Genomic DNA, 118,706 nt, shown 5'->3' on the forward strand with positions numbered 1-118,706 from the left:
AAGGACATCATAGCTGAAATCAAGAAGAAGAAATGGACATGGGCTGGGCATGTAGCGCGTGGTCAGGATAACCGCTGGTCATTAAGGGTAACTAACTGGATTCCCAGAGAAGGCAAGCGGGTTAGGGGGAGACAGAAGGTTAGGTGGGCAGATGAGATTAAGAAGTTTGCGGGTATAAATTGGCAGCAGCAAGCACAGGACCGGGTTAACTGGCGGAACATGGGAGAGGCCTTTGTCCTGCAGTGGACGTAGTCAGGATGATGATGATGATGATGATGATGATGATGATGATGATGATGATGATGATGATGATGATGATGAAGATATGCTGCGGGCTGCATCCTCAGGGGAGTTTTTTTAGTCCTTTGGACAAAAAATTAGGCCGATTTTTCTCGCTTTCATTGTATGTTAACCCCTAGTCATCTTTTTTCCTGAGCACGTGCTTATCCCGTGCACGATGGCTTCACGTTCGTGTGTGCAGCGCAAGCCGTGTAATCGCCTTCACGTGGACGGATATTTGTACTTACTTCAAGTTGCCGAATGAAGGAAATTTATATGAAGTAAAGCAGATCGACCGCACAGCTCACGTCAACAACGCTGGGGCGTCGGTGTCCAAACGGATTGAACTAGCTCTGAAATGTACCCTCGCCGACTATGGCGGGGTTACATTCAAGTCGACGCTTTACCTTTTTATTTTTTTCAATGAAATCGGCTGGTAACACATCGTAAGAGCAAGTCTGCATACTTCGTGAACAAGTGAGTCTTGCATACTCGTTTTACTTCGGGAAAGTGACAATATGGTGTTTAATTTCATCTAACTAGGTTGACGTTTGCCAGAGGGCGCAGCAAGCGCGGAAGTGCCGCTCCTGAATGGATAACGGGTAAATAGAGAAAATGCGTGCGCTGTAGCTTAGCTGGCCCACTCTGACCAGAGCGGGCCGTAAAAACTTCAAACTAAAACGCTCTAATGTCTAGAAATACGGTCGTGTTTGTCGCTCCTACATTCTGCTCATTCATTTCTCCTTCAGATAAAAACTTGGTATGTTACAGAGACTGAGCCTGGAAAACATGGACACCAGATTAAAGTCAAGACACGTACCACAAACGCAGACTAACAACTGAAAAAGCCTCGCAGTAGTGAAAAAGACGTGTAGAAAGATCTGCGGTTACCCAGTCAAGAGGCGATACCCTATCAGTGTGACACGTGTGGTGGCCTACGTGAGAGATAACTGCTCAGGTATCCGATTTCTTGTTAATCGACTCCGACATCAATAATTACCAGCCAGGTCCACACACTGCCGGCACAACGCCTGTATCATTCGTTTAATAGCATGCACTGACAGCAAGAAGTTGCTGAACGCGTCGGGTACTGCTCAGTTCAATTCTGGCCATATCCACATAGTTTTCCCTTATCTCACACCCTTATCTCTCTCGACGTAGATACGGGTCATCGCTCCTTAAGAAACAATCGTCGGGTTTGCTGGTTTTGGTAGCTTGAATGCGCTCTAATTGAGCGGCGGGCAGACCGGGTACTGGTCCAGGTAGTACCGTTCCATGTTGAACATGGCCACACCATATACTTCGCCCTGTTCTTCGCCGATTTGTCGGGCAGCTGAAAATTGTATCCCCAATTAGTTACTGCAAATTTAAACCAAGGCTTTGATTTGCACAAGTTGGTGCATGCTTGGAGGGAGAAAGACAGCGCGAGAGGACGAGCACGAATAAAACACGGCATACTGGGATGATTCTGTAACTGACGAGCAACTGGATGACCGTTGTAACTGTAACGGACGAGCGCTGTACACTGACGAGCACATGACAGCGCTCGTCCAGTGTACCACGTTTCCTTCGTCCTTGGTATCTTTGCGCTGTGCTTCACCCGCCAAGTAAACGTGTTGGGCTCAAATTTTGGATTGTTATTAAAAGTATGCATACGATTATCACGCGAGGAATCATCACCATTATTTTTATCGTGAGAATTCGTCACGATATCATGATCCCGATAGGTTACCGTGACGTGGTCCTTGAAGCTTCCTGTCTTGGCGTGTCGTCAGGTGTGGCGGTACCTCGGTGGTTTGAATCTTTGCCTCAGAATAACGTACGCGGCGACGGGTTTCATCTTCCGGTATTCGAACGCTCCGGCGAGTAGCTGCACGCTGGGTTCGGACACGCTCTTTTGCTCGTATTAAAGGTGAGTTCCCCATCATGAAAGCTAGAACGGAGGGGCGAGGGAGTCGCTCGCCCCTTCCCCGGTTATTCAAAGGATCTTAACTGCTATGGCACACAGAAAGGACAATAGATTGTGGTACGACGCGTCTACCTCAGTGTCTTGTACATGCCTGTGCTCTAGAGCGGTTAAGATGGAATGATATGTAGGGTTTAACTTCCCAAAAGCACCATATGATTATGAGAGACGCCTTAGTGGAGGGCTCCGGAAATTTCGACCACCTGGGGTTCTTTAACGTGCACCCAGAGTTAAGATGGAATACCAATATGCCTACGCTCATGTTCTTTCGTCTCAAGGAGAGTGCCCATTCCGGCCAATGCTGTCTCGAAACAGTACTCCTGAGCTCACGAGCTTGAGGTCACCCTAGGTGGGATGGTCCCTCATTCCAGGAATCCTCTGGCCGCAATCGCCTTCCGGGCCCTGACGACCAGCCCTCGTTAATCATCGAGAGCTGGGTTTTTTTTTCCCTGCAAAAAAATGGATTTACTGAATCAGGGAACCCACACTAAAGCGGTATAGAACCGTGATGCCCCGGGTTCCTATGCCGACAGGTTGGCACAAGGTGGAGTGTGACAAATGGTTCATATAATACAATTTTAGAGGCTCTAACTAATTCTAGTTGGAAATGAGGCCAACTAGATTCGAACCACCAACCTCTTGGTTATGAATCGAACACTTGAAGGGGCCCTGCAGCACTTTTTAAGCATGGTCAAAAACGCTGCCGATTGGTAGTAGAGGCTCCCGACAACACGTGAGCCAAATATTATAACACAGCACGCCGCCTGGAATTCACAATAAATTACCAAGTTCTGCTAAAATTGCTTTCTCTTCTCTCGGCAAATGGCGGAAAGTGCCCAAAAATCACACGTGAATTACCCATCTATCAGCCATTGGCTGTTGTGAACATGGCGCGCTAGCTCGTTACAGAGATCGCCGCAAGAGGTCATGACTTGTCCACACGTGCGCGCGCGATCACACTGAAAAAGCTGCGCATTCAAAGAAAAAAAGAAAGTGCTCAAGGTGACGAGGCGCGGATGACGTGTTTTGTTAGCCCCTCCCATCCCTCCCTGCTTAGCTTCCAGCGCTTTCGTCAGGACGAGAGAATGCAATGCAGCGCGCGACAAACCTTTGTAATTCCACTCGCACTAAACGGACTCTTGTGTCGTTGAGTTCGTGAAACAATGAGCTATTCCAGTGAATTAATTCCGTGGTTACTTGACAAAGTGTTTCGGGGGCCCCTTCAAACTCCCAGCCACTCTGGCATGGTATGTCATTCATCCCGCATAGTTACGCTGGTCTTCGTCTTTTGTATCTTTCCAAATCGCATATGGCCTAGAATGAAACATGAGAAACTTCCCCCGAATTGATAAATCAATGCATTTATAGTGGCTCCAACATAGAAACAAGTCATTTAATTTAGGCTGGGTGCATTGTTTTGAGTTGTGACGTCAGACAAAAGTTTAGCCTTATCATGGGTGATAAGGGCCGCAACTTTTTCGACTGCTTTTTCATATATATTTCAGGAAAGCAAACGTACCATGGTACATTAAGCTCGGAAAATACGCATGCTGCGTGCATCGTTTCGAGCTGTGACGTCAGACAAAAGTTGACCCTTATCATAGATGATAAGGGCCGTAAATTTTTCCACTGCTTTTTGACATGTACTGCAGGAAAGCAAATGCACCAGGGAACATTTATCTGGAAAAAAGGAAAGGTTTGCTGCGTGCATCTTTTAGAGCTGTTGTAGTGTAGCCGAGCTAAAACGTCCCAGAATCTAATGGCTAGCCAAGCCGAAAACGGAAAGGGAAAATAAAGTGTGGTGTGGTTAGGGTGGCTACCCTAGTGTGGTCTTGAAGCTCATGGCGGCGTCCACGGCCTTTTTCGTTCGTGAATATTGCCACGTTCCATTGACGAAAAGTACTTGGCGTTATGGAGCCGATCAAGTGAATCGTCTATTCGTGGGAGAGGGTACACGTCCTTTCTTGTGATTTTGTTCAGGCGGCGATAGCAGGGCACCTCGGTGGGGCACCTCGGTGTTTCTCGCACGCTCGCGAGGATACAAGAAAGGTACTACTGGCCACGTCTTACCACCTACGTCACTCGTTATGTGAGGACATGCCGAGACTGTCAGCGACGCAAGACACCGCCGACAAGGCCAGCGAAACTTCTGCAGCCAATTGAACCACCTTGCCGACCTTTCCAGCAGATTGGTATGGACCTACTGGGGCCGTTCCCGACGCCGGCTTTCGGAAACAAGTGGATCGTGGTAGCTACCGACTACCTCACCCGTTACGCCGAGACAAAAGCCCTGCCAAAAGGCAGTGCATCCGAGGTAGCTAATTTCTTCGTCGAAAATATCGTCCTACGTCATGGCGCCCCCGAGGTCCTTATCACCGACAGAGGAACGGCATTTACTGCCGACTGAACTCAAGCGATCTTGGCATACAGTCAGACAAACCACCGCCGGATGACAGCGTACCACCCACAGGCCAACGGCCTCACCGAGCGGCTTAACAAGACGATCGCCGACATGCTGGCAATGTACGTCGATGTCGAACACAAGACGTGGGACGCCATTTTTCCGTACGTGACCTTCGCATACAGCACGGCGGTGCAGGAGACGACGCAAATATCTCCATACGAATTGGTCTACGGAAGGAGCCCGGCAACGACGCTCGATGCCATGTTACCCAACGTCACCGACGAAGAAAACCTCGATGTGAGTGAGTACCTTCAACGCGCCGAAGAAGCCCGACAACTCGCGCGTCTCCGTATCAAGAATCAACAGACGACCGACAGCCGCCGTTACAATCTTCGACGACGCTTCGTGGAATACCAGCCCGGTGAACGTGTTTGGGTGTGGACGCCGATACGCCGACGTGGACTAAGTGAAAAGCTTCTGCGACTGTACTTCGGACCGTACAGGGTGGTTCGACGTCTCGGCCCACTTGATTACGAGGTTGTCCCTGACGGCATCACGAACTCTCAACGACGCCGATCGCGACCTGAAGTCGGCCATGTCGCGCGCCTCAAGCCGTTTCATGCGCGTTAACAAACTGAAGCAGTGTTTTTTTTTGTATTATTATTGTATCGTAATTTATTCATTGTACTTTCTTGCAGTATTGTTGTACCTTCATCTTTAGTTAAAGCATCGGGACGATGCCTTTTTCAGAGGGGGCAGTGCCATGTTCCATTTCCCAATTTTTGTTATCGTCCCAAAACACTACACAATTCTCAGCGCAAACCGCGCCTGCAGTTTTCGAGAAGCTTCCGGACTGTAGTAGTTTATCGACGGCCGACGCTCCGTTCGCCGCTATCAGTCCAAGACTGCTACTGTAATCGGACTTTCCGTTTACCGGGCACAGGTTCGCCCAAATAAACAGTTAAATTCCAACGCAAAGTATCCTGTCTTCGGCCACGTCACGACCACATGACAATATTCAAGACACGACAAATGGCGACGAGGATGTTCGGACCATGCCATCCGTTCGTAAGCCGAACTGCGGTGTACCCAGGCTAACGCCCTGGCTACGGCACGCGTCTCAACGCAAGAAACGCACTCTCGGCGCCCCACATTGCTCATAGCGTGAGAGACCACATGGCGCTCGCTCCGTCTTTGCCGTTTTTCCCGCCTTTCGACCGGAACACAGCACCAGCGGCAATTGGCGATCGATGGCGATGGTGGATAGACCATTTCGTAAACCTGCTGGTGGCACTGCAGGTCAACAATGCACAGAAAAAGGCACTGTTCCTTCACTACATCTGCGAGAAAGCATACGACGTCTACGCCTCATTGACCCCGGTTGCTCCAGCGAGCTCAACAGCCTCCAGCAGCAATGCCGCTACAGCAGCCGCCGACCAGCCAGACGAGTACGAGCAGTTCAAGAAACGGCTGCACGATTATTTCACGCCGAAAGTTAACCGTGAGTACGAAATCTTCAACTTCAGAAGATCGACCCAACAAGATGGCGAGACAATAGACGACTTTTATACACGCCTGCGCTCCATGGCAAGATACTGCTCGTTTCCCGACGTCGACTCGGAAAACAAGTCGCAGATCGTGCTGGGCGCTACGTCCACGAAACTTCGACGTTTCGCACTCCAAACCAATGCTACCCTGCAACAACTTCTTATTCAAGGACGCACTTACGAAATAACCTCAAGACAGCTAAAAGACATGCATGCAAACGGCAACGACCGCGGAGGTTAACCAAGTGGGACGTCGGCCTAAGCATTGTAAATCTGCATCAGTACACAAACCATTGCAGAGCACGTCCACAGAACGAGATAGGAAGTGTTTCAACTGCGGTGGACCATGGCCCTACGAACGCGGCAGACACAACCACAGCAAACACAACCTGCCCGGCATGAAAAAACGCGGCCACATCGCTGCAGTCTGCAGGGGAAAGAGCCAACACCGAGACACTGTACACCGATTGGTGTACCAGAGCACGGACTACGACGAGGCCTTTGCAATATGAGTCAATGACAAAGCCCCGCGAGTAACAGGGTCCCTCAACAATCACGAGTTGAATTCATCGTGGACACGGGAGCAACAGTGAACATCATGCGATCAAGAGACATGCGATGCATCAAGAGACATGCGATGCTATACCACGTCAATCAACCTTGAGTGGCCCACCGTCAAAAGTCTTTGCCTATGGATCAAAAAGTGAGCTCCCCTTAGTTGGCAAATTCACGTGCCAAGTGTCCTACAAGTGCACCCAGCTCCAAGACACAGTGTTGGTCACGAGCACACCAAGTGAGCCCCTTCTATGTTTCAAATCTGCTGAAGCCCTTGGACTTGTATCCATTTTGTGCAAAATCTCAACCCTTCAGAGCATTCAGGACAAGCATCCCAGATTGTTTGAAGGACTAGGGAAACTTCAAGGAATTGAAGTGAAGCTACACATTAACAAGAGTGCCCCTCCGACAGCGCAAAAGCTGAGACCCATCGCATTCAGCATTCGAGATGCAGTCATAGAGGAGATTGAACAGCTTGAAGGGCTTGATGTAAATGAGAAGACAACTGGCTCCACCACATGGGTGTCTCCGATTGTCGTGGTGCCCAAACCACACTCGCCTGGTGTCGTTCGATTGTGTGTGGACATATGCGTTGTGCCAATCAAGCCATAACAAGAGAACGGCATGCATCTCCAACATTAGAAGACCTTGTTACTAGCCTGACTGGTGCATCAGTCTTTTCAAAACTTGACCTGAATGATGGCTATCAACAACCAGTGCCACATGAACAATTGAGGTACATCACAACTTTCACAACACCTGTTGGATTATAACGATACAAGCGCCTGGACTTTGGAATCAATGCCGCAGCAGAGCTGTTACAAAACACAATTAGACAGGTCATTGCAGGCATCCCAGGAGTCATCAACATTAGCGACGACATTCTTGTATGCGGGAAAACTGTAAACGAACACAATGACAGCGTAAAGATGGTACTGCAACGCCTTGATAGCTGTGGACTGACACTCAACCCTAAGAAATGTTGCTTCTCTCAGTCCGAATTGAAATTCTTAATTCGGGCACATCTTTTCATCAACTGGCATCAGGCCCGACCTTACAAAGATCCAGGCAGTGGTAGATATGTCATCACCAAACAACCCATCAGAAGTGAGGAGCTTCCTGGGCATGATCACATACTGCGGTAGATTCATACCTAATTTGGCAAAGCTGACAGCACCTGTTTCAAGCTCACAAGAACAGATGTCGAATGGGAATGGACAGATGCCCACCAAGCAGCTATTGACAAGCTAAAGGAGGCTCTCACAGGTAGCCGTGCTCTGGCCTATTTCGACAGCAAGAAGACAACTCGTATCACTGTTGATGCGGGCCCAGAGGGTCTAGGAACCACACTGGCTCAAGGGGATGGTGCTGATATTCGAATCGTGGTCAATGCAAGCCGTCAATGCAAGCACAGGCCGCTGTGGTAGCTCAGTGGTTAGAGCATCGAACGCGTTATTCGAAGGTCGTAGGTTCGATTCCTGCTCACGGCTGGTTATTTTTCACCCACTTTTCTTTCTTATTTACAATCCATTGGTTCTAATAACTTCCCCTGTACATTCCTTGGCATTACTGTCTGTTTAGATCTCATTAATATTGTGTCAAAAACACGGAAAAACGATCCCTTAGCTATACACTTATTTCCCTTATATATATAAGTAACAGGTGTATATATATATATATATATATATATATATATATATATATATATATATATATATATATATATATATATATTCTGTTGTCACACTGAAGGCACGCGCAGTGACAGCGACTACACCTGCACCTCATTTCAGCCATGCTCCCTACTCTGCCATTGTCTCTCTCCAGCTACGTGGCGCAGCCCGTGCCATAATCCACGGTGACAAGGGATAGTGGGTGGGGATACGCAAAAGTGAAGCGAAGAAAAGATTTCTGTGGTGTGGGCAAGATGCCTATTCAAACGCGTGGTCCTTCGTGGTTCTTTGAAGCAAAGACATAGGCAAATTTTCGCTCAGTGGCAGACCTCAGGGTTCTGTTCAATCGCCAGTTTTATTTAACCTTCTGTCAAGTTCGATACCGCAGTGCACTAGGGTACAAGTATATGTATATGCAGAGGACATTGCGTTTTTTGCATCTGACTTGATAATCATTTACTACATTCAACATTACAGTTATATTTGGCAATGTTGAAAACCTGGTTTCATGATAGTCATATGAAACTGAACGTTACTAAATGTGCTATAATAGTTTTTCCATTGAATGTGCCAGTTGATATAGTTAATATTTCTCTTTTTTGCAGAAATCATGAATTACTGCATCTATGTTCGTACGATTCTTGAATTCGGTTGTGTACTATTCCCTGGTGGACCAGCATACCATATAAACTATTTGATTATCTTAGAGTGGGACGCTCTTCGAAGTTGTTTAGGCGTGCCAAAATTCAGTGCTAACAATGTTTTGTATCAAAAAGCTCCGATACCCGTCTTGCTTGCAGATTATATTTTACAACAGTTAAAACCTAACTAAAGTTTTCTGAATTCACAAATTCGCTTTAAGAAGGCAGCAGTTTGTATTTTTTTGCCGAACCGAGTATTTTTTTTTTAATGAGCAATGGTCCCATCTATACAATCCTCAAGCGTTTGTTCAAACACTACTAGATGCTTTAAATGTTAATATACTCGAGATCATACCATTAGACAAACCAATCGGCCATGTGCAAATAGAACTTGGTGATATCTTTCCAACGAATGCTAAAGATTTACCCTCTAAGTACTTAATTAGCTTACTTGAAGAACACCTGTCCCAATTAGGTACTAATTATATATATACTGTAATTGCAACGGATGCGTCTGTGCGTGACCAGAAAGTAGGTGTGGGTATTTTTTCTCTCTCATCATCCTGGTATTTTTCATTACTCCTCCCAGCTTATACACGCATATTTGAAGTGGAATTAACGGCCGTTATACTAGCTTTTCAAAAACTTCCTGTGACTCATTCGACAGCTGTGATAGTGATTGACTCGTTATCTGTGTGTTCATTTTTATCATCGTCGTAAGCATAAGCAGCACTAGATAAATCAATGATCCCAGCAAACATTCGTCCAGTGCGATTGATATGAATGCCAGGTCACCGTAATATACTTATAAATGAGATGGCTGACTCACTCGCGCGAGCATCCCTTGATGATTCGATAGTGACAATCATGCCTCTTACAGCTTATGTAACAGCAGCGAGGTTCAGAAAACTTTCCCTTTTTGAGGACTCGTCAAAGATTACTATAACGGATCAATAATTCCTGCATCTGCACTTTGCATGGAATAATAAATGGTGTGCCACGCTTAAAGTGGAAGTCTCCGTAACAAAATTACGATGCTGTATACTACCTCTTAAAGTTTATTTGAACAGGTCTGGTCTGGTGCCATCCTCTTTGTGCTCTAGCTGTAACGAACCTGAATATATCGACAATTTTCTTCTAACAGGCCGCTGTTTCAAAAATCAAAGGAAAGAAATGTTTGGAAATTTTATTTAAAAAATTTGGAACTTCATTTAGTACTCCGAATATTTTGTCCTTTGGGGCTGCTTCATTAGAATTCAGCGATAGTAACTCTTTCGGGGCCCTCTGTGAATTCCTATGTGACACAAGGAGACTACCTTGCCAAGCCATTGATCAGCTTTCGATTTTTTTAAACGAAGCTTAAGCTTAGTATTTAATTATTACACTGCATTGACTTCACCTACTGAAAAATTATGTATTATGATTATGTCTCAGTTATTGCAAAAATCCTATTAGGTATTTCTCTTCCTTCATTTGTCTTTCACATTTCGCTGAAATTATCCCGTGCTGTTAAAAACATAGTATTCTCCTTTCTCTAGCCTGCATAGTTCTAAATTTTTCATTAACCGCCGGCTTCTTGCCCAATTCCCTTAAGTGAGCAAGTCACAAAAGAGGATTAAGCAAGCAAGGTTTAGGCGGAAACAGAGGCGCGTCATCTTAGCTGTTGGCAGCTTAGCTTCTCATTTGCAACTCCTGCTACTGAATTCACCGAGCAGCTCAGTTGTTGCACAAGTCACTGCTTTGATAACGAAAGCGAAAGCATCTTGCACAGAACGATATTGAAATGGCAGTGCCATAGCAGAGCCGCCATGTTTCTCACGGCATCAGCTGGTTGTCGCGACTCTGCGCATTGCTCCGCATATCAGCGATCCGATTCCATCCTGCTGTTTAAAAATGGCCGCTCCGCGCGGTTCAATCGGCGGTCAACGTGAATCTTTAGTGAACCAGTTATGTGACCTCGCAAACCTCTAGATTCGCATCTCTACTGCTCCGTGTCGCCGGCACGCTTGTGTCAGTGCGTGTGTTCTTTCGGGATGTGCGCGGTGCAACAGTCGACGTGGGCCATGGCTTTCTCGACGCCGGCTACGACTACGAGCGCTTGGCTTAGGCTTAATCTGTCTACGACGCTTCTTCGGATCAAACCAGCTCATCCGAAGCACCGCGATGTGCGACGCCACGGACGATAGACGGCGCACACTCGCCAAAACGTTGAGCCGTAAGTCTTCGAGAGGCGTTAACATCGGTTGTCGCTCCGTCCGTGTCAAGTGTCCGCGTACTCCGTGCATTCGCGCGGCTGCTTTGTGAATCGATTTCGTTTCGGTTATTGTTATCGGTAGGACATCGGTGCATATCGAATGTCGTCCGGCGACGACGCTTTTCAGTGCGCCGCAAGTACCGTTTAATGCTTCGATACACTACAAGTCGCTTGTTTCGTAAGTAGTCCACTATTGCGTAACCTGTCACTGGATGTGTTGATAGGTGTCCGTAGAGTAGGGTGGCTTTGGAAGAATTTGTGTATTTGTGTTGCAAAATAACCTCGCTCGCAGATCATGCTTGTATTGGGTATCAAGAGCCAGCGTGCTCAGTACACTCTATCCGCGCGGCGGGCGTAAGTGCTTGGTGGGAAATGTTTTGCTCTCCATTGAGTAATGCGACCACTTTAAGACCGTGACAGGTATCTGACTATCGTGGAATGAACGTTCCCTTCACATTCAGTGGTTTGCCCTTTGTTATTGTTCTGTTGCTATTTTGTAATCGCCTTCTGTCGCGTTTAGAGCTCCGTACTTTTCTGGAACCGAGCGCTTACATAATTTGCGAGGAAACAAACCAGAGCACTTTACTATAAAAAACGGTGAACGGTGAGACACGTGCTGTGTCATTATTTTTGATGTTCGGGGCTATAACCCAGCCACCTTCTTTTTCTCAATTATTGAAAGAGAAAAGAACGAAATAAAAATTTGATAGTTGGTGCCAGTAGAACTCAACCACTTTCGCTTATTCGTGGTTGCAGGTTCGAAGCCTCGATGGTGTAGAAACCCGAGGCATGGCTGAACTTCAGGTCAGTCTGGAGTTCTATGTCGAGCTCTTCAAGTTCAGCAATGTCGACCTTTTCCAGCGAGGGTGAGCTCGTGTTTTTCAGATCACTTCTCAAACTGACACTTTCGACGTAGATGTTAACTGTAGATTCTATCAAATGTGTTCACGTGCTTGCCCTGCTGAAATCTAACTGCCTATCGTAGTCTTTGCAATACCTTCATCAGAGGAAGACCTCGGAAGTAACTTCTTAATAATAATCTGTTACATGTACGCAGATTTTAGATTGAAGTGTACTGTTCGTGAAACTTTAATAACCATTTCTTACTATAGCAGTAAATAATTGGGTTTCTTGTTTGCACTATAGCTCTTGAGTGTGGTGAGTTGTTTACAAGTGAAACTTGTGACTGTAAAAGGGTTACTTCTCTATTCCAGAGTAACTAATAATGGTTACGTTGTTACTTTCTTGCCGTTAACATGGCCATGTCCGATCAATGCCAGTAATCATGTTTTCATCAAAGTCCAGGATTGATTTTATTTGAAGACCAGAAGGTAACTTATTTGCCTACCAGTGGACAGCTTGTTTCATGGGTTGTGTTTATGTGCCCAGTTGATGGATGTGTTCATTGGTCAAGAATTGGGAAGTTGGGTACGAGAATGATTATTTAGCTTGTCAAAACAAAACGAGAAGGTCAGCGGAAAATTTGAGGCTTGAAGTGACGAGAAACTGTCAGGAAATGTCGCGATGTCAGCACTTTGACAGCAGAACTTGGTCTTTGTGACTAGCTCATCAATTGAGCCTGTTGTGCACGTTGTTTGGGATGGTAAAGCGACTGAATCGCTTGAAAATAACGTGACATGCAATTTGCAGACATTGTGACCTTTTCTTTCCTGTTAGTCTTGTCCGTAAAATCAAGAACTGCGTTCAATTCAAAGCAGTGTTGAAAAACAGTGTGCCTACCCACGCTTTTCTATCACTGCACCAACTTCGTCTGTTTAGGACCATATTGACCTTTAGGTGCTGTTCTACTTGGCCCATTGAGTGTTTAGTTGCATCACATTTTTCATGTCTAGATGCTGTGAAAAGGATACTCAATAACATGGATTAACTACCGCACAGTGTTCATTCAGTCTTCTGCAGAGTGCATGCAACCCACGATGTTTAGCCGCAGGATTTTTTGTTGGACACAGTGTTGATAGCATCTGGGACATAATTCAGTTGCTTAGTTTGTGTCGAAAAAAAGGACAATTCAACAGCTAAGGTGTGCTGAAATGCCCTTAAACCACTCAGGGGTCGAGATTTGGTGGTTGCGTAGCAGCTGTGCGCAAGTCAACGATGAAAACATGGCCACGATAATTTTACGAAATGGCGCCTTGATAAGGCATACGCAGAACGTAAATCAAAAGCAATATAACTGCTCGTCATTGAGGATCACAGGCTGGATTCCAAAAGAAGGCAAGTGGGTGAAGGGGAGACAGAAAGTTAGGTGGGCAAAGGAGATTAGGAAGTTTGCGGGCATAAAGTGGCAGCAGAAAGCACAGGACCAAGTTGAGTGGCGGAACATGGGAGAGGCCGTGTCCTGCAGCGGGCGTATTTAGGCTGATGATGATGATGATTGATCTAAATGAGGCCCTCACTGGTTTTGCTCTTTCCTGGGCTGTGCTCTGGTTGGCTTGTCTCTTATCTGGGTCATGTGTAAGCACAGAACTAGCGTACTTGCCGACTGACAAACAGGTTCTTTCTGCTCCTGACATGGCTAGATTCTCCTGGTGATGTCACGGCCAATGCTAGGGGATACCGAAACACCCGAAGAGGAGCACGGGATCGCTTCAATTTTGTGGCATGCCCGCAGCACATAGCACGGTTGCGTTTGGTGCTGCTTATTGGGACGGCACTCTGAACTCTGTGCACGCATTTGCTTGAGATGGTAAAATAAATATTGGAAGGTATTTAGGAGTTAGATCACTCAAACAGTGAATATCTCAAATAGATCTTGTAACCCTCAGAGTGGTCTACGAAGGTTGGAAAAGAAATCGGTATATCATACTTCATTTATTATATATTGCGCAAGGGTGTTCTTTTTGTTGTCAGTGGAAGTTTTTTTCTTAATTCTTAACTATATAGTATAGTGTGAATGTGTAAAATGTAACCGTGCGCGTTATTTGTTTTCCTTTCTGATCTTTAGGCACTATCAAATCCGGACAGCTCTCAAGGTGCCCCAGAGGCTTCCGGCTAGAGTTGAAGTCCAACTGCCAAAAAGCACAGTGATTCAAAGCTATGGTAAGAATGGCCTCTTTTTTATTTTTATTTTTCGTTGCCTACCTGTACTCACTGACTGCCTTTAGTATGCAGTGATTTCAATACAGCCCACACATAGCTCCTGGAAAAGAGACCTTCAACATTGTGATCAAGTAAATTATCGAATGCAGCTGACAATTTGCAAATACACTCAAACCTCAATATAACAAACTCTAACACAACGAAATATCAGTTATAACAAAGTGAAAAATACTCTTGCAATAGATATACTGTGATGAATATACTTTTATAACGAATTTTCGGGGTATTATTTTTGTGTAAGATGCAACTTCGCTACAATAAGGTGTGAGTGTACTTGCAATACAGGTTCCCTGTAAGGTTTTTTTTTTGTCAACCAGGCACTCTCATTCACAGGCAGCTTTTCTAGCTCCTCGCGCTTTTGCCACTCCTAATTCCATTTAGATTACGCGAACTCCGCAAATGTTCTTTTTCAGAAACTACTATTGAACAGTCGCACCTGATTGTTGAGCCTCAGCCTAAGCATGGTGAATAAGGTACCCGTCATTCGGGGAACGCGCTTTTACTTGAACTGTGAGCGGCACAACCACAGCAAGCGACAAAGGCAGTCTGTGCACGAGAGTGCTCAGTTAAAAGAAAATTAGCAGGAAAGCTGTTTTGCAGATTTCTACAAACAGTCCATTGGTTTGCACGAATTTTCTTTGACTTGGGCAACACCATGTCAATCACTGAATTCACTTTTGCGGGGGCCTGAATGGCATGGTGACCAGACTTCTTGTTGTATCCACTTGATAGCTTTTTCTTTTTTTTTTGTATATTGTAGTACAATGTGTAAAAACAATTGTAAAAGGATTGCTCTGACTTAACACAAGTATTAACAACGTATCATAGTTGTTTTGCCACCTATCATTTTGTTAATACTTGTTGTGTCAAGTCTGAGTAAGACTTACAATCATTAATTTTCTGAGATTTTGGAATATTTTTGCAACTTTTAAAACTGTTGTGTGCCAACCTTGTTATGTAATGGGCCATGCACAATGCAATTGTACCTCTTTTGAATAGCTCTTTTTTTTGTGAGCACGTGTTGTATTTACTGGTGTTGGCATATGCTACTGAGCAGTCTTTTTGTTACTATGTATGCTACAATATGTTTGCGGTAATTTTGTACGCTATATCCTTGTTTACTGTATCAAGGTATGGCTGTACGGGCTGTAATTCACAGCTCCTGTAAATGGAGGTTATTATTATTTTTTTTTCTGGGGAATGTGGCAGCTGTCGGTAATGGGCGACAAGAGGAGACACGGACACATTTTTCTTGCACACCTGTCTGCACCCTTCTCTCTTTACGGTGCCTTCAGTTGCTTGCTTCTTCAAAAGCGAATTGGAAGAAAACTGAAGCAGAAGAACAAACCGGAAGCTATGTCTCGTGTCTTTGTCACACATAGTCTACGTTCCATGCGACGCTTTTTTAGCCCTACAAGCTCCCCTTGTACAAGCTACTCTAAAATCCCGTGTAAAAAGCCCCACTTCAGCAAGTCTAAATTACAGGCAAATTGGGAAAGGGGGGATGCTCTCCCGGAATGGCAAAATTGTGCATGGTGGATTTACGCAGAAGTCTTAGCACTCTTGTTCATGGCATGACGCATTACGATGACAGCAAACAAATACAAGAAAAGCAACAGCACGGTCAGACCATGGGAAGCATGGCATTAGAGGCATCGATAATAAGCTGACAAAACAGCGATAAGCAACAAACACTAATCTCTGAGGCGTTACTTTTACTCACTTCAGTGTCATAGGCACCGTCTCGGAATACAGATCTTGATGGTCATGCTTTTGCTTTTGGGACCTTGAAAATCGTCATGGGTGTGACGCACTGAGTTTGAGGTTGCAACCATTACGTGCGAAAGAAATACCATATTTTGACGTCAAGTTTTAGGCCCAGCGCTTTAAGACTAGCAGAAAAATTTGAAGTTAGCCGTGAAATCGGAGGACGCGCCATCCTTTTCCGACGCCAAAACACTGCCAACATGTCTTCTTTGATTATGCTCAGAACAAAGACATTGAACATTTTGTAGAGGTACTAATCACTTCCTTGAATTCTTGTCTTCTTCACGCAGCTCTCCCCATAGTTTTTCCTCCCTGCATTGTCAATGGCACGGCCGTAAGCAAGACCTTTCAGATCCTCTACAAAAATGAAGAAGTGTTTCTGCACGACACCGTTTTATTCAAGGTCCACGCACTTGTTGACGCACACAAGGTTGGTCGCTCGTCTTTATAAAGGATGATTTGGAGTGAATGCAAGAGTGTTCACTTTAAATCTTGCGTTATGGGCATGCGTGTTGAAGCAGAGAGAGCAAGTGCTGGTGCATACATTGAAGACTTGGCAGTAATGAAATTATAGGGATTGAATTGCTTACTGCTGTAGCGAGGAATGCACACTGAAACCTCTTTATAACAAGGTTGCATTTTACATGAAAATAGGTTTGTCATATTGAAAAATTCATTATAAAGGTATATTCCTAACACTAAATCCTAACACTGCAAAACTATTCTTCAATTATTCCATTATAATCAATGTTTCCTTATATCTGGGTTCATTATATCGAGGTTCAAGTCTAATGAGTTACTGCAGTGGGCAGAATAAAAAAAAAATTTGGGGGGGGGGGGGAACTTGTTTGTTTGTTAGATGCAGCTAAATATGAACAGGTAATATAATAGTGCAAAAAATTACTTCAAGCAGGTAATTTCAAGAGGTTTACGCATTATTTTCGCAATCACTTTAAATAAAGACTAGTTTACCTAAGAGATGTGGGCGCTGCTATTTCGGGCTGTTGGGCTGATGTTTTCTCGTTTTTGTGTATCCGACGTGACTTAATAACGTCGTGAAACGTCGTATGCACGAACCAAACCACTTTCACGCATATGTGTCTCCTGTAACACTCCTCGTTTAGTTGAAAATGCAAAACACAACGGTTAGTAGCCCAACATGGCGGCACTCAAAAAGTCCGTTCGATTCGCCTGCACCACGTGAACTAATTCACAAGGTGCTGCACCTTGCCATTCGTTTCAGCGGTGCAGCATTCACAACCTTTGAATCCTGCCATTCGTTTTGAATGGTGCAGAAGAGGTGCAGCACTGGTTCACGATACAAAGCTTAGCATTTGTTCACTCTTGTATGGATTTTTTAGAGGACAAATCACTTGTCGCGCTTCCAACATCAATGCTGACATTGCATGAAAAACCTTTTATCCTGGTATCATGTGTTAACTAAGTGTTTATTATTTCTTTGTAACACCATTCAGGTCCGAGATATGCTGTCAAAGGCTGACTTTCAGCTTTCTGTCGAGCTTTGGTTCACGGACCAGAACTTTGGGCAAGTCTGGGTCTATTTACTTTTTTTCGTGCCTAATGCCACGTGGTTTCGTTAACCCGTTGATTGTTAATCATGTTCTGTGCCCTGCAAGCAGCGCTGTGCTTCTCTTATTTACGGTTTTGTTCTCATTAGTGCGATACGAGCGGAAGAAATTGAAATCTTGCAGCCAACTTATACAGTTATGAAACTGAGAATCGCATGTCTTATGAGTAAGGAATTCACGAAGCAGCTATTACAATTTCTGCATAAGCACTTCCTGCACCTTTACAATCACCTTCTTTCACATGATACTTGAAAACCAGTCTAAAAGTATCTTTCTTCCTGTTAAATTGTAGACAATAGAATGTGTCAGATCTTGTGTTGTGAAATTATTTTTGTGCTGTACCCATTGTGGATTTGCTTTGCAGCTATGTCAGATAGTTGGAGTGATGGCCAAAATGTGATGCATTTGTCCTCTTAATCATTAATTAGTTTATTTATTTATTTATTTCTTTCAGTACCCTATGGGCTCGCAAGGCATTACATGGGGGTCTTTATAAAGAAGTATTAAATACAATTGCAATGCAGGCAAAAAACAGCGTTCGAAGAGAAAGAGAAAACATTGGAAATACAATGCTGAAATGAAAAATGATACTGTAATGACTAAGACAGCGCAATAGCAAATGTTTTTAAAATACATTATATGCAACATTTTGCAATATGACGACAATATTAAGAGGATAAGTAAGGTTTGTCCGATTTCTGAAGTGAACGATGATCAAACATCTCATGCAGTAACAAATACAATCAAGTTCAATATTAAAAAGCTCACAGGGTCTTTTATATTAGGACAGCTCTAAGATGGAAGCCATCTTTTTCTTCTCAATCGATCTATTGATCCTTCCCCATCATCCTATATACACTTTCGCACCTAACGGCATTTTACGCTACTTTCTGAATCGGAGGCACCTCACCTGGTATTGTGCTGCCTCAGTGGTCAGAACACCATTGACCTAGCTACGACGCCATCTGATGATTTCATTACTGTGGCGTGTGTGTGTGACGACATGACGACGACATCACATGACATCGTAACTTGCTCAAAGCTGCCCTGATCACTGAGGCAGTGCAAAACCAGGCAAGGTGCCTCCGATACAGAAGATAGTGTAAAGTTTCCGATTCAGAAGGTAGTGTAATGTCATGGGACGTTACGCCAACATCACAGTGACGTCTTGATGACATTATGCTGCCATCACAAATTTTCGTGATCTGTGATTTTGTGACATCATCACGTGATGATTTTTTGCATCACTCGTGCTGTCCCAGTGGGTGTGGAATGCCGCCAACGCAGGACACCCATGGTCAATTTTCGCATGTGATGGGGCATGTAAGGCTTTCGCCTAAGAAGTGTTATCACGCTTGAGAACCGAGTGGAGCACCGACTGAAACGATTGATAATCGTTGGTAGGGGCAGTGCTAAATGGAAGGGGATTCCATTAACCTATATATAGTGTATAAGGTGATTTCCAGTATTTTTCAGTGTTAGAAAAAGATTTGTTGGATTTTTCATGCAACATAACTGTGATTGGAGAACCTCGGCTGATCAAAATTTTGCAGAGGCTTCGTTAGTGTCCCCTGTAGTTTTTGGTGCAGCTTTGTGATGCTAAATTCTGCAGTTAGGACACCCCGTTGAACCAAGCACATGATTACCGTTGAGCGTTTGCATAATTATGATAGACCAGTGGCATACTTTTGTAATTGCCTGATTCTGTAAGATGTGTCGACATCTTAGTAGCGCTCCCTCAATGCAGCCCTGACCACCACAAGACCCTTCAGTGCGTGAGCTCGCGACTGCTGACTTTGCACATGGATCCCAGCCGCGGTCTTCATCATCATATTCCGGTTTTGTTTGACTATTTCCACCTGTCGGCTGTTTCCGTCACTATTCACGCTTCGTTGCTGGCTGTGTATCAACCTTACATCAGGCAAGCTTTGTTGTTGTTATTCTTGTTTTCACTGTCTTCATTCAGGGTGTATTTGACATTTAACGGGACTCGCTGTCAATTGACTTCTTTAGGCACTTTGCGTGGTGTTATGCCTGTCAAGATATTGTAACAGCAGCACAAAAATGGAAAAAAATAATTGTATTGTTACAGGGTTAATTTCTTGTAGCATGCATTGATGAGGAAAACACATGCCACTGTGGGACTACTGTCTCGGTTGCTATCACTGCTAGTGTAGGGTTGATGCTGCTCATTTGCAATTACCACTTATGAATGTGTTCTAAACAAGACAAGGGCTTAAATTAGTAATGCTTGATAACTCTTACAGGGCCGCGACAGCTGAATTGGAATAAGACTCTTCGAAATTTATGTTGTTGCACTAACGTACTAACACTAGAATTCCAGCAGGAAATTCAACACTTTGAAAGTTAGGCATTTTTCTTTCACAGTAATCTAGTCAAACTCTGACTGGGAAATCAGCGGAAATAAAGCTTTAAAACAATTCAATGCAGACCGATCGCTACCGATGTTGCACGGTCACCGGTTCTCTCCTTTTTTGTCGCCGCATGCATGCCTTATCCTCTTCTGTCGTGGTCACTTTCGATTGCAATCGGGCTTGACCCTGGCTGAGCTCGATTGGGGTCGAGCGCGGCGACACGGTCGCTTTGAATTGCAATTTTTGTTCAATCTGGATTGAGAAAAAAAAAAGTATTGAGCTTCTTGATTGTGATGTGGCTGGCACCTTCGGCCTTTTACTCAGTGTGCTGTAAAATGCTAAAACAGAAAGGTAAACATCTAAGTAAATACTTTTTTAGGCATAAAGGTATGCTATGAAATTGAACTAGTACATGAATGAATATATTATCCAGGCAAACATACAATCTTTATGCACTGAAACATCCCCCAATTATGCTTGATAATGATGTCGGGGAATAATGGCACTGGAAATCGCACGAGGTGGGGACATATTAAGGTTATACTGTGTTTGCATCCACAACACCACGCTGTTGTGAGAGTTGTTGATGATCAGTGGAGGATAGCTGTCTATAATGACTTACGGTGACTGCTGCAGTCACATTTGCTTGGAAGAATGGGGTCTGCTAGACAAGATTTACTGTATGTTCAACAAATTTGGCAATTTCTCTGGGCCCATAATGTAACCGGGTGCATTCGAGCTTGCCAATCTCTACTGATGTCTACGGTTTGCTTGGCAGCGATCATTGTCGATTGCAACAAAGAAATTTGATGAAAATTGAGCCCAGTTGCAGTAGGGAAGGACCACTTGGGGCTAGTGTCACTTTTTCGGACCAACTAGACTGTAAAACAGTCGACCAACTGTCTTTTCTGACTTCCTCTTGTCCCACTTCTGCCACCCTTCTAGGAGGAGCGCTGTCTTGACACCGTCTCATCCAGGGTAAGCTTTGCCCAGCCTAACCGCGCTAAGCTGACGATTGGCGAAAAATCTCAGTTTGCGTAGAAAAGTTGGAACAAATTTATTTCCTGATTTGTAAACAAGAATCGCGACAGTGTTGTCACAGTGTCCTTTCCTTTTTATTTTGGCTACGCAGCGTTACCAGGACAGGCAGAGCGCAGTGGTTTACGGGCAGCCCGAGGCTCGCCTCTCGAAAGTCGATGTCGTCCAGTCTGGAAAGTGTCTTCTTTGGGCCACAGGTGAGCGCCCCTCACAAGACTTACAGGGGTTTTCATTGACTGTGATGTATAACAGCTTGTTGCGAAGAAAAGTGAGTAAATTTAGCGTCAGATTCTGCCGACACCCCTTGAGACCACAAAATCACGAGAAAAACTTTTGCAGTCCTGAACAACTAACGTTTTTTACTGCCCCCAAGGGCTCAGATTGCCCCAGTCTCGTCTGACATTTCAATATCAGTTTAAATTTATTTTACCATTGAAACAATACATAATGTGTGATGAGCCTGCGATAAATCTATCGCTTGAAATCTTGAGAACACATGATATAGGCCTGAAGCCCTGGCAGTATGTTTAATGGACATATCAACACTGGTACTGTGGCAGAAGATAATGGGGGCTTTGTGGCTTCTAAAATGGCTTTCTCTACGGTCACTGACCGTTTATATGGACTGTATCGGAACTGCTGAAAAGTCCGAGTAATCGGGAGTTCGAAAAAAAGCACCTTTATTGGTCCAATGGCCGAGAAAACCTGAAGAAATACACAAGAGAGTGAGACACTAAGCGTGAGAGGCTTATCAGGCTTAGCCGCAGAAGCAATTGGCAATGCTTTTGCCAACACGCTAGCAAAAAGGCCACACCAAGTCACGAGTTCACTCTCTACTTGGCTTGGCTTGGCTGCAATAAGCATTCAATGACCACATGACTGAGTAAAGCCAAAAGAACGAGTCGCCAAACATAGCCTTCAAGATCCACAATTATGTGTTTGTTTTGGCACTGGCTTGACATCCATTCATAGTTCGTTCATCATTTCAGTGCTGGCAGCCTAGCAAACATATTGTAAACATCGTCATGGCGTACACGCTGCAACCGATCAGCCTGTCTGATTCCGAAGAATTGAGCAGTGCATTGTGGTTCGTTTGAATTTTCGGTCTAGAGTTTGTATTAGGTTGAAGGGGCAAGTGACGGGGCCGCGATGGTGTCTGAATAAACGACCATATTTGAATTTTCAGCGTCCGTATAAACGGTCGCCGACTGTATGCTGTTCACCTCAGTACTTAGTTTATGCTTGGCTTCACAGTGTCTCTGAATTGCTATGTAGTTTTGAGTATTGCAACTATTATGGCTGTGATTTGACACCTGAGGGCACTGGTTTGAGACTGCGAGGTCACTGAAATCGGCGGTGATGGCTTTAAGCAATGCCATTTTGACCCTCTAAATGTGCCATAAAATCAGAAAAATCGCATGGTGAATAGATTTAGTGTCCCAAAATTTCAGGGTGGGTTAGGTTCAGCTATATTTACTGCTATTTTATTTACTGCAGTGTATGGTTGAGACCCAGCTAACCTTCTTTCATATCATTCATATTTATATAGCTGACTCTCAGCAAACGAAAATTTCTTAAATGGTACTGCTGATGGAACAACTGCCTCTAATATTACTGGTTTCGTACTTGGATTCTGCTCTCCTGCTCATCTTTCGTTAAACGGGACTCCTGTTGAATGCGAACACATTTCCCTGGTCCTTTCATGTTCGATTTAATTTAAATAGAGTACGTACAATGAACTGGGCTAGTTGGTGGTGGTTAGTTATGTTTCATTGTGGCAACAATGAGAGAAAAACTAAGGCACACATTTAAAGGAGTACTGACGAGAACTTTAAATATTTTGTAATTGTTGGTCTAAATAATAACATGGGTTTCGAGAACCCTAAAGAGAGTATTCGGGTGCCTTGCAATGCATCGAACATATATTTAATACCACTGCTCTAAAGAGTCACTTTCGGTTTCGATATTGACGGGGTGGCTTCTCTGTGCTGTGCCATGTCAGTGTGACGGCATGTGAAGACAGCAATGCGCGACTTATTAGCAACCGATTGGCTATCTGCTCGGGCTTAGTGTAAACAATGATGAGTACAGTCTCGAGGGACCCCAACAGCGATTTCCGCGATTCAGGCTGTGCACAGGATGTAGATTTCGCAAACTCAGTGGCACAAAGTTGACTTGCTGGAATCATGTCCTTTGCTGTGTGGCTCGCTTGCTGATGATCAGTGACAAAAACTGGCAGACGCTAGTGTGTGGAAAGTGTGAACACTGCATACTAAGGAAACGAAAAATGTCCCTTTTTTTGAGACTCAAAATCGTGTCAGTACTCTTTTAAGAACAATGTTGTCTTATTGTGTTTTCCTCTTCCTCACCAAACTGTTATAGGCAAAGAGAGCCTACTCTATCTTTTTATCCCCTTCAATGAAGCATCGATGATCAGTGATGTTCCCTGCAAGGAATTTTCCTTTTTTCAGGGAATTTCTGCCTGTCATATTGAGCCAAAGAAAAAAAAGGGAATGTGTGATATTGCAGGGAGTTTCAGGAATGGTTAAATTCTCTTATGACGACTGATAATTAACGGTCACAGTGGGCCTTAATTTGCTCTAATTGGTTCTGGCGCATGCACCACGCAAGCATAGCCTTTAAGATTTGTTTCTGATATTTATGCGGAGTAATTTCTAGTTCACTAGTGGTGTTGGATTTTAAGTCCACAATCTGTAGAGTACTAACAGTATATGAATTAATAAGGTCATGCTTTTGTTGTGCGGCAGTGGAGATTCTAGTCATGATTTCAAACATCGCCAGCACGCGAGACACATGTAATTATAGTATGTGTGTGTGTGGATAGGGGCAGAAATTAGTACTGTTGTACAGGGAAATATGCTGGAAATTTCGTCAACGTTTCCCGAAATAGGGAATTTTTATGTCTCTGAATGGTAATTCTTCGGCGTAGTACGGAACATCATTGATGACGCTCGTTATCCTTTGCAGACGAGCGGGGGCAGTGGACGGCTTCTGGCGCGTCTACAGCGAGCCTGCATGGTGCACTGGGAGCTGTGCTCTCTCCTGCTCACGGCCTACGGAAGCCTGCAGCGTCGAATGGTCGAGTTCATGCGCCTCCTGCCACCGTGGCAGCACCTGCGACGAGTTGTGGAAGGTGCGCTGTCCTTCAGTAGCAGTCGCTTTGGTAGCGAGTATAAATAGTAGCTTTAGTTGCACGTACAGAGAGCAAAAATATTTCTCTAACCCTGAGACACGAGAGAAGAGCTTGTTATTCCTGCTGCTTTGGCACGAAGCCTAGAATCTGACCTGTTCTGAAATGGTGCCAACATATACATACTGGGCAGTTCGATTGAATGCAGTCCCCTAGTGGTCTCTTGAACTTTTGACGCTGAATTTACATTGCATTTCTCGCAGCAAGGCATATGTAAGAACACTGCCTTTCGCATAGTGCATATGAGCAGTAGTTTTATGCACATGTCCTGGCCAAAAAGTGATGTACTTGCAGGCACTACGTACACAAAACTAAAGCTCACTGATGATAGGTAGCGTTATGGTTCCAAAGGCTGCGGTTAAAAATAATGCTGAAAAAAAAAAAAATGTCAAAGATCGATCGAAAATAAATAAGCACACAACTGTGTATGCTGTATGCTTCAAGCAAAATTTTCTACACTGAATCTTACCTGCATGGCATCGTTATTAGGTGGACATATGTCTCAAACCTCATTATAACGAAGTTGCATGTCACACGGAAGTAAGTTTATCACATCTGAAAATTCGTTATAAAGGTATATTTCTAACACTATAACTATTGCAGGACTATTCTTCATTCACTTCATTATAACCAATATTTCGTTATATCTTTGTTCGTGATATCGAGGTTTGAGTCACTGTGTGTTTATTCCAGCTGATCTAGAGTGACGATGAAGGTGTGCATTAGATGACATTCAGAGATGATAAATATAAAAGTCGGTAACGTATTACATTCACGGAACTTAATTGCATATCTTTCTTCCAGACTCTTTACACCTTTCCTCTTGTCTGGAAGGTCTCAGCAACGTGGCAAAGGTAAGCAATGACTGTCAACTTTCAGTATTCTTTCTGGTTTTTGTGTGTGAGCTACAGATGCGAGTGTCTAAAGAGATTTAGTGTGCTGCAATTGATGCCATTATAAGCATTGGACCAAAGTGGAAAGGAAAGTTAGCCTGCCTCGACGGATGAACTGTAACGACAACGCATTGCAGTTTGGCTTCGATTGATATGTGTGAGCCGAACACGATGGTTTGCGGTGCTCTAGGGGCCAGAACGACAATATGATTAGGAGGCACGCCACTGTGGAAGGGACTCCAGAATAACATTGTCAACCTGGGGTTCGTTAATACACACCTTAATCTAGGGCAACGGGGATTTTCACATTGCACAGTCTGAAATGCGGCCATTATGGCTAGGAATTAATCGGTATCCTTGAGCCCGGTAGTGTATCTGTCTATTACAGGGCATGGGCGTGTGCACGGGAGGGGGGGCAAGCGAGGCAGCCACCTTCTAGTCATCGTGGAGGCTATTGGGCTGAAAAGCCTCTGGCGGGCTATATAGCCTTTTGCTTTTGCTTCGTTTTTTTCACCTCAAAATAAACTAAACCAAAAAGTCGGCCCCATAATGTGAAGTGGGGTGCAGCGATACCCCCCCCCCCTAAAGATTTATGCCACAGTGGGTTACGCTAGGAAAGTGGAGGCACATTGAATAGATCTCTTGAAAAGCGATTTCGGTTCTCCGCATATAACGTGTCATTAGGCTAGTAGCTGCCACCGGTGTCAAACGGTCAATTTTGATTGCGATCAAGTCTGATTCATATTAAATTTCATGATCTGAAGTGGCTCTTTTACACAATCTGTTGGGGAGGAGCGAACCACTGTTGAGCAGTATGATCAGCATTGTGCTCAATCGCGATCAGCAGTGCTCCATGTAACATCGGTATTGCCTTCAGAATTAAATGGTTTGCTTGCAGAACAATTTCTACTGCCCTGGTGCAAGGACTCGTACTTTTAAATGTGTGCATCACAATTATTTCGATAAAGGTGAAACAAGGTGTACAGGGCAGGCCGTTTACTTCTATTCACCTTATTCGAGAACGTCGTTGTGTGCACACATTTACAAGTGTGTGTTCCACTGGTCTGTCTGTGGTCTTCCATAGTCGTCATACTTGCGGTATCCGATGAGCGTGCAACACATTGAATTTCGTTTGCTGTTCCGGTTGCTCTTTCGTTACTTTCTCGTATCTCTTTTCTACCTTCCTTTCCCTTCCTGGTACCAGGACTGTTTTCACCACCTTAAGGCCCGGAATGTCTCCCCTCCGGAGTGGGACAAAGTCTTTGCTCACATCACGGTAATGGTCGCTCACACCTCTCGATAAGCCTTTCCTTTTTATCTGGGTTTTCTTCATTTTGCGCGTGAGTGCCGTTGCCCTTCACTTGGCGGCTAGGCAATAGGGGTGTATGGAGTCCGGCGATAAAAGTTGGCACTGTGTCAAGAATATCATTTGAAAAATTCTGCTGTGTCTAAAGGTAAAACACTATGTTGTTTGCTTGTATATATTTAAACGTATACTTGGGCATTTCAGAAAGTGGTTAAACTTGGTGGCTTGAGGAAAATAGTTTTTTCAAAACTAAAATGTCAGGCACAGCAACCTCTTCACAAATTGGTTATGTAGAAGTATATATTGCAATTGATAAATTGCAGTTACTTGGAATAAAGTTCGAGGGTCGCACAGATTGCGAGGTGTATCGAGCTTGTGGCAGAAATGCACTGTTTTGGCTACTTTTGTGAGAAAATGTGGTTCTGTGCATCAAAGCACAAACTTAGGTGGAACACTTGCATATTTCGTGGCACGCTTAACGTCTCAAAATAAGTCTCCCCTGAAATTTATTGCCACATTTTGATCTTTGAGCGCTGTGCACGTGCAGACACTCGTTTTCAACGAAATACTTTTGTTCTGAGTTATTAGTGCTTTCGCTTAGTTATAAATTTAACTCCTGCACAGAAGTCAGCTTGACATCTAGCAGTAGTTTACTTCACTAGTGATAGTGAAGTTACCTGCATGTACATTGCGTGTGCTCAGTTATTGGTAACACATTTGCTGACGAAGCGTGTTTATGTGCATGTGCAGCAAGCGGAGAACGAAGAGGATTTTGTGGCAGTGGCACACAGCGACGTGGCGCAGCTCTGTGGTGCCCTAATTGTGCTCTGGAAGCAGTTCCTCGAAGTGGTTGCTGACCAAGACAGAGTACGCCAACAGCTAGCCCGCCAGCGCCACCTTCAGCGCGTCAAGCGTTTCGCTGAGGCCTACTTCGTCATCGAGCGGCCGCGCATCGCCGTCCTGTCCGCCAATGATGCCAGGTGAGACAAACGTCCAGGGCATGGCAGTGCACTCAAACTTTATTGTAACAAACATGGATGTAACCAAATATGTGTTATAACGAAGTAAGTAAGAAAAGTGCAACAGATGCACTATTAGGAATAACCTTCATGAAGAACCAAATTTGTAGTGGACAAACGTTTTAATATATAACGAACCTATTTTCTTGCGAGATGCAACTTTGTTATAATAAGGTTCGAGTGTAGCAGTGAATGGCATTGAGTAAGGCAATGATGTCGAACTCTGATGTATCCCATTCAGACGTAACTGTCATACAATTAATGTGCCTTAGGTACCATAGTTTATTGTAATATGCTGGATACTCCATAGCCGAAGATTAAAGGGACATCAAAGTAAAACAATAATTTAGTTTAGACTGACAAACTATACCCTGAAGACAGTTGACAGATGACATGCAGAGATGATACCCTGAAAACAGTATCTTCGTTAATTTCACCACCATAAATTTAATAATACTGTAGATTCTCAATAAACAAAAATTTATTAAAAGGAATGGTTTCTTAAATGGAAAAACTATCTTTAAAATGATTGGTTAATTAATTTAAAGTATTTTTCTATTTAAATATTCGTTCTAAAACTCAAAGGTTAATGTCACGGATTTCAGTGTTTTTACGTATTTTGGCCACATTGGTTCTTGGAAATTTCCCGAAACTTTGTATGCCAAGTCTGTGGGTCCCCTTAGAGTGCTATGTTTATTTTTACGAATCAGAAATGACGTGGGTCCTTGTAGATGCCAGCGAAATTTGCAGTATCAGGGTGATGGGTGCAGGAACTACGAGGTGGCATGGCCATCTATGTTTTTCTTTTTCCGTGCAGCAAGCACGGTGTCTTTGGTGCCATGATAATGTACAATTTGCTCATTAGACCAAAATAGTTTTTTTTTTCCTTTAGTGTCTCTTTAAGGTAACACAGCATTGCATGATTTCTGCTGTGATAGTTATGGAGTGATGATAGCATAGCTCTGTAATGAACTATGATGGATCTGTGTAGCCGTGATAGCCACAGAGTAATTCAATATATACTCACTGCACTGTTGCTCAGATACTGTTCTGGCGAAAAAGTAATTGGTTCGCCGACTCTGGTACATACTCGAGTGAACTAGAGACTACAAGCAGAACAGATATGCAAAAAAATTCTTTCTTAATTTCTATTAGTGGCTAATTCTATTTCTAATTTCCATTAGTCACATTGTAGTGTTTCTTTTGCAGTAATAATATCAAGCAATAGGCAGCAACTTTTGACAGCTAGAGCACAGCCCTCAACAACAGCTTTTGGTCATGAGATTTCCGAAAAACTGGACTACCAGTTAGCCTACAATGGGGAGCAATAAAATGTTCCCCTCCTTAGTAGTTTTTACGACCTACCTAATTTCCCACTAAACTGGTAGCATTATGCTATAACAGCAGAAATTTACCACGTACGCTTTACAACTCATCGGCGTGTAGACTCAGTCCCATTGCCGCCTCCTCATGCAAAAAAAGGGTGCGTAGCTCCGCGTAGTCATTTGCCAAGTCTAATTGCGGCACGGGGACGCGTTTTAACGGGTACGTCTGGTTAGGACTTCATGCTATAACAGAGCAGAAATTTGCATTTGGCGTGGACTTCATGCTCATAAACCTCCGTAGCTGGATGTACAGTACCGTCATTGTTAAAGAGAATGCCCTGATGAGCACCTGCTATGTGGCGGGCATCATAACTGCAAGTAGAAGTAGAAACATTGTTCGTGCGCCGCACTAGTCCATCAAAGAAGTCAATTAGCAGCGGTCTTATGCAAATCTAAGCCACTATGCTTTCGCCAGAGAGCGATATCCGGACATGGCGCACCTGAAAGTGTTCACTTTAACTGTAAACCTGTCTGTGCATTACATCTAAAGTTGCATAGCCTTTCGTGCAGTGTTTTTTGCATTCACTGCAGCACGCAGCTCTTCTTTGAGGTGACGGAAGCGCTTCGGCGATCCGAATACCTTGCCCTGCTTCCTCCGTTGGAAGTTGAGTGTGCCGAGTTGGATGGCGACAGCAACAACCTGCCCATCATATACGAGGAACACTACCAGGATTTCAAGACAACACCTCAAGGCTGTGCATCTCGTGAGCTTTCTGTCTTGTCCATTTGTTTCATTTTGTGATACAGTTGAGCGCACATATAACGGCCCCCCCTTAAAGCGAACTTTTGCTTAACTCTTTCGTTACTGCATGAAAACCGTTGTTTTTGATATATCTCGAGAAGATCGTTTTTGCCACTTCGAAAAGTACTCCAGCACGCATCACTGCTTACCAAACTCTGCACAATGAAATGCTCTTTTCAAAAAATATATGTTGTAGAGCAACAAGAATATTTTAGAATGAATAAATTGTGAGAAGTGTAGAATTTTTGGCTGCCAGATAGTAAACAGTGCAATAAAAACACTATATATGCAAAAATGTTCAAAACAAAGAAAATTCAGAATATACATTTTGTAAATAAATGACCCAGGAACAGTGTAAAAAATAATGAATGTGCAAAATCTTCCTCTTCACATAGACAAAAAAAAAAAATCATAACCGAGGTGCTGCTGCATTGCTCACGCCATGTGGTGAAGCATTGCATAGTTTTTCGTGAAACACAAGTGTACTCATACTCCTTTCTCAGGAAATTTTTGTTGTCTTGCAATGAGAGTCTCCAGGTGTCCCAATATACACTCAAACATCATTATAACGAAGTTGATGGAGAACCACAATTATTTCGTTAAATCCATTATTTCCGTATATCGATTATAACAGTTTGTGGCAATGTATGTTCAGATGGGCGCACACCTATAAGCATGCAAAGAAGGAAACCGCCTCGCGGCCCGACGTACCGCTACACGACCTTGGTGCGACGGAAAAGAAACACAGTCGAATCTCTTTAATTAAATCGAACACGCTTAATTCGAACTTCCGGTTAATTCGAACTCGTGCTGTGGTCTCGTCAAACATATGTGTATTCTAATGGGCGAAAACTTCCTGTAATTCGACACGCAAGCACTTGCTACGGTTAATTTGAACATACCGCGCTCCAAAAATGCTCTCAGCACCATGCCCAATCCCGCGGCGGCACCTTTCAACGCTGTGCGTGAAGGAAAAGAAGAAAAGGAAAGAAAAGACTGTGGTAGATTCTTTGCTCTCTCTCAAATGCCAATCTGCGACACGCCTGTGCCACGCTTCTCCCGTTTCCGTCTCTGCACATGAAGACCCTTCTTTCAAGGCCGCGCATGGAGAGGGAGGAAAAAAGAAAAAGGAAATCTGGCGCGGAGAGTTGGCTCACTCTCATATGCTGATCCGCTTCTCTCCGCGTGGAGACACTCCTTCTTTCTCGGTGCATAGGGTAGCAACGGAGACGCAGTCGTTGCCGTCGTCTTTAGAGAGCATTGGCGCTGGACTTAGCCGCGCGCTACTATGCTTTGCAAACTGCATGTGAAATTGACTCGCTGCAAGGCAAACGTGAGGAAACGCGCATCACCGATTACTTCATTAATGATGGATGTCCTCTGACTTGTGAATAAATGTCTTCTGAAGCTTCCCCATCGTGAGAGGGAAATCGCTTTGCACCGTGGCGCCGCTTCTTGGTCATGTGACCCGGCTGAGCGCTTCCTCAATCCTCTCCGCTGGCTGTGTGAGGAGGACGGCTCTCTCGGCCGCACGTGGCGTGGCTGTAAGGTCGGCGCAGAAGTTTTGAAAGAGTCGCACCAAGCGAGCGTCAAACTCCGCAGAAAACAATATACTTAACACACAACGGTCGGTTTTTTATAGACTATTTGATAGACTAATTTAGCTCGTTATATCCATTTACCGGTCAATTTTACTTTGTTAGAACAGGTTTAAAATGCATGGTTCTCAATGGAGCTTTTAAGGGGAATTTCATTTACTTTGTTATATCCTGTATTTCGTTATATCCCGTTAGGTTATAACGAGGTCTGAGTGTAGATGGATACTCGTGGTGTGAATAATTCCTTTATAAATGAAGTGTCCAATGAACTTCTCTGTTTCATCTAGCGTCGCCTCTTTCCATGAGCCAACTTATTCCGCATAGGTAGGCATTCCCATATATGCATTCAAGCATAATTTTTTTTCGTTTTCGCACATATCGTATTAATAAAAGGATAATATCATGTGCAGTTCTAAAAGGTTTTGCACTGTTCCGCAGTCAGGGCCAAGATGTGCTCCGGGAGCTTTTTTTTAGTTAGAAGAAGCTCTGCAGCCAGTGCCAGCACACCGCATGCGTAGCCAGAGTAGCTATAAGATTGTGCACAAAGGTCAGAAGCTATACACAGTTGTGGCGGAGGAGACAACTTTATGATGTAAACAAAACAAACCCGTGAATGGCTGCAGATGTCTCAGTCTGATGCAAAACATCATCGTTGTAAAACTTGAAGCTGAGGTGCTGTCATCTTCAAACTCTAAGCTCGTCCTCACTCAATTCAGATGGGGTAACAAGAGAGTTTCGACGAGTGCATGAGTTTTGCAGCGCTGGTGTGCACCCATGCGCACGTGACGACGGTGCCATAGGAGCGACTAGTATTGCTAGATGCAACTCTGTGTCTGATATAACTATGCAAGCAAATTTAACGTTGCTGGAAACTGTCGTAGAGGGCCACTTCGACTCTTAAAACACACGGTGGACCTTCGCAAATATTTCTTTGTAGAACAAATTTTCCCCAACTCCTAGGAACAGCTCTCTATTGAATATCTGGCGTATTATTATAGCAATTACAGTCGCCGACCGATTTTTCGGACCTGGCGGGGACCGAAAAAAAGTACGAAAAATCGAACAGTCCGAAAAATTCGTTTTCGCCAAAAATCTGAAGTTTATTGCATCAGGCAGGTTTAAAAAAGTCCTTGATGCTGCCTTGCCTCAAGCTACGCTTGGAGGCAATTTGGTTTGCCCGTATTTGCGCCAAGGTGACATCGTCGCCATAAATGCTCGACAAAATTGTCACCGCGTTGGCGATCTCCGCCGCCGACGGCTGCGGGCGGTCGTCGTTGTCGTCATCCGAGCCGCTCTCCGGCTCCGGGACAACCTGGCGAAGAATTTCGTCGTCAGTGGCCTCCGCGCACGAAACAATGTCGTCGTCCGCACGAGTGAAGTCTTTAAATGTCATTGTGGCAGGTAGAGAATCCTTCTTTCGCCTCCTCCCCGTGCGATGTGATGACGATAGTGCTGACCGAAGACGAAAAAACGGCATCCATCACCGCGTCTTTTAAAAAGCAAACACGGCCTCCGAAACTTAAAATATGGCGTGCGCATTCCAATCTCGGAGGCAGGAAAAGCATCTGAAGACCAAGCTTAGCCAAGCCGACAGAAAATCCAACATGGCGGCGTTCACAATGGCTTGGGGCGTGGCACAAAACGAGCGATTTAGTCCGAAACATCGAACTTTCAGAGGCAAATTCGCCCGAAAAATCGGTCAAAACAATGCATTAGCTCTATGGGATCCCTGACGGTGCATTTATGAAGTCCGGAATATCCAACAAGTCCGAATTTTTGGAGTCCGGAAAATCGGTCGGCGACTGTATTACTGTTTAACATTGAGACATTGCGAAGCTGACACTTTAATTTGATATTCGGCTAGCAAAGGCTCTTTTCATTACAGAACTTCAATGTTACTGTACTATAATCACGAGGGGCACACACTTCTGTCAAGTTTGCCATTCTAGTGCACTTTTCGAACAAAATGTCTGTCAAAAATCACTATGTTGCTGAAACGAGCAAATTCAAATTGAATCTGAAAGTTGAGCACCTGAACTAACTACTAAATTGTGCTGGGTGCACAAGAAACAAATTTAACAAGCCAAAATGGATGATCCAAAAGCTTCGACCACCGGTGATCGATTTGAATAGGCGTGGTAACGAAAGAGTTGAAACGAATGGTACCAACGTGACCATGGAAATGTACATTATTTCAATGGCACGAAATCACACTTACAATGAACGCCTCTGAGCACCGCCGATTGGTTACAGCGAACGGAGACGGTGCTCCGGCGACATCTCATGAAACCACTACAGTAAAAGCTCGTTAATTCGGATTTCACGGGACCGGAAAACTGTCCGAATTAACCGAATGCCGAATTAACGAATGAACAGGGAAAACAACATTTAAAATCAAGCTGCTGAAGCATACCTTTATTTGTTGAAGTATTTTGTAATTGTCGTCTGCGTTTTCGCGCAGATTCCGGCTGACGTCACAATTTTTCTTAACTGTTCCAAATGGCCAACAGCACGCAAGCTGTCGGGAGTGTTCAGGCAAGCGTCCTCTAACATTAACAGCGCCTCCGAGACTTCCCGTGAGGTGCGATTAGGTCGCGGCTGTATCTCCTCGCATGATTCTTCGTCGGAATCGCGGTCTTCATGGGCGCCCGTGACATCATTAATAATCTCTTGATCGGTCAGGAGACCACTCGTGGCGACACCATGATCAATCGCGATGTAGTCCTGAAAGGTCACATCTGTGGGAAGGACAGCATCGAAAGTCGGGCAGTCATCGTCGGTGGACTCGGCTGACACCTCCTCGATGCCATCGTCAGCTACTGCTGCATGCTCGGGCCTCACAAAACCGCTGTGCCGAAAACAGTTGGCGATGACTTGCGGCGGAGTGTTTTTCCACACGTGGGCGATGATGTGCACTGCGCCGAGAAAGTCCACTTGATACAACTTTCCAGCTTCTGAGCATAGGATCATTCGCTCTAGCAGGTGCTTGCGGTACTTCGACTTCACATAGTGAATGATACCCTGGTCCATCGGCTGAAGAGCAGACGTAGTGTTGGGCGGCAAAAAAACTACTTTGATGCTCTTCAGTTCGACTGTACAGTTATGGGCACTGCAGTTGTCAACAACCATAATTATCTTGCGGTCCTTCGACGGGAAGTGCCGGTCCAACTGCTGCAGCCAGCCGCGAAAAATGTCCGATGTCATCCATGCCTTCCTGTTCGCTGTGTACTCTACAGGAAGGCTTTTGACGTTCTTAAAACAACATGGCTTAAGCGCCTTCCCGACGACAAGTAGTGGCAAGCGCTCCGTGCCAGTCATATTGGTGGCAAGAAGCACAGTTATCCTTTGCTTGCACTTCTTGCCACCAATCCACACGTCCCCTTTGAAAGTCACCGTCTTGTCGGGCAGAGCTCTGAAAAATGGAGCAGTTTCATCTGCATTGAACACGTCGCGTGGTTCATATGCGGCGATGTGCTCCAGCAGCTTCACATTTCTCCACTTGGTGGTCACGCTTTCGTCAACACTGGCCTTTTCGCCGCACACACTCTTGAAGACAAGTTCGTGTCTCTCTCGAAACCTCGCAAACCACCCTTCTGACGCTTTGAACGATTCAATGTTCATCATTGCAGCATACTTCTCACCTTGCGCCATGATGAGAGGTCCGCTCAAAGGCAGATGCGCGTTGCGACAGTCAGTAATCCACCGGAGCAAAGCTTCTTCAAGCTGGGGATGAGCTGCGGTTCGCAACCGCTTTCTAGAGGCATGAAACTTCTCGCTTTCGAAGGCTTGTCGAATCTGTTGTTCATTTTTCACGTACGTTCCCAACGTGCTCCGCTTCACGTTGTACTTGGTCATAACCTGCTGTCGCGATTCGCCGTTCTTCAGTGCTTCCAAAATTTCCACTTTAGTCGCCAAGTTCTTCGCGTCGTAGTTCTGCCGCTTTTTCGGCGTTGCCATCACTGTAGCGCACGATGGTGGTGGCATGCAAATACGGTCACAATGGAAGAAAATGAGAACTCCGCAAGAAGAGATGGTTCCGACACGACAACACAAGGGAAAATGGCGTCGGAGGCGCTGAGTGGAGAAGAAAGAAGACGCTGGCGTTCGGTGACACTGCGATCGCCCCCACTAGTTGATGATGATGGCGATGCCACTCAGGTTTCGGTTTCACTCCAGTGGTGCCAGCGCTGCTTTATCACACTTTTGTGTAGCAGCGGCCGTCAGCATTTGTCCGAATTAAGCGGTGCGGAGCCGAATCCCGACGAAATAACGAAGGTTTGGTCCTATAGATTAACATGCACTTTGGCCGGGACCAATAGAGCCGTACGAATTATCCGAATTTCCGAATTAACGGGTGTCGAATTAACGAGCTTTTATTGTATTCACTGCCAATAAGTCATCGGAAAGTTGCCCATAGATTTTTATTGTTAAATGCCGACTCTGCCTTGACAGCCTGATAGTTGTTGCTGTCCCTGATTGTTTTTTTTTTTGTTATGCACCCTTTCGTTTTTTGTTCTCTTTGCTACTCTGGGCACCCCACATTGCAAGACAAGGCCCGTGTTTTCGTACTGCCAACAATCATTCGAAGACCTGTAGGCTGGCTAGTCTCCCCTCAGATTTTGATCGCTCGTCTTGTTCCACTATCGTTGGCATCTCCAGTCTGTAGTCACCAGACCGTTTGCCAACATCATAAGCCAACATTGACTGCTTGGCATGTGTGTAATTTTCAAGTTTGACTTATTATAGGTACTGCGTTGTGGAGCTCTTGCTCATAGCTGTTGACCGCCCAGCAGCCAACTGCCCGCTTCAGACGTAGATGGTGAAGAATTTTTGGGCAGAGGTGACGGCTAGATATGTGCGAAACTTTTTGTGAGGCCTACTTTGTCAACCTCGGACCCGATGCCAAGCTTGAAGCTTCTGAAGAGGACCACTCCAGCGGCGATTTGTGGCAGCGCGTCCTCGACTCCAACGTGGCAGAGGGGGACTGCTGCGATGATTTCATTATGACCAATGATGATGCTGACACTGCGAAACCATGCACCGATGAGGGCATTGTGAATGAAGTGCGCGGCAAGAGCAATTTAGAGGAATCGGAGGATGACGGTGATGAAACTTTGTAGCCAGTACCCACAAGTGCGCTTGTAGCGATTGGCTGCATTAGTAGCCTCGGGCAGCTATGCCATGGGCTTTGACGAAGAGCACACTGCCACATTAAAGAAACTCGGGTCCAACCTCATCACTTCTGCTCTACAGTCGCATACATTACAGTCTTTCTTGCGAACAAAAAGTTGTGGTTTTACACGCAACTTTTTTAAAGCTGTGTTTCATTTACCGTATTTTTTGCATAATAGGCGCACCCGCATAATAGGTGCACCCACAGGTTGGTCGCAAGAAATCGGATTTTTTTTATTTCCGCGTATAATAGGCGCACACAGAACTTGGCCGTGATCATTGCATTTGCACAGTTGCAATTCGATGCTGTCTTACATTAACTGAAGTGAAGGTAAGAAAAAAGAGAAAAAAAAGACTGTGGCAGCGCTGTGCCAGCTTCTCGGGCTCGCCGAGTGAGGAAGAAGGCCAGTTTTCTGGGTGTCAGAATAACCATTTCACCGGTGCCGGCATGGCTCCGGCCACACACGCTCTGCATGGAACATGTAATTGCGTCGTCTAGTGTGCATTGAGTTTCCTGTCAAAAAAAGTGTCGCCGTTGTCGCGTTTGCTACCTTGTCCGCAAATTTAAAAGCTTTTTGGCTTTCTGAACGAGCTTTCAGCTTTTTCTGCCGCATTCGGACTTGCACAAGCTCGGCAGGATTGATTTACTGGCTTTAAAACTAAACATTGTATTAGGCCCTCTGCTTTTAGATCATTGCTTGATTGTGATCTTTTCGACGCCCAATCTTCATGTTGTCTTGTACCAACTTTCCACGACAACATGCCGAACCATAGCCTAGGCCTAATCACTGTTGGTGCTATTTAGGTGGCAGTTGCAGGCAATCGAAGTTGTGGTTTTGTACCAAATGGGGCCTTGGGTGGCACTTGTAACACTCAAATGGTTTTTGCAATTCGAGTGCAATGTCTTTGAATATGGGTTACGAGCCCATTAAATGAATTATCAGTACTGTTCAGCGCACGAAATTTCGTTTGGGGTAATGTGCATAATCAAGGTGGCTTGAAATGTAATCAGTGAATTCCTATGACGGCACTTTCTTTACGGGTTCATTTTTTTTTTTCGCATTCATTTCGTTGGCAGCACCAATCTCTCAATGTTATTTTTCGGAAATTTAGATGCGGCATCGCAAGCCTCGATTCTCGGACGTGCGATACAGCATGCTCAACATGTTTCGCGCTAGTGTAGCCTATGAAGGATGTTGATTTGGCTGTAGTGGGGATATTCGTGAGTTCGGTGACCCATATTTTATCCACGGTCTATACTTGTCGAACATGAAATTTTTGGAAAATTTACCCTGCGTAATAGTTTCACCTCGAACTTAAAGCCGCATTTTTTGGAAAAACAGTGCACTTAATATGCAAGTAAATACGGTACTACGAACTTCGTGATACAGCAAATGGATGACTCGTCACGCTCAGGTTTGTTATAAGCTGGCTCGACCATATTGTCCTGGCAGTCTCCGCTAAAGGTTAACAGTTTCCTGTTTGGGCCATGACAATGGTGTTGCAGCTCCATTGTCAGAATAATAAGTTGTGTGCAATTAAGACCCAGCATTTGAAGCGGACCAACACAGTGTGCACATTTCTCTGCAGTTTATGGGAAAATTGGTGTAGAGAAATCATGTTCAACAGAGCTTCCTCAACAAGATAGTGCAATCTTGAAAATACGTGAAGTTATAAAACAGAAGCTGTGCTTAGTATTACAGCAGTAGTTTTGTCATTATCGTCTTACGTTGTATTTGCCTACTACAATTTAATAGCTCTTGCCCGAAAAATAGTTGTTAGAGATATGGAGCAATTAGCCTAGCTAACTTACGATCTCTGTACCTATCCTTAAACTGACTGTGAAGCATCGTATTATATTTTGTAAACTAGTCACATCTTATTTTGTGTCAATGCTCAGACAACAACTTATTTTTTCTTTTGATATTGCAATGCTTCTAAAACGAGGGCAAGGTTTTATGACGTTTAGCATCTTGTACGTGTTCTAGAATTTGCAATGTTTTCTGCATATGTTACCAGTTTTTTTATACGTGTTAACAAGTAATTTATACTTTTCTGTTTCAGAGTCCTGTCTGAATCTCAGTGACATTTCGCTCCAGTTCGATGACAAGCGTCCCTCGGCATCCGCCGTCAGCAGTATGAAGCTGTCAGAGAGGGCCGCAGTGGCTTCCAAGTTGCTGGGCGAGAAACTAGCGCCGCTACGACATGGCTCGCCGACGCTCTCCGCTGATGCTGACCTGGGTTCTCCCACCTCTACATCATCAACATCGTCCGCAGATACCCAAGACCGCGATGGTGCCACCCGTTCTGGGAAAGGAAGCGCTTCATCGTCGCGAGGCAAAGTCAAGTTAAAAGCACGCACTGCCAGCCTGCTCCGCCAGCTGAAACGACCGCACCTCAACAATTCGTCCGTAACGCTGCTTGCGTTCAAGAAACTTGATGCGTTTCGGAACCGGGCTGTGGAAGCCGGTGGGACCGCTTCCGGCTCGCAGATGAAGCACTCGCAGAGCTCAGTTGCAGTCACGTCGGCGAATTTGTCACTTCCACGAACCGCCGCAACGCCTTCACAGTCTCACCTTCTCAACAGTGAGTCGATGCCCGACCTGACAACCCAGTTGGTAGCGGTGCCGGCACGGACGGCACTACAAGCTGTACCTCCAGCTCCGCCACCACCAAGGTCCCGAGTAGCAAGTGACAGTCTCAACGCCAACTTTGATGCGCTGTTTGTCAGTGATCCGCTCGTTGCCAGAAAGGCGGTGTCGGAGTCGTGCTCATGCGTGAGACCACACCTTCGAACTGCCCTGGCTCATAGCCTGACGGCCGCGAAATATAGACGGTCCACATCGTCGTGCCATGTGGGTTTCGACGCCCGTCGCACTTCAGTGCCGCTCTCAAATGCACACGACCCGAGGAGAGGGTCTCTTGGGATTCCCGACTTTCGGCGGGAATCGCTTGGAGTTTCCGATTCGAGACGGGAATCCCTCTGCATTCCGGACTCGAGGAGGGAGTCTCTTGGAATTCCCGACTCGAGGAGAGATTCGTTAGACGAGGTCTTTCTCTGTCCCGGAACCGGAGGCTCCAGTAAGTCCACATCGGGTTACGAGAGCGCAGACACGTCCTCTGACGTTGTGACGATTGCTCCGATGCCAGAGAAAAATGCTACATCACCCCTCGATGGCGGTACGTCGTTGCCTCCTCTACCACCTCCGCAGTTTCGAGACAACCCCAAGGACGCTGCCATTGGAAATGTTGTTGCCCGTACTTCTTCAACGTCATCTTGTAAAGAAAAACAGTGTAGCAACTCTTCCTGCTCTCGGGAAAAAAGTGCTAATGGTTCTACGCCTTCTGTGGGAAAACCGGTCGAACCCGTGAATCCTCCCATGATGGCATGCGAAGGTACGGCATTCTTCCCAAAGCCACCGGCTGAGTTTGCAAGCGATCAGGCTCCATGCTCGGCTGCTGTGCCTGCTGAAAACGGTGACGATGAAGAACAGCCCGCAGAGGATCCCAGTATGATTCAGAACGGCGTCGAGAAAGAAGTGTGCCCTTCAGACGAGGAGGCAAGGCGGCGGTACGAAGAGTGTAGGTCGTACCTCGAAACGAAGTGCACTCTGATAGAAATGCTGACCGACCCGAAAGACGAGTACCATGCGGCCCTGGACAGTGTTGTGGAGGCGTCGCAGGAATTCTGGCAGCAGATAGAGGCCGAGAAAGACGAAAATGCGAACGACGAAGCTGAGGACGTCGTTTCCGTGCGGAGGGCTTCTGCAGTCAATGCTGACATTGTCAGGTGCGTTCTTTGTTGTGATGCATTATGGGGTCTTGAAGTAGTAACATGTTTGCAGACTGTTGCACAATACGTTCAGTGGTTCTTAGTTAACATGCAGTCAAACCCAGATAAGTATCTAAAGAGGATCACGGAAGAGTTATCTACAGTAGAACCTTGGTGATATGATCAATGCTCGTACGAATCAGGAGTAATACAGTGGACTCTCAGTAAACGGAAATCTGATAAACGAAACTTCTGCTTAAATGGAACAACTGGCTCTGATATGATTGGTTTCATCACTGCATACTGCACCCCAGTTCACCTCTCAGTGAATGGAACGCCTTTAAACGAAACACGTTTTCTCGGTCTCTTCAGGTTCAGTTTCATGAGAGTCCACTGTACAAATTTTTTTTTTATCCTGGCCAAGGCCTATTAGCATGCAGTGTAATGAAGTAAGATTGTTGCGAAGTGATTTTCTCGAGAATTATGTATCATTTGGGTCTGATCTGTATCTTGTATTACTAAATCTCTCTTCAACATTGTTTGCAAATTTGCTGCCTGTCATAACCTTCATAAAGAAATAAATTGTCATTGGTTGGAGCATAAATGCGAGTGGACCAGTGCCCAAATTTGAGCATGCTAATTATTTAGGCACATGATTTGGAAAAGAATTATTTTGGGAGCATATTTTAATTATCTTTTTTTTTTCCTATTAAGCTTTGTGAAGGCGAAAGAAGAATTCCGTGCCCACCTAAACATGCCTTGGCTCTGGTACAGGTCAGTACTGCTTCTCGATTTGATATCCTGGTTGTGGTGATCATAGTATTTATCATCATTTTATGCAGTGGTAGCCACGGGCAATTAACTCTTAATTATGCTATCTTAACAGGACTGTGAAATTAGCTGGTGTTACCAAATATTGGGATTACTACAAGTGTTTCAAGCATAAGCACCTCTTCGATTTTTGAACTTCGCATATTTTGTTTGATACTATAATAGTTTAAGAATATTGATTTAATAATTGGTCGAGTTAAAAGGCTATAGATTCGTCCAATCGAAAAGAAATATCGTGATCTCGCTTTACAGCGCAACACTGGAGCCGCAGACACCAGGAGGGAGCAAAAGAGAAAGGAAAGACGGTGCTGTCTTTTCTCTTGCTTCTTCCCTGTGTCTGTGTTTCTATTGTTGCACTGTAAACCAAGTTCACGATGAATCCCAATTAACTGGTCCAAGTTTCAATCTCACTGCAAGAAGAAATAGACATCGGCCGGTCACGTAGCTAGAGGCAGGATAGCCGCTTGTCATTAAGGGCGACTGTCTTGATTACAAGAGAAGGAAAACTTGCGATGGGAGACCGAGAGTTAGGTGGGCAGGTAAAGTTAAAAAGCTTGCATCTACAATGTGGCAGCAGAAGGCATAGGCCGAGACGATTGACAGACATGAGAAAGGCCTTTGCCCTGTAGTGGAGTTAGGCTGATCGTGACGAGTTGTCCTGTTAGAATTACGCCCAGACAGTCCTGTAGCAGTGCTGTTGTGGTGGCACCGGTCGAAATATAATGCTACATGCATTCGCAGAATTCTACACACAAGAGCAGGAGAGCATTTCGTGCCAAGTTGATGTCGGTAACTAAAGGGAGTGGTTTTAAATGTGTGGTACATGCTGCTTGCAAGCCGATCTGGTACTGTAGATGTGGCTCTACGCCGCATGTGAAGCAATACCCGGACCTTGCTGCTTCATTAGTGGAGCATGTCTCATGTTTCCCAAATTCTCAACCAAAGTTCTGAAGCGTTTTCTTGCTTACTGTCTCGTTGCAGTGATTTCCCGGTTCTGGCATCGTCAGTGCCCTACTTCCAGTGTGATACCGACCTGCGGGCATTCAGCCCTGAAGGACTTCATCTTGTGATATGTGTGCATGGCCTGGATGGTACGTGCCTAAAGTTTCTAGTCTTTAATCTTTAAACCAGCATGCACTAGTTTATCTGTGCATGCTTCTCCAGCTTAAAGATTTTAAAACTTCTAAAACATTGAAAAATATTAGCAAATTATGCTTAGTTGACATCGATAACATGTTACTATGTAATTATACAACACTGACTTTGGAATTACTAGTAAAGTTCAATGACTGATTTAGTTCAATAGCTATATCACTCATATTTAAGTGCAGCTTGTGACAAAAGTTTCAACACTAAGCATACAGTAGACTCCCAGTAAGCGGAAATATGTTGAGCGGAACAACTGATTTTAATGGTACGACTGCCTCCATTATGATTGGTTTCGTCAACATGCGCTTCAAGAATTTGAATTTCTCCATTTTGCCTGGCTACATTTGCATACTGAGACCTCGTCATGTGCAATGTTTGAACAATATTTTTAAAACTCTTGTTCTGGTTTTGCAATGCAGGAAACAGTGCCGATTTGAGGCTAGTCCGCACGTACCTTGAGTTGGGTCTACCCATGGTCAACTTTGAGTTCCTCATGTCCGAAAGGAATCAGGTGACTAGCTGTTATTTACGGCTTCTTTTCTTTTGTGCATGTTTGATAAACTAAATTATTATGAACAATAATTTGAGCCTGCTCAGATTGGTTTTGCGTACATATTACATTGAATGTGTGAAGGTGTTAACAGGAGAAGTCGTTAATGTACAGAAGATTTCTTTTGTCTTTGCCTTCCTGTTGGTTCAGGAATGTGTTGCAAGTATGTTTGTGCTGTAATTGAATATATCATGAGATGGCACTTCCGACACGTCTGCGTCACTGGTGGAGCTGTGCGCTGCCGCTCGTTTTTGGTTGCGCCGTTCGCGCTGCCCGCCGCCGAAGTCCTGAGAAGGACTACGCCGCCGCTGCACAATAATTGCGACACGCCATTGTTAGTCTCAGTTTAACCCTAGCGGGAAACGTGGGCTTAAAATACATCACTTCACTTTCCTTTCGGCAGCTTTAAGATTTCGAAAGCAGTGTTTTCAGTGTCTTGCCTACTCTCTTGTGTCCATCTTTGCATGCCGTCACTATAAGGGCTCTAAAGCAGCTTCTGACAATACACAATCGATCGCATTATTCTCTCTTGTCATTTTTCTCTCTCTTTTTTTTTCTGCACTCTTCATGATGCCAAGACGGTGATTCACATGGCATGATTGTAGCATGACCATCGTACGCGATGGACTTGTGATTTTGCAGCATTTTGGGAGTTATCAATTGTGCAAGCAGAAATAACAAGGGTGTAGTTGACAAGCTCGACATACTGATAGGCTCAACGCTTGGCGCCCGCATTACATGCATGCCTTATGAAGACATAAGTGTGGAAGAGGTGAAGCCTGCAAGAGTTACAGTTAAAGGAGTGTAGTGGAGAATGCAATGAAAGGAAAAGGTGCCAGATCATTTCATTCTCTCTACGGACGAATTTTTTACAGCGAAGATGACGCAGCTCTCCAGAAAAAAGGCCAGCCCCAGAAACGTCAAGAAACGTCAAGAAATGTACCAGAAACGTCAAGTTTCTGGTACATTTTTTTACTGCGAAAAGAATTATATGAATACTCTGTACAGGCTTGCATCATCACCGTCATGGTCTGTATAAAGTCTGCATCGATAACATTTTTACGCGCATTGTACGCTGTTCCCGTAAGTAAAATGTAGCGAGCGCTAGCGAGGAACACTGCTGAAGCACGGGTGCTCATCTCCATCGCACGAAGAGCACGTGCGATAACATCACTCCGCGTGCGATGCCTATCGTCGATTGCTCCTCAACTGGAAAGGAAGCCCTGTCCGTCTTTTGCTGGATGAGTGAGTATGAAGAGACGCTGAGGTAGGATGCTCTGAGCTCAGTCTGCAACTGTGAACTTTGAACACCCGCTATTTCAGCAAGCATCAGCAAACGGCTTGTGTACCCTTCTCCGCGCTTTGATATCACTGCACGAACACTGCTGTTTCTGGAAGTGGCCCTATTTCTATACAACAGCGTTTTGCAGTTTCATGAAATCAGATCAGAAAGAGTTAGCTGCAGCCGTAGTTCGTTATGGGGCTGCATGCTCCTATTGCACGGTGTAAAATGTGAAGTCATCGAAGGATTTTTTTACCATGAAGCTGTTGAAGTCGCCTCGAACTTAGAGGAGTTCATCTGCTGCCTATCAGATGAACCTCGCCCTTGTGATGTGCCGCCGGTGATTTCGGCACCGGAGCACAGGTCTAGTCACTGGTGCTTATGTGTTCCGGTAATTTGTAAACCGTCGTGCATTATCAGAAAGGCTGAAACTCTGAACGCAGTTAATATTCCCACATCTAAGGGTGTTTATGTATCCATAGTTCGATCACAAATGTAACTTAGAGAAGTGTGGCAGTTTGGGCTAGTTGGTATGACATGACGATAGTTACAGCGTGAGAACAGAACGACGACAAAGTGTCCTCCTTGTCTCTTTGTCGTCGTTCTGTTCTCGTGCTATAACTATCGTCCATCACAAAATTAAGTAATCACTTCAATCGTACCGTTTAAAATGCCCTCCAGTACAATCCAGTGCTCCTGTAAAATGCACTCCATTAAAATGTACCCCAGTAGCCAATATAGCTTGGAGCAGTAGCCATAACTTGGAGCTTTAGTAAATGTAGCATGCAGCATAAGCCATATGGAATATTAGTCAGTGCAGCATTGGACCAATAGCTATGGCTTGGAACTGTAGCCAATGTAGCTTACAGCAACTGCTTTAACTTGGAACATCAGCCAATGTAGCATAAAGCAGTAGCTGTAACTTGGAGCATTAGCCAGTATAGCGTAAAGTAATAGTCATCACTGAAAGTACTAGCCAATGTAGTGTACAGTAATAGCCATAACTTGGAGCCTTAGACAACCAAGCATGGAGCGGTGCTCATAGTCAAAGCTTTCTGCAATGGCTCTGTTGCCGTTACTTTAATTATCTGCTTTGTTGATTACAGGGTGAAACTTTTGAGGACTTTGAAACCATGACAGACCGTCTCGTTTCTGAGATTAGCTACCACATTGAAGTGTTCGCTCTGAAGCCAGCCAAAATCAGGCAAGTCTTTGTTCTCTCCCATGCAAATTAATGTTGTGGTTTTCTTCTTGCCCAGACAAGTTTTTTTTTTCAAGGGGTCATTCTAAAGAATCACGGCTAAGCTTCTTCTACTCCCAGTATTTGAAGACATTTGATGTAAACACCTGCCCCACAGATAAAAAAATATCTTGTCACTCTATTGGTATTTGGGCATTACAGGCTTTTGCACAAAATGTGCAAAGGGACAAAGTGGTGGTGTTTCAAGGTGCCGATTTCTTTAATGCAATTTGAATGATTTTGCACGACTTGTGTTTAATACTCACGTTGAAAGTTCTAAAGTGTATAACTAACACTTTCCTGATGGTGCTGTTAGTATGAAAGCTATGCCATCACTCATGCATTGCTTGGCGAAATGAAAATGTTTTCATTCATTGACTGTTGATTGATCGGCAGCAGTGTTGCAGTCACAACTGAATGGAAGTGAGTTAGGATTATGATGTTGCAAGCACTGGCGGTTTTTGTCACTGCAAGGGGCAGAAAAAAACTCATATTAGTATTAACCCTTTACGGTCCAAAGCCTTTATCCACTCTCCGTTCGCTTCATTGAGAAACTAAAGAAACCGAAACTGAAGTAAAAGTTGTTCCTTTTCATTCAAAGATGGCGCATGCTGAATTGAGAGAGTGCGCACGTGAATCAACCACAAAACGACTTATCGAGCACTGTCTGACCATGAGTTGCTGCGGTCGAGTTGTGTAGTCGGTAGTCTCCCGACGATGAACCACAAAGGGGTTAGGGCATGGCCATTTACTTATGATTCTTTCCAAGACTTAAAAACTGAAATGTTCATTTAGCAGCTATTGCTGAAATGGAATCGGGCTTCTGTTTCTGCGGAATCGAGAGTAAATAAACTTTCACTGCACCATTCAGAATGATTGAATGGGGCTGAAAGTTAGAGCTCCACCCCATAACCCTGATATGTGTGTGTGTGTGCGTTAGCGTTCATGCTTGTGCTGTTTGCTTGCGTGGCATCAAAGGGGTTAACGTTAATCAACTGGGCATGCAGTTGAGGGCTTTTATTTCTTTGATGACTTAAATGGCGATCGAGCGTTTACGTGCTGCTTCTTTCCTCCGCAGTTTCATCGGCCATTCGTTAGGAAACATCATCATCCGCAGTGCGCTTACCCGACCCGAAATGAAGCCTTACCTGAGCCAGCTGTGTACATTTCTCTCGCTATCAGGCCCTCACCTTGGCACACTGTTCAACAACAGCGGCCTCGTCAACATGGGTCAGTCTGATTCTGATCTCTTGCTGGCTTTGCATGGTTCACTTAGTCAGCCGAAACCATGGTGTAAGATGTTAAGCTGAGATGAAATCCATTCTTCCTTGAAACCTTGTGAAACATTTGCATCATTTCGGATTCTTATGAGTACTTCCTAGTGGGTTAATGAAGTATCCAAACTACATCTTTACATTGCCCTAGAGCTTGACGCATTACAGATTAACTAAAGCAATCTCTTAAAAGCAAAGCCTTGTCTGCCTTCTTGAGGTATTGCATGCCTCAGTGCTGTCTCGCCAAGTAACTTGTGCCAAGTCCAGAGACTGTGTAATTGAAGGCACATTCTAGCTTTAGAGTAGAACATGTTGCCTTGTGAAAGGTTCAAAGTTGGTCGGAACGCTCGATGCCATCTTGAGTGCCAAGGGTGTTGGAAAATGAACTTTGTGTTAGTGTTGCTTAGCTTATACTGATATACTATTTCACTTGTTCGTACACTCAAACGTTGTGGGAATTGAGGCTGGCCCGCTGCCTTTGCGCGGGCTTTCCCGCCTTTTCTGCCATTCTCATGTCCCGACATGTCTGCCCTCCTTTGCCGTCAGCCGCGCTGGGAAGGGCGGAGTGACGTTTAACTCCCTCACCCGGTAGCGGATGTTGACTGTGGCGCCGCGCGCGGGGACCCCCGAGAGGTTTTCGCGCGCTGCGTCGGGAGCGGGGAGTACAGTCCGGGACTTCAAACGGTGAGCCACGCATTCTTTTCCGTCCGTCGAGTCCCGTCGCTCGGGGCTCGTCGGACTTCGCTGACGGCGCCTCGCGCCCGATGCGAACGCTCACCTTTTGTTGCCCCGCTGCGTACTCACGGCCGAAGGGCAGTACGGTGTCCTAGTGCGTGGCCTAGCTACGCCGACCCGTCTCCCTTCGAAGCCAACGCGAGCGCCTTTGCCCTCGCTCGAGCAACCGGGCCCCCTTTGTCCCGGTGTCTCCGTGGATTACCTTTACCGCGGAGACGTGCTCGTGGCACCCTGTGTAGTACTTTGTGCCCGTGGCGTGGATAAGCCTACTTGCTTTCCCGCCGCGCCTTTTTGCAACGGGCTGTACTGCGTTTGGTGTTGCCACAATAAAGTGTTGCGACTTTGAGCAGTATCGTGTTTCCCGCCACGGCGACGGTTGACGCGTGCCCTGCGGCTCGCTAAGACCGGACCCACGCTGGTGGCCGTACTCCTTCGGGATACGTGTACACCACAACGTTGATATAACGAACCTGCATACAACAATTACCGGTTATAACAAAGCAAATGAAAAGTAGTCTTGCAATAGATATAGTGTTAGGAATAGCCTTTATAACGAATTTTCGGATGTAACGAATTTATTTTCGCGTAACATGCAACTTTGATATAATGTGTTTTGAATGTGTGATCAGCACTTAATTTTTCACGCGTGTTCTCCATTCTGTAGGGATGTGGTTTATGCAGAAGTGGAAGAAGTCTGGTTCCCTGCTCCAGCTGGCCATGAAGGACACGGCTGACATTCGGCAGTCCTTTCTCTACAAACTCAGCCAGAAGCCGGGTACGTAGCAGCCATTATTTGACAAACTTTGGAGGTGGGTTGAAGGAAGAAGCAGGGCAGTGCAATTTTTTCTGAAAAGGCACTTCATAGATACAAAAGATCTTGTGCGAAACAACTGCTGCACAATTCTGAAAGTTTGAATTCACTGGAGTATTTTTCCATTCAAAGGCACACGAATTTGTTGGAACTAGACAAGTTGTTCGTCAATTTGAATGATCTGGATTCTTTGTATAACACTGTGCGTTCGAGCCACATGTTTCAGCCGAAAATATTGCCACTGACCCAGTTGGGAACACAGTGCTTCTTCAACAGTAATTATGTATGTGTGCAGATGAGGTAAAAACTATTTCTCTTGCTGTGCTTAGACAGGTGTTGATGAAAACCAGGAAGCGGAGCAGAAGTGGAGAACGTCTTGTTTATTAGACACTGGGTTGAAAACTAAAAAAAAATATGGAATGCGGGCGTGCGCTTCTACGTCTCATCGCTCTTCAAAAATAATACCGTATTTACTCGAATGTAACGTGAGTTTTCAAAATCTCTCTGAAGTGATTTGGGGGTCCGCGTTATAATCAAAGCACCTCAAATCGTGCCTTGGCGGTGCCGCCCCACTGGTTCCTTAAAATGGCTACGACAAACCTAGCGATCTTTCAACCTTGTGCTGGCAACATATGCACGCTGGCAACATCGAATCCAATCCAATCCTGTTGTTCGCGACGTTACAGTGGCTAGAATAGGAAAGTGTGATGAGCGGCAAGCGGTGCCTATGGAGTGCACTGAAGCCTCCGAGGAGGAGCCGCATGGAGGCGCGCGCAATCGTTTATACGTTGTTTGCACGTTTCCGACAGTTTCGTCGGGCGCGTTGGTTCTCTTTTTTTTTAATTGCGGTGGCACTCTAACACCAATGCTTCCGTATGCACTCTCATGGCGCGAAAGCCAAGCCATTGATTCATACCGGGGTTCACTACAGGCTACAAGTTAGCTAAAAAGAAGCATGCGTTGTTCGGTGTTCCGAAGGACGAAGCTCTGTTAGCGCAGTGGCGTAGAGTGATCCCACGCGCTGAGAAGCTGGTTCAAGAAAACGCGGCTGTGTGCAAGCTGCACTTAAACGAGAGGTACATCTCCCGGCACTTTGAGCACACTGTGATTGGCGAAATTGTCCGCCTTGAAAGGGATTGGTAGACCCATGGGCGCGCTTGCCGTTCAGGGGGGGGGGGGGGGGGGGAAGGTTCATTGCAGGGTGCCTCCTTCCTATTAAATCAGTGTATGAGGCAGATTTTACGCGCCCCTTTTAGATGACTAAAAGAGTGCCCCGCTGCCTAGTCAACGTATAGAACAGATTCAGTGCTCCCTGGTGGCCAACCGCTTTTGCCCCTCTCGTGCGGGCATCTATGGGTAGGCCTTTAGAAAAAGCTGTTCGCATTTGTAGACGCCTTTGAAATCACTTTTTCGAAGTGGTTTAGCTACAACGAGCTTCACAGTGACAGCTTGCAAAAGCTTGTTTTCTGCTTGAAAAAAATAAATAAAAAATGTCGCACTGGGCTGCGCACAACATGGTCCGAGCATCGCCAATCAAGTAAACAAGTTTTATTCTGCTCACCCATTTGCGTTTTTACACAAAGGCACTCCACAAGGAGTGAGCATCTTCCCGTGAAAAGAGAAAGTACCTGAAGCTCAGACGGATCACCTAGGCTTGCAGCCCAATGTTCTGTGAGGCGCTTGTGAACTATAAAACATTTTTTCTTGGGGATGAAAAAGGACGTGCGACAAATTATTGAGAATGCATTCTTGTAAACAGATAGTGAGTCACTACTCAGAAATGCGTTGTATGACGTGCGGGCAGAAAATAAAAGAATTTCATCCAAATACCACTCGTGATTCTGGTCTCTGAGTATGACGTTATGAATGATGGAGCTTTATTTACAGATTAGTGCTTGAGGAAATGTTAGTCTGCTGTGGAAAGTGTTGCAAGCAATGGCTCACAACTGAGTTCATCCTTTTACTCTTCTACCACTTCACATCGACAAAACATTTCTGTGCCGTCACACGCTCACTTTAGGCATCTTGTCGACCTGATGATATTTCAGTTCAGTCGCCCGCCGTAAGCATCCTGTTTTCCAGAAGCTAATTAGTATATTTTCTTGGTCTCCATTTGAGGCCATGCACGAGCAAAAAATATATTTTAAATGTTTCACATTGGCCGCGCGTGTGGTTGATTGCCGTCTCTGCACAGCGCATCACCGCCTTGGGTGATGTGCAAACGTGTGCCAGCGCCATCTGGTAATTTCCTCCCAAGGCGTTACGCGCTAGCTGGCGCGCTCATCACACTTCCCTATTCTAGCCACTGTAGCGACGTGTTTTGCGGGTGGTTGATTTCCTTTGTGCTTCCGCGACTTCGGCTCGAGCAAATGGCAGTGCGACGAGTTCAGTACGATGCCCGCTTTAGGAGAAGTGCAATACTGATGGCTGAGGAAATCGGGAACTCAGCCGCGGCTCGACGGCTAGATGTGGCGGAATCTACTATCCATGGGTGGAGGCTCCAGCGTGAAGCGCTCTTCAAGAGTGAGCCCAGCCGAAAAGGCTTTCGTGGACCTCGTTGTGGCCGTCACACAGAACTCGAAAAAAAAAGTGGCGGAGTTCGTGATTGAGCAGCGAAATCGCCTATTGGGGGTCAACGTTGAGCTGATTCAGTGGAAAGCCCGAGACGTAGCTCGAGAGATGGGGATCCCGCGGGAGAACTTTAAGGCTTTACGTAGATGGGCACAAAAGTTCATGCGAAGAAATGGATTTTCCCTCCGGCGAACAACGTTGATAAGGCAGAAGCTACCAGCAGATTGTGAAGCGAAGCTAGTGGAGTTTCAGCGCTATGTGCTCGACCTGCGCCGCTCGTCGCAAATGCCGTTGGGGCACATTGGCAATGCGGACCAGACTCCCGTTTTCTTGGACATGCCTATGTCAAGGACTGTTAGCGAAACAGGTGCCCCCCAAGTTCGCATAAGGACAACAGGCAACGAGAAGACGCGGCTAACCGTGATGCTAGCCTGCTTGGCGGATGGGCGCAAGTTGCCGCCATACATCATTTTTCGGCGCAAAACCATCCCGAAGGAGCTGTTCCCCAGGGATGTGATTGTTCGCTGCCAAGAAAAAGGTTGGATGGACACTCCGCTTATGCTTGACTGGGTCAAGACTGTGTGGTGCCTACGGCCAGGTGCGCTCCTCCACCCCGCCTCCATCCTAGTTCTCGACTCATTTCGCGGTCACCTGACGCCCGAAGTGAAGAAGCTGATGCGGGAAACTCAGACGCAGCTCGCTGTTATTCCCGGAGGTATGACGTCCGTGCTGCAGCCATTAGACGTCTGCCTGAACAAACCATTTAAGGATAGAATGTGGCAGCTGTACGGAGAATGGATGCGAGAATATCGGGCTTTGACACCTACGGGTAGGATAAAGCGACCTAGTGTCGCGATGATTGCCGAGTGGGTGTCCGCCGCTTGGTACGGGCTGCCGCACACATAATAGTTCGCGCGTTTAAAAAGTGCTGTATATCGAACTATATGGATGGCACGGAGGATGACCTCATCTGGGAGGAAGAAGTGACAAAGAGGGCTCGACCACCGGCGATGAAAGCGACAAATGAACTAAACTCACTTTATACTATTTAGAAACTGGGATGTCTTTGCCACTACCATGTGCAGCAAATAAAGGTACTTTTTTCCCCCGCTTTACTCGCGTTACATTCGTGTTCTTTTTTTTTTCGGCACTGAAAAGTCACCCCTCGCGTTACAATCGTGGTCGCGTTACATTCGAATAAATACAGTATTTAACAACATGTATCAGTATAACGTATTTAGAATATTATGAGTTGTCTCGATTGTATGTAGGTTGACCCCCTCTAAAATTGCACGGCAAAAAAAAAAAGCACAAGCACATTTTATAACAAAAAATAAATTACGATGTCTTCGAAGAAAACAAAGAATTCTGGTGTGCCAAGGTGGCTTCATGGCAGTGCTTGAAAGCTGTGAACGAAACATAGTTTTGCGAGAAGACGTAGGGATCTGTTTCAGAGACCTTACAACGAAAACTAGTCCCCCCCCCCCCCCCCAACTGCAGATTTCCAATAAAGACTAGTGGGTTGACCTACAATCGTGTAAATGTGGCAGTCGGTTGTGTTGTGCATGATGGCAGACATTTATCTCGTTGCCTCCTCCTTGTGTTGCAGGATTGGAATTTTTCAAGCATGTTTTGCTCTTCGGGTCCATGCAAGACCGATACGTGCCCATCCACTCGGCAAGGATTGAGCTCTGCAAGGCGGCAGTCAAGGACACGACGCCAATAGGTAAGAACTTGTTGCTGGCCGAGCTGATCGCTTCACAGCATCTTGATTTCAGCGCTATACAAGACGACCGCATGACAGAGGAAGGGACAAGTGCTTGTCCTGCTATCTCTCATGTGTCTGTATTTTCTTAGCGCAACAACCATAATGTCCCCATTAAATAATGCATCTGCCAAGCCTATGCAATCCCTAATTTGGAGTCATCCTATAAGTTTTACAAATGTTTTGTAACTGTTTTGGCAATAAAAAGATAACAAATGTTTTACTATCCCATTCCTTGCTAAGTAAGTAGCATGTAGGATGCCGTACACTGATTAACTGCTCTGCTTATCATTCAAGAGATTTCTTGTATTAGTGAAAAATTCATCATTAATGCATTGGAAAAATGATCATATGCAGTAAACTATTGTCAGTATGTTTATTGACGGGACCTGAAAGCTTAGTCAGTTAGAGCGCCATGCTATCAGGATCTTTATTGCTGACGAGTCCAAGAACACTAGTATGTTTTCGTGCAGATTATCGTGACGTACATGTTTGGGGACACTGCTTCAAGATTGCCATGTGTAAATTGACTTGTATGTGATAATTGATAATTGTAATTGATAATTGACTTGTATGCGACTTTCATTTGAAATTACATATTTAAGCTTTAAAGTGGAAGTATAATTAAAATCACTTCATTGATTAGCTATTATCAGTCGGCAGTGTCTTTAATGCAGGTTGTCAAACACTTATGAAGAGCGTAGCTTTCAGCATGAAAAATCTAGCGTCGTCTCGTCTAAGGTATTTGATGCTAAAACGAATTGTTTTGTAGCTGATGGTCGAGAGCGGGAAGCGCAGGCAACAGCTCTCACTTTTTTGTTCTTTCTCTCTTGGGTGACATAAGTTCTATCTTCAATAATTGTGTATAATTATATGGTGTGTGCACCCAAGAGGTGGCACACGACGTGTTACACACTTATGAAGTCCCCGCCACGGTGGTCTAGTGGTTAAGGTACTTGGCTGCTGACCCACAGGCCGCGATATCGAATCGTGGCTGCAACGGCTGCATTTTCGATGGAAGCGAAAATGTTGTAGGCCCGTGTGCTCAGATTTGAGTGCATGTTAGACTACCCCAGATGGTCAAAATTTCCAGAGCCCTCCACTTTGGTGTCTCTCATAATCACATGGTGATTTTGGGACGTTAATTAAACCCCACACATCAGTCAATAGTTCTGAAACTCTCATTAAAGGGAACCTGAAGAAACCAGGAAAATGCGTTTTGTTCAACGGGAGTTTCATTTACTGAGAGACGAACGAGAGTGGAGAATCCAAGCTTGAAACCGATTGTGTTGGAGGCAGTTGTTCCATTTAAGCAGCACTTTCGTTTGACAGATTTTCGTTTACTGAGAGTCTACTGTACGTTTTTTGGTGCTAGGTTCTTGCTTCTGTGGCACATGGAGAATTCGCAACACACATAAAAGTATGCATTATACAGTTAAACCTCGTTATAACGAAATTGGAGGGCCGCCGCTATTTGCTCGTTATAACCAATATTTCGTTATAGCCGTAGCGGGAATTTATCGCAAATATTATGCACTGTACTTACCCCCAAAAAATAGCGGGCGAAATAGCATCCCGTCGCACGGTGGTATGCAACAAGATAACCGCATTCCCAAATAAAAAGGAAAAAGTCATGCACCTGTTTTAATGCACTTCAAAATACACAGCTTGCATTTCAGGCAGACTTAGCTGCAAAGAAGTCCGTAATTGGACGTTGATGCATCTTGCTGATGCGAACGATGGCTCGCTCAGCTGCGGCCGCAATGTTCAAGCCATCTTCGCCGCCCTCGTGAGCGCCGAAGTAGCGGCGCAGTACGTCCATCCGCGTCTAATGCCTCCGACGCCGTCGGCACGTTTGTCTCCTGTTCGTCGACAGAGTCATCGTCACTGGTTTCGTTACGATCACTGACAGCGCGCACAATATCGTCATCCAGGAGCTGCTCCGTTGCCACCACTTCCGAGTCCGCACTCACATAGTCGCAAAACGACTCGCTGTCAAGCACGACACTGGCGTCACGAAGTGCCGTCCATGATGCAGCGAATTCGTCTGATGTGGCAAAACCGTCCGGCACAGTGGGCTCGTCTGATGGCTCATCGCTGGCGTCTGGTGCGGCGGCAAATGAGGCGTGTCGAAAGCAGTTTGCGATCGTGGTCGCCGTCACACCCATCCACGCCGCCTGAAGCATTTCGAGCGCAGCGTACAAGTCAACATCGGTGTCTCGCTTCATCCTCATGTTGAGCAGGAGCTTGTCTATCACACGCTTGCGGTAGCCTGCCTTCAGCGACATAATCACACCTTGGTCAAGCGGCTGCATTTTTGCTGTGCAGTTGGCAGGAAGGAACAGCAGCTCGATGTTTTGAAGCACGGCCGCGGTATGGTGGGCGGTGCAGTTATCTAAAACAAGGCACACCCTGCGGTTCGCCTTTGCCAGCTTCTCGTCCCATTTGCAAAGCCCTTTTGAAAAAATCTCCCTGATCATCCGGGCTTTGAGATTGGCTACGTACTTGACTGGGAGCTGCCTCTTCCCCTTGAAGCAGCGAGGGGATGCACTTTTGCCAATTACGAAAATTGGCAGCTTCTCAGAGCCGGTCATGATTGCACAGAGTAGCGCAGTGATCCGCAGCTTACTTTGTTTGCCGCCATGGCACGGCTCGCCTTTGAGGGCTAACGTCTTGTGCGGCAGCATCTTGAAAAAGAGGGCGGTTTCGTCCGCGTTAAAAATATCCTCCGCGCTGTATTTCTCTAGCAGTCGCATGATGTTTTCTTTCGCCCACTTGGTAGCCTCTGCTTTGTCGACAGATTGCGATTCGCCGCAGACCGCTCTCCCGACAATGTCGTGGCGCTCCTTGAAGCGTTGGAGCCAACCCGAACTTGCTACGAAGTTGTCATAGCCCATGATGCAGGCAAAGTCTCTCGCTTTTCTTTGCAGCAAGGCGCCGCTCACCGGCAGATTCACGGCCCGCGTGTCAAAGAACCATTTAAAAACGGCCCTTTCGACCGCTTCAAAGGCAGGTGCCCTCATCCTTTTAGCGCTTCCTTTCACGCCACGTGCAACAGCGTCGATGATGGACTCCTGCTTGCTCAAGATGGTTGACAGTGTGCTCGTCGATACGCCAAAGTCTCTTGCCACGTTGCCTTTCTTGGTCCCCGATTCGACGGCTCTTATCATAGCTGCCTTCTGATCTAGCGTTACGCGCTTTCGCTTCCCGCCTGGCGCATTCATGTTGCTGGAATCACGAGCACAGCAAGATAAAAGATAAGGGGGAAGCGGCCGAAAAAGAGAAGAAACACGCACGCAAAAGCAACGCGGCTCACGCCGGCGAGCGACAATACTTGCAGAGAAAGTGACTGTGAAGAGGAAGGGGCAGAAGGGGCGCTCTTTTGCGCTGCCCTCTAGGAACCGGTTACTCAAGGGGAAGGGGGTATGTAAGATTAGGAAGCGCGCCTCAGCGCCATGAGAAAGGGGAGAGGGAGAATATAAAGAAGACACAAAAGAAAAGAAAAGGGTGAGACGTTCGCGGAGCTGCGGAGCACTCCGCTTTCGGTGGTAGCCAAGCGGCACACGTGCAGCGACCTCTTCTCCGGAAACAGCGCGTGCCGTCTGCTTTGCGCGCGTTGCTGGAGGGCGCGTGGTGGGAGTTTTGAACTGCTAAATACAGTTCTTGCGTTGCGCGCTGTCTCAAATTCGCGTTGTGCACTGTCGTGACATCGGCTCAAAATTTTACTTCCTAACAAAATTTGTTCGTTATATCCCATAACAGCCAAATTTTGCCTCGTTAAAACGAGGTTTTGAATACATTGGTTTGTATGGGGACTTTCAAGGGGAATTAGGATTTGCTCGTTATATCCATTATTTCGTTATAGCCCATCTCGTTATAACGAGGTTTAACTGTAGTTGCATTCTGAATAATTTAACTGCACAATCATTTAAAGGTTGCTATTAAAGGCTATACAATAGAAACAACTTTCATTTTGTTTTGCAGTTTCATAATTCAGGCTATAAAGTGCTAAAGAAACCAGCAACGCTAATGCACCTCCTCAGCAGTGTCTGTATGGGAAACTTACTGCTGTCACCGTATTTACTCGAATCTAACGCGTACATTTTTTCCGGTAAAGCGGGCTCATAAATCGCATGAGCGTTAGAATCGAGTACTAAAAAAAATGAATACGGTCATTCTATTGCCATCGGCATTTTAAAAATGGCCGCCTCCTACGCACGTCGTCTGTTTCTGCCATTGTGTTTCCTGTGTACGGCACTTCGTACGTGTGCTGAGGAGTTCGCCATCTTGTAGTGCATTCACATCGACGGCGTGCAAGGGCTGACTCTAAAAACTCGACGAGTGCACCACAATACTGATTTAAAAAAAAAAAAGTTTTCGCGCGTGCAGAAACGGATGAAAATCGGGCCGCGAAACGTGCGTGCGGGACTGGCGTAAACAAAAGCAGAATATTGTCGACAGCAAAGCTTCACTTAAAGGCTTCAGTGAACCACAGCAGGGCCGGTTTGCGCAAATTGAAGAGCTGCTCGTCGAGTATGTGTTCGAGCAGCGAGTGGCACAGCGGCCCATGACGACAGTTTTCCTTGAAGTGCGGACTATGCAGTTAGCCATACAACAAGGGCTAACGCAGAGAGAGTTCAACGAGAGCAGGTGCTAGCTAACAAACTTTATGAAGGAAAGGCGAACGGGCATATGCCAGAAGTTGCCGGAGGAGTACGAAAAAAAGCTTCACAGTTTCCAGAGGTTTGTCCTAGACTTGCGGGACAACAACGGAAACCTGCTCGGGCAAATCGGCGATGCCGATCAGACGTGTCTTTACTTCGATATGCCTGGTGCCACTACCCTTGAGAAGGGGGTGAAGCAAGTTCGTGTGCTGACATCTGGCCATGAGAAAACGAGAGTGACAGCAATGCTCTGTTGCACGTCAGATGGGCACAAGCTTCCCCTGTACCCGATATTCCCCTGTACACCACTCGGGAAGACGCTCCTGAAAGGAGTCGTTTTCCCGAGTGGTGTGATCGTGCAAGCCTACGAGAAAAGTTAGATGACAACAAACCTGGTCGCCAATTAGATCCTCCACATCTGGCAAAAATGGCCCAACGCCGGTTTGGGCCTGCGAACGATGCTCGTGCTTGACCCGTTCAGGTGCCATCTCAACCAGTGGATCAAGGACAAGCTCACTGCGTGCAATACGGGCCTTGTAATCATACCTGGTGGCATGACGTCCCAACTTAATCGCTAGATGTCTGCCTGAAGAAGCCAGTTAAGAAAAAGATTCGGGCGCTCTACACCGACTGGCTGATCAACGGACGACACGATTTCATGTCAAGCAATAGGATGAAGCACGCCTGTCTGCAAGGCTTCACTGCATGGGTGAAGGACGCCTGGTGTGCAATATCATCAGCCATGGTCATCAAGGCATTCAAGAAATGTGGCATCTCGAATGCCATGGACGGTACCGAAAATGAGATGCTTTAGCCCGTTGACAGCGATAAGGAGTTGTCCTACAGCGATGAGGACTGACCCATTACGCAACTCGTAACGCTACCGTAGTGGTCACAGTTTTAGCTGCTGGGCCGGCTGTTTGACTTTGTGTTTTATCTTTCGAAACCTCAGTGCATTAAAACCTAAATACTTGTTCTCAATATGCGAAGGTTGACTCTACAGACTTTTTTTTTCTTTTCCTTCCGTCACGAAAAAAGGGTGCACGATAGAATCGATGTTCAACTTTTTTTTTCGTCATGGAAACCGGGTGCGCGTTCAATCAAAGGTGCGGTAGAATCGAGTAAATACGGTAAATTTTTGCGGTGTGTTAGGCAAGCGCTGAATTTTATTCATTGTATTCTCACAATTTATTGTGCCTGGATTAACATGGCGGTCGTCTGGCTTCACTGTTGAGGCATAACTTCCGTTTCAGCAATTATGTTTAATTATTCTTGGTTTTGACTGAGTACACTAAAACTTTATTATAACAAAGTCGTACTTACCATGAAAACACCTTGTTATATATGAAAATTTGTCATGAACATATATTCGTAGCCCTGTATTTATGACACAGCTATTTTTTATTCACTTCATTATATTGAGGTTTGAGTGTATAGGATTCTCCGGTACGTCGAATGCCTCACATGCCGACTCATCACAGGGGCGGCGTACCGGGAGATGGTGAGCCACCTCCTTCGGCCACTGGCCAGCAAGCCGGACATCAGCCTGGTGCGCTATGACGTGCACCACGCGCTGCCCAGCTCGGCCAACTCGCTCATCGGCCGCGCCGCCCACATCGCCGTGCTCGACTCGGAACTCTTCATCGAGAAGTTTATGGTGGTTACGGGTCTGAAGTACTTTGCATGAGACATGCCCTTCAACTCCCTCCTCTTTCACTTTTTGTCTGTTCGAGGCCGGCGTGTGTCAGCCACCGAGGTTATTTTACCAAACTGTGCTTTTACTCCATTTCATGCATCAGATCAACATTGTGGAAGTTATGAAGAGAGTTTGAGCATGTGCCTCGCCCTTGGATTTCAACGTCAAAAACATGGCCTCTGCGATTGGCTCTGACTGTGCATCATCGGAACTAATCACAGAGGCTACGATGGAAAAACAGAGACCTTTAGTGATCCAAAACAACCTGTTGGCATCCGTCTAAGTAATGGGGTTGGTTTGTTATTTAAAGCAAAAAGCATCATAATTTCTTACTCTGCCCCACCACGGTGGTCTAGTGGCTGAAGTACTCGACTGCTGACCCGCAGGTCGTGGGATCGCATCCCAACTGTAGCGGCTGCATTTTCGATGGAGGAGGAAACGCTGTAGGCCTGTGTGCTCAAGTTTGTGTGCACGTTAAAGAACCCCAGGTGGTCGAAATATCTGGAGCTCTTCAATACGGCGTATTTCGTAATCCTATGGTGGTTTTGGGACGTTAAACCCCACATATCAATAAATCAGTCAATTGCTTACTGTTTATAAGGTTAAAAGAGATAACATTACGGATGTCAAAATCTTCTAGCAATTTCTTTATGTGAATGCATGTACCGTAAGAATTCTTGCTAGCTTTCATTGCGTTGCATCTGGTGTGTGGAATGAAGCATAGCAGTTCTGGCCATGATGCGTGCCTGCGGCCCTTAGCCATGCTAGGATTCTTTGTCTTGTGTTGCTCAGAAAAGAAACTTGATTTGTGGGCCAGCCTAATCTGCTATCTCAAAAGTTATTTCCTATAAAAAGTTGTTGAAATTAAGCTCATTTTTGGAAATTGATGGATTTGTTTAAAATTTTCATGAGACTTGAGCAGATACTTCGCAGAACAGGCAGAACTGAACTTTTTTATTTATTTTGTTTGTCTCGCACTGCTGTTCTCAACTTTTGAATAAGAAGATAGCACTCTTTAAAGATTAATGATGTATTTTAATTTTTTTATGCTATACCTAATGGAAACATAGAGTAAGACACCAGTGGAAAGCTTTTGTAGAATTACATCTGGTGCTGCAATAATGCTCTTCGATTCACTGATTACAATAAAAGAAACGTGAACTTCGGAATGATAAGAAAACCATAGCCTAAGGTTAGTGCTTGAACTGCTGCATAGCGCTATTTTGTTACTGTTTCTGTTGTTTCCATGAGGTTGTTGGTCAGAATAATTGGGTCAGTCTATTTATATGTGCATTGAAAGCATTCTTGGATCATACTAGTTAAATTTCTTGAATCAATGGTATGTGCCATGTAAAAAAACTCTTTGTCACATTGACGTATTGACGTTTAAATCCCTGTGGCACCTTTTCTGTCTTAACAATCATGTTATGCACAGTTTTGCAAATGCTAGTTCGAATTGTGTGAAGAAGCTCTCAGAGTTGCGGATTTGTGTGCAGTGCTCGTGGAATGAAATGAGTCAACTTGTGGCCAAGCAATGCGCACGCCGTTTAATTCATTGTCTTCAGTTTGCGTCTCATCGGCATATTATTGGCTCTCACACTTACGTTAGAGCCAGCACCATCATTGGAGGCCTGATTAGTTGCAACCAACGTTTTTAGATACTGACAGTTGGAAAAGCCCGCCCCGGAGGCATCACCATCTCTTATCCGCTCTGAGGGGTGGCTCTGGCTTATGCGTTGCGATTGAGCCACCGCCACCGGCTTCCCGCCACTTCCCGCAGAAGCGTTGAATATTTTTGTGGGTGTTCGTTTGCTCAGATTTTATTGGCAGGAGCTTGAAGACTAAATTTTGGTCATTGCAAATTGTTTTTAACATGCGACAGGGCAATTAAGCATACTTGAGTGAATTAGCAGTTTAACGTGATAAACATCATCACCATCTCTTATGCGCTCTGAGGGGTGGCTCTGGCTTATGCGTTGCGATTGAGCCACCGCCACCGGCTTCCCGCCACTTCCCGCAGAAGCGTTGAATATTTTTGTGGGTGTTCGTTTGCTCAGATTTTATCGGCAGGAGCTTGAAGACTAAATTTTGGTCATTGCAAATTGTTTTTAACATGCGACAGGACAATTAAGCCTACTTGAGTGAATTAGCAGTTTAACGTGATAAACATCATCACCATCTCTTATGCGCTCTGAGGGGTGGCTCTGGCTTATGCGTTGCGATTGAGCCACCGCCACCGGCTTCCCGCCACTTCCCGCAGAAGCGTTGAATATTTTTGTGGGTGTTCGTTTGCTCAGATTTTATCGGCAGGAGCTTGAAGACTAAATTTTGGTCATTGCAAATTGTTTTTAACATGCGACAGGACAATTAAGCCTACTTGAGTGAATTAGCAGTTTAACGTGATAAACATCATCACCATCTCTTATCCGCTCTGAGGGGTGGCTCTGGCTTATGCGTTGCGATTGAGCCACCGCCACCGGCTTCCCGCCACTTCCCGCAGAAGCGTTGAATATTTTTGTGGGTGTTCGTTTGCTCAGATTTCATCGGCAGGAGCTTGAAGACTAAATTTTGGTCATTGCAAATTGTTTTTAACATGCGACAGGATAATTAAGCATACTTGAGTGAATTAGCAGTTTAACGTCATAAACATGCTGACTTGCAGCAGGTCAGGCTGTCAAGTGGCTATGCTCCCGAGGAAAACACTTGCGATCGGCGGCACTTCTTCAAACCCCCAAATGACCCTGCAGTTCTCAAGGCCTGGACAGCTGCTATTTCACGAAAAGCCTTCTAGGTGACAATCAAGATCTACACTTGGGACCTGCATTTTCGAATCCGAGGACCTAATAACTTTCTACGAGCCAACGCCTCTTAAAAAAAATTATGCCTGGAACGTGAGCCGCGAACGCGCTGCCCTAACCTCTGATTTTACCCTCCTCCTTCGGTACGAAGGCGAGCGCCTCCGACGGCCGCCTCCTGCGAGCACAGTTGCCTCCGAGCAGCCGTAATGTCACGTGACAGAGCGGTACGGTTATGTCACGTGACTAAGTGGCACGGAGGCGAGCGGTCTCATGCGGCGGCTGGTCGCAACACAAGACAGGAGGCACAGCCTCCGAGATGGCGTGCTGGCAGGAGGCTCCCAATTGAAAATAGAGCGACGTTTCAGGCATAGTTTTTCTAGGAGGCGTTGCTACGAGGACATCGCAGGCGGAAGCGTTGTTGAAATTCCACTTGGTAGGTGAACACTTATGCCCGGTGCTCTTCCTCAAATTTTCGCGTATATTCCTGCACACTTGTCTAAACCAGCGGTATCAAAGTGCAAAAGGAAACCTCCAAAACTTGGAGAAACCACGAATTTCGAGGGCCGGGTGTCGGCAAGTGGTGGCGATGTGTCGGACGTCAACATGGAGAACAGCGATCTTGACGAAGCTGCTGGCATCTCCTCCGATTCAGAGTTGTGTCCAGAGGTAGCAACTTGGTTGCCGGCATCACAAGACCAAACTAAGTTCCAATCCTGGAATGTCGAGCTTATCCAAGTTTTTTTTTTTTTTCAAAGTTGTTCAAAGCAAAGGTGTTGTTGAAATCGATAAGGCAGTGGTGGTAACAAAACACTTCACTGTTGTCCCCAGTCTTAGGGCGATGCTTGTTCCCCTGTGCGCATACAGCAAACATGGTTTGGGATGCCGGCAGAAACTGAAGAGCTTGCAGGTGGTATGAGCTTCTGTCAGATATGTTAAACCTAAAATTATGCGCGGACTGTCGTAGCACCGTATTCCCTTCCATTTCGGCTGCAGTATCCGCCCTGCCGATCCTGGATGTGTGAAGGAGCATTAAGTGTTTTGGGTTGTCCCGGGAAGACTTTATGCCCACCATGCAAGAGCACAAGGAAGCATCTGCGAGCACGTGAGAAGAAAAAGGAGAGATATACGAAACTGACAAGGCTTCAACCAAAAATTATGCTCGACTTTTAAGAACCCAAGAAAGACGGTTATAAGCGCCACAGTTTTTCGAGAGAAAGCGAAGACAGCAGCAACACCGCTGCGTGGAATATGAGAAGGGGCCGCTCCTCGCCGCTGCGACCGTGCATGCTTGCCGAACTGACAATATCTAAAAACATTGGTTGCAACATTGTGCAGTTATCTTGAGCTATTGTGCATACAGTCGGATTCGCATATATATTGAACCCACATATACGAATTAATGTATACTATATCGAGCAGTTGTAAAATTCTCTTGAATTATTTTCTACATCTAAAATATCCTATTTATAGAATTACTTATTTTGTCAAACACTTATGCCCGGTGCTCTCATACATTCATATACACCTATACCTTAGTATAATGACCGCTGATATAATGAAATATCGGCTGTACTGAGTGAATGAACAAGTCTCGCAATAGACATAGTGTGAGGAATACACCTTTATAACAAATTTTTAAATATAACGAACCTATTTTCGTGTAATATGCAACTTTGTCATAATGAGGTCTGCGTACACTCAGACCTCTTTATAACTAAGTTTCATTTTACACGAAATCATTTGTTATATCCAAAAATTTTTTAGAAAGGTATATTTGTAGCATCATATCTATTGCAAGACTGCTCTTCATTTACTTCATTATAACCCATAATTTGTTCTATTTGGGTTTTTTAAACCAAAGTTTGAGTTTGAACATATATGAAGCTGCTTTTGTGATCCCCTTCGAATTCAGTAAATCCAGGTTTGACTGTGCCAACTGTTATTCTTCAAATTTATATGTTGCGTTTCATTCCATGAACTCTGTACAAGTCTGCATCAAAATATTTCTTTCAAAAGACCGGCAAATTTAGTCCACTCTGTGTCATAGGCATTTCAGGATATGTCTGACCTTGTCAGCAAGCCCAGGTGAATGAAATTCACTCTTTAAGGTGTGAACTCAACAACACACCACCGGTCATGTTCACTCGCACTTCTGTGGCATGCTCATTGAAAGTTTTATTAGCAAGGCTGAAATTGGTCGAGTTCGGCAGTGCTCCGCAGGCTTTTAGATTTTTGCAATACAGTGCATGTGCAAAGCTGATCATGGTGGGCACGTACGGCAGTTATCCCGGTGCTGAATTCAGGCCAAATTGTGTGTGAAATCTTACCTGCACATAAATGAGCGAATGTACTTGGTTAGATGCAATATTAATGAGAACTATCAGACAATATTCTCATTAATATTATGTCAAACAAAGAAAATCTTCAGTTTAGGCAACCTAATTGGTTGGAACATCTATGAAAGTTTTATTTATTTATTTATTTAAACTGCCAGCCCAACAGTAGCTTATCACAGGAGTTAGAATAGAACAGCAGAAAACGCAAGAAAAGTGTCACAATTTCTTGACAGCGCATAAAAATAAAAGCAACCCGAGTGATGTGTCACAAATGATGCACAATATTCAGAATGTGCGCTATTCAATAGTAAAAATTTCCACATAGCTCAAGCATTTGCATGGATAAGCTCTGCTTTTTGCAATATGAATTTGTGTGATATAATTACTTACACTTGACTCTTAACAGGTGTTAAATCAACTATAGGTGCCTAAAATTGCTTGTAGGTGTTATTTTGCGATAGAGTTTGGAAGTCAATTTCGCTCACTTATAGGTCTAGGGAAAAACTAAATTGAAAAGATTTGGTAAAGACTGAGAGGCAAAGAATGTATATGTTGCATCTGTGCGCGAATTCTTATTGTATTGGGCGGCAATGGCTGCGAGTAAGCTTATATTTATTCTTGCTTTGTAATTGACTACACTCGGAGCTCATTACAACAAAGTCACACCTGCCTCGAAAATATTCGCTTATATCCGGAAAATCGTTATAAACGAATATTCGTAACACTGTATCTATTACAAAGCTATTTTTCCCTTACTTCTCTATATCCAATAATTTGTAATATTTGATTTCGTTATATGGAGGTTTGAGCGTATTGTAATGCATTGTCGCAGCATCAAAACTTAGGAAATCACTTGTCTTTGTTATTTTTCTTTCCTTTTGTCTTGTCTTTTTTTATGCCAGGAAGTTACAGCCTGCAATAGCGTCAAGCCCAGTCAGCACGAGCAATCTCAAACATCTTGCAAGTTTTGTTTTCCATGAGTTGCGAATACTAATGCGGGTTCTTATAACCAACACTGTCCTCAGCAGGTCTCCCAAGAAAGGAGGCATTTGCCACTGAAGATGTAGCTGATTGTGAGCACAGTTGTCCACGTTGACGGTTTTATTACTGTTTAACTTCCAGCAAAAAAAAAAAAGCTTGTTTTCAATTTTTGCTGATGAAGTATTGAACACCTTTGGTTTTTTAGCATAGCCTTTATTGCCATGCCGGTGTATATTTCTTGGAGAGCTGCAACTATTTTTAGATGTTTTGTTGGCAGTGTTGATTGTTAGCCAAAGATGACGTTTTAATTATTTTTCTTGACATGGTGCGTAAATTTATTTTTGCATGCTTATTTTAATATGTTGCTTTTGTAAATATGAAGTGCTTACGAGTGGGTAATCATAAGTTTATGTTCAATCTTGCAAGAGATGGCTACCTCCGGAAATTATTGTTTTATGGTTTGTTTTTTGATGTTCTTTTGTATATTACACAGCTATTGCATTTTGGTTCTAGCACTTTGAATATGCCATATTGTGGTCGTTTAAAGCGTTTGTACATGACTTGCCGGGATGAATTTCTCTTATGTGGCGTTTTTGCTCACAGGACTGTTACTTCTTGCACATGTTTGTATATATTCTATAATTAGCAATGACGTCATGACGTATCAATTCAAAGTGAGCCTATCATAGCAGTTTCCTTTTTAAATTTTACTTTTGAGGAGAAGGCTGCCAGCTAAAGTATTGCTTCGAGGGTTGTTTCAGAATCTTCAATCTAGCATGGAGCTTGAAGTGATGCTGACGTGCTCATGTCGATGCATGTTTTAGTTCCTACGTGTGTACGCTGTGCCAAGTTCACAGCTTGTGGAGGAGTGTTCACGTGAATATTCAGCGCAAGATTAGTTTTACAACACTCCGACAAAAAAAGGTCATGTTTCGTACTAACTTGAGAACGATTCTCTTTCATTGTAGAGCCCCGTATCAATCAGCGTTTCATGGTATGCTCGCTCTCGTAATGAGGGTGACTCATCATGTTTCTGTACGCCCTCTAATAATTTAATTTACGGTACATTCACTCATTGCAGTTGTGGTGACGTTAGTGTGATATCATTTCAATAAGTCACTGTTCCATTGCTCGTGTATAAAATCCAGCAACAGACGTCAAAAACTCGAAGATGTTCCCACAATTTGTTTGCCAATTGTGTACAGGACGGCCGTTGTTGTTACTGGCCACAGCGTGTATAACTCTTGTATGTTAGCGAAATATTTTTTGTTTTGTTTTTTCATTCCATGAGACTTCACTTGGTGTGCCATCACATAAGTTAACTATTTTTTTTTGAAGCTGCCAAATATATTTATTCTAGTTGCCACTTTTTGTTCGTTGTACATTCATTATTATTCCATGTGTAAATACACACTCTTTTCACAAAGGCCGTGCTTTTAAAAACACATTCAGTGCGTTTTCTTCAACTGGAAGGTTGTTGCACGCTGGAAGCCGGTATACTTGCTTGCAAACTGCATTCGACAGTATGGTCGTTGATGAAAAAAAAATAATTATTGCTGGATAAACAGCGACACCGAAAGAGGACACACAACGCAGGCACTAACTTCTGATGTGAACGTTTATTTCCAGTATGGATAGTGTACGGAATTTCGTGAGCAGCGTCTCCTGTGTAACGAACATGCCCAAAAAGAAAATAGGAGGGTACATGCCGGTAGTGCTATTATTAAAGGGACACTAAAGTCAAATAACAATTTACGTCAGAGTGAAAGCTCAACATATGACAACATCTAGAATGACAATATTATCAACAGCTGCGCCCTGCTTACAGAGAAATTAAGGTAAATGTACAAGAATACATACAAGAATACAAAAACTAAAACATGAGTTTTGAAAGCTTATTTTGTGATGTGATGAGCCAACATGAGTTGCCAGAAGCATGTAGGTTGAGGTGCAATGTCATGCCTTGACGTGTGATGTACTGCATTTATGGCATACATTGACGCCACACATCAATAAGTTGGTGGCTTCATTAGGGAAGACGGGCTCCAGTCATGCGGACAAGCACATTTCAGATTTTTCGTTTGTCCGTTCCCTAAAAGCCAGAACAATTTAGGAAGTTTTGTTTTTTCATATCCCTCATAATTATTGTTCTATTTTGAAAGTGGAAATTTTAATTTTGCCCTTACAGTAAATTTATGCATTTTAGAGGCAGGAGTGCTTCCGTATAGCAGTACTTGCCTGAATTTGTGGAAACTGTATTTTAGGTTCATAAAGTGATATCCCAGTGTCTGTTCTACCTTCTAATAAATAAAAACTGACAAACTGTAAAATTTAAATACGGTAGCATGAGGTCTGCATCTCTACTTTTCTGACTTATAGACACAGAGGTGCTTTAAAGCGTAACTGAATGTGTGTACGTAATGCTGACTATAGAAAATTCTCTTTTGTGATTACTAATCTTTCTGAAGAACACAAGCAAAATGAAGTGCCATTTTTAGAACCATTAAAATAATTTTAGTAAATATTTCTGCTTTAAACGTCCTTGCTTCTGACTTGGTTGCATTCTTTTTCATAACTTGAATATCTAAACAATAACCTGCTTTCAACAGTGGGTACAGTAACTCTAATGAAAAAAAAATATATTTCATGTTCAGCAGTATGAAAATTTATTATATATTTGAAGAGGTCAGGCTGCCCTGAAGTGACGTTCTGGTTAAACAGATCTCTTAGAGGCAGTTTGTTTCACTGGTAATGAATTGCAATGTAATGTGACAATTCAGTTTTCTGTCCAACAATTAGTAATCCTGAATATTATTACCATTTTCATGTAGTCTTTCATGTTGAACTCCTTTCCCATCTCTTGTCACCACTGTTCTTCACTTAATCAGCCACATTCTTAAATGCCCAAACGGTAAACTTGGTTGTGAAAACTGTCCTTACCTACCGGGTAGCAGTACTAGTTTGACAGTACAAGCTTATCTACATCTTGTATGTCAACTGTGGCTATTGGTGTCAACTGTGGCTATTGGCTCTCATCTTGTGCAGGTCGTTGCCTCGACCGTTTAAGGTCATTGTACAGCCAAGACTTTTTCCGCTCCACCGTCAGTACAATATGCAGGGGAGTGATACCATGGCCACTTGCATGCTTCAAATTGACGATGCCACCTGTCTTGTTGACAGTACAGAGTGGTACAATATAAATGAGAACACGTTGACACGCAAACGACCGCTGCTGAAGGAGTGCGATTCAAGACATCGCTTGTCTGTGGTCACCGTATGGGTCCCTTTTATCAAAGAAATCAGGTTTTTAAGTGCCAGGAGTATGGGCGCTTTTCAATGCGAACCCGGTGTTCTAATTCACATTGTTCACCACATTAATTACACGAAGTTATTCAGGAGTATGCCGGTTTCAAGTCATGCCTACAATTCCATGCTTTAAGGGAAATGGTGCACCATGTAGAAGCTTGTGGCAATGTTCATACGAGATTTGTGCAATGTTTACAGCTGCAACTGGGCAATGTAGAACATGACTAAGTACGAGTGTTAATTAATGTAGACATTTCAAAAACATGCAGCCCCAGGCAGTCGAGGCTTACTCCTTGGCGAGAGCAGGCTGATGCAACGTCGCTCATTCACTTAAGCCAGGGGTCTGACAAGAATGGATGTGGCGGAAAGCAAAGCGAGGTGACAAATCATTACACAAATAAATGGCCATTACCTGGGCAGTCAAAAAGTTAAATTTTTATAACCTAACACTGTTGTGTATAGGTGTCGTTATAGTGGGCATGTGCTCTCTTTGAATTGCATTCCAATGTAGTGAATTTCGCTTTAGCCAAATGAAATTTCATTATCTTATTGAGGATTTTAGTAGCCCTACAAGTAGGTGTCATATGGAAGAGGAAAGAATTGGGGTGGGAGTCAGGTTACTGTCTCTGTGGGGAATGCAGTGTTAAGATACAGCCATTTTTGCTGTGCTAGCACTAAAGGTTGCAGCCCGTTGCGTTATATTGGCAAAGTAGGTTGCCGATAGTTTTAGACAACAGCACTGGGACAGCTTCCTGCTGATTGAGGCACTGATGAAATTAATGGGGAAGTCGACTTGCCACTGTCCAGCCCTAACTGTGACACGGCACTTGGTGTAACATAAGGAAGTGCACACAAATCCTTCATTCCCTCTCCAAGATTCTCTTCAGTAATTGTCTCATTACCACACCATACTGAAATGTGACCTACAGAAGCCAGTGGCTGCGTGTCGGCAATACAGTAGCGTCAAAACACTCGCATCTATGTAACTGCGAAGGACTCCGAAGCTCGAGGTTGGACTCTTTTTGTACTCCGGAAGTTTTTGAGCTCCGGAATGGTTGTGTACCACATGTTGGTCAGACACCACTCCGCCGTGTATCGGTGTGCAGGATGCTCGTTTTAAAGCCAAGGTTTCATGTGCCATTTTGCTCGTTCCATGTTTAATTTTGGCGGGCCTCACCAACCAGAGTGTTCAGTAAACAATCTTTGAAAAATCGTGGCTCGCTTTTTTCTGTTGTCTCCGTTGGTCGTCAACTAGTCATTTACAGGAGTGCGGCTTTGTTACTCGGCGTTAGAGGCATGTCGCTGGCTTGCACGAGCGTGCTCAGTGGAGGGATGCATTATGTGTGTGTGCGTGTGACGCATATTGTGTAAGTAGGTGTCCTCATGAAAATTCGATGTGTGTGATCCATGTATGCACTTGTTGCGCTTCATTAAACGGATGTTCAATGCCGCCCTGCGCGAGACTTGGTGTGTCATGTTCTCTTTCCTGACTGTCGTGCTGTGTCACATTTTAGTGTCCCGAGTAGCCACAGAGTGCGAAACATGTCATTATTGAGCATTCAGTGACAGACTGGTAGATTGCTTGTGATTATAAAGAAACGTTGCCTTCATGTGAAGCCTTTCTGCTTGCACATCGGTTTAGTTCTTGCAATTGTCACCACGTTATCTGTGAAACATGGTAGCCTTATTTTTAGCGTAAAAATGTTGCGTTAGTGCTCTTTAAGTCATTTTTGCCTCAAAACAATTCATGTGCTCCCAGTAATTGGTGAGACACGGGCTTGTACTTTATTGCTTTGTTTTTTTTTTAAGTTTTAAGGGCAGTTTCAGTGAATTGAACATGGAGAACTGCGACGCAGAACGTGTGATAAAGACTTTTTATTACCTTCATTACCTCGTGTCAGTGGCAAACGTATTGCTAGGTAATGCAGAGATAACTGGTGCACATGCACCAGCTATTTACATTTACACATTTAGGAAATGTCACTCATGAGAGCAGAATAATCGGTGCTTTTATGCATGAGGCTTGGTATTGAATCCCTTGGTTGGTCACCAATTATGAGTAACTGTTGATTTTGTACTGTTTTTTTTTACTTCCCTGCTCTTTTTGTTGTTTCTTACATGTTTTTTTTATTGTGTAGAAATTCAGTAATGTACAAACCAGCCCAATTCAAGACACTGATATAGGCCAGCTAAAGTACACCTCAGTAGAAGATAGTCTAATTTCGTTACGGCGTACCTTCTGAATGCGTACGCTTCTATCAAAGAGGTGGCAAATACCGCAACCGGCAATGATGAGGTGACTAATTGGTCACCCAAGGACACGCAATTAGTCTACACATGCACACTAAGTATACACTAAAATACCAACATATATGCTAATACTGCTGTCATAGAATCGCACTGTACACGTGAGCATCAATCCATCGACAGTCCTAATCGATTGTGAAACTGGTTCATGCGCTGTCATCTACCTTGTTCAGCATGACACTTCTTGCATGACACAGCAGATTTCACGCGAAAAGTGTGCCGTGGGTGTGTGGGGGACTGTGGACCCGCATGCCAGAGGGTGCTTCTGTCGTTCGATTGGTTGTCGTCCGAGCTCAGTAACTGGCTCAGAGGAGATGCCTGCCGCACGCGACGAGAACGATCTTCTGGGCCAGTATCTCGCTGTCCAGCGGAGCGATGTGCACGTTGGAGGAGATGAGCGAGCTTCGGAACGGCACGTGCACCTCCAGCCGAACCAGGTTTAGGTCCGGCTTGTCGATGAGCGGCTTGAGGATGTTGCGCAGCATTTCCCTGTAGGCAGCGCCTGTGAACCCAGTGCAGTGGCGTTAGGAAGGGGCGCTTCCTGAACTTACTCAAATTTTTCAAGTGCAACCAACTGTACAAAAGCTGTTGTATTGATTTACTCAGGTCGATACAATACTTGGCAGTATCCTTGCGGTGAAGCTGCTTAAACGAGCCGTAAAAGGTGCGTGTTTCACGAAAACTCAGCCGCGCTGTAGCCATGGCAACCAGTGACCCCGCAGCTGCTAGAACAGCTGTCATTTGCTCGTGACGTCATTCCATGTAGCGCATGCGTAGTAGCGACAACCGCATCCAGCGATAGAGACACCTCTCGAGCAGAGATCAAGTACAGTTTTGGGACACACAAAGAAATTTTACCCTTTGACAAACTAAATCTGCGTTCAGGTTAAATTAAATAGTTTTAGTTAAATCTAGATTTACTGTGTGTAGGTAAAACTGCTTCGTCGCGCCTTCTGACGTTAAGTGTTTAGTGTCGAGACGTCGCAGTGTGCGCGAACATCCTTTCGAACTCACAGTTATGTCTTTTCACTCGCTTTCAGGAAACTATCTGATTGGATGTAGCGTTTTGCACATAGGCATTCGCAGAGCTGTGCGCACGGTGAGAAGAGGGGGAGGCAAAGTCAACCCCATGCATTGACATATTAGGAAGGCGGACACTGTGAAATACTCCCCCCCCCCCCCCCCCCCAAAATGGAACCTTGTGAGCGCCTATGGTTTTCCGTATAGTTCGCTATAGTTTTATGGCAGGTGTGTTTTCTTCAATCCATCACGGGGGGGGGGGGGGCGCGCTTGACGTAAAACGTACACTGGTCGCTTTACCAAAGTCAAAGTAACTTCGTCTCAGTAACAAAGCATTGCCACGCAGCATTAGTCAACCGCCTTGTGTGTGATTGTGCTCTTCGGTGAAAACGTACCGCGTAGTACAGAAATCGAAGAGGCGTGGAGCCGAAAAAAAAAAGGTATTCGGATTACTCTCATAAGATGAAAAGGTCCACCTTTTCTAAGCAGTAATAAGTTGCATTTCAAATTATAGCTGGCCAAAGGTATTGAAATTAAATTAGCAAAAGTTCATCATGATGCCAAACTAATGCGTGTTTTGCTTAATACGCATATGCATTGAAATCTCAAATATATGTGTTTAGTTTTCTATGGCCGAGCGGTCAGTTTAACATGTTTTTGTTATTTTTCTTTCCCATTGTTTTTGGTTACCGTAAAGGACGTTGACATGCTATATTTCAAAGGTAACTGGGGAAGTAAAGAATAACATACCTGAAATTACCAGCTCAAAGTAATTCACTACATTACTAAATTACGAGCTCTGAAAAGTAATTTATGGCAAAACTTATGTCATGAATAAAGTTATGTACTTACGTAATTTCAATGGAGCGATTTCATTACTTCCTAGTCTGCTTTTATTCACCAAATAGCCTATTCAGTCACTTTGCGAAGCAATATTGTTAAGTATCTTCGCCTTTTAGTCTAGGAATTTAGGGTTGTTAAAATATTCACCTAGGGCTGTGGTGTCCTTGACGATGTGCTTGGCCAACTTGATGTGCGCCGAGTGGATCGGGACGATGTAGTCGTCCGCTGAACCAACCAGCAGGATGTTCTTGAAATGAGCCAGGCCTGCATGGTAGTTATTGTACTCATATTTAATTACTTATTTGTTTGTTTATCTAGAATATGGAAATTGTCCTAAGGGACGCGGCTAAAGGTGAAGATTGCTTGGCTGGGCCGTTCTAACCATACAGCTGCAGCAGCAGAAAGACGACATTTGCAAACATGAAAGCATACATGAAAATCAATCACCTTAAGCAAATGAAATCGAGAATCCATCAAAACTAAAGACACTAAACAAAAAATAATGTTATACAGTTCAACAAGTACTTTCTGAGCAGTACATAAATAGGAGCACGAACGTATACAAAAGAATGCACATATAACTAACTCGCAAGCAAGAATTAAAAAGTAAAAAATGAGTGAAAGGCAGCCAAGAGCAACCGGATAAAGCTCGTTAGTCACCTGCAAGAAAAGAAAAACTAATGCGGAATAGTTTTTTTTGCAAATTAACTTCAGTTCTTGTCCTCTGAAAGTAATAATTTTCTTTTCGTTTTGTTTTTAAACTTCAAGAGGCAGTCATAGAAGAAAAAAAGTTTAGATTGCGGTTGAATAAAAATTACTAGCCAATGCTAGCCGTCGATTAGCCAATTACGCCTTACTTCGGTGTTACGAAAATGGATAAAGGTAATCGGTTATCAGTCATCAGAAAGTCATTGGTATAAGTCATCAGAAAATGGAAGTCACCGCTATAGCCACAGAGGAAGTATTTTCTTAACCCCACAACGGCCTACAACATTTGGAGAGATTTAGTAGTAGTTGTGTGAACAGGAGGGGGTGCATAAAAGGTAGTAGTAGTAAACCAGAAGAAAGGTTAATAAAAAATACGTAAAACGAATTGATAAAGATGATGTTCGAAACGATGAGGCCAAAAAGGGAATCCGCACTTTGGTTAATTACGTTATTTGTATACTTAATGTTAATTGTAATAAACTGAGGCACCTGCATTGGCGCGTATGGGTTGCGCCGGCGGCAAGTCATGTGACTCTAGGCGTTTATTACAAAAACGGCATTGCCTGGGCTACGTAATACCTCTTCACCTTGTCAAGTGTAAGCGCGCGTATCACCAATTTAGCGGTGGGTTTACGACACCACGTGATCGCGGTAGCCAATCACAAGCATGCAGTTACAGCTTTGCGGTCCGGTGGTTTTCACGACGTCACGACGCACAACTGGCTGTATATTTTTTAAGAAGTGTGGACTGCCGGGCGAATCGGCAATTCATCTTAACATGGTAGTGCGCAAAAGCACGTTAGCACAGTGAAATGGGCAATGAAATCTCAGTTCGATGATAGGGTAGCACGTGAAGTCGAAGACGCGTATCTGATGAACAAAGCAGGGGAATCAGGTATTGCGAAAATCTCGGACACATTACTTGCCGCTGAGTTAGATTTTCTGGAAGCGCGGCATTGAGACTATCCTTGTCCGCTGATGGTTCTTATAATTGATTGATATGTGGGGTTTAACGTCCCAAAACCACCATATGATTATGAGAGACGCCGTAGTCGAGGGCTCCGGAAATTTCGACCACCTGGGGTTTTTTAACGTGCACCCAAATCTGAGCACACGGGTCTACAACATTTCCGCCTCCATCGGAAATGCAGCCGTTGCAGCCACGATTCAACATCGCGGCCTGCGGGTGAGCAGCCAAGTACCTTAGCCACTAGACCACCACGGCGGGGTGCTGATGGTTTTCATAGCGATAGCAATTGTGGGGACAGTCTCGGCTGGTTTTTTGATGCCGCCACCGCCGTCATTCACCGTATATGTATACGTGTTTATATATATGTAAACTCAAAAAGGAAAAAAAGTATGCACCATCTCCCCGAAGGGAACCATATTGGGATGCGAAGCGAAAGTGGTAGGCGCGCCGTTGACTCGGCTGAAATGGACGTAGACGCGGGTGCTGGAAAAACGGTTTAAAGCGAAACTAGGTGTAACCTTTCTTCGAGTAAACATGTCTTTGAAACGCGAAGACACGGGGGAGGGGGGGGGGGTCGTGTGAGTTTCATGGCAGATAAATGAGCAGAAAGAGTGTTTACACTCGATGTGCGCTCGAACGTTGCGAGTGGTGGAGACGGCGAAGCACGAGAGGTGACACGCGGCAATAGGCTAGGGAGATAGTGACGTCAACGCGCGCGCGCTGCGAGGGAAGGCGTGACCTACTTGGCACCGCCCCAACACTTGCGGCCAGGGCAGTGCGGTGCGGATGGAGGGACAGCGTTACACAGACTAGTCAAGTTAGTAAGTTACACAGACTAGCTGCTTCGCATCTAAAAGCCGCCCGCGCTTGGCGCCCAGCTCGTCATGATGTGCCGACGAGCGCTTATTTTCCACGCGTACTTTGCCCCGCAAATGGTGGGAGGGGGACGTTAGATGCTTGTGCGCCCGCTTATCCTTCGGTGGGGAGAATCGTGTGCTTTCGGCTTTCACCGGAACGATTGCGTTGGTTGCCGGGCCCTCAAAGGTAACTTAGCTCGCTGCGCATGCCCCGCTTGCGAAAAGAGTGCGCTTTTCATGCACAGTGAAGTATAACAACTAGGACACTTTTTAGTTTTCACTCAGCTGTACTTGTGATTACGTTTCACGCGTCGTTTCTTTAACAGCGTGTAAAGTGTCGAGCAGTAAACGTTATTCGTTCGCTCTCGTCTTTTATATGTTGTTTTCGTGCGTAATTTGTGCGTGAGCAGTGTGCTGCATGTTTCAATCTACTTGCCGTTATCAGCATTACGTTCCAAGTTGTTACTATCGCATTAATTGCTTCGCCCTCGCAGCGAAACTGTGACTCTTTTAGCACGTGTTCATCTAACCGCACATATATTTGTTTGTTGGTTCAATGAATTCTGAGTTGATAGTCGTGCCCTGTTTTGTGTTTCTTTCTCCGTGTTACGATTCTTTTGCGCACCACCATATTTTTTGTCTAAATACCACTTCGACGGCAAATGAGGAAACTGCAGCTGAATGAAATAGTGTTTTGCAAATAAAAATGAGCACAGGGGGGGGGGGACACGTACGAGGGATGTACTTTCAGCTGATCTGGCACGCACACCTAATTACGCACTTCACCGTTTGTCAAGCTTCAAAGGCGAAAAACATATGTGTTTTGCGTGCTGAACTATTCGTCGCACCGTTGTCCTTGCTGAGACGGTAGAGGTAGGTCTTACGGACGTCCTGGTTGTCGGCAAGCATCATCTGCTTCAGGGACGCGGTGTTTTCAAATCGCTGGAGATACCACATGCCTGCAGTGAAAGAAATGCAGGGATAAAGAATAGGGTGAAGAACTGGACACCACCATAAGTGTGGACTAAATTTACTGGTAGTCGCGCTCGCGCCTTGGCGCTCGTTTGCCCTGCTGTATTCCTAGAGTAGAATTTGCGTAGCGATCTTAGCGAATCTCAGAGGTCACAAACAAATAAGCGCGAGGTTGGCATCTACTACGCCAGGTGTCACCACCATCCCAGCTGTGTACAAGACGAGTGTCTGCTCTTTCAACGAACTCGTTCATTGAGTTTTCATTTATTATACTGACAGCTAATCAGCCTTTAATAAACTTGGGCCTCTATATCACATGTATACATGGAATATAGCTCTTAAGGAGAACCAGTACCATCGATTTCATACCGGTTATATTTTTTGAAGCGCATTTTTCGATTATTCGGAAAACCGGAAGTGCATACTCTACCGGAAGTGCTTGAAAGAGAAACAAGAGGGTCACTCATTCTTCGTGCCCGTAAAATGTAGTGCTTCCTGCTGCAGGCGACCGTGAATCGTTCTGGCGCACGGTGTCATGTCGTTTCGTTTGTGTGCACTCTTCGCTGCGAAAAAAAAAAAAAAAACATTTATCATTCGAGCAGCTGTACTCGCCCATGTTGACGACGAAGGAGGTGTTGAAGACGGTTCCCACGTGTGGCCCGCACAGCGACAGGAAGGTGTGCAAAAAGCGGTGCAGGGGCTTCAGCTCGGCCTTAGCCAGCGCCGAGCGTATAATAACGTTGCCCATCGAGAAGCCGATGAAGCTGCGCGGTATAGAACAACCGTGTCAGTGGGCGTGTGTGTATGTATTCTCACTGAGACAATTCTACTGTGGTGGGATAGATGGCTCGGTCGAATGGTCCGAAAATCACAGTTAGAAGGGCAGTGAGGGCGAATTCGACCACTCATCGTTGAACGCAACAAATAAATTTCAGATGATGTCTCGATAACTGTATGCCGTTTAAATAAGTGCCAACGTAAAGAAGCAGAAGGGGCAGCCCTCTCCCCCCTCCGAATACGTTCTTTGCGATTTCCAAGAAGCTAAAGTTTATTGTAAATGCACGCCTCATCTGTAACAAACCTTATACATCCGTACGCGTACATGCTAACTGCACAGCCTGTGCGAGATTCTGTCAATATCCATGACGTCATACCTATTTTGCGATTTCTGAAACGAAAATTGGTGCCCCTTCCTTTTTCGTGCCTTTGTTTAACACATTTTCTTACTATGTCCTCCTTTGAGTAAAATTAATCATTCGTTTTTGGCGTTATTCAGAGGTAATTTTTAACAAAGCTAATCTTTACTTCTCTATTTGGAGTCGCCTTTATATTTGATGCTGCGGAATCGCGCATGTTTCGTTCTGCTTGTGCTTTCACATAAAAAAATGAAAATAATGGAACTGAGAATTGTCGGACGCCAAGTTTGCGAGCTGAAACTTAATTCCCGTTCGATATGTGTATAGAAAAATACAGAAAAAAATAATTCGATCAAAATTTTCCAGCACGAGCTTCAAGTACACGTGTTCGATGCATAGGAGTCGCATACCTTCGGAAGGATGTTGTCAATCCGAAGAACGCGTGAAGTTCGGAGCGTATATCTATATATAGACCCAGCACGAATGAAATGAAAGGGAAGCTCGATATCATTTTGCTGTCGCATGAAAGCTCGGGGAAAAAGGATCTCTCGCGGTCCATCACGACTCTATACTGTGCACTGCGATTCTAAAAATCCCCTCTGATATCAGCCGTCTTTCCGGAGAATTCCAACACTGAAAAATCTTAGGAATACAGAATCGAAAAAAAGAAGGCAGAGAAGGACGGAGTGCACGTCACCTATGTGCAGTATACCTTACTTTATTTCAGTGCTATCTAAATACCCCACAAAAGAACAACTGGATATTCTAGACGTACAAAATCGTAGATGAAAACAGACACTGTAAATGGCCTGACGGTGGTTTAGCTCAGCACTACACGACACGATTACTATTTCATTGCTAAAAGGAAAGCGCTGTTTCATTGACTCAAGCATATCCGTAGCAAGCACAAGCGAAAAATGGGCGATGCAGGTCCTCATGATAAGGACACGCGGCGTCACAGTGGTGAAAATCGTATAAAAAGTTTGATTGACTAACGTTGCTTTATTTTTTTTTCATCCACAAATATTCAGCTCGTGCCACAAGATTTGAACTCATCGCGCTCTCTGTGTAACTCGATGTGTAATGGTAATTTTTTCACACCACTTTCTGCTTTCGTTGAACATACCGTGTTACGATTAAAAGGCTCCACTCGAGCGAGGTGAAGTGTTGCCGAGAGTGCAAAAATGTTCTGCATATCGCTTCGAACGCTAATGAAACAACACGTGCCATTTGAGAACGCTTTTATTGGATATGATAAGACATCTAGTATGCATTGTATCCCACTGAGTGATGTGTGCAGCGGGCTTAGAAGATGATTGTTATCCAGTTGGCCTTGCACAGCTGCTTTTAGTAGCTTTCCTTTCTCTTTGCGTGAACTGTTCGCGTGAACGCAGTGGCGGAAACGTAGAGCGATCGTGGACGGAGGGACAGCGTTACACAGGATTACACGTTACACAGGGACAGCGTTACACACACACACGCGCGCGCGCGTCTTTAAAGTATATATATAGATTACATACACTTCCTTTTAGTCATGACTATCTTCGAAGAGAGTACTGTCATGAGCCCCATGAAGAGGTAACGTGTATCATTTAGCCAGCCAAGTCGGGACTCCCCAAAAAGAGCGACTGGTAATGATTTCTTAACGTGTACATCAGCATGATATTGTCAAACTATCGTATTAATGCTTCTGAGGACTCGCCTGATCCTGGCCGGTTTCTTGGAGTACTTTTTTATGTGCTCCACGATCTCTTTGGCCAGTCGTGCGCCGAGCGTGTCGAAGTCCTTGAACGTTTCCTCTCGCTGCGCAGATGTATGGAACGTCAGAAAAAAGGCTGGAGCCCTTGTGGGATCGGAACTTATGGCGACACGTGCAGATACAACTTTAAGTACACTGCGTTACGCGGACATACGTACTCCTAACGTAGCATGTCCGGTCATACGTGCGCTTTTTCTACGTAATTACTCAATTTATATTCACACGCACACACAAACACACACACAAACACACACACGTGTGTGTGTGTTTGTGCGCATATGGTGTTATAAGTACCGGAATCGCCCCTGCAATTATCGTTAACTTTCGCATGTTGCATATTATTCTGTTTTGGTTTCCGGTTTTCAAGAACTAACTGCTACTCTATTAAAGCGACGAGAAAACATTACTAGGTATCCTGAGGGTATACTTGACGGCGGTGTTCAAGGTGGGATTACCCCAAAATTTAACGTTTAAATGTTCCCTTAAATATAGTGTTAAATGCTGTTTAAAAAATTGTGGTTGCATGTATGTATGTATGTATGTATGTATGTATGTATGTATGTATGTATGTATGTATGTATGTATGTATGTATGTATGTATGTATGTATGTATGTATGTATGTATGTATGTATGTATGTGAGTGAGTGAGTGCGTACGTGTGTGTGTACGTACGTACGGCTGAATGAATCATTAAATGAAAGAGGCTACTACATTAATCGCAAAGGTGAACCATGCAACAAGTTATCTTTAATTTTTGTCCCGCTGATTGGTCCATGAAGCGCTGCATGCCATTCACTCTCTATACGTCGTGAAGTAGTTGACCTTTAGTTTTAACGTTGGAAGTTCCAAAGCACCCGTGCGTGTTGCTTTCTTAGTCAAATACTGCTACAGCCGCCTCTTTTCCCAATGTCCTTGCCTCGACTTTGGGTGTGGCTTCTTCCACGTACAGGGTAGTACTACAGGCAAAGCACGCTTTACAGGACGACGTGGTTCTCGGTTGCATGTATGTATGTATGTATGTATGTATGTATGTATGTATGTATGTATGTATGTATGTATGTATGTATGTATGTATGTATGTATGTATGTATGTATGTATGTATGTATGTATGTATGTATGTATTGATGCGTGGGGTTTAACGTCCCAAAACCACTATATGATTATGAGAGACGCCGTAGTGGAGGGCTCCGGAAATTTAGACCACCTGGGGTTCTTTAACGTGCACCCAAATCTGAGCACACGGGCCTACAACATTTCCGCCTCCATCGGAAATGCAGCCGCCGCAGCCGGGATTCGAACCCGCGCCCTGCGGGTCAGCAGCCGAGTACCTTAGCCACTAGACCACCGCGGCGGGGCTATGTATGTATGTATGTATGTATGTATGTATGTATGTATGTATGTATGTATGTATGTATGTATGTATGTATGTATGTATGTATGTATGTATGTATGTATGTATGTATGTATGTATGTATGTATGTATGTATGTATGTATGTATGTATGTATGTATGTATGTATGTATGTATGTATGTATGTATGTATGTATGTATGTATGTATGTATGTATGTATGTATGTATGTATTATGTATGTATGTTGAGAGCCACAGGAGGTGGAACACAGGACTCACGCTTATTGAACGATTGCTTGTAATGTACCGGTGTTATTATAACTTACTGGATTGCCTGAAATACCGTCCCGATTTAGCATTTAGTGTTGAGCATTTAGAAAACTTCTAAAGTACTTTCCACACTCTACAGCTTCTTATTGCTCTTAAGAATAAGACACATACAGCTGTACTCCCCAAAATAATCATATTCCGCGTGCAGTCTTCAAGAGATCGTAGTTGCTTGGTCATTGTACTAGCGCCTTCCTTCAGCACCAGGACCTGTAGGCAAGTTTCTCGGTGCTGTTCCAGACGCTGTCATGTGTCGCCATATTTTCGTATTTTGTAATGGCAGCATTTTTTCAAGCCAATCAGACTGGACGCATAGCAGTCATGTGGGCCAGTCAGGTTTCACCAGTGATGGAGTTTGATGACATCCAGAAAAGAAACTCCTGTTCGCTGCCTCCGTGATTAGCTCCGGCAATGCACTATTGGGGGCGTGGAACCGGCAGTGCAATGGCAGTGCCGTTCACGCATGTTCTGCTTCTTGTGCAGGTTGCATATAGTTCCGGGGTGCTTTCAACGGACCACGCTGTCAACTACGGCATTATCGTCGACGTCGCCGAAGGATTCACAGGCAACAGCGAGAAAATCTGCGAAGCGCTCAATGGGGAACCGTTGACGCCCACTGCAGCTGAATCCGACATGTGTCCAGCAACAGTCTGCGAACCTTGGTTCACCGCTATCACCGCCCTACAAAAGACGATCGACTGCAGTGCATCTTTGGGGCGTGGAACCGGCAGTGCAATGGCAGTGCCGTTCACGCATGTTCTGCTTCTTGTGCAGGTTAGTGAATGTTCCCTTTGTAGACAATTTGCTCTTGTTATCCAGCCGGTTCCACCCCATATGTTGTATAACTGTGTGCGCGTGCATTCCGATGCTGGAAACCACTCAAAGCGTCGGATTTTGCTGCTGCGTCGTTTTTGCTTTTATTTTTTGTTATTAATTCTCTGCGGGGATATCGAAACGAATCCTGGCCCTGTCGTTGATGCGACGCTACAGAAAATTTTGGATGGGCAAAACGCGATTGTTCGAAAGCTTAATACCATTGAAGCGAACCAAGCGGAACATAAGGCTGCTATAAATGACTTGAGTGAACGAGTGTCGTCAATGGAAGGAAAAATGTCAGTGCTGTCAAAATTAGAAGCCGCTATCACTGAGTGTACTGCGCGCTGTAATACCCAGCACGGGGTGATACAGTTGCTTCAAAATAAGATTGATGATCTTGAAAATCGTAGTAGACAGCATAACTTGGTATTCTACGGCATACCTGATACAAGTGTCCGCGAATCTTGGTCACAATCTGAATCGCTTGTGAAAGAAGTATGCTCGACAAAATTACAAGTTAACCCCGAAACGATAGAAAAAGCTCATCGGCTCGGGAAATTTCGAGAGGGAAAAACGCGGCCCGTGATCGCAAGGTTCGGGTCATTGAAAGAAAAGCACCTGATTTTAGGAAAGGCCAAGAATTTGAAAGATACAGGTATCGGTATGTCGGAAGACTTTTCTGAACCAGTGCGAAAGAAAAGGCGAATTTTGTGGCAGTTTGCTAGAGAAAATAGAAGCGGGGACGCACGAGTACAGCTAAAACACGATACCCTTCACATGGACGGCATCAGGTACACTTACGATGATACCTCAGGCAAGGTTGTGCAGTGCAAGTGACCGACTAAGTTCTTATGCTCTTCACTTTCTTTTTTGTTAGTAAACTGTAGGAGCATTAAAAATAAAGTTGACATATTCGATGACTTAGTGCGCATGACCAAACCAAGTGTAGTTATCGGTACTGAATCATGGCTGAATGAAGACGTGGCAAACACCGAGGTATTTCCAGATAACTTTACTTGTTACAGGAAAGACAGGAACTATCATGGAGGTGGTGTATTTATCTTGGTAGATCAGCGCATTCCGTCTATAGGCATAAGCACTACAGACGATACGAGTGAAGCTGTTTGGTGTCAACTTAAGCTCTCGAATGGCAAATCACTATCAGTCTTCTCTTTTTATCGACCGCCAACTGGTTCAACTAAGGAATTTAGTGAATTCACTGCTACAGCTACAAAAATCGCCTCTGATTACGTCGTTGTAGGTGGGGATTTTAACCTGCCTGATCTCGACTGGAATGAGCAACCAATAGCTTCTGGAAGTTCTCTTAGTTTTAAATCTGAAATGGCTGATTTCATGAACCTCTTGTCTTTAACACAGACAGTGTTGAAACCAACTCGAGGAGGTCATATCCTTGATCTATTTTTCACAAATATGCCAGAAATGGTAGAAAACACTGAAGTATTACCAGGGATAAGTGACCACGAGGTTGTGCTAAGTGAGATAAATATGAAACATACGAGTGCTTACAGTGAAAGGAGTCGGTGCATGTACAATTACGCGAAGGCTAATGTCCAAGGAATCAACACTGCATTGGAGGCATATTTCATTGTTTTCGAAACACTTGCCGATGATTATTCAGTAGAAGAGCTGTGGAATTTGTTTAAAGACAAGATTCTAGAGCTGAGAAACCGATTTGTTCCGACATGGGTGCTAACTAGAAGGCGTAATAAAAGTAAACCATGGTTTTGTAGAGAACTCGACGTTTTGGTCAAGCGTAGGCAGAGAATTTACCGTTCATTTAAAAGAAATCCCTCGGAAGAGAACTCATGCAAACTGAAGCTGGCAACGCGTGAAGTAAATAATGCTACAGTCGAAATGAAAGTAGCCTACTTTAAAACAATTGAACGTAAAATAACGCAAAACCCGAAAGAACTTTGGAGGTATATCAAACGAAACAAGAAAGACAACATTTCAATTCCCGCTTTGACCAGCGGTGATATTACCGTGAGCGATACGACAGAAAAGGCTAAGTTGTTCAATTTATATTTTACGTCAGTGTTCTCAGCCGCTACTGACCCCCAAAAAGACTTGAAATTGTTGGTACACGAATCCACATCCATGCCTGATGTAGTACTTGACGCTCGTGGCATTGAATTACTACTTAGAGATCTAGATTGTGCGAAAGCAGTGGGTCCTGATTGCTTGCCTAATTTTATGTTGAAGTCTTCTTCCCATGCAGTGTCTATGTACTTGAAAGTTATTTTTGAAAAATCGTTAAAACAGAGTTCTCTCCCAACTGATTGGAAAATGGCGTCTGTTGCTCCTATACATAAATCTGGCCCGCGCAATGCTGTGAATAATTACCGCCCTATCTCACTCACTTCTGTGTGCAGTAAAATTCTTGAACATATTTTATATACTGCGATTGTAAAGCACATAGATAGTAATTCCCTATTCAACTCTAACCAGCATGGATTTAGGCAGGGGCTATCATGCGTCACACAACTGGTAGAGTTCACCCATGTTTTAGCAGCAGCACTGGACGACAAATTTTCGGTCGACTGTATTTTCCTCGACTTTCAAAAAGCGTTCGACACTGTATCACACTTCTTATTGCTGAAAAAACTAACCAGCTTTAATATTAATCACCAAGTTATTGCATGGATTGCTGAATATCTACATGAGAGGCGACAATATGTAGTTGTAAACGGCGAACAGTCTGAAATAACTAGTGTTACGTCAGGGGTACCTCAGGGATCAGTTCTGGGACCATTACTTTTCTTATTATATATAAATGACATTAACGAAAACGTACAATCCCATATTAGGCTATTTGCAGACGACTGCATTTTATATCGTCAGATTACCTCTCAAACTGACTGTTCCGTAATCCAAAACGACCTATGTGCAATATACGCGTGGTGCCAGCGATGGGAAATGAAACTGAACCTTAAGAAAACTGTATGCATGAGGTTTTCCAGAAAAAGAAACCCAGGTGAATTTGAATACACAATAAACAGCTCTCCGGTAAAAATGGTGCGCGAATACAAATACCTAGGTGTTTTCTTTTGCCCCTCTCTATCATGGAATCGGCATGTGGATTACACTGTAAATAAAGCTTGTCGGAGCTTAGGATTCTTAAAAAGAAACACACGTGCTTTTCCACAGCAAACCCGAGAGGTACTATACAAAACATACGTGAGATCAGTACTGGAGTACGCATGTTGTGTGTGGGACCCTGCAACATCATCAAATAAAGAAAGATTAGAAAAAGTTCAGTCTATGGCGGCGAGATATGTGTTTAATGCACCTATGTACGACAGACAATTCAGTGCGACGGAAGCTAAGCTGAAGTTAAAATGGAAATCTCTGCAGCACCGAAGGGCATCGTTTCGACTGAAGCTATTGCACAGCATATTTTATTCTCATACTCGAATTCCCTGTGACGTATACATAAGCCGGCCTCACTACATTTCAGCCCGCAAAGATCATGAACACAAGATAAGAGAATATAAATGTAATACATCGTCCTTCAGCAACTCTTTTTTTCCGAGAACTATCAGTCAGTGGAATCGACTTCCTCCCACAATTGTAGAAATTTCTTCAACGGATGCGTTCTTTTCTGCAATAAAAATGATTGAATCTTTGGACCGCTAAGCCCTGTAGACTACGTGTGTGCGCCTGGCAGTCGCCATGATCTGTACGGTATCTTGGTTGTAAGCTATGTTGTTTTGTTTTGGTGTTAATTTGCCCTCGTGCTAGACGAATGCTGCACTTTGTTTTAATTATCATGAGATTTTCATCAATTTTTTTTGTGGTTTTTTCTCTAATACATATGACTTTTCTGACGCATCTGTGCTCGGTGCAACTGTGTATGTTTTTGTATTTTGGAAATCTACTTCTTTTCTCTTTTTTACTTATGTGAATGCAATTATGTGAACTTATGTGAACCTGCAATTTTCATGTTCTTTTCTGTACCCCCCCCCCCCACTATAATGCCTGTATGGGCGCTGTGGGTACTAATTAAATAAATAATAAATAAATAAATGCACTATTGTCGGAACTGATATGTGAGGCCACGCTCTAATAATTGCGCCCCATCATACTAATATCAGTTACTCATGGTGCGAAATCCGCGCATGCGCGTGACTTGCGGCCCTACCTCGTTCGCCCTGGACATAAGAAAGCGAATGTTCGAGCGAGGCTGGGCCAGTTCGAGGAACACGCGAAGAAGACGCATATCCGTTGAGCAACCTGCGCGCCAGAGAAAAAAAAATGTTGGACAAGATGATTATGTTGGTGACACTGGCCGTGAAGAAACTAATGAAAACATGTTATTGTTCCATGCACCTCCGGCCTGTGAAGCAAGCAAGTTTCATTGAGGAGAGTAATAGTGTGTTATGCCAGTGGACGTACAGTGATTTGTTGTTTACCAGCTTGACCAATCGAGAGCTTGCTTACCTGCTTGGAGCGTTTGACTTCGCATTGGTACGGCATTAGCAGGTACGCGTGGGCAGTATAACAATGGTTTAAAAAAGAAGCTTCTTGGGCTTTGCTTTCGAACGTTGAAAGTATGTCCTGTTTTGCACATCTGATTTTGACTTCGCTTGTTATTTCCTGCCACACATTAATGATGTCTTGACAGAGCAATAAGGAAGTTTATAAGGTTACCTGAATTGACTATCGAGTGCGAGGAACTAAAAAATGCCGATCGATTCTTAACTGGACCTAATAAGATACAGTGTGAAATCATGCAAGTAAGGGCTTCTTGGTGGTGACACACGGCGATGCACGCAGCGCACGTTTCGTCGCCGTGTCGGGACGATCCACTTTAAACAGACTGTTTAATGGGTCAAGGAGATGCATAAATGATTACCAGCAGTGCGCAGGCGCTTATGCTACTGGCTGGGCCAAATAAATAATACACAGGGGAACGTGGGGGGAGGGGGGGCTTGACGAAGAAAGTTTCTAAAGTACTAAGCATAGCCATTTGTCCAGCCACCCTACTGCGTTTCGTTAAACAAAATTAAGGCAGCTTTGCAGTAGGGGCCATTGGTATTCTTCGATTTTATCTTTTTTTATCTTCTACAGTTTCCTACCCCTTTTCTATCTCTCTATTTCTCTTCATTTCAATTTTACTTATTTTCCTTTCGTTTCTCACTCTCTATCTTTCGCTTGCTTGATTTTTTTTTCATATTTTACCTGGTTTGGCATGTTGGTGTCTGAAGTGCTCCACGCTTAATATCATCATCAAGGTTCTCGAAGAACAAGAATACTTTCTCCTTGACGCAAGCACACGCTCAATATGACACTAGGTGGCTTTTCTATGCGTGGTCTTGCCAGCGTTACTACAAGCTATACATGAGACGACTGCGGCGTATGACAGCCCGAGCTCCTAAACTGCTCCGCACTTTAACATATCTATTTCGATAACCCACTCGAAGCTGTACTTCTGATTTCAGTGCCTCTACAATCTCTCGGGTACTTTTGTTATAGCTTGTGCCGATGGCCATGCGGTTATCAAACGAAGGCGTACAACTGCAGCTCCTACATTGCTAGCCTGTTTGTCCGACTTATTTAATCTCGCTTCTGACGATGGCAAAGAACAAGCGACATCCTTTTTTTCAAGACTTTTTGTTTTAATGTGTGGGGCTTTATGGCCCAAAACTAAGATATGATTATGAATTGCGCCGCTCCAGAAAAATTGACCATTTGGTGTTCTTAAACGTGTACTGACATAGCACAGTGCAGGGCCGGCCCCTACCATTTCAATTCCATCAAAATGTGGTCGCCAAGGCCGGGATCGCATGACCGCGACGTTCGTGCCAGCAGCCGAGTAGCCCCGCCATTGATTAATCGAGGAAGAGACGAACGAACTTATATGTTTCGTGGTGCATGAATAGCGGATTTATTCGTAGCTATAACCTTCCAAAGTTTGTAGCCTTGCGCGCGGAAAGATCTGTTCCATCCCCTTGTTTCCCTGCTTTATTTATATATTTTTCGTCGAGATGGTCCAGCCAGCATCAGCACCTGGGCACAACTGGTCAACGTATATGCGTCCCCTTGGCATTTTAAGCGGCCTGTTGTAAGTAAGCGCATCTTTCAGACGTTAAGCCTCAACAATTATTATCAAGTGAGCACATTGTCCTATCTTCATTTTCTTCATCCGTGTACTTCCTCTTGCGCTGCAAGCTTCGTCATTGGTACAACGTGTAACATTTCGTGTGACGTCAGCAAGACGTGGCCTGATATAGCATCATAAAAGTTGTGGTCAGGGCATAGGCTTTCTACGTTAGCCAAGACCCATAAAGACTGGTTGTCACAGTATAGTGCACGGCTTGTAGTGTCCAGTCGGACGGAGTGTCACCAGAATTCTACAAAACCGGGGTCATCACCACCACCACCACGGCCAACTGTGCTACCACCATTAGCCCGACTACGTCTAGTGATAGGCAAAGACCTCTCCCATGCATGCTTCGCCAATCAACCTGGCCCTGAGCTCGCTGGCGCCACGTTATTCCCACAGACCTCTTAATCGCATCTCCCCCGCTAACTTTCTATACCTACCTCTTCGCGCTTGCCTTCTCTTGAAGTGTCATTGTTAATGACCAGCGGTGCTCTTGTCTTGGGAGTACTTTCCTTGCAATTGACTAGGATCGTAATTGATCTAAGTTGTCAGCTGAACTAGGTCCGGCTCACAACAATCCGCAACAAGAACAAGACAGGGTTAACATAAATAAACATGGGCGAGGACTTTGTCCTGCAGTGATCGGGGTCAGGCCGGCGCTGCCACTGCTGCTCCTGACGATAATACAGGTCTTCTCAGGTGAATTCGCTGAGGCAAAAAAATAATCATAGTTTTACTCAGTCGGCCTCAGTCAGACTCAAAGTCAAGTGTCGCATCGAGTCTGAATGAGCCTGGACGATTCGTCTCGCGAGTGAATTTGCCGACCTGTGGGTTAAAGGGCGTCCGCACTCACCGTACAGTCCGTGCACCATGACAATCAAGTGGAGGTTTTCGGGTTTTGGTGCTTTGGTGCTGGGAAAGTTCAGCAGCACCAGCTCCGAAACGTCAGGCCTGCGCGACACAACGAGTTCGCGTTATATATAGCGATTATCAAGACGAAGCGCATCTGATGAAACCCGGATTCAGTAAGAACAAAGGCTGAGAATATAGAAGATACTTTTGCATTCGACGAAGTTACAATAGAAGAATGGGGGAAAATACTTTTTTTCCTTTCAAATGGCACCTTGATCTTGTATGGGCCTGCGGAGGCTATTAACATGTCGGTGACATTGCACGCGAGAAGCAGGACCAAGTAGAGGCCGCAATACATTATTTCTTGTTGTCTTCAAGATATAATTCTTGTTCTGGAATATGCGTTTCTGGTCTTTTGCCTGGTGGTGCTCTTCGCCTAAGGGAGTGTTTAGCGCACTCCCATAGACGAGTATATATAGTGCTCAAAATCGTCAAACATTTTTTTTTAATGCGAACGCATTTCTTAGTCGGGCTATGTCAGGCGATCGTCGGGATCCGTCTACCGCCCTCTCCCATAGCGAAATCTGCGTGTGCGCGTGCCAATCCTCCTCGCCCCTAGCAACCGGAGCATGTGGTGCGATAGAGTGTAGGAGAGGGTAGCTGCAGTGCTTCGCCGCTTTTTCTCTCGCCGTTCGTTCTCTCTCCCTTCTGCGCCCCACTTTCCCGTCCGCTCGCGCCTCCCTCTTGACCTTTCGCTGGCTGGGCGCCTCTAAAGAACATACGGAAATGTGTGCTCGAGACGGCAGTGTGAAACGTGAACGCTGTTTGCTTTGTTCACTTTATAGGATTTTTTAACCGTGAACGCTAGCTACTAGAGCTGGAAACGCATTCTGTGTTATTCGCGGCAGAAAAATGACACGTGCGGAGAACGGCACTATTGGCTGCATGCTGTAAGAAAAAAAACATTATTCTTCTAACGCTGTGTTTTCACGTGCGAAACGCCGTTATGGACGCTACGCAATGCCTTCGCATTTCCTCATGATTCCGTTCGAGGAGGTGGGGGCATTTTTTTTTGTTGTTGTTCAGGGCCTGATGAAATCTGAGGCTCACAAGACGGCTTCTTGCTTTCCCGTTGTAGATTACTAAGCACTCTAAATTGTTAACAACCTTTTCTAAACACACATAATTCGCCTTTTTTTTTTTTGCTCTCCACCTCAGGGTGTGCTTAGCGCTCTTCCATAGAAGATTATATAGTGCTCTAAACTGAACACTTTTCTGAAGTTTTTCTGAACATTTTTGTTGGTAGGTCACAAGAGACAGCCTACCGTTGTTCCATAGTTTGGACGTATATACCTATTTTATTTTGTAAACTGGGTTGTGCACCGTCGATACACTGAGGCGCTTGTAGCGATATCGTGGCACGTAGGCTCCGCCCCAACTTTAGTGCCTAGAATATACTTACGTAAGTATATTCTAGGCACTATACCCCGACCAAAGCTCGCCACCGCACTTTATGGTCACGTGACAACTGGCACAGCAACTGCAAAGCTACCTCTGATCGCAGTGCGTCGGGGAGTCTAGTGCAAGAAAAATCGCTTTTCTCTTCAATACACTGACATGAGAAGTATCTTTTTCTCTTTACTGTAGGGACACTAAAGGCAACTATTAAGTCGACGTTGATTGTTGAAATTGCGGTCCAGAAACCTCGTAGTGTTACGTTTGTGCCAAGGAAGGGCTTATTTCAAAATTACCCGCCTCAACAGAACGTCTGACGTCACTTTCGCTGTGCACAACGTTTCCTAGATTTAGTGCGCGGCCGTTGACACTATAATGGCAGCAAGGAAAAAGTTACGGGGGCCTCTGCAGCCAATGTTACTAGGTCGAGTAACATTGACAGCAATAACAACGGCCATTGAACAATTTTTAGCCAGAGCCTTGAAAATTGCAGGCGTCATTGGTTCAACTGGGTCCCGCTAGATGGCATGACGTGCCCAGTTTACCTAAGGTCTCTAGATGAAACAAAAGGTAGCGTCACTCATTGTTCTCGAGCCGTCCTCCTCACTCTCTCAATTATTCCTCTTTTTCTCTGCCATCCGGGTCTGTAATTTGTGCATTCCTCGCACGTGATCTTGCAAATGGCTGGTGGTGTTATTTATCGTTATGCAAAAGGTTCGAAACGAGTACGCATGCGCATACAACTTCAGCTGGATTCTTGCCGTGACCAAAGACGAAATTGTAGCCAGGACATAAACAGAACAGGAGGAGCGTTTCAGTCTGCTCCAAGTCGACCGAGATTGTTTCGTAGTGCTCGTTATATGCAATATCCGCGTTTTTCAACAATGCTGCGTTGCCATAAAACAACGGAAAACGCTTTCGCTCTCTTCAACTTACATTGTGCTATCCGAAATGAAGCATGCCGTGAAGTATAGCTATGAAACATTTCACGCGAACGCTTTCGTGCAACTCCGTCAATGTACGTCGACGCGGATCTGCGAAGTGAGTTTATTTGTCGGTTTTAAGTGTGAATACACTTTATAAGCGACCCCAAATTATCCACCGCCGTCGGCGGCGTCTGCAGTCTTCTCTCTATCTTTAGAAGAAAGAGGACTTGGCGGGCCGCAGCGCGACGCTCTACCGAATAAGCCACGGACGTGACGCTGATATTGGTGTCAGTAACGCGCCTTATATCTTTAACGCCGCTGCGCACGTCCCCCTCCCCCTTCGCTCGCTCCTCCGTGAGAATCGCTCATAAAAAACTACCAAGCATTTCCCCGAGGGTGAACATGGTTAAGTGTGAATGCACGGGGTGATGCTATGAGGGGGAGTAAAGTTAAAATCCGTTGGCATTCGCCAGTGAGTTAACGTAAACTCCCCCGTGTGATCAAATTGCGATTCCCAGGAACCATTACACCATAAAGGCACCATAGTGTGAATAATAAATATAATCGTGCGAATTAATAAATACCCCTCATAGCATCACCCCGTGCATTCGCACTTAACCATGTTCACCCTCGGGGAAATGCTTGCGAGTTTTTTATTGAAACGCCAGGCGCGCGTCTAGTGCACGCCAGTTTGTACAAATACTTGTGTGTATGCTCGTATACAGAGCAGCTGGAGGGTGTAATCAACGCACCTTCAGAAACATTTCACGCTTGACCAGTTCACGCATGAGCCAAAACGCGCTGCTTCGAGACACCTCACCAGTAGAAGTCTCACTTTTCAGGAACTTTCCGAGCACCGCATCAGAATCACCTGGCATCATAATTGTCCCAATGGGCACATTAAAGAAAAACCGTAATCGCAGGGCTCCTAGTCAAGTGTTCGTACCAGTCTGGCCGTAGTTTTTTCTTGCGTGTGCACAAGCCACTGTAATCGCTCGTCGCAGCGTCACTGACAGGATCAAGCAAGAAGCGCGTTCACTGTGTCACAGCACGAACAAAACGCATTCGGAGAACTGGACGAACTACGATGAACTAGAGTCTAGTACACTCTAGATGAACGATGCGAGACGCCATGGCTAGTGGTGTAAAATATAGAACTGCACAACGTTGCCAGATGAGTGACGCAGATTCAGCTTGCTCTTGTGTTGTACCATCTATGTTCATAAAGTTAACCGTTTATTGTACGACTCATTTTGTTCCAAATTGTTTAATTTACACCTATTCACCGTAGCAGCTGAAGCCAAACTTTCATTTTTTCATGAAACATTTGAACCTTCTAGGGGGCGCTCCAAGTACATTGGTGAGGAGCAAAGGGAAAGGTGTCGCTACCTTGGAAACTTGTTTCATCTAAGGACCTTAAGTTTACCTAGGCGAAAATTGAATTTGAAAGCACTCACACCACTCCTCATAGTAACGCTCTTTTCCATGAAGCAGACAGAAACGAACAAGCAACATTTTATTGGGTCTCTTTTGATGCACGGAAGGTTTCTTATTTAGTGCAACTAGATTGATTATTAGTGATTAATTGTAGGTGGTTCTTCTGACGTCATCAGGATCATTTTGAGGATGTCCTACAGCGGCGCATGTATTCTTGTGCATTTACCTTGATTTATTGGTAAGTAGGGCACTGCTGTTTATAATATTGTTGTTTTAGACGTTGTCATACATTGAGCTTTCACTCTCGCCTAAATTGTTATTTCATTCACTTTAGTGTTCTTTTAAGCTGAAGGTCAAGCCGCTGATATCCGCAGAACACTCGGCGGGTATTCGCCAGTGACAATCTCTGGTGGGTGTGGGCCAAGCAGACTAAGGAGGAGTGGTCTCAGAGTAAGAAGGAAGGAAATGAAGAAAGGAGAAGGTAAATCATGGCATAATCTTCGAAATTATAGCATAGTGGGGGGAGGGACAGGAAACTGATCGTGAGGAGGAGAGAAAGAAGGTGAAGTCCAGTAGCTCCGCTGTTTCTTCAGTCAGGGTACCATCGGTGCGTAACTGTTCCGATTCCCCCCCCCCCCCCATGGTAGCTGCAACATTATTCAATTAGACACACCTCGATGACTTACGTATGCCAATGGACGGGTATCTTCATGGATTCCCACACGCTCCTTTTCATCTCAGCGAACCTGAAACAGAATTTTAGCGGTCAAGAATGCGAAAAGAAACAGTCGCAGCAAAGTGCGCTCTTAACAAATCACAATAAAGGTATCGCAATTGGAGCACTCCTGCTTTGCTGAACGAGTAGCGAATAACCGCCGACTGCGACGCTCCCTAACGCGACATGGGGGCGCAGCTGTACATGGGTCTTTATTTTGTGATACGTCGAGGCAATATACTAGAGACAAACACGTGCAGCCACATACTTCTCTTTATTTTCATTTCTCGTTTGTTTATATTAAAAAAATATTAAAGCCAGTCTCGCGCCAGTGCTATCCTAACAAACATAGGAGCTGGAAAGCAAGCGCTACCTCCTAGCCAATGCACACTGATGTTGATGATGATTCTAAGATGGATGATATTTGTTTATTCGAATAAACAGGACGAAATGGTGATCGTGATTATCATTGTTATAGTTGCATCATTTTCATTATGCATAATTTTGATTATTATGACTCATTATTATGATCATAACTTCGTTCGTCTAATGGCTTTCATCGCGAGGAAGTGGCTGCGTTTATTATTTTTTGTTCCTTATTTGTCCATGAGCCAATGCACACTGATGTTGATGTTGATTCCAGATTGATGATATTTATTTATTCGAATGCACAGGACGAAATGATGATCGTGATTATCATTGTTATAGTTGCATCATTTTCATTATGCGTAATTTTAATGGCGATGGTCATTATCATGATCACAACTTCGTTCGTCCAATGGTTTTCACGGCGAGGAAGTGGCTGCGTTTATTATTTTTTTCCTTACTTATTTGCCCTAGACTGTGGTGAGCTTAGTAACCGAACCTGTACTTTAGCGATGCCCCTCGTTACGGGGCACAAGTCCCCATGCGAGCGCCCCCGTGGTGTTGCTCTGAAAAAGCAGCGTTTCCCAGAACTTAATAAAGTTCTGTGTTGTATACGGTGTAGACAGCAGTGAGGACGCACCTATCGGTGTCGTTGATGCGGTAGCAGCAGGCCGGCTCAGTACCCTGGTAGAGCTCGGCCAGCGTCGGCGGCAGCGAAAGCGAGGACGACCGCCGGAACCGGAAGTCCGTGGCGCGAAACTGTCGCCAGCAGTTGCACACCTCGCTCTCGGGATGCGAGGAGAGCGCCAGCAGCTCCATGCTTCCGCCCGTCAGCGAATGGACGGACGCCTGCTCGGCCAGATCGTCGAGCCTCCCGCCGCTCGAGTCGCTCTCTGCGGACCCGGTGCACGAGACGCGCAGCTGGCACGAATGACGCCACTGTCGCCGCCTCCACAATCCTTCAAGCTCCGATAAGAATGACGCCACTGTCGCCGCCTCCACAATCCCTGGTGGCGTTGTGGAGGCGGCGACATTGGCGTCATTCTTATCGGAGCTTAAAAAACTTATAGCATGTCTTCCTGCCATATTTGTACTCTTTGTTTTTTGACGTTGCGTTGTTAGTACACACAAGTGATGTTAGTACGCACTATACAGGTATTATGATATGCGCAATTGCATGTCATGCACTGTATATTTTTTCTTTTTACCGCGTTAAAACCTGTGTGTCCGCGGCATCCTCTGTGCTTAATATATTGTGAAAATGTTCAGTGTGCTATATTTATATGTTACCAACTCCTGCTTAAGGCTTCACTTTAAAGCCAGCAGAAATCCTGTTAATAAATAAATAAATAAATAAATAAATAAATAAATAAATAAATAAATAAATAAATAAATAAATAAATAAATAAATACATTTAAAAGCCCAATCACAGCAGCGACTCGCGACCATGGAGGAAGCGAAAACTCGTCCAGCTCCCCTCCGCTATGCAGTCGGTCGCTCAAGCAAACTTCAAAATTAATTCAAGATACCTTCTGAGCTATATTTTCTGTTAGTATTTTGCAGATGATGTATATACGAATGTTCACTAGAATTGACCCATGATGCCTACCGGCGCCCGAAAGCGCGATGATATGTGACTTTCGATGGTGCGCTGTTTTAACACAGTCGATGCTCTCCCGATCACGCAATTGTCGAAGATCAGCCGTTCCTAACATGGTAATTAGATTTTTTCTAATCGAGCTGACTTGTGATTTCGCGTTGCCAAATCTCGTTGCTGCCTTGCTATGAATGTGTGACCGTCGTTGACGCCCAGTAGCAAGTAAAGTGTTGTGCTGCCGAGCACGTGGATGAAAATCCAACGCCCGAAATAATCCAACATCAAAACAGAAAGAAAAAAAAACAAGAAACAGAGAAATAAAAAAGAGAAGAAAGGAGGAAACGAACAACGAAAGAAAGTAGAGCAGTACGTCAAAAACGCACACACATAGCCTCGCTTGTCGCCATTTTGCTGATGGGGCACGAGCTCCTGCGCCACTTTTTCAATGAAAAGTGACTGTTTTCTATACTATTGTTTTAAACTCGTAACACCGAGATGTTCGAGCATGTTTTGTGAGCCCGTATTCTGTACTCATCCGCTGATAACGTTGACATTGAACGTATGTAACGTCGAGCAAAACACTATAGCAACATTTGTACAATGCGTGGTAAACTTGCCGTCGACGCTGATCGGCGTCATTGCGGAGAACGGTCGGTAGCGCTCTTCGAAGATGATGGGTGTGTTCTTGTGGTTGCCGTCCAGGGGCCAGCAGTCGATTTCCAGCACGGGGAACGACTTGAAGTAGTTCGAGCTGCGGATCTTGCGAACCATCCGCCGGTACGTGTCCTCGCTGTGAATTGCCAGAAGCGAACGAGGGCGTTGAAAAAGCATATACTATAGCTTATGGTGGGGACACTTGATCGGCCTAGTAATAGTCTTGCGCACAGGGGAGGCACTCGACTGCCTTCCGCCCCGAATCACCTTAGGGTGGATTCAAAGGGTGATGGTAGTGGCCCTTCCAGCCCCTTGGCTACGTCAATGCTCGGACACGGGCGAAGAGGAAGGGGCTAGTCCTGTCCTCTTTCTTTCTCCGTGTTCCAATTTGCTCTACTATAGACTCGATTATTCGAAAGTGCTTTAGCTCCTATCCACCACAACGACATGGACGAGAACCATAGGAAGGACACTATGCGCTGACTTATAACTGGTTTATATTCTCCAGAAACGCGCATATACATGGTGTCCCACATAACTTGAGCCCAGAATTTGAAAATGAAAGACACTTAAGTGTGCGAATTGAACCAAACGCGTACTATACTCGCACCAGGCGGTAGGTACCTAGGCTACTTTTTTATTTCTCCCCATACAAATGAATACAATATTTTAATTAGCTATTTGTAAATTATGGCCTGGAAACCCAAAATAAGAAAACTGAGATTTTCAGAAACCACTGACTAAATTGTATCATGTACGATACGTCTAGCGCTGTTATTTTATCAGCGTTGTAAAAAAAGCCTACAGCAGCACTATAGCAGTGCGCTCGCGGTCCGTCACACGACTTTTTTCACATTTTGTGGGCTTTCTTTACAACGTGGAAAAAATAACAGCGCGAGACGCATCGTACAGGAAACAATTTAGTCGGTGGTTTCTGGAAGTGTTGTACATCTCAGTGTTCATATTTGGGTTTCCAGCCCGTAATTAAAAAATGAATAATTAGAAAGTGTTAAGTAATTAGTATGGGGAGAAACGAAAAATAGCCGGATTCACTACAGGATAGAGCAAGTAGAATGCGTTTGGTTCAATTCGCCTCCTAAGTGTCTGTCACTCTCAAACTCTTGGCTCAAGTTATGTGGGACACCCTGTATAGGCGGCACTGAAAACAAAAACAGCACGGGGAAAAAGAAAGAAAAAACTGGAAAATATCTAAAGATGAAGATTAGCCGTTGTTCGTTTTTGCCACGTGTTGTGTCGAGATAGTGAAGTGAGATGGTCGAAGCTGAGACGATTCAAAGATTGGGCGATGACTGTGCCGATTCGCCGTCAATCATCATATCGAATAGAGAGTTGACATTTCTTCGATCTGATTTTCCAAGATGATAGGAAGTATCTGCATTGGCATGCACATTGATGAGGCTGTTTTTCTTTGCATATGTTAGAAAAAATTTATTTAACGAACTGTTGTTTGTTTAGCGCTGTGTATGTTTACTTCCTGTGTTCCCGTCGTTATTTGAGCTGTATTTCACTCTTGGCCGCGAGGACCTCCACTAGAGAGGCCAGCGCTGCGATCGTTTTGGCGTCACAGATAAAGTAGTAGTTGTGAAATACGGCAGCTTTACTTTCGCGACCCCACTTGCATCGTCCCCCATGGCTGCACCGGTTGGTAGTCGCAATTTTACGATGCAAATTAGACACGAGTGTGCCACCGGGAACACCGATTCGTAGTTTGCTTGCCCGAATTATCAGGTCTTACCACTTCTTTAAACACCGAGCTTCAAAACAAAGGGAAGCACACACGGGGTCCACAGCAAAAGCGCAAAGAAATTCGGTATTCTAGCAGACAACACAACTCGGCATCCTATGAGTGACGTCATCACGTAGGTGGTGCCGCGGTATGTCCTCGAGGCTAATGCCGCATTAACACGCCCGAAGTTTGCTCTGTTGTCGAGTTAGTTTGAACTCTTTCTTGGTGAGTGCTATCGATGCCACGCTTACACAACATTGCTGACGCCAGCCGTCAGTCCCTGCTGCCTCGACACTTTACCGGGTAAGTCCACTCGAAGTCTTCGAAACTATTTTGGCGTTACAGTGACGGTCGTCTAGATGAGCGTAAGCTTGCACAGGGTTCTTTTTCAGGGAGAGGGCGAAGGTCCGTCACAGCGCCCCCCTGCCCCTTCTTATCAAATCGATAGGGAATCGTTGAATAGCATACCGCAGGCCTTTGCGGTGGTATGCTCGCTGCCAGTGCGCATGCGTCGTAACGCGAACGGCCGTTCGCTCTTGCGGTCCGCCCCCCAAAAAATCCGAAATAGCACGAGATCCCCAAGACCCGCACCTTTGCGATTGTGGGAGACAAACGCGATTCGAAAGTTCGTATGGTGCCCAAACGCAAACGCTACGGCCCGCTAGCATAGAGAACGCTATCCGAATACTTCCTAATGTAAGGGGCAGATTGTGGGCCCCTCTCTCCCACCTCTTCCCGTGCACATGCTTATGAAGACGAGACTGACCCGAGCACGGGGTCATAGTAGACGGCGCCCATGTCCTTGTCGAGCACGAGGTAGGCTTCGGCCAGCCTCGCGATGCGTGCCTTCTGCAGCGGCTCGTACAGCACGAACCGCAGCTCCTGGTGTCCCGCCACGGCCTCGACGTACTGCTCCCACAGCACGACCAGGATGGTGCTCATCTTCTTGGCCTCTTCGTCCGAGAAGCGCACAGCCTCCGGTCGGTCGAACATGCTGTACCGACTTACGCGAAGGCGAGCCTGGGAGTAGTGGTAACACTTCTTAACGAGATGGTTCGGGTCTGTTGGTACGTCTTTACAGAGTACGTCAACATTGTGGAAGAAAGATATAATAAACCAAGGTCGTTTGTGTCGTGTTCCTTAGTCCATTTGTTTCTGACTGTGGAAGCTGTTACGGGTCGCCGTGGTCGAATTTTCGGTGGAGGTGAACATGTTGAGGCCCGTGTGTGCTTAGGTTTATAGGTGCACGTTAAAGAACACCAGGTGACTTTGCCGTCGAGCTATATTTTGTGCATAGCTGAACTTGAACTGATGGCGAAAATGTTTAGACAGAGACATGTAAGTGCGCTTTTCTGTCTCTTACGTTCTTCGTCCCTGGCTAAACATTTGCGCCATCAGTTCAAGTTTCGTTAAACCCCAGGTGGTCGAAATTTCCGGGGAGCCCTTCGTTGCGGCGTCTCTCATAATTGCATTGTGGTTTTTGGGACATCAAACCCGAACAATTATTATTACAAGCTGTTACGGGGCCATAACAACCGTTTGCGTGCGCAGGGTTTCACCTTTGGTGGGGTGGGTGAAGAATCGTCGCAGAGCCCCTCCCCTCCCTATTATGTCAATTTATAGGGCTTACTTTGCTCCCCCCTCTATACTTTACCCCTCCCCATTCACATGCTTGTGATTTTGTCGGCCGTCGGAGTTGTCAGTTACCACTATATATGGCCAATAATGAGAAGAAAAAAATCAACGGGATCGAGCGGGATTTCAAACCAGATCCTCGGCTTGGCAATCAAGTATCCTAACACAAAGTCACGATGGTGCCTTGGAACTCCTTCGCAAAAAGACACTTTCGTTTCATTTCATTTATTTTCTCTCAATGCACAAGGCGTTACAGAGAGGAGTGGTGGAAAAACAAGTAACAATATGTACAAACAAATGGAGCATGTTTAAAAAGGGTATGCGTTTATGGTACTCTTGAAGTTGGCCGGGTCAGTGATGGATGTGATGGAAGCGGGAAGGTGATTCCAGTCCGTGCTTGTTTTGGGCACGAATGAATTAAAATGGAGGTTTGTACGGCTGCTTGTAATTCCAACTTTGCAGTGGTGATCGCTGCGAGATGAAATGTAGGATGGCGGCAAAAAAAGCGAGTTACTCAGTGAGTTCATGGTATGGTACAACTTGTGGAAGAGGCACAAGCGCGAGATTTTGCGGCGAAATGATAGGCTAGGTAGGTTTAAAGTTGACTTCATATGGGTTACGCTTGCTGTACGGGAATAGTTCGACAAAATGAAACGAGCGGCGCGATTTTGAATTGCTTCGATGCTACTGATATGGATGTTTACGTGGGGATCCCATACAGATGATGAATATTCCAGCTTTGGTTGGACTAATGTTTTATAGAGCAGAAGTTTCAGTTGCATCGGGGCAAAGGAGAAGTTACGGCGTAAATAACCAAGTGCGCGGTTAGCATTGTTTTTAATAAGGTCAATGTGAGACTGCCAGGAAAGGTTGTCAGATATTGTAACGCCAAGGTACTTGTAAGAGGTAACTTTAGTAAGGGGAGAATTATTAAGTACGTAGTTAGTAGAAATATTACATGTTCGACGTGAAACTCTCATTACCCTGCATTTAGTAACATTAAGGTTCATTAGCCAAGTATCGCACCAAGATGAAACATTGTCTAAGTCACACTGAAGGGCGAGGTGGTCAGAAGGGGTTTTAATTTCGCGGTAAATAACACAATCATCGGCGAAAAGTTTAATAGAAGAAGAGATGTTATGTGGCAAATCGTTAATGTAAATCAGAAAGAGTAGTGGGCCAAGAACGGATCCTTGGGTGACGCCAGAGGTTACGGGTGAGAGGGGGGAGTTGGATTCATTCGCAGTTACAAATTGGGAGCAGTCTATTAGAAAGCATTCAATCCATTTTAATATGTTAGCATCAAGATTAAGTTTTCTTAGTTTTAGCAGTAGCAGTTTATGGCATACAGTGTCAAAAGCTTTAGCAAAGTCGAGAAAAATACAGTCAATAAGGGAAGAAGCGTCAATGGCAAGAAAAAGGTCATTAGTAAAGCAGAGAAGTTGGGTGTCACACGAGTACTGTTTCCGGAATCTATGCTGGTGATAACTACGGAACGAGCTGTTTTCTAAAAAAGTGATTATGTGGGAGTAGATGACGTGTTCCATGAGCTTACGCGGTATACTTGTTAACGATATGGGCCTATAATTGCGGGGGTTATGAACGTCACCTGATTTGTGAAGAGGAACCACCTTTCCCGCTTTCCAGTCGCCCGGGAGGCAGTGACATTCCAAAGACTGCGTGAAAAGCTTACATAAAATGACAGATGAGTAAACAAAGGTATTATGCAGAAACTTTGCACAGATACCGTCTTCACCTGGAGCACTGGCTAATTTCATGTTTCCTATCAACTTTTGTATGCCGACACAGTCAAATAAAAGGGGTTCCATTAGAACAAAGTGCTGGGTGGGGGTATCGGGAAAGGAAAGTTCTGTAGGTTTAACAAAGCACGATGAAAACACAGAGCTTAAAATGACACAACACTCTTCTTTTGGTACACGGCTGTTATCATCATGGATTAATTCTACGGCCTTTTTTTCATTTCCCCTTATTATCTGCCGAAATTTCTGTGGGTTAGTTGCAAGCAGGGAGGGAAGCGTTTGTTGATAATAATTTTCTTTTGCAACGGATAATGCGCGAGTGTACTCGTCAGCTGCGTGATGATAAGCGGACCACCTTTCCGCGTTGTTAGTTAGCTTTACCCTTCGAAAAGTTTGTTTCTTTTTATTCAGTAGTCGTTTTAGTGTAAGCGTGAACCAAGGGGACTTTGCGTTTTGCCTAATTCTGCGGAGTGGAATAAAACGATTGGTAAGTTCTGCTACCTTTTGCTTAAACAAATTCCAGTTTTGTTGCACGGACCTTTCCAGAAATTGCGAAAGGTAATCGTTTAGAAAAAGCTGAAGCTCATTATTAATTGAAACATAGTCGGCTCTTTTGTAGTCCCTAAAAACTTTTGAGCTATCATTTCTTTGAGTTGTTTTAGTCAAGTTAAAATGAATAGCTAGATGGTCGCTTACGCCTGGAATAACTGATAAGGATTTAATTAGGTCGGGATGCGTGGTCAGCACCAAGTCTAGAACTGAGGAGGTGGACAAGGTAATGCGGGTTGGAGCGTTAACCAGCTGGGTAAGGTTAAAGTCTGAACACACATCAAGAAAGGCCGCACTGTCAGCAGAAGTTGATGAAAATATTGGGAAAGGGGGAGACCACGAAACATTAGGGAAGTTAAAGTCACCTAGGAGAAACATGGCGCAGCCGGAAACCTTACTCGCAACTTATTTAGCACATCGTGTAATTCATTTGCGAAACCAGTAGTAAGGTTAGGAGGCCGGTAGCAGCCACAAACAACGATATCTTTGTGGTTAATGCGAACACACGCGACAACAATTTCAAGCGGTGAAACAACAGGCACGCTGAACAAGCTACTCTCGTCGCTAATGGCAATCAATACGCCGCCCCCGCACCTCGTACCCCGGTCACAGCGGTAGAATTTAAACTTTTTTGAACAGTTAAATATTTCGTTATTTTCAATTTTCGCGGACAGCCAAGTTTCAGTTACTACGACGACATCAGCTAGACATGTATCTATTAGCGCAGATAGGGCATCACGCTTGTCAGTAACACTTCGAGAATTACATAGCAAAAAAGAAAATTCGTGAGCTCGAAAATGCTTATCTAGCTATCGATGTGAAGGAGGAGCGCTGGCCCCTGCGCATTCTGCATTGCTTACCTCGGGAGCAACGTGGACGGGGTTATCATAAATAGGTCTTGCCTCAGTTGCACGATCGGTGACCGGACAATAAACGTAGGCTTTCTTGTTGATTAGTATCTTGTTATACTTCAAGTAATATGGTTGCCCAGGGCTTTTCGCGAAATTAAAAAGCTATTTATGGATGTGGCGCGTGGCCTTGCAGAAATCTTCGCTAACTGACACGGGGGTGCTGCGAAGCATCGATTTCTTAGTAAAGACACTTTCTCTTGTTTTGAACGAACTGAAGCGAACAATAACAGGTCGACATTTGTTCTGTACATATGTTCCAAGCCTGTGTGCACGGGAGATGGCTTCATTAGGAAGTTCCAGTTTAAGGGACGCAGACAGGATTTCACGAATATTTAGCTCCGACTCAGCCCAGGTTTCTGAAGCAGAATCCAATATCCCATAAAAAATTAGGTTCTCCCTACGAGAGCGATCCTCGAAGTCAACAAGCCGTGAACTGAGAGCGACACTTTCGTGTCACACGGCAGCCGTTACAAGACCTTGCATCTGTGCATTGTCTGGAATGCTCTCGAGGGAAATAACCTTCTGTTCAAGTACAGTTAGTCGGGTGGTTAAATCTGTTACTTTGGAATCAAGAAGCAACTGGTTTTCTTTAACTTCGTTAATAGTCTTCTGCAAGTTGTCATGACGCTCATCCAAGTGTCGTCATAGCCGGCGGCATGGTATCGCGCACAGAGATATAATGATTGATATGTGGGGTTTAACGTCCCAAAACCACCATATGATTATGAGAGACGCCGTAGTGGAGGGCTCCGGAAATTTCGACCACCTGGGGTTCTTTAACGTGCACCCAAATCTGAGCACACGGGCCTACAACATTTCCGCCTCCATCGGAAATGCAGCCGCCGCAGCCGGGATTCGAACCCGCGACCTGCGGGTCAGTAGCCGAGTACCTTAGCCACTAGACCACCGCGGCGGGGCAAACGCACAGAGATATAACATAACGCGGTAGAAGAGGAAAATAATGGCCAGCCGTCACACAGTGTAAGTTACGTAACGAGCGGGTGGTTTGAAGTTGCCCACCTGTTACGAATGATTCAGGCCTAATCCTTAGTCGTCTTCAGCCGCAGCATCCTCTTGCTGAACTCAACGCCTTGCGTACGCGCAGTGGTTGCTCCGATGATTAATGGCATGGTCTTAAGTGAATTTCCTTCTTTCCAAATTTACATTTATTCATTGCGCAGTTGGTAACTCACAAGTGGAGTTGTACTAGTCGCCTCGGTATAGTTTGCAACGAACTACACAAAGGCCGTTCCTCCAGTCTTCGCGGGGACTGCGCAGCGTGCCGCTCAGGCCTGGTGTTTTTTCTTTTTTTCGCGCAGTTAATATCTTGTGTAACACTAATTCAAAATTTAATCCTCTTACGCAACGATTGCTCCCAAGAGCAAAACTTCAACCAAAGGCGCAATGTTAGGTACGAATGGTAAAAAAAGTAAATAGAATATGGATGAAGGAAATATTATCCTATATATGCGTAAAGTTCTGTTCAATTGACTTGTTTCTGCTGAGGTATCAGTTTACAAGTGCTGTGCGACAAGTTATGTTGACGTACACGTGTGTTATGAAAGACAGCGAAAATAATGCATATGCACTAACGTCGTTTTACATTTCACGTTGACCTGATACATTTACAGCATTTTATTTCCCTATTTTAAGAGGCGTGTATCTGTTCCTCGTGTTTATTTTTGTACAGCCGTCAACAAGTCTAACTGGAACACTGCAGTATGGCCTAGGGGCATTGGCAGAAACATTTTTGGAGGGGACGGGGGTGGCACTTTGTTGATTTCAGGGTGGGCACCTCTTCGAAATGGTAATTTTTTATGCATATCCTATAGCAAAAAAAAAAAACGGGGAAAGGAGGGGAGGGACATTGGCCAAGTGTGTCACAACCTGGCTACGCCACTGGTGTGTCTTGGAACGGTTTGACTGAAGCCAGCGCCGCGTAGCTCTGGGTTTTGGTACCGAGATTTCACCAAGACATGCACACTACCCAAGCATACTTAGATATTATATCGACAACAGCGACCTGCGCTTCGCCGCAGGAATTAGTCAAACCAGTCAATACCACGCTGCGGAGCCTTCGTGGCAAACGAGGTGGCCGCTGCACGTGTTTAATCCCAGTACACTGCGTACTGGTCTATATTGCTGTTGAAGGTGTGAGGAATAATATCCGTCGTTACTGCGTCACGGCTGCTGCACACGAGCACACAAGGGGCTTAGGGCCTATCCACTCGCTATCCGCACAGCCGCAACACACGTGGTGGGACCCCTGCCGCACGCAAGCTTAAGGTGAAAGAGTGTCACCGATACGCTGTTTCGCCCTCCGCTTGAGTGCGGCAGGTGTCCCACCACGTGCGGGGCGGCTTTGTGGACAGCGCGTGGATAGACCTTCCCGTACCACTCCGAGTTTTAAGACGAGATAGTGGTTTCTTTCTCAACTTCACTGTCCTCCCTACAAGCGCCATGCCCTTCTCTCCACCTACTTCTTCATAAAGCTTGTGGACAATGCTCTGTACGATGAACCTACCAGGATTTCACGCTTTTCGGCTACGCGCCGTCCTCTCGGCTTGCGCGATCGAAAACGCACAAAACGAAGGGAAATCGGTTGATTGCTTACGATAGTCTTGTGAGACAAGTCAGAACGGGACTGCGGCTGCATGGCAGAAAACCATTCGCATCCGATATCTCTCGTACACCGACCAACGGATAGCTTACCTCTTCATGGCGACACGAGAATCGTGCCGGAAAGACTGGAAACACTAGGATAGCATGCAGGATGCGCTCGTTGTATGCATTCCGGAGGTTGTTTGTGGAACCATTCGAGGTATACGCGTTCTACACCTGTCGGCAATGTATTTGACTGTGCGAAACCTGTTTTGATGTCAGTGCAGGTCTTACTGGCACTACAGTAACTCTGTGATCTGTTCACATATTTTGTCGTTCACACCCCGACTGATGGAGTTTTCCACCACCAAATAATGCTACACAATAAAGCGTTCCCATGAGTGAGCAGCTCTGTATCCAAGTCACCTTTTGCTGTTTTTTAAATTCGAAGCAGATCTTTGTCTAGCCTGTGTAACGCTGTCCGTCCGTGTCTCCACACCAACGCACTGCACTGAGTCCCCCCCCCCCCCCTCGTTGTTGTGGGAACGATGCCAAGTAGGTCAAGTAGCAGCCGCGTCCGTACCAACGCACCGCACCGTGTCCCTCCCCCCCCCCCCCCCCCCCCCCGTTGTTATGGGAACGATGCCAAATCACAGCCGCGTGCTGACGTCCCTCTCTCCCTCACCTGTAGCAGCTGCTGCCTCCTCACAACTCACCCTAGGTGGTGTTGCTCCTCCGCCCACTTGCAACACACTTCTCTCTCGCTTCACCCTCTCCATCGCCCGCAACGCTCAACCGCACGTCGAGTGGAAACGCTTTTTCGGCTCGTTTAGCTGCGATAAAACACAAAACTCAACCCGGCTCCCGTGTTCTTGCGTTTCGAAGAAACGTTTACTCGAGTAAAGGCTACGCCGAGTTTCGCTTCAAACCGTTCTTCCAGCACCCGCACCGTCGTCATTTTCAGCCGGGTCAACTGCGTGCACACCGCTGCTACTTCGCGTGGCATCATGGTTCCCTTCGGGGAGACGGTACATATTTTTATTCTTACTTTTTTAATCACGCAGTCACTTACCCTTTCTGATCCAGGGTCACTGCCAATGTCCACGTCCTTTTTGCTTTCTGAAAGAGCAATTGACCAAAAAGTCCTGTTTTTAATATAGTTAGGAAGTTTGCCTTAAGAGTCATTTTAGCTAAGATTGTCTATTATACGCGCACGTTCTTGTGCTTGTTCTATAGTTACAGAGTTTACACGTGCACGTTCAATATTTTATACGTTTTATAGTTTTGTAGCATATATATGCATGTTCTATTATACGTGCTCGTTCTATAGACAAGCTAAGCTTGTCTGTTGTACGTGCACATTTTATAGTTTAAACGTGAAGGTTCTAGAGTTCTATCGTGATACATTTGAACGTTCTAAGTTCTGTCGTTATATAGTTTTTACGAGCACGCTACATTATATATACATATTCTATAAACAAGCAACGTTTTTTCAATATACCTACGTGCGTGATAAAAAAAAAAGGCAGATCCCACATACAGTGGGAATCAATTACATGCGAAGCACGAATGAGGAAGGTTGATATGTCACTTTAAAATCAGCTCAACTTTACGAAGTGGAGGTAAACGATGCCGTACATGACTTCCGTGTCATGATTATCATGTTTAGATGTGTCGTTTACCTTTCTCATCTATTCACGTGGCGTGATACCAAACTTAGTATATGTGGAGCTAGCGAAACGACCGCGATCACGCTATGAGCGTCGTATGTTGTCATGTTCCTACATGACACGCGTGTCAGGATTATCATGTTTGCACCAGTCATATATTTCGTCATCCATTGAAGTCACATGACACCAAATTTGGTATATGCGGAGCTAGCAAAATGGGCGCGAGAATATCATGAAGGATCCAGTATACTCCACTGTATCGTGGACGCGCGCGCACGCTGGCCACAGCGGCGCTACGTTAGCAAAACGCGCGCACTATGATAGTCTGACGGCAGGCCCGACCAGCGCGACCAACGTCCATTGGCATGGCCCTACGGCAGCCGGTGTGAAATGCGACATGCTGCATTTCGCACCGATGCGTTACCCAGACACATTGCCTCCCCCTATTTTCGTGACGGAGGGACGCCAGACACGCTGAAACGCGCATGCGTCAAAGCAACGTAGCGCTGCGCGCCCCTGCGAGTATATAGCAGGACCGGTGCCTGGCGTGGCAACGCTGGCGTGACGCGATGAAAGAAACGCCGGTGAGCACGCGCACCGCGTCGTATCAAAATGTATTGAAGCCTTAACTGTGGCATGTAGTCATGTTCTCACATGACACACATACCACGATTATCATGTTTGCACCAGTCGCATAATTTCGTCATCCAGTCACGTCCCGTAATACGAAATTTGGTATAAGTGAAGCTAGCGGTACGGCCGCCAGTGCGTCATGAGCGTTGCATGTAGTCATGTTGTTACATGACACGCATCTCATGATTATCATGTTTGCACCAGTCACATACCTTGATAATTCATTCACGTACCGTGATACAAAGTTTCGTATATATGACGCTAGCGAAACGGCAGCGAGCGCATCATGAGCGTGGCATGTAGTCATGCTGTTACATGGTACGCATGTCATGATTTTCTTGTTAGAATCCATCGCTTGTGTTCGCCATGCAATAATGCCATACCATACCAATTTTGCAAATTTCAATGTGAATGAAACCACCGCAAGAGCTGCGGGACTATGAAATGTAAATCATGACATTCATGACGTACTGTCATGATTTTCATGTTATGACTTGTCAGATATGTTCTTCATACAGTCATGTTTTGTCATACCAAATTTGGTATTGATACCATTAAAAAAGGCGAGGAGGGCTAAAAGTCGTACGCGGCTAGATATATAGATAGATACGCTGCTCAAAGTCGCCGAAGTTCGCCAAGAAATGCTTCGCATTTAATATGGCGGGAACACCCACTGCGACTGATCGGCGTGATTCGCTTGTGCTCCTCGAGGATCTTGCGTAGGTGAGACGTGGTCGCAGTGAGCAGGGCGTTCAGCTCCTGTTGGACCGCCTTGTCGATGGTGGACGAAAAGCAGCACGAGCTCTGCACCGAAAGTTCGTCATTGGTCGCCCGCCCTGACTATTATATGTCGAAGCATCAAGATTTCATGAAACTATGTCGAAATGTGTTCTTACTTGCGACACATTTGTGAATACGTCATGAAGATGTCACAAGTTTAGGTGATCTGTGACGTCATCATAAAACCACATTCATTGATTTTTCATTTGGTACAACTACTTTCAAAGCCAGGCAACATTTTGAAGGGGTGGTCATGATCAGTGAGGCTGATGATGATGAAGCATCATTGTGACGTCATAATTGGTGATTGTTTTGCATAACTCGTACCAACGCCGGCAGTCAACTTTCGCATTTGATGAAACACCTTCGGATTTCACCTTAAAAGTGAAGGATAAACGAACAAGAAGAGTTCACTGACCTGGCCGTCGCACATACAAAGCTGGCCGACCACGTGACCGACGGATGCGTTCCTCATGCTTCTGGAGATATTAAAAAAACAGTTTTACCACACGGGTGAAGCCATGATTGCGATAGCAAAAAATAATAATATACGAAAGCTGGCAGGTAATTTTTTTTTTGATCCGATATCACGTATGTCTACGAAACGCTGGTATAAAAGAACCATCATCTTTAATGCTGGCAGATAAGATTTCTACCTTAGAGCAGCGCAGGAAAATATCAAGACTGAAATTTTTATTTATGCTTTATCACAACAGCCTTAATGTGAATGCGCGTGCATTTATTCAGCCATTTTTTTTTCACGTACATCGAGAAATTGACATGCACATAATCTACTTCCTTATCAAACGCGCACTAATCTTTTTAAGTACTCTTTTTTTTCCGCGAACCATTTCTGATTGGAATTCGCTGCCTGAAAATATTTTCTTTAAAATCTGCAAGTGCATGTAAAAGTGCGCTACTTATTGATTTAGAAATGAGTAAACCAGTGAATGTTCATCGCTTTACTTTTGCATTTCGTCGTTTTTTCACTAGGTGTTTAATTGATGCAGTGTTACTTCATATTTTGCAAATACTGCATTTACGCACCCGACGTATTCCGGGAAGAGTTCTTTTTTGTTTACTTTTATACTTCTTATAGAATGCGTTACTCTCCTAAGAACTGTAATATTTTTTTTTATCTTAACAGGCTGTGCTGGTAATACTTCTAGATATGCCGTAAGATTGCTTTGTTTACCTTTTTTGTGAGCTTGTGTGCCTTACGGCTCGAATTGTGCTTGTAAATTTGAAATTGTGTATTTTCATACCTGCATGATCCTATGTGACCGCAGTATACTGTAAATAAATGCGGCCGCTCCATAGAGGGATGCTCTTTTTGCAGTCTCTTCGCATCGAGAGTGCAGCACGTATAGGAGGGTATATGAGCCGACCACTGATGCCTGTTGAAATAGCGCATGGGCCAGCAATCGTGGCCACACCATTAGAATCAAAGTTCACCCCCAACCTTCTACCAACCGTGACTTAGCCAGGGAGTAGCACTCCGAGGCCGTGCCCCTCCTCACCCACCCCCACTCTGAATATTTTTTCGCCTGGCTGGTCCCCACTTTAGATCAAGGAGCTGCCCCCCCCCTCCCCCCCAAGTGACCGCAGTTTCCCGTGTGGGAACACTGGTTAGCATGCGAAGCTCGACTTTGACGTATCGCAGCTGCTTCGCGTTGGGGAACCTTCGCTCGACGCTGACGTCTCGCAGCTGCTTCACGTTTGCGGAGCTGGGGATCTTCCGCTCGACGCCGACGTTTGCGTTCCGCATCGCGAGCTCTTCTCAGCGCGGCCTTGTCCACGGACGAAGTGTCTTCGGAATCGCTTGCAGTTCCGCCAACACATTGGCTGACGCTATTGGAAGGGACGTCAGTAAGTGTGTTTGCGGATTCGTTAGCATACATTTTCACCAGCGACATCGGATGTGGAGAGACAGCACAAAGCAACCAACGAAGGGCGGCGTGCCTCGAAACTCGGTTATTTATAGCGAGCGCCGGCCCCGGCCAGCGCATGCGCGCGTTAGCATACAGCCGGCGCACGTAAAACTAAAGGTCGCGTGGCGCGCGGAGGGGAGAAGCGAGCGCAGCACGCGCTGTGTTGAGAGGAAGAAGGTATGCACAGATGGCTGGCGGAGGAAGAGGGGACGCTGTGGACGGCGACGGCGCATGACTAGCTCCTAGTATAACATGCTGCGCATGTAAAAAATTGCATACAACTGTGCAACCGCCATCCCTCCATGTTCTTTTACGCTCATTAATTATGGGTGGGACATTTCCTTTCTGCCTGAGCCCTCGACAGCACGTCTAATACACGGGGAAATGTTATCGCGTTGGCTCCCTGAGTGACGTAATAGACTGGCTCGTTTGATCTCGGCTTCAGCCGCGTTCATCGCACCCGCTTGTGCGCGTTTACCCGTGGGTAGACGTATGATACGCGGGGGTGTGATATCAATTTGGATTCTATACAGAGAATGACGGTGACGCCAACGGCAAAAACCATTATAGAGTGCCCATATAATGGCTATCGCAATGGCTATCGCAATGAAAAGAAAGGTCTTGGGTGCTTACTCAATAGAACGTCGTGTTCACTCACCTAACTACTGAGCAGCAGTCTCTCTGAATGTGTGAGGCTTCGCTGTTTAGCTACTGGTCTATGTTACTACTCGCATCGAATGTCTCATTTATTAGAGTGATTTGTGGCCATGCGGCTTGCAGTACCAAAGTAGTGATTACAGTGCTTTCAGTAACAGAGTAATGGTTGCAGTAATTGGTGTTTTGCTGCTGACTGGTTTGTCTGCTGGTTCGATTCCGGTCGAAGCAGTCGCATTTCAGTGAAGGCAAAAAGCTATAAGCCTGTGTACTGTGTGTTGTCAGTGCGCGTTAACAAACACAAGGCGGTCGAAATTTCCGGAGCGTTGCGCAATGGCGTGCCACATAATCACATGTTGGTTTTAGAACATAAAATCTCAGCAATTATTGTTATTACCATTAGAACCGCTAAGTACCTCCTAAATTCTGAAGGCCTTTACGATCATTGCGTGACGTCGCCCCATGCGTCTGCGTGGGCGCTATGTTCCCGTATTCCGTAGTCTCGCGCTTGCGTCTACTGGTGTTCTAAGTCTGTCATGGGTGCAAAATAACGTTTCATGTCTTTGAAAAGCTTTCTCGGCTACAAGTGAAGCATTCTGCACGTACTTATGAAGAAAAAAAGGTGTCCTAGCTCAACGAATACTAAAAGCGGTATTGGTGGACTTGGTATGTCGCGCAATAAGAACAATGAACTGGCAAGATTCATTTGCGAACCGCGCATCCGCATACTCACTCGCCGCTCGGTATGCAGATGGTGACCAGGGACGCGTGTATGGTCATGGTGAGCAGGCAGACGTTGCCGACTTCAAACACTAGCGGGTAGTAGTCGTGCAGGCCGCGCACGGGGTCAAAGTTCAAGGTCAGCACGCGCGCCGTCACGGCCACGAACGGCTCTGGCCGCTGGTTCTTCATTGGCGAGACACTGAGGCGTACAAACGATGCGTATGCGAGATCACAGTATGCAATTCTCATTTCCTTGAAGGGGTCGTGAAACGCCGATAGTTATAGCGCGAGAACAGAACGACGACGCAGAGACAAGAAGGACACGATGGACACGCTATAACTATCGTCACGCCATACCAACTAGTCCAAGTTGCCACACTTCTATGTGAAATGCCGTTCCTAAAGTTACAATGTTGAACCACCAGCAGCCGCACACGCAGCAATAGGTGACAGTGGCGTAGTCAATGGATAGCACACCAGGCCCGTGACCCCCATCTCCAAATTTTTTCGCCATGGTATACATAGCAGTTAGCGGAAAATGCCTATTTGCCTGCTTAAGAACGAAAGCCTTTAGCGAGTTGGTATTCGTTCATCTTGGCAGAGCAAAGGAAATGAAAGTGTCCCTGGCAACTGTGCATTAACCACGCCTTACAGAATGAAAGGAGGCCATCATGTGTCAAACACCATTTTCATGCAAAAAGAAAAAAAAGCTCACATTGACGAAAGCAAACAATGCGTCAACGTTCGCCTTCGGGGACACGAACGCTCACGGTCAGAGTTAAAGTCGTGTCTTCTCGCCGCTCATTGTCATGAATGTGGTCGCGCACTCGTCTTCTACGAAACTCTCGCATCATAAATATCAAGTAGCAAGAGAAGTGCTTGAAGCCTTCTACATTGAAAGGAGAGACCATAAGTGTGTCAGCATGCCATAAATTCGCCGAGGGACGCAGAATGTATGTAGTATTTTTGCGGCACATGCAGAGTATCATATCCACGCATGTATTCACCTGGGTAGTTTCTTGCTTGAGGTCTCTTGATTTTTTGCTGTTCAGTGTATTTTTGTCTTTTTGTTATGTGACACATCGCCTATATATATATATATGCTTGGTTTTTCCAATAAATTTAGTTGCGAGTGGGCGTCTGTCGTGTGTTTCTTATTCTTATTCTTCTCGTCTGCGCTGTATCAACCAAGATGACATTTTGCCGGCCTGGCCCCGACATCCGATCAACAAGCTGCACCCCCTCCACCCCAAAAAAATTTCTACTATCGCCCCCGTTAGATGACGTCAGCCCAAGAAGAGGAGACCTGCATGGACGCTTTGTGATGATAATTGTCCACCCAGGTTTACGCGACTGCGAATGTAGCGCCGTCATCACAATGCATGCTTTGTTAGAACTATAGCGCGTAAGCTTCGACTGTGGTTGAATGGGTGACACAGAGTGTGCGCACTTACTCCTTTTCGGACTTGGAGCACCAGATTTCGAGGTGGAGTTCGTAGAACGCATTCACGAGTCGCACTCGGACCTGGAAAAGTGATGTTGCTATAGTAATGCCAAGCCTTATAGTTTAATCGCCATCGGTACCTCAAACAAGCTTGAATAGGGGCGCTGCCAAATTTCCAAAATGGTGAAAAAATATATAGTAATATACAGATAAAACACGGCAAATAAGAAAGTGCAATATAAATTGACGCTGTACGAGCGTTCTTGATTAGCCTCGCTATGTTTCCGTAGGTCACTCTGAATATGGTCAGGCTTAAAATACTAACAATAATATCTGGAGTTCAACGCCCCAAAACACCGATATGATTGAGAGACGCCGTAGAGTGGAGGGCTCCGGATGTTTCGCCCACTTGGGGTTCTTTACCGTGCACCTCAATCTAAGTTCACGGGCCTCCAAACATTCTCGCCACCATCGAGAATCTAGCCGGCGCAGCCGGCATTTAATCCCGCGACCTGCGGGTAAGCGTACAATTCTAGATATAGCCAGGAAGCTATAGACTAGTGGCGTAATGAGGTCGTGGCACACAGCGCCTGTGCCCCCCCCCCCCCCACTCTCCTTATTCGAAAGTTTTTTTGGCAATGACACAGAGGGAAAAAGGAAACATTTCAGTAAGGTACGCGCTTTCCTTCCCAAACAAGAAGGTGCCCCACTCCCCCGAAAAAAAAAAGAAGTGTCTACGCCCCTGAGCTATAGACCATTTTGGCCGCTTCCTGGCCATATGTTATAAGCCCAACTTTCTCTTAGGCATCCACCCATCATCTGTACGTACTTCCAAGCACTTTCTAATGTTGAGCGATCTCACACAAATTAGTGATTTGCGGATGTACAGCGTACGATATCGCATCAATTAAGAAATACATGTTGTTATCTCTCCATTTATTCGTGCAAGTCTGTTTAGAAGTAAAGAGGAATCGTGTTTAGGAAGACGAAGAGGAAGAGAGGCTTACATCGTCCTTGAGAAAGAGGTGCACCTCGAAGCGCAGCGTCTCATTGAGGTCGTTCTGGATGGAGTCGCACGTTCGAGTCACGAAGAAAGACTTGCTGACGTACGTGGCATTGAGTCTCCCTGCGTTGTCGAGAGCATGATGCAATTTGCGCCGTCCTTAGCATTAGAGTACCTCAGAAAGTAAGAGAGGTGTTCGTCTATTAACATGCACTAATATCTGTAGTTGTACGTCCTAAAACCATGGCATGATATTGAGAGAAGACGTAGTGGAGGGCTTCGAAAAGTTCGAACATATGATTTCCTTTAACGTGTGCTCAGATCGCACATTACAATGGTTTCTACTATTTCGCCTCCATCGAAGTGTGACTGCCTTGGCTGGCATCGAACCTACGACCCTTGGATCAGTGGCCGAGCACCGTAATCACTGCTCTACCGTGGTGAGCGGTCAAACTTTGAAGTTTGTGCGTATATATAAAAGTAATACGCACACATACAAATGCACACGGGAATGTACTTAAGATACGGTTGAACTGCCACACTCCTCCCCCTCTCCTCCCCTTAGTATATTTCCTGGCTGCACCCGTGGTTATCAAGCATAGGCTTTCTTTAATAATCGAACTTGCAATCAGACTTACTTGCCGGGCCTAGCAGCACTTGCGAATAATACCTCGGATCTGCTTGCATCGACGCTCGAATCTGGTAGAGGCTAAAGAAAATAAGAAAGAGAACGGGAGAACAAAGGTTGTGATTAAAGGTTGCATGTTAAACCCATTCAAGCTCAGTGATTACAATCCGCATCATCAATATTTTAGATCAAGGAGCCACCACCTACTAGAATAAAAAAGGGCATTTCTTCCGCTGTAAGTTAAATTTAGCACTTGATCTATAGATGCTGAAAACCTGGCACACGTCAGAGGTGCAATAACCTGTGAACGCGAGGAATTCATAATCGCACGCGTGTTTGTCCCAATTCCCCGAGGCAGTTTCTTTCATCCTGCAGAGATAGGACATTTACTTTAATTCTGTATCAAAAGTATTATGTTTTGGATCTTAGTACTATACTATACAATTGGAACAATATTTAAATGTTAAATCAATCCGCAATACTAACAACTTTACTTAATACTAAGAAGTAATAAATATTACATTAGGTCACTGCTCTAAGGTACTTTAACGACAGCTGTATTTATATTCTTTTGCACTCGGCTCGTAATTCTGTCTAATCTTCGAACACGTGTAGATCAATATGTAAGGTGGCACAACCTAGTCAGCTGATTACTAAGCTTTTAGCCGTGTTCCGCCAAGGTAGTTTGTAAGAATTTTGGCTTGAATAAATTGATTAAATAAAATAAAAAAATTAATTTATTCTCGCTGAAGAGTGAAAAGCACAGAATAAAGAAATTGCCTTGAACTCTCATCACCACAGACATCTCACATTGTACAAAACAACTGCCTAAACTGAACGAAATTATTTTGAGCCCTAGAGGTTTAAATAGCAGTAGCGAATCGGGTACATCTTAAGTCCAAGGCTGAGTCGAGAACGATTCAAACGCACCCTTCGGCATCAAGGTAGAAGTTGTAGAGCGTGTACAGGTCGACCACGAAATCGACCACCACCTCGTGTTTCATGATGCGAGTTTGTCTGGAACAAATTTAAAAAGAACAAACGCAGGCTGTTGCGGAATAAGATGTCGTGTGAATCGCAAATACACTCGACGTGCTTCGGCAGTCACGCGTTCAAAACTGACCCGATCGCGTCACACGTCGCGCGCATCTTCACACCTCGCGAGATATAACGTGACGTGCAGCACGTCAGCACCCTTAACGCGAACGCTTCGCCGCGTGTCCTGCAGCAGTTCGATTGACGCTGACACTACGTACGGTTGGGTTCTGTTGCCAAGATGTTAACGATACATGCCGACATACTATCCAAGCCTACCGAGGTATGATCTCGGCAAAAGCTCCCAGCACTTCACGGCTGGCATCAATTGAACTAGTCCTGGCCACGCATCGAAGTGTTCGTGTGAAAGTTGCTAACGGATGTACACTTCTCACGTACGCTCTCACTTCATAAAAAAAAACATCATCCACACTTCGTGCATACGTTTTCATCTAACGCGCAACAAGGTGGCTGGACATTCAAGGTAGCGTGACTGTTAAAATATATATACTGTGTTTAGAGAAATATATTAAATAAAATAAACCACGTTTTGGAAAAAGCGGGGCGAAGAATAATATGCGAGATGACGTTTAGTGTACTATATTTGCCTGAACAAACACGTTGACAAAACCGCTTATGAATGTAGTGCACAGGAACGCTCGCGAAGAAAAAAGTTCCCGTGTAGTTTCACGTTTACAAATTGCGTCATGATTTGGAGACATGGCGTAGCGGGTCTGAGTATCAACCGTCACATTATGACGCTGTTTGTTGGCCAATAAACGCATGGTACACAAAGTGCCCTATTCACTTCCCCGTCAAGTTTTCCACCATGGCATGTGTCATAATCATAAGTTATTAGGGCACGGAAAGCCACACAAATCATCATTAATACGTCGCGATGTTAGCGAGAAAGGAAAGACAGCCATAATATTAAATTTAAAATGTTACATCCCAGAACTACGATATGCTCATAAGAGACATCGAAATTGAGGTCTCGGAAAACTTCTACCACCTGGTGTTCTTTAGCGTCCACCTAAATCTAAATAAATAGGCTTTAACGTTTCACCTAAACCGAAATGCGGCCACTACGGTTGGCATTCGAGCCGGCAACGTTTTAGGGGCGAAGCTTCTTAAAACGGCACCCGTTCGTCCCTCGTAGTCGTAGTGGTAGTGTGTAACAAGTGTTACATTTTGACCCACAAGGTGGTGCTGGTGGGAGATTTCTCCTGTGCTTTGTTTAACAATAAAAAGTTCGCGGCGTGCGCGTTAACTAAAAGCCGAAAGCTCCTGTCTCCCATTCGCCTTTAGCAGCCATCGGAATGTTCCAGTAGGAAACGTTAGTAGAAGTGTTAAAAGCCGACTTCTGCTGTGTCTTATTCCAAGTAGCAGCCATTGTTTACCTGCTAGGTATTGCTTGATGAGATTTCTCCTCTGCGTGATTAAACAATATTTTTTTTTGTTCTAAACGCTGTTGATTTATGAAATAAACCAACGAAAGACGCCAGATGTCTCTAAAGCAAAACAAAAAGAAGATGCCAGCTGCTTAACGAAAGACGCCAGCTGTTATTTATAGGGCGAATTAACGGAAGAAAATTTCACGGTATTACTTCCAGGAGCTTCGCCCAATCTCATCATCATTCACCCGGTGGATGTGCCGTCAATTTTTTTTAAACATGTGGAGCTTTATGTCCCAAAAATACGGTACGGTCGCAAAAGACGCCTTAGCGTGGGTTCCGCACATTTCGACTATCTGGTGCTCTTTAACGTGCACAGTACACGGACCTCTACCACTTCCGCTGCCACCGCCGTGGCCTGGATCGCCCTCGTTACCCCCGGGTCAACGGGCGGGCCCATAGCCACTGATCCACAGAGGCTGATATCAGAAGTTGGGCGCCGTAAGCACTTGACCTCCGCCATGAGTGTTCAAAGGTGGTAAGTACTGCAATACCTTCAAAAGTTGTCCGAATATATGCGCCGATATTTGCCGATCAACCTCTTCGCCGAAAAGCTGGCGGGTCTCTCTCCTGACCGAACTGCGAAGAAACAGGGGCGTTTGCCTCGTTTCGAAGATTCTGCTATTGCAATCACCTGAGTGGAACTGATGAAGTTCACGAGGACTTACTTTATAGCGAAGATTTTTCGTTACACGTCAGCCTGCGGTGACGGGCAACGCACTGTGCCGAATGAATTTGATCTTCGAATTGATGATCACGACGACGATGATGATACTTATTATGATGTACATTTATTGCGCGTACTCACTAACGGTAGGCTGACACGAGGAGAGCTATAGATAGAAAAGGGAACAAGAAAACAAATATGTGAAAATAAAGGAAAAATACTGATAAAAACATGACCGATAAAAAGGTACAAAAAATTGAGGAAGAAGATCATCGTCATTATTCATTGAAGCCTAAATAATCACCAATAGGGTATTGATTCGATTTATTATCTATTACGAATAAAAGAGAATTATATTTTGCACATTGAGGCGAGCATCAAAATTTCATTCTAAAATTTGTAACGTTTTTATTCTGTAACATTCGTTACCCTAAAGCTTCATAAGATGAGTCTCAGTGTATGTTCCTTTCGGATATTTGGTATCTGTTCTCTAACTACAACTTGAATACTTTTCCATCACCTGTTCTGAGTGCTCGCTCTTTTTTCACGAATCTTTTATGTGATACTTTATTTTGACATACATCATGTGCTTCTATGAGCCTAATAAATACATGTGGTATTCCCCCTCCCCCCCTACCGCTTGTTTTTTAGCCCATCATTCATTGCAAATATGCGCTGACAGGTGACCATCATCACGATCACCTGTCGCATACAGAGCACAGAAAACGTGGCTGTTTTTTTTTACCATAGTTGAATAAAACTAATAAATAACTTATTTTTTCTTTAACCTGCAGATACTTTAATTTTTCACTTAGATTACCTCCGACGTCTTGGCCGTTTCCCCGTAGAGGGGGATAGCCGAGACCGAGGAACACGAAACAAAAAGATTATCATGCTAGAGTATATTTGCGTATTTAAATTAGTAATTACAAACCATTATTAAATCCGCCAAAAATCTCATCTGATAGTCTGAGTGTTAGCTCCATAGAATTCTTATTTTTAAGCTATATCTTCTTTCAGACTAATGTTACAGTGTTAGTTTTTTAGCTTCGTAGGTATTTAACTCAATGATTTAACTCAATGGATATGCCACTGGTTCTTGGCATATCCTCTTCTGTGAGTGAGCGCTATCAGCAAGATGGCATCATCATCATCATCATCATCATCATCATCATCATCAAGCAAAGCGCTTCAATTTACTGAGAGAAAAAACACATTCTTAAAGCAGCTTTTAATCTAAAACATTGGTTTTCATTACTTTAATGTTCTATCCTTGGGAACTTCCTCATTAGGTCGTTGTAACCCGGACTTATGTTCCACCATGAAAAAAACTATACAGAATCAGGGTGGTTTTGATCGAACACCTCTAAATCATAAACATTAATTTCT

The 118,706-nt window shown here is 44.9% G+C and overlaps 4 protein-coding genes across 7 annotated transcripts; 1 reads left to right on the forward strand and 3 right to left on the reverse strand.

The window, feature by feature from the left end:
* Positions 1 to 11,134: 11,134 nt before the first annotated feature.
* LOC119164925 (protein FAM135A) lies at positions 11,135 to 59,356 on the forward strand. Of its 4 annotated transcripts, none has more exons than XM_037417125.2 (22): positions 11,135 to 11,280; positions 12,076 to 12,185; positions 14,285 to 14,379; positions 16,497 to 16,636; positions 17,682 to 17,752; positions 19,543 to 19,716; positions 21,116 to 21,148; positions 21,303 to 21,405; positions 24,197 to 24,362; positions 25,224 to 25,273; positions 26,517 to 26,588; positions 27,369 to 27,598; positions 29,554 to 29,726; positions 38,599 to 40,324; positions 41,021 to 41,080; positions 42,119 to 42,228; positions 42,706 to 42,797; positions 45,225 to 45,322; positions 46,437 to 46,588; positions 48,032 to 48,142; positions 52,359 to 52,475; positions 58,660 to 59,356. In XM_037417125.2, the coding sequence occupies exons 2-22, from the start codon at positions 12,109 to 12,111 to the stop codon at positions 58,863 to 58,865; spliced, it is 4,056 nt and encodes a 1,351-aa protein (XP_037273022.2). In that variant the 5' UTR covers positions 11,135 to 11,280; positions 12,076 to 12,108; the 3' UTR covers positions 58,866 to 59,356. The 4 variants fall into 4 exon arrangements, with proteins under 4 accessions (XP_037273022.2, XP_075729434.1, XP_075729433.1 ...); XM_075873317.1 differs by lacking the exon at positions 11,135 to 11,280 and adding an exon at positions 11,363 to 11,497; XM_075873319.1 differs by lacking the exon at positions 26,517 to 26,588.
* An 11,292-nt stretch (positions 59,357 to 70,648) lies between these two features.
* On the reverse strand, positions 70,649 to 76,015 carry LOC142771611 (protein FAM135A-like). Its single transcript, XM_075873320.1, has 3 exons — positions 75,849 to 76,015; positions 72,613 to 72,729; positions 70,649 to 71,104 (listed from the first exon to the last, which is right to left on the reverse strand). Exons 1-3 carry the CDS (start codon positions 75,955 to 75,957, stop codon positions 70,908 to 70,910), a joined length of 423 nt encoding a protein of 140 aa, XP_075729435.1. The 5' UTR covers positions 75,958 to 76,015; the 3' UTR covers positions 70,649 to 70,907.
* A 2,754-nt stretch (positions 76,016 to 78,769) lies between these two features.
* Positions 78,770 to 94,059, reverse strand: LOC119184923 (protein FAM135B). The gene is made up of 5 exons (XM_037434075.2): positions 93,881 to 94,059; positions 92,846 to 92,905; positions 88,343 to 88,440; positions 85,525 to 85,616; positions 78,770 to 78,911 (listed from the first exon to the last, which is right to left on the reverse strand). Exons 1-5 carry the CDS (start codon positions 94,057 to 94,059, stop codon positions 78,777 to 78,779), a joined length of 564 nt encoding a protein of 187 aa, XP_037289972.2. The 3' UTR covers positions 78,770 to 78,776.
* Positions 94,060 to 95,369: 1,310 nt separating this feature from the next.
* Positions 95,370 to 98,253, reverse strand: LOC142772193 (protein FAM135A-like). The gene is made up of 2 exons (XM_075874364.1): positions 98,006 to 98,253; positions 95,370 to 95,628 (listed from the first exon to the last, which is right to left on the reverse strand). The coding sequence occupies exons 1-2, from the start codon at positions 98,230 to 98,232 to the stop codon at positions 95,370 to 95,372; spliced, it is 486 nt and encodes a 161-aa protein (XP_075730479.1). The 5' UTR covers positions 98,233 to 98,253.
* Positions 98,254 to 118,706: the final 20,453 nt, after the last annotated feature.

Source organism: Rhipicephalus microplus, chromosome 9 (assembly GCF_043290135.1).
Source record: "Rhipicephalus microplus isolate Deutch F79 chromosome 9, USDA_Rmic, whole genome shotgun sequence".
Taxonomy (NCBI): domain Eukaryota; kingdom Metazoa; phylum Arthropoda; class Arachnida; order Ixodida; family Ixodidae; genus Rhipicephalus; species Rhipicephalus microplus.

Excerpts from the sequence above, each read along its gene's own strand:
- LOC119164925 (XM_037417125.2), top strand. The coding sequence starts at position 12,109 with ATGGCTGAACTTCAGGTCAGTCTGGAGTTCTATGTCGAGCTCTTCAAG. Across the intron at positions 21,149-21,302 it reads TTGACACCGTCTCATCCAGG|CGTTACCAGGACAGGCAGAG; the intron begins GTAAGCTTTGCC and ends TTGGCTACGCAG. Across the intron at positions 27,599-29,553 it reads CTGTCCGCCAATGATGCCAG|CACGCAGCTCTTCTTTGAGG; the intron begins GTGAGACAAACG and ends CATTCACTGCAG.
- LOC142771611 (XM_075873320.1), bottom strand. The coding sequence starts at position 75,957 with ATGTGGTATCTCCAGCGATTTGAAAACACCGCGTCCCTGAAGCAGATG. Across the intron at positions 72,730-75,848 it reads CCGTCTCAGCAAGGACAACG|GCCTGGCTCATTTCAAGAAC; the intron begins GTGCGACGAATA and ends ACTACCATGCAG. Across the intron at positions 71,105-72,612 it reads CAAGGACACCACAGCCCTAG|GCGCTGCCTACAGGGAAATG; the intron begins GTGAATATTTTA and ends CTGGGTTCACAG.
- LOC119184923 (XM_037434075.2), bottom strand. The coding sequence starts at position 94,059 with ATGGAGCTGCTGGCGCTCTCCTCGCATCCCGAGAGCGAGGTGTGCAAC. Across the intron at positions 92,906-93,880 it reads CGCATCAACGACACCGATAG|GTTCGCTGAGATGAAAAGGA; the intron begins GTGCGTCCTCAC and ends ATTCTGTTTCAG. Across the intron at positions 88,441-92,845 it reads ATACCCGTCCATTGGCATAC|GCCTGACGTTTCGGAGCTGG; the intron begins GTAAGTCATCGA and ends TGTGTCGCGCAG.
- LOC142772193 (XM_075874364.1), bottom strand. The coding sequence starts at position 98,232 with ATGTTCGACCGACCGGAGGCTGTGCGCTTCTCGGACGAAGAGGCCAAG. Across the intron at positions 95,629-98,005 it reads TACTATGACCCCGTGCTCGG|CGAGGACACGTACCGGCGGA; the intron begins GTCAGTCTCGTC and ends GGCAATTCACAG.